At 42.7% G+C, this 144179-nt stretch overlaps 2 protein-coding genes across 12 annotated transcripts; both read right to left on the reverse strand.

The window, feature by feature from the left end:
- KCNJ2 (potassium voltage-gated channel subfamily J member 2) lies at positions 8136-86180 on the reverse strand. Of its 9 annotated transcripts, XR_002443754.1 has the most exons (6): positions 52738-53572; positions 38826-38898; positions 36999-37150; positions 35317-35599; positions 17512-17672; positions 8136-9659 (listed from the first exon to the last, which is right to left on the reverse strand). XR_002443754.1 is itself a non-coding variant. In XM_021414492.1 (2 exons), the coding sequence occupies exon 2, from the start codon at positions 47896-47898 to the stop codon at positions 46615-46617; it is 1284 nt and encodes a 427-aa protein (XP_021270167.1). In that variant the 5' UTR covers positions 47899-48114; positions 86089-86180; the 3' UTR covers positions 42747-46614. The 9 variants fall into 9 exon arrangements, 4 of the variants coding, with proteins under 4 accessions (XP_021270167.1, XP_021270169.1, XP_021270168.1 ...); XR_002443753.1 differs by having other exon boundaries at positions 8136-17672; XR_002443755.1 differs by lacking the exons at positions 8136-9659; positions 17512-17672 and adding an exon at positions 32525-33959.
- On the reverse strand, positions 64956-97703 carry KCNJ16 (potassium voltage-gated channel subfamily J member 16). Of its 3 annotated transcripts, XM_021414490.1 has the most exons (3): positions 86089-86173; positions 84438-84492; positions 64956-69497 (listed from the first exon to the last, which is right to left on the reverse strand). In XM_021414490.1, exon 3 carries the CDS (start codon positions 69419-69421, stop codon positions 68135-68137), a length of 1287 nt encoding a protein of 428 aa, XP_021270165.1. In that variant the 5' UTR covers positions 69422-69497; positions 84438-84492; positions 86089-86173; the 3' UTR covers positions 64956-68134. The 3 variants fall into 3 exon arrangements, with proteins under 3 accessions (XP_021270165.1, XP_021270166.1, XP_021270164.1); XM_021414491.1 differs by lacking the exons at positions 84438-84492; positions 86089-86173 and adding an exon at positions 97634-97703; XM_021414489.1 differs by lacking the exon at positions 84438-84492 and having other exon boundaries at positions 86089-86183.

Below are 144179 nucleotides of genomic sequence, written 5' to 3' on the forward strand. Positions count from 1 at the left end.
CTGTATAATGTTCAAATAGTTCTGTGCAAGAAGCAAAGGGGAAGTGTAGTAGGGCTGGGAACATAAGCCTACCTGCAAACAGATCTCATTGTGGGCTACGTGTAAATTGAATCGTTCAAAAACATATGTCTTTACAAGGAAGGAAGAAAGAACCAAATATTAAGTGGGTAATAAGAAAACATGCTTGTATTTGTTTGGATTTGGGTTAGTCTAGATTTTATAGCTGGAATTGAAAGATGTTGGCCATATGGCGAATTAGTGCTGTTTCTAGGGTGCTTAAATGGCATAATCAGGCCAAAGAAACTTTGCAGCATACCTCCCTGGGCAATTACTGCGAGTGCTAGTGCAGTTAGAGGAAAAGACAAGGCAAAGCAAGAAGAGGAAGAAGCTGGGAAGTGAATTCCTGGCTTCATCTATCACAAAGAAGTGTTCTGTCAAGTGTCACTTAAATTGTCTGCACCTTCATTTACTTCACTTTAAAAGTGGGCTTATAACACTGACCTCACACTGTATGAGCTAATTAATTCCTATTGATAAAGTACTTTGCAATGTCCTGTTGACAGGCACTAAAGGAGTGCCCGGTGACGGCACTGCTGTTATGGCTCCTGTGGTGTGTTGGGAACGGAGAAAGTACAGCTTCATTTCAGCTGTCTGCCTCTGGCAAGTGAATCTTGAGTGACCTCCTTGAGATCAATCAGAAATAATATTAATCCATCGGTCATAGGTACGAAGTGACCCATCTTAGCCTGTTTCCTAGCTGCAAACTGACTGAGATTTATCTTTAACCTTTACGAGAGCACAGAGAGGAGAACTCTTGATAAGAGGGAGATGTTCCTGGAATTTTTCAGATATGTGCCGTAGAATATTTGGAACATAGTTCTGAGTCCTACAAGATCATTTCTTTTCCCCATAGCTTAACTGAGCCCAAGAGACAGAGATGAAAAGGAATATTAACTGATTAACTCAGAAGCAGGGAGTCATTATGGGCAGCTGTGAGGCTGATGACTTTCAGAGTTATTTTACTGACATAAGTTAATATTCCGAATACATTTGTACTGATTGAAATCATAATAGATTAAACAATTCAAGCAGCACTTTGGACATAGCCAGGCAGGCATCCATGGTTGTTTTTCTGTTTTTGTTTTTTTTTTTTCTTTCATTTTTTTCCCCTTCAAATTTCTCTCTGGCAGTAACTGTCTTTGGGCCCATTCTGGATCACGGGCCATTGGGTAGCACGTATGGCATAACTGCACCAGTGAACAAAGGAAGAACCACTCATGTCATCTATCTGAACTTCAGTAAGGCCTTTGACACGGTCCCCCATAATATCCTTCTCTCCAAGTCAGAAAGATATGGATTTGATGGGTGGACTGTTCAACTGACGAAGAACTGGTCCTACCCAGAGAGTGGTGGTCAATGGCTCAATGTCCAGAAGGAGGTCTGTGACAAGTGGTGTCCCTCAGGATTCAGTGCTGGGACCAATGCTCTTGAACATCTTCATTAGTGACATCAATTGTAATCCCTTCCACAGCCACAAGGAATTGCTGCTTGGGGATGTCATGGGCTCCAGCAGTCAGCTCAGAGCTCACAGCCTCTGCCCTGGGTGGGCAGAAACGTCAGATCTGTTTTTATCTTCTGATTCTTACACAGCTGTTGGAGGGAAACTCACCCAACCGCTGTATGTGACTCAGGAAATATACTGCAAATATGTTCCATTCTGGCCACACTCCAGAGCAAAACCTGGGTGTACTGGCCAGCAGAAATGGACGGAAATTCACATGGGACATTTTTTACATTCTGGAGCATGTGGTACTTATTGGAAAAAAAAGGAAAAGAAAAAATTCCACTGGAAACAGGCTCAGAACTGAGAGATTTTCTCTTTCCAATTGTCTCAGTGCTACCAGAACTGTTACTGGGATACTGGGGTGCCATCTCTTGTGATTAGCATGAGGGCAAGCACATGCTCAGCAAGCAAAAGAGCATGAGAAGCGAGGAGAAGTTGGCTTTGACATGGTGTTGAAGTGGCTTTGAAAGTATTGACGCTAACAGGAAAGCAAACAGGTTGCATTCAAAGCCCTGAAATGCTCCATGTGATGAGGACCCGAACTCCCACCCAGCCCAATGCCTTGACCCAGGGGGTACCCATGACCCTTGCAAGGCCGGGTGGACAAAGCCCATTGCAACTCTTTGTCTGCACTCCCTCAGCTCCCAGCAATTAAGGGATCAAGTACTTTGCCAAAGCCGCTGGTAATTAATATTTTAAAATATTAATAAATGCAGAGCTGCTTATCTATAGCAAGAGAATGGGAGCATGTGAGCAGCACAGGTAATTGTAGCAGGTGACTTCATAGCGGGAAAAAATATCAGCCCTTAGCACAGCATCTGAAAGGCTACTCAGGAATAGCTTTATGCTTTCATTGCCGAAGACAGCTTTAATTGCCATTTTCAACTATTTAACAAGGAGGAGGACTTGCAGAGAAGGCAGAAGCAGCTTTTGCTTGGAGAATGTATCCTGAAGGCTAGAAGGGCTCCTTCTGAGCCCCCACCTCCTGCAGCATTGGTTTAAACCAAGGGCAGAATGAGTCAACGTTTCGCATGACCAGTTTGAAAATCAAGTGCTGGAGGGAGCCATAAACAAATACTCCACTCCCCACACCCAGGCATCATCCAGTGAACGCCAGTGGCATTCACACCAGGATGACTGTCCCACCGCCACCTCCTTTTGGTGGGTGGTTTGCAGCAGTAGGCCAACCAGTTTGGCAAGAAGCAATGATATTTCTCATATTTTCACCCATTGTTGGCCTAAAAACAAAAGTAAAACCATTTTAACTTCATCCCAATCCTACACCCCATGCGCAGCTGCGCAAGCACTTTCAGAATCCCTGTGTGTGAGAGGAGCACTACGGGTTCTGCTGTGCAGATGAAGAATAAAGACACGAAGGGAGAAATTTTCAGAAATTCTCAGCATGCACTAAAAGGACCAGAAGGGGACAACTCTTAGATAGGCAGCCAGCTTTCTTCTTCTTCTTTTTTCCTCTTTTTAATGCAGAGCACTCAGCAGTTCTCAGCAGCTGCATCTTTTAGATGCTTAAATGGGCCTTGGACTTTTATTTTAAGAAAAAAAAGCTGCTTGTTACATGGCTTGCCCAAGCTCACACAGAGTGTCTATGGCAGAGCCAGCAATCAAGCACAGATCTCCTAAGTCTCAGGCCAGCCTTAACCGCAGGACCATTCTTCCTCTCACAAAGATGATCCCCATCCCATAGGAAAAATATTCTAACAGGGTTTAAAAAAAAAAAAAATCCTATAAAAATACTTAAACCTGAACAAATATGTAATAATTGCTATTCAGAATCCATGCAGGGTCTAATTAAATCCATATTCCGTAACCTTAATTTAAAACAATCCCAATATTATTTTTAGGTTTTGGATGTGGATTTATTGCTTCTATCGGCAGCATGTTTGGCACCCGATGCCATACCAAGCTCCATTTCATCAAAAGTGCTGGCCAGAGCCTTTATTTTCTGCACAGCTGCTGCAGCCTTGCAGCAAAGGAGAACTAGCAGCTTCATTTCCCTTACATGGTGGCTCAGATTGAAAAACATCCCGATTGCTTATGCCTGTTACTGAACCATCCGAAAGCAGGGTGGTTGTGTTACTGATAATGCAAGCAACTCCTGTCTGATTTGTGCTCCAAGCCCCAGCTTGGGATTAAGCTTTAATTCCGGAGATAGGGGTTATATAATAAAGCAAAATATGACTCCCCGAGCTATCCACTCGCTGACCTTCCAGCCTGCGAGCAGAAATCCAGCTGAAGCAAATCATTTGATCTCTTTAGGTATAATTTCATTTTGCCTCTTGATTTATAACGCGAGTTATGCAGGGTGCTCAAGAGCTTGCAGGAGCCCAAGGAGCTGAGCCAAGCTGTAGGTGTTGTTTTTGCACATGTAGGAGATAGTAAACGGTCTTCTCTTCGTAGTAATTGAAAATAAAGGCACGTGGTGACACATATCTTCTGATTTTTTTCCCTTTTATTCATTGTTTCATGCTTCTGTAATTCCAGCATTGGTAAGAGGAACTAACCACAATAATACCATTTTTTACAAGATTTCTAAGTTAATCTTGGTCAGAGACAAGAGGCTCAAATACTTGTGCTAAACTAGAACAATGATGCCTCTCTGAACAGAACTTGAAGGCTGTGCCCTGCAGAACTGCAAAGCATCTATTTGTCCTCGGTTTGTAGAACCTTTCCTCTTGGAGTGCTTATACAAAAGGGTTAAAAGCAACAGCAGGAAAAAGCGAAGACATCAAAATAACCCAGACCAAATGCAAACCCTGAGCATTTCCCCCATTCTTACCCTGGGTCTGGGTACCTGAGAGGCTAATGTCTCCTTTTCCATTATCCCACAAATGATAAATACTTCATCCTTTAGTTGCTGCAGTGGCCCTGAGCCACCAGAGCAGATGTGGCTGGAGGACAGCGTTACAAAAACAATAAGTAAATGGCAGCAGTAGAGTCTAGGCTGGACAGCAGAGCAGGACCTTGAGTTTCTTGTGCAGCTTTCAGAAAACCCTGAACCAATCACTGCTCTCTGGGGTTCTCTCTGTGTCTTTCAATGAAACTGGGCACTGGGGGATGTTTATGCTTTGCCACTGTGATGTAGCTGTGTGAAGAAGTGCTCTATAAAAACAGAAGCCGTTGTCTGTCATTACCTCTTTATCTCATTAAGATCTGTATGTCCAGCCTTGCTCGACTTTGCAAACCACCGTGGCTGGAAGCATCCATCATCCTATCAGTTCAGTTGGATTAATTATACTCAATCAAAATATTTCAAAAGAGGACAGAAATGTCTGCAGCAGTTAATCCTGTCTATTGAGGTTGTCAGAACATTGGCATTTTACACTTCAGTTCAATTACAAGACAAATCTGCTAATGGGACATAATCTTTCAGAGTAAACAAGGAAGCAAAGCGCTAATATTCTGGCAATTGATTTATGCAGGGTAAATGGTGCAGAGTAAAAGCTTCAGGAAGCCACATGAGTGAGGACAGCCATGAGGTTTCAGTACTGCTTTATCTTCCCTTCTGAATAGAATAAAAAAAAAACACAAAACCACAGAACAACAACAAATCACCGATATATGTATTTTATATATATGCATCTTGACATATACTATATATAGATATAAAGGGGGGCTGTAAGAAAGTAAGGGGAAGATTCTTTAGCAGGGTCTGTTGTGACAGGACATGGGGAAATGGTTTCAAACTAAAGGAGGGGAGATTTAGACTAGACATAAGAAGAATGTGTTTTACAGTAAGGATGGCACTGGCACGGGTTGCCTGGGGAGGTGGTGGTGCCCCGTCCCTGGGGTCACTCAGGTCAGGCTGGACGGGGCTCTGAGCACTGATGGAGCTGCTTGTTGCTGGGGGTGGGACCAGATGGCCTTCAGGGGTGCCTTCCAAGTCAGATGATTCTGTGATTATGTGAAGTCTCTTTTTAATTGACTCTTAGCCAGAGGCACCCATCATAGCTGGTGGGGTCCTCTCCTCTCCCTTCTTTCACCACCCAGTCCTTTGGAGAAACAGGATAAGAAAGGGAACAAGTGGATGAGAGCAGCCTTTGCTGTGGGGCTGGCTGTGCCCTGCAGATGGGGAGGCTGCCACACAAGCACGCAGGGGGCTGGGCTGCCTAGGAACAAGTTGTGAGCTCTAAGCATTTCTTTGACGAAACGAACCTTTAAAGGTTTAATTAAAAGCCGTTTCAAGTGATTCAATTGGCTTCCCACACAAACTGAAATTTTTTAGGCATCGCTATGTAAATCTGCACACACGCACATCCGCATGTGCGTGCACACGCACTACGCACCCCATTATCCCTGGCACATATTTAGAACAGTTGTGAATCCTTTGTATCTTCTGCCCATTGCTAGGTTACTTACAGCACTGCAGCTCTGTAATTCTGCCTAGTCACTAATACCCTCCAACAGCCATTTGGACATCATGTTATCATTAAGCATTTATAACAAACCAACTGCAATTAAAGATTTATAAATCCTATTGCATTACAGCACAACCCAGAGCAAGAATTGCCCCGAGGTCAACTTTCCTTTCTAATTTTTTTTTTAAGCACAATAACATATTGGGATCAGTCATCATTGTGCAGTGCGCGTGCTGTTTCTTCATGGGTTTGTCCAAGTGATTTTGGTTTTGATGGAAGCATTTGGATATTGAGAGTCAGGAGACATGGAAACGTGAGATTGGACTGTGAAATAATGACATTGTGAGGATCAAAAAGGACGTTGTTAAAATTGGGTACATTCAGACTTTTACGTCACATTTGGAACTGGAGTCATGTATAAATACTCTTTCTCAGAGTACCCATGGGATTATTTTTTTCCCAAGAACTATGAGACTTTACAAGCTACTCTAAGGAAAATAGCATTTGCCCTTTCTGGTAAAAGTTGGAGCATTCTACCCAGACCCAGTCCAGCTCAATCTCTGCTCTTTAGGAAAGGGAGGGGAGGGCTTTGCTAATTTATTTACCAACAATTTACTAACAGTTACACTGTGAATGCTTAAAATGACACCTCAAATTTCCTATTTAGGCACCAAAGTAGCAGACAGTCTTTCAAAGCACTCCAGCACTTCGCTGGCACCATGAAGTTGATGTTTCAGTGTTGCCACTTTTTGGCTTGGATCAATCCCTGAACATGTTTTTTCTCCTCGTTTCTCATTTCTTCACCTATCTGGAAGACATTTGTGCACACAAGCTGCGCTGCACTCCCACTCTTGCTTCAGAGGGTGGTTAATTATTTCCAGGATGGTTACAGCAGCATGTGGGTCACAGCCTGGTGCAGTCCGTGTATCCATGGAGCATATGGACCACTGCCCAGCAGCACCATGAGCTGGAGGTGTCCCCAAGGTGGGCTCTATGCCATGGGGCAGCGATGTGGCCCTGGGGACACAGCTCTCACTCCATGCTCCAGCAATCCTGTGTAAGGCAGCTGCCCCCTCCCCATGAACGTTAAATTCTCAGCGCTCAGAAAAACCCTCCTCCTCCTGGATTTACGCAGACTTCTTATACTACCGCAAAGTTTGGGGTGAGCTGCTCGGATGCAGCTTGATAACGCTCTCCCAACTGCAAAATCCACACTTGGCCTGTTAAATCTCAGCACCGAGTATTGTACTTCTGTTTGTACCTAGGCTGCCCTTCCCCAGGGACCGGTGATAACATCTTGACTTGTGACAGACGCTTCCTTCGTAAGGACATTTTCCAGGCTGACTTTTCCCCAGCCGCCTCATAAAAATAGTCTCTTTTTATTTGAAAATAGTTATTTTATTTTTTGGGATGTGGGGGAGGGTGCCAGCATCCTTTCAAAGTGTGTCTTTTGATTAAAAACAAAGCACATAACTCTGAAGTAATTAACATGGGTGTTACTGGATGTACACTGATGATTACATTATAGGACTGGTTATCAAAGGATTACAGTTAAGAGGTTTAATATTCTCCAGCTGATCCTGTCGCAAATTAATCTGGTCTGACCTTTACTGTTCTTTGTTATGTCACCATAGTATCATTTTAGCTTTATCATCTCTTACCCCATTTCAGGAAAGTTAACAAAAAGTAGAGAACTTCAGAAACATCTCTTTCAGGAGAAATGAGACCCAGCTTGTTCAACTGATCAGCTGAGAAAAGCCGATCTGAATTGTGACCTGTTGCACCTCTGCAAAACTTACATTCTTGCTAGGATAGGAACAAACTGCAAAGAAATCCACCGTCTTTGTATGGATTATGTTCAGTACTACATAAAAAGTGGGTTGCTTGGCACCACGTGCGTATTGTATCGCATCCTCTCCCTAGAAACAAAGAAAAATATGAGGCCAATACTCTGCATTTAGCTCTCTCACGTTTGAATCCATCGTGTTTAATCCCCCAGTGTCCACACGAAGCCCACACAATTAAGTGTTTATATATGACAATGCAATCTCGCAGCCATGAGGTCATACTGAGCAGAGTGGATTAAAAACATGCTACCTCAGTATAATAGATTCAGACTTCATAGATAAGAAAAGCTGCATAATGACAGATCTCTGAGCTTTTTGTCTGACTCAGCAGAGAACAAAAGACTAAGCCAATTAAATAACTGACATCTGCTTTTATGTACTTCTGCTCATATCCGTGTAAAGCCATCTTAATAGGTATTTTTAACGCTTGTCAAAAGAGCAGGTTTGTCACCGATTGGGTCCGTACCGATGAATCTTCCTGCTGGAAGTGTGAAAACGCAGCGGTGTTAGCAGTCAAACAGAAGATCCAACGCAGTTGCAAGAACACAGACTCCAGGGCTCTGTGAAACCGGGAGGGCTTCCAGCAAGCTCTCATGGAAACAGCCCAGGCAGCTCTGCGAAGTGCAGCCGCTGATAAGCCACAGGTGCACAGAGCCCAGCCAGCTCCAGGGAGGTGCTGGGAGGGAATTTTCTGTCCTGGCTTCCCTCTCCCCACGGGGCACCTTACTTAGCTCTGCTCCTTCCCATGCAGCGCGTCTCTTGCTTTGGGCTTAGAATGGCTGATTTTCTCCTGAGGTTTGTTGGCTCTTAATCTCATAATGCCAGAGTGGTGCTATCTCACCACTGCCTGAAGAGGTGTCTTTATCCATCTCACGCTGCTGACCACACTCCCATGCAGTTCTTCTACCAGAGCAGCTCCTGCACCCCTCTCTGCATGATGCCAGTGTTTCAGTTTGCCTTCTTGGACCACTTGGATGGTCCATTCTACTGAAGATGCCAATTGCCTCCTCAGAACGCATTGCTAGCCTGAATTTCTTGCTCCTTTCTGAGGAAACTTTAAGCATTGTTCAGTATAAATAGAATCATGGCATCTGAAGTAATTAAAGCTCCTCTCCAATTACAGAACAAAACTAAGGGCATTGTTTATCACATGTTTTTTCCCAGTGGTCTCTTCCTGGAAAAGGAATTGGACCTTCATTGTGCCCTTCAATCTGCTGAGCCCTTGATTTCATCTTATTGCAGGGCTACCTCCAGCAAAAGAAACACAAAACACCTTTCTCATGACCCTGAGGAGCTGTGACACCTCCCACAAGAAAAGAAAGGAAAGAGGAGTGGAAAAGATGAGTTTTGATACTCTGCAGCATACTGGATCACTATGCTGGGGATGAGTGACCCTGTTTTGGCTACTGAGAGCACAGATCTCTGCTTCCCACATTGAATCTAAGTTGATTTAGATGAATTCAAGTCAAACTCTGTTAAAATATATGGTAGTTGTGTACATCTTGCTTGGTTCTTCCCCATGTTTAGTGATACCAGTGGCTGGCAGCAGTGCTGACGGCATTGTGTCACAAATGGAAACTTTGGGTAACAGAGAAACTTCCACTCTCCTCCCCATGCAGCTTTCTCTGTAGGTTGTAGAAGTGAAACCCAAGGTTCCAGAGTATTTGTACAGGACACTGTACATTTCCCTAGAGCCCGCACTTCACAATAGAAATTATAGGCATAGGACATGATACACACTTTACAGAAGAGAGAGAGAGAGAAAAAAAATGGCATTGATATTTCAGAAAAAAATGCATGATATTTCAGTAATGGTTAGAGGCTGTGTTCAGATCCACTCGATGGAGTGCGGTCAATCTGAGTGATGCTCAAGCCCTGGAAAAAAAAAGAAGAAAAAGGTGGGAAAGAAAAGCCTACTTGAAGGTCTTCTATCAAAAAGTAATGAAAACTTTGGGTGTTCTGGAGTTATTCTGTTAATTGCTGAAATCTAGACCCAGGCTATCAACCACCCTAAGGAGCCCTGATCCTCACCTGTGCTCATTTACACCCGTGGATGATTTGGTCTTTGGTCATTTGAGTGCTACCTACACTCAGAAGCGTTAATTAAGGATAAGGGAACCTCTCCTGCAAACAATGGGGGCTCTGTTTCTTTAGTTCTTCTGGTAAACACTTTATTTCTGAAACTAGAGCTCCTGAAGTGATTTATGTTACAAGAGTAACTTTCCTTTATAATTAATTAATTGATTACTTAGTTAATTACTTAGTGATGTGATCGTTCAGGTCTGCTACGGCATCTGGTTGGGGTGATACTGATCTCTGAATAAATGTATGGCTTCTCCCTGCTGGTATCTCTGCTCAAAACATGGGGTTGGCATCTCTTTGGGTGTGGAGGAGGGATTACCCACACCTCTCTCTGATCCCTCTTTTCATTACAAACGTCACACTTTGAAATGTTTTGGTAAATTTAACTCATGGTTTGGAAAAAAAAAAAGAACATAGTGTGAAGTAGGAAAGGCAAAACATACACCGCTTCACTTGTTGTTGCTTTTGAATGTGGATTTTGCAACTTTTCCCTTCTTTTGCCACAGCTCCATCAGGATGGCAGCTCAGTAGTGATTGACCTTCAGAGCCTGTTGTCTTCTCCTTCACCCCAGGCACCCAGACTTTAGTTTAAAAAAAAAAAACTCTCAGCTCTTTTGTGTTCCTGTCGATAAGTTTTCAATGGATAGGATGCTTAAACGTGGAGACGTGGCATGGACAGTGGACATGGTGGGGATGGGTTGGGATTGGACTTGGTGATCCAAGAGGTCTTTTCCTACCTTAGTGATTCTATGATTGTACGATTCCAGGACCCGACGTTGCTAGGTGCTGACATACTGGATGCTGCTTGGTTACCGTGATTCATTTCCTCTTGCTTTTGTGCAAGAGGAGCAGTCTCACCATTACACAGAATGCTCCCAGTAGCCTTTGGACGTTGTACAAGGCTGTTGTATCGTCTGCTTCGTGCTCAGAACAGTTTCTGATTTTGTCACATCATTCAATGTTTTCATTAAAAAAAAAAAGTTCAGTTGGCTGCGAATGGTGTTTTACCAATGCTCTGAAAACTCTGTGAATGGATATGTTGATGTTTGAAGCTTAGCTCTGTTCTGGCTAGGAGACATTTGTTTATACAGTTTATATAAAAAATTAATATATAGCTATGATTCGTTAACTATGGTTCTAGTGCAAGGTTTTAAAAAAAGAAAGTATTAAGGTTGTTTCTCCTGAAAGGATTTGGGTTTATTTTGCTTTTAGCTAAAATTTCCATAAGAAAACATAACGAGTAGTTAGTTAAAGTTTCAGTAGGATTGTCTGATAGGATTAATTCTCAGCTCAGTTCTTGATGATTCATTTCAGTTTACCATCAAAATCTGCCCAGCTTCAAGCAAGAATTTGCAAAAACAGTGTTTTGAGTTGAGCACTTAATCTCCTCTACCAAATAAAAGTTTTTTTCTAGTGAACATCAACAACAGCATTTCTAAAAATTAATATACCCAAATTGAAATGTCCATTCCTAAAAATGGTATTTTTAATTTCCATTAAAACCTGGAATGCTCTCAGCTTCATTTCATTTCATAAAAGCCATCCTAATGGGTTTTACTTCAGAAGCCTATCTTTTGCCTGTGCAGTGAGTTTCAATTAAGCTTCATCTTTGTCTTTTTTTTCCATGTCTGGACCAGGATTATTTAAAAAAAAAAAAAAAAATCCCACTGTAACATTCCCATTTTCCAAATACTTATTTTAGAGTTCATTTTTAATGAATTATAACAAATCCCTGAACCTTGAGGAGTTTGAATCAAGTTTTTCAGGGTAGGTTTTTCTTTAACACAGCGTTTTCCATTCACCTTTAAGTAATCTCAACCCAGAATTATAGAGCAGAAGCACATGGAAAAAAAGCATCTGGAGAAGAAGTAAGGAAGCTGTGCTTGAGTAGCAGGCAGGTTTGTTTCATGGTTGACCAGCTCTCATTTTCATTTATAAAATGGAATCCAAGCTACTTGTATCTCCTTTCTAGCTGTAACTGACCTGTGTTAACCTGGCTACTCAATACCATTGGTTTTGTCTTTCCGACACAATAGACACAGAAGTCCTCTTTTTCTCCCCCTTTTCTCTTCCTTCTCTTCTTATTCAACCTCAGCACCGTTTGGGAGAATGGAAAAATTAATTGATTTTCCCTAATGATGTCTCAGGGAGCAGATCAGGTTAACTGTGGGCAGCAGCTGCGGCTTAATTTGTGAGTGTGCAATTGAAAATTATACACTCCTTGGATTACTGCACCTGACCATGGGGCTGGCGCACTGCCTGCTGGGTCTTAAAAACCGACTCCCAGAAAGTCCACCAAAATCCTAATGTCTGTGCAGATGTACAGGGGGAACACGAAATAGAAAGGAGATCAGAGACCCTTCCATGTGGGTTTGGGAATAGAGGGAAGTTGGTAATTTTCCAAAGGAAGTCCAAGAAAGTTGGTCTTGAGAGTTACTTTGAATGTCATTGGGTGGTGTTAAACCCAACCTCACTGCTCCGGAATTGTCACAGCAACCAGAAATTGAAACAGAAAAACTAAGGAAAAAGCATATATGATTAGCTGCCAACCACTGGTTAATAACCTAAAGTATCAGAAAAGTATCAAAGTATTATGATTTTAAGCATTTGGCACCGTATTATTAACAAAGAGAGAATTTCAGCCCAAGAAGTATGTTGATCCATATTTTACCTTAAAACTGACTGTGTGTGTGTGCATAAAATTGAAACCTGGGTTTTGCTTCTTTTCCTAACGCTTAAATTTGAGCCATTTCACTTCCAGAATATGCTTCGTTTTCTCTTAGAAAACAACAAAAGCATATTTTAGGTGTCCCTAAAATAGGAGAAGAAAAACCAGCGTTTAGCCCATTAGATTTTTCCATTTGAAATCGTTAATATTTTGCAATCTGGATGAAGATGTGGATATTTGTACTCTGAAATGTCAGCCAGAATGTTACAATATCACATACTTGTCATCATTTTACAGGCTTCAGGTTCGTATTACAAATGGTGGTAATGCTTTTCAGGTCATCTGAGTGTTCCCTTCTCCTGTCTCCCTTTCCCAAAAGATCACAGAGTGGTGATATAAATTCTGGAATAAAGTGTTGCTAATAGACTGCTTCAGAAAAGGTGGGAGAAAATCATCCTTAGCTGTTATGAGAATGCCCACCCAGAGAAAAATTGCCTTGCCATCTCTGGAACATGGAATTTGCCCCAAACCGTGTGTTTTCCCCGCTTTTTGGTAATGCTTTGGTTTCAATGTCAATATGTTTTCTTATGTACCAGAAGGAATTTCCAGCAGTGCCACAGGCTTGAAGTGCATGGCAAACTCGCACTTGCCCTCCTGACAAATGCACCAAGCACAAATGTACGAAGCACAGCTGCACTCATCCTGTCCAAAAGCTCCAGGAGTGTTTGTCTTCCAGGAAGCGTGGCCATTTGTCAGCTTCCTATACCAGAAGTGCTCTAAAGCAAATAGAACAGCAAATGACAGCCCTCCAAACAACTACTTCCTTTTGTTTTTTCCCCTGCCATCCACCGGGGAGGAGTGGGGGAAGAAAACCCACCATATTTCACATCCAACTCAAACAGTTCTATCATCTTTGCAACAGGGGAGAGGGGAAGGCTAATGCAGTTCACCTGTTCTGCTCTTCTGGCAGGATAAGTCTGTTCTCCTTTGCTTACATATTACCCAAGCCCACATGAAAGGTTTCTCTGTCCAAATACTAGCTCTTTTGCTGCATTGAGCTCAGGATTTATCACTTGTAATTTTGTATTGCCCTGGGTTAGAGGGGATAGATGCAGCCTCGAGCCACTGTTGACATTCCTGGCATGTATGGATCGTGCAGGCTGCTCACATTTACAAGCTAAAAGCATGAAGAAGAACCTTTTGTAAGCGTTTGCTTTTATTGTGACATCTCAGCTGTGCAGCTGTGCAGTAATCTCCACGCCAAGGAGATGAAATCATCAGCTGGTTGGAATTCTTGCTTTTATCAGAGCGGAGCAGCTATCATAATGCCAGGAGTAACATCTTGCAAGGTTAAGTGGTTTTAATTTGTTCTTAGCAGGCGTCTTCTGACTCAACTGTCTGATGGCATTTGTATCGTGCCAATCCTCTTCAAAGAATTTCAGCAAGATCAATTATCTTGGAAAATGCTCCTGAAAATCCATGTTACTGAGTGAGGAGAGACCTCCTAGAAGGGGTTGGGAGAAGGCGGAGTCCTGAGGGCATTGTGTGCCCACATGCCTTAATGCTAAGTCCTCAGCATCACCCAGGCTGGCCCAGAATGGCGGGTCTTTAAATGGAGAATAGCACTTTGTATGAGAGGTGTCTTCAAGGGAGCCTCAGGCATTCGGGGTTAAACAGCTTTCTGACGGTGCAAATAAAACACCACACCAGGAATATAAGGAATATTTTTCACCAGGGAAAGATAAATGCATAGCAGTGTTGGGGGTGGTGTTTTCTAAAATGTGTAAATACTTATTAAAAAATAAATAAGTGCAGATTTGGAGACCAATGCAGGATTTACAAACTTATGTGCCAAAATCACTTCTGAACTTGGGATTTTGATAGATTTGGTGATTAGGTAGCATCTCCTATGTTTTCACCTTTCGGATGAGGTGAAAAGAGATAAGTATAAAACAGGATTTTGTTTGCCCTAAACCCTTCTGGGGGTTCCAGGAATTCAGTGTACAAGGGACTGTAATACTAAAGCAGACAGTGTGACCAAGGCAGTAAACGCAGTCCCTGAGTGGTTGATCTGTGTTTGTATCATTCCTCCAAGGCTCCAGATTTTCTGTGCAGTGAGTAAAAGACAAATATTCCCAGAGTGGGAGAGGTGTGTGGCTGAGCAAACACTTTGCTGAAAGCACCGAGGAAAGGAGAGAGCTCAGGGAGAAAAGCATTCACAAAGCTTATGGAAACCTCATGAAAACGTGAGCCTTTGTCTCCAAGAATGTATTCTTCCTTACACTCAAGTTGTCCTCTCCATAAACGTTAACAAATGAAAGTTAGAAATGAAATCTGTGCAAGTCCTGGACACAGCTTCGCTCTGTTCCCAATTTCACTTGGGGGACAATGGGGTATAAATGCTTTCCTCTGCTTAGAAAGACACCAACTGCCTGAGGTTTTGAGAACCTCTACCCTCCAGTTTCCAAACCATAACTTTCTGCATCGTATTTCTTGAAGCCATTGCTACCTCAGTTGTATTGACCCCGAGCAGACTGGTGCTATTTCAGAAGAGATTGCAGACAACAAATAGCAGCATTTGCTAAATACATGACTGCCCGATTCTACATGGAAGAGTAATAAAATACGAAGTACATAACTCAGCTCCACATAGCATGGTCTGGCGGCTTGCCCTTTTGCCTCTGAATTGCTTTTTGAATCCGTGCCCTGCCCAATACAAGTGAAATTATTCTAATTATACCATTTGAAAGAGTCCCTAGTGACATGCTGGATAGTGATCATTTCCTAGTTCACTGCAAAACAATTTCACTTATAATGCAGATTACACAAAAGGGTCATGAGCTCATAGAAACTCTGAAATTGTCTTGAAAGCTATGTGTTCTCTCTGGGTCTAGGTCACTTTTGGGTATGAATTAAAGAAAGATGCTGAACCATATGATTATCTCAAGTAAGCTTCTAGACATTTTATTCTTCTTAATTTCAGGCTTCCATCCTGTAAATAGATAGAAATAGATCTGCTCTTTTCTTTATTCCAATTTCAGATGCATGATGAATTAAGCAGGTTGTGCTTGTCAGCTCTGTTTATTAAGACGGACCAAAACCAAGCCCTAGAACCCAAACAACATGATAACCAAAGGAAGTTCAAAGTTGGATTCAGGTTCTTTTTTAATGTGTTTTCCCCTTTTGAATGACACAAATCCATATTTTAAGGACATTTTCCACAGGATTTGATCTATGTCTAATTACTAAGAAGATGACCTGCATAAGAGTCAAAGTTTCTAGATCAGAAGGAGATAAAGTACAGATATAAAGGTCTGGCTGTTTTTCAGGAGTCTTTTTTTCCAGGCTTGAGCTACACAGTCTTTTTTTTTTTTTTTTTAATCACTTCTGTGGTTTAAATTAGCTGTCTATACAGGCACAGGAGGATAGAGATAGTACCTTTGGTTATCACTTTCTGCCTCTGCCCATGACCCATCCCAGTGACTCAGACAACATCAGTGTTCTACAGTAACACTGTTCCAACTGCAAGGAACAGTAGGAATATATATTTTTTTCTGATTAACTGTCTTATAGTCTGAGATGCACTAGGATAAGAGCTAATGGCCTTAAGTTGTGCCAGAGGAGGTTCAGGTTGGATATTAGGAAAAATTTAGTCTCCAAGAGAGCGGTGATTCTGTGGCACAGGCTGCCCGGGGAGGTGGGGGAGTCATTGTCCCTGGAAGTGTTTCTGAACTGTGGGGATGTGGCACTGAGGGACGTGGCCAGTGGGCACGGTGAGAATGGGTTGAGGTTGGACTTGGGGATCTTAGAGGTTTTCTTCAACCAGAGTGACTCTATGACTTTACATGCTTATAACTACAATTCCATATCATTCAGGTCATGAAATTATACAGGCAAATATGTAAAATGAGCATTGTTATTCATACTGGTCTCTCATAGGGTAAAATTGGGATGAGCATGTGCACTTCACAAATCCCATGTCAAATATTTTTCCAGCAGTTCTGTTATTTTCTGTCTTGAATGTTGAATTGTCATCAAAATCTCAAAAACAGGAAACTGTTAGCAAGGCCTACCAGCAGCTTTGGGCTTCTTTTGGATCCCTAGCTTGGTACCTCAGTTCGTAATACTGAATACAGGATCTGACTTCAGGCTGATCATCAGTGGCATTAAAATTATGAAGTGAGAAAGAACTACATTCAAAAGAAATTAAGCTCTTGTTCTCTTCCCTTTCCCCGTTCCAAGCTTGATGCATTTCCAAGAGTCAAAAACAAAAGATGCGGTCTTCTGCTGTAATGACTTCACCTGCAAAACACTACGCAGAGTCATGCCAGCACAGATTTTTCATGCACATGTAATACGCAGCTATCCAGCACTGTTTTTCATATCATCCTCTTTTACTCAGTAATTTCATCAACAGAAAAAACAGCCATGCACCATACAACAGCATGATAATAGTGGGGAAACATTAAAAAAAAGACACTGCCTGTGGTGTGAAGGGTAGTGATCTTGAATAGTTAATAAGCCAACCCAATTTTTTACAGAAGAAACACCTGGACACAAGTTCAGCCCTTGTGTCTTGTTCTAACCTCTTCACTCCTTTCTCTTTGTTTAATCATTTTTTTTTTTTGCTGATATTTTATTTTTTAAAATTTCCAATAGAGCACTGGAAATAGAGAAATACAGAAACTTATCTTGAGATAACTTTTGAGATAAATCTTGAGATTTTCAGAATACACTGCCTCCTGTATTTCTTGCAGACCAGGAGGGTTCACAGAATCACAGAATCATTAAGGTTGGAAAAGACTTCCAAGATCCCCAAGTCCAACCCACCCCCACCGTGCCCACTGACCACATCCCTTGTCCCACATCCCCACGGTTCTTGACACCTCCAGGGATGGTGACTCCCCCACCTCCCTGGGCAGCCCATTCCAGTGTCTGACCACTTTGTTGGAGAAGAAATTTTTGCTAGTGTCCAACCTGATATACGAAGGTTAGATGGAAGGTTCAATCCTTCCAACACAGCTGCCCATTTGGGGATGCTTCTCTTGCTCTTTTCCAGTCTTAGGAAAACATCCCCACTGCTCATGATCTTTCTGATACTTTGGAGGGAATGGTGTCCTGCCATGTACTGCACAGCTCTGAAAAAAAAAAAGAGGACCCATGCTCAAAGTTAGCCTTTGGGTCTCCTGGAGTAGAACTAAAAGCAAAATCAGCTCTGGATCACAACACAAGTAGGCACAGTGCTTATACAGAAAGTTTAAAACTCCCCAAGCCCTTGAATCCACAACACTCCAGCTTACGACTGCTAGCAAAGTCGAGCAGGGGACTGAGGGTTTTTTTTCTAAATTAAACTTGGACTGGATGTTTTGGTGAACTTGTCTCTTTTATAATAAATATTTTCCCCCTAAAATTATGGAATTGTCTGCTTCGTTTCAAACTGTTTTTTCACCCCAGGATTCAGAAAGAGCAATCTTTTTTTAATGTGGAAATTTCTTCCACGGGTCCTATTGTCCTTTGAGCCAAATCCCATTTTATGTTTCTCAAAGATTTATTTATTGATACTTTTTTGGCCCACCTGATTAGTTACGCAACTGCATATCACAGACAGGATGTAACCACCAGTTTAAACACCTTTTCGAAATGTGACTTGAAGCAGCCAGAGAAGCTTTATCAATACCACACTGATTTATTTAGCACTCATAATGATTTACTACAGCATTTGTGTTTTGCTTAGTTTTTTTTTCTTTTTGGTCTCTTCTGAAAAGTTGACACATCTAACCACTATTGTTTTCTATTCTAATCTTTTCAAACTTTTAGCATTTAAATCATCTCTAATAAATAAAAAAACTTTCAGCTGAAACAGGAGAAGGAAACTTTTTTTTCTTTCCAACTGCTCCTGACCATAGGGCAAATTAAAAGTTTTTTTTTCTGTTTTGTGCTTCTGTTTGTTTTGTAATTAAGAGTCCCCTTGAATGAGAGAAAAATATACATATATATCTTGCCGATCTTGGATCCTTCCTTACTTGTAGAGTCAAGCTTCTTTGAAGTTTCTGACAAATCCCATTATTTTTTTATCCTATTACATACTACGTTTCCAACTCTTAGCTCAAGCTGGAAGTGCTGAAGTGGCAGAAGCAGTCAGCATCACAACTCCCATGAGATTTCCAGTAACGTTTTGGCAGCCAGGAAGGCGAGGCTCTGGATATTTTGGATAGGTATCTAAATTAATCTTTTCATACCTATGTCATTCATCAGTGTGGATGGACTAGCCATTAAGCTCTGTCATGCAGGAAGGCATTGCCCAGAGCATAAATGCGTGCACGTTTTAGCATTCCTGCACTGCTGCTGGGAGCCAGCCCCACCACACACTGCAGTGAAGAGGTGCTCCCTTGCTTGGAAGAGCTTACACTGTAACTGTGTTTGTTATTACAACTGCTCTCATTCTCCCAATCCCTTCTGTCCATGGGGGAAGTGGGGTCAGTCCTAATTTAAGATGGGAAATTGGAGCTCACAAGTGTAAATGATTTGTCAAAGAAAATGACAGAGTCAAAATGAAAATGCAAAGTTCTTGACTCCTCCATTAGTGCCAAAACCACCGGAGCATCATTCTCTCCCCTTTGCGAGGAAAAATCTTCTGCGTCACGTCTGAAGGGGCAGATTTTCAAAGGCAGAGACCGTTGGGATTTTCAGAACTACGCAGTTGTGTGGGAGTTTGGTACCTAGGCGTGAAGCAGCTACGTCTTTTCCAAACAAGTCCTCCTACGTCTTGAAAATCTGACCTTTTACCTAGGCATAGCACTTCTCATAGTCTGTACTCTGAAGGTTTCAGATACCTGTCAGAGATCCAGTTGTCTTCTTTGCCCTCTTACTAAAACATTTTCAGTGCCGGGCAAGAATTTGATGTTTTGCAAGGAAAGACTGTTCCAAGCTCTTCACATGGAGTTGTAATCATTTTTCCAATTGATAACTACACCATGGGTGACTCCCATACCTACCTTTCCTTTTCCAAACACATAAACAAGCTACAGACCATTCTGGGTTTGAATCACAATCAGAGTAGCAAAGTCCTGAAATCCAGCACATTATCTCATGTAAAATACACTCCTGTTCTATATGATTAATATGCTTTCCACTTAATTGAAGCGTGACACACAAAGCAAAAAATGTTAATTGAATTTTAGAGCTCAAAAAAGTTGCCAGGTTCTTTTGGCTCTTAACTACAGTTTGCGAAAAGTCTCATAAAAGAAGAAAACCTGTTCACTAAACTTCTGAATTTGAGTCTTATCTTAGATTTAATCTTAGTTTGAAGTACAGTCTGGCTCCTCGACTTTTTCAGTAAAGCACTCCATCACCTGCCAGACTTCTCTTCTGACATACAGCATTTATGTTCCATGGCAGCTTAGGCTGTGTATAATTTTATAGTAGTCCCTTCTGGGAAAAACTGCTCAAATATTGCAATTCACTGTGCACGACCAATTAAGACAAGAAAACAACTCGTTAGAGCGATTGTGGTAGCAGTGACTGCCATAAATGAATATGCATTGATTTGGTTTGGTGGTTTGGGTGGGTGTTTGTTTTTCTTACATACTGAGTATTGATCATCAAATACAAATGAAGACATTGCAAAGGTAGTTGGTCCTTCTGCAGTATCTTTACAATTCAGTAGCATTAACACTGTGATGCTTTGTAAACACATAGTGTTGATGAAGGGAAAGGAATTCAGCTCCAGAAGTACACGTACACTCCAGAACTCTAAGGTTGCTGATTTGGCCAAAAGTTTGTGCCACAAGCCTGAATCTTAGCAGTCAGAAAGAAAAGGGAATTCGATGTTTCGAAGACTGTGTCCTCTATGCAGTCTGTGCCCAGCTTGCTCTGTGCACTGGGGAGATAAATCTGAAATGCAAATGCGTATATCCTCTGCAACAATATCATTAATTACTCACAAGCTCCTGAGTAAAAGGGCTGCTGGATCCTTAGTAGACTGGTTACCTCTGGGTCTACCACAAAGAAAAAAAATCACTGAGTATGACTTCATACAGCGGTTTGATAAGAAATCCTGTGCTACTGAAATCAAGTCTCAGCGCACTGATGTGGGCACCTCATACGTGACTCCTACTTTTGAATTAATGAATACTGCTGACTGTGTTCTTGATAAGCTGCTCCACTGAACAATTTTCTGGTGTCCCATGTAAGCACAGAACGTACAATGCTAATCAGCTGCTTTGCCCGTTCACTTAAAATGTCTTGAATATGCCAGCAAATGTAAATACACAATTAGGAGGTATTTAGTTAAAAGAGAAAGCAGGATAGAGTACAACTATTATTAGCCAGGACAAAAACCTTCACAGTCTTCATCCATATTCAAGTCTAATTAAGTCTGCAAAACGTGCAGATCAGCTCAGCTGGTTAGGGAAGGTTTAGGAAACAATCCTAGGTTAGAAAGTGGAGTGCTAAGAATGTAGATGCTGTGAGTGACTGTGGTTTGATGACTATTGTTACAATTAGCTGTTTGTTGTCTACACACATCCTATAAAAAAAACTCACAAGCCAAGTGCAAGAGTAATTAGCGTGAGGAAGTTTTGTTAATAGGAATTAGAGAAGCAGTCACAGGAGATCTTCATTACAGATGAGCAGTGTTAAATGTCAGTTGTATCAGATGTTTTGTTGTTGTTGTACGTCTTTCTACTTAAGTGTAGGAAGGAAACAAATTTCAGCTCATTGTCAGCTCAGTTTAGTGACAAAAACAAAATTGAGGGAAAAAAATGAAAAAACATGTTCTCTCATTCTTGCTGAGCTCTTGTGGATTCCGTATCCAGAAATGTTGCACTCTTCAGTGCTTGAGATTGTCTGCGATTATAAAATGCTGAAAGAGTCGGTGCCAGAGAAGATAAAAACTTTCTTCCTGGGAATTTGGAGCATTCCTCACTGCGATGAATGTTTTCCTCAGGTTAGAGGTAATTCCCCTCAATCTGTGACACCAGGTCTTTGTGCCAAGCTTTGCCTCGACAAAAACTAGAGCTTTGCAACTGCCTGACAGCTTTTTTTCTTTCAAACTTACAGAGGGAACTAATTAAAAGAGAGTTGCCTAATTTCCATTGCAGAGGGTTTCAGCTTGTCTAAAGTCTGACTGAAACTCACTGCTTTGAAGATGAGTGCTCCCATGCCCAGTCCGTGCAAGGTCCACACACACAGAAATGGCAATGTCCTGCAGTGAGATTTTGGTGCAAAACTCACAGCTTTGTAAAGCAAATTCTTGGTCAAAGTTCCAGTGGGTGATGCATGTTACAATAATCTCTGCAGCTCCACTTAGTCCCGTTGCTCTCAGGACCGGAAAGTGAACCCCAAAATTTGTCCACCTGAGGTTACTCCCTACCTGTTTTGTACAGAGCAAAGGGGTTTTCTCCTCATGCCGCTCCAGAGCCAAATGGGTTTCAGTAAAGCAAGAGAAAAGCAATTCAGAGCTAATTACTACTGATAAGAGACCCCAAGTTTAACAAGCAAGGTTTTTGCTTGTTCAATGTGTTTGCAAGCTCTAGAAAGCCTATCAAAGCTAAGCACATTCTTCTCATCTTGCAGGTGCTCCATTTCTGTGGGCTTCAGGATACCAAAAGTCACTTCTGTTTCCCTGGTCCTGTAACAGCATTGAGCAATGAACCCTAAATGAACTTTCATCTGTCTCGAGGTGTTGCAATGTGCCTTGTGGCCACAGAGAGGGAGAAAGTGCAAGGGATTTCTATGGAGATTGGTTTCTTGCCCACTCTTTAGAAATCAGCCCTATAGGAGTCTGTCATTAGAGGCTGCTGTGACATTTGTTCATGCATTATGGTTCTTCCAGATGTGTGCACATATTAATATTGCTGCTTCAGGGGATATTTTAGCAAACTGATTTTCCTCTTTCTGCAGCCAGGGCTTTCTATAACACTTCCAAAGCAAAAGAGATGACAATACAGTGTTTGAATTTCCCAGGTCTTTGGTACTTCAGTTCAGCTAAGGAAAACTTCCATCCTAGATGGAGTCTGTCAGAGAACTGCTTTATGATATCTCTATAAAACAATATTAAAGCAAAGAAAATAATCCAATCTCAGGTGAAAATTGACAGAGGTGAATAAAGCCACAGGTCCTAATGTTCCAACTTCCATTAAATTCCCAGTTTCCTCCTGGGTGGAGAAGTGTGAAGTGTCCTCAGTTCCTGATAGCCTCAGATCTACGTGCTCAAACAATCAGGCACTTTCTAATAAAGGGCTTTGGGAAACTGGATGTGGATTTGGCCTACCCAGATACCCACTTTCTTATTCTTTCTTTCTTTCTTTTTTTTTTTTTTTTTTAACTGTTCCATTTACTGAGGAGGAAGGAAGTGGTGAGAAAGTCGAGTTCCATGCCCAGCCACAGAATCCCAGAAGTTTACAATATTCCCATATTCTCAAGGACGCTCATATTCTTGGCAGGCTAATGCTAGTGGCAAGCTTACCTCAGAATGCTTATGGCTGCTGTCAAACCCTTCATAACATGGCAGGGTACATCTTGTTTGTGGATACCCTAGCCTTTTCTTATTCAATTTCCGACTGCTAAATTATCCTGTGCACTCTTGTAACTATATAATCACTGTCAATTCCTGCATTGTTTAGGGTGACTGAATCCAAAGCTTTTGGGCTTCTTTGAGTCCTGTGTGCCAGACCTCAAAGTGACCTTAACTAACAATCCCTTGTTTCTCTTCCTTTTTCATGTACTTACTTTCCAGGTTCGATCTCTTTCCAAAAATAATATTAACTTTGGCCCCATACCCTACTCCATTTCTCTCTGGTATACGTCTGGAGCGCTGAGGATAAGAACAAAGCTTTCTGTCTTTAAAACACTTCTCCTTCAGCCACGGTTTGGTCCTTTACATCCACTGCAGTTCTAGGGAGAAATATGGAGTTTTTTTTGCAGTAAGGGAACTCCGTGCCCAGTGCTAGCGACTTGTGCAGCATCCGTCAGGGCTGTCTGCTGAGCTTGTTCCCATCGCATCTCAGTATCCTTCAGGCATGAAGGACAATTCACAACCCAGGGGCACTAGTGCACACTCTCTTTCTTCCAGCTTAGGACATTTTTCAAATGCATTCTGCATTAAAAATACAAAATTAAAAAAAAAATTACAGAGCAAGTAAAGTGCAGAATAACGAACAGATACTGCAGCATAAAGGGACAGAAAGGGCAGGAGAGGCTGAACCTGGAATACTGTGATGTTTTGGTGGCCGCAACAAGAGCCAGTAGCTGGAAGTCACTGGTTGTAAGGTTATAACAAGAAGACAGAGCAATGTGTTCAACAGAAGAGTGCTATAATCCTTGGAAAGAAATTCCTGCCAGAGTCAGGGGGTCTTTTATCCCTTTGTGCAAGGCTGGGTGCCCTGCTGGAAGATACAGCAAGCTGAAACTCACACTTGTGTGTGCTGTGAACCAGGGAAGGAGGTTGGGCAGAGGCAAAGTCAACTTCATGCCTCATCTTAAACACCCATGAATCTGTGAAAAACAGATTTCCTCCTTCTGAATGCACAAGATTTCAGCCATGACAGAATTTCATAGGCCGCATAACCATGAAAACTGCAGGGTAGGTGTGATGCTATCACAATGTTTGCTCCTAGTGAATGGGTTAAAGAGCTCACTCAGGAGAACAGCCCCGTTAACATCCCTGCAGTGCAGAAGGTGCTGCTTTGTATTTCATTCAGCAGCTGTTAGAAAGCCATTATTTTTTCCCTGTGCAAATTGATGGGGAAGGATGTGGGCTATAAGCCCGCTGGGTGCTAGGGTGAGTGCTGGCAATCAGCACCTTTGCCCCACCACCTTCAGTGCTCTGGGCACCTGGGGATGACATGTCCTTGTCACATCAGCAGCAGTCCAGGATGGAGGAAGCTGCTGCCTTTTGTCCACATCCCAATTTTAGTTGATTCAATAACAGGAACCAATCCGTGAGCTGCGCTGCGATTCCAGCAGTGAGCTACGGGATAGGATGGGCAGCTTAGGAAGAGCAAAAGGATGCAGAGGTGTCTGTTCCATGTTCCGTTTGCAAATCGCAGGGCAGGGCAGGAAGGGTGAGCTGGAGGAGTGTTAATGCTCCATTAGCTTATCTGATGGGTGGAATCAGGCCTGCTGGGGTCTATGGTTGTTTTTTGCATGTGTGTGGCTGTTTTTTCATGTTTCCTGTGGACAAACATTCCTCTTGCCCTTCCTCTCATGGGGAGCAGTTAATTGCCATCCCTCCTTCCTCTCCGCCCAAGCAGGGCTCTGCCGATGCGGTGTGTGGGCACCTGTCCCAGCGCTTCCCTCCAGTACACACCATCCCTGTTTTGCATCCCAACTTTTGGGGAGAAATCCCTCTGTTTTCCCATCTACGCCGATTACCTCAGCAGGCCTGACCTATTTTTACTGCCTGTGGTTCTCGTCCTTCTGGGAGCAATGACACTGGTATACAGTAAAGAAAGGGCCCTATCTGAGCCAAGTACTATTTATTTAGAAGAAAGATTTTTATTTAGAAGAAAGACTTTTAAGAGAAAACAGATTTTAAGGGCAATAAATCACTCTGTATCTCTCTACCTAGAGCTTATTTATCCCCCTGATGTTAGATCGACATTTTTGAGTTTTCTAGAGCTGGTCCTCTTTTGGGCAGCCCTTGATGCTGAGTGCCCCCGGGACCCAAGGAGGATGGGTCCTGTGGCTCCCTACACCCAGTTGTGGCTCAGCAGCTGTTACAGTGTGGCTGGGACCTTGAAATTGGGCCATACTCTTGTAATTGAGCCCTCAGCATTTGCTGGGAGATGGTTTATTGTGTTGTCCTGCCCGTTCCCTTCCCATTCAGACAGGAAAGTCTTATACAATAACTTCACCTCGTGGAAGAGGTCATGCGCAGAGTTCACAAAACACTGTCTCTGTAGTCCTTTGTTTACAGCTTAGTATCCCTATGCCCATCCCATAAGCCACAAAACAGGGAAAGAAGTTTAAAAATAATCTCCATTTTGGCGCATTCCCCATAATTTGGCAGTGTTTGGGTTGAGGCTTTTGGTTTACATTTATCCGAGTGTCAGAAAAATCAGGACAAAGCTCAGCTGGAGTTTCACAGTTTTGCTGAGCTCCACAGCGAACCCCCATGCAGAATTGCCGCAGGTTTTAAAGGTCTCCATCCAGCCCATAAATCAGTTGAGGTTGTCTTGAATCTCAGCCCAGGTATGCCATGACACCCCAGCAGCCCCGGGACTGATCCAGACAGCTGCACAAAGGCTTGCACAGAGCTCGCCTCTGCTCGGCTTCTGCTCTGCTGCTGCCTTTCTGCACGTCCCATCCCTTGGCCTCAAACAATCCGTTGTCGCTGTGCTTGCCTCCTTGCACAATATGCCATCATGCAGCCCTTGTGCGTTAGCAGCATCCTCAGGTCGGTGATGTCCCAGTTGCAGAGCTGTTATCACTCACTGCAAACTATTCTTCCTTTCCTCTCCGCATATTTATTTGAGCGTCAGATGTGGAAAACCGGACAGGATGATCACTCAGCATGCACCTTGTCTCTGCTGCCTGCTGGAAAGTCACGGCAAAGATGAAAAATGAGCAAAGGAAGAATCTAGAAAGCACTGAGCAGCTCAAAAGGCAATGGGGCAAATCGAGTCCAACTCCGCTGTGGTTTTGCTGGTCTTGACAGAGTTGCACTGAGAGACGCATACTCAGATGTTCCACTGATTTGTCAGCAGGCAATTGGTAAAAATCTTTTAGCACTTTTACTTAACCAAGTGATCATGTTTTCTTCCCGCAGAACTCCTGTGGGTAGGATGAGGCATTCCCCAAAGAGCACTGATGATCTCATCTATGCTGACCCTACGCAGAAACCTTTAGCCCAAGCATGAGCACTGATCACTTACACAGCACAATTACCAGCTGATGCTCAGTTTCATCTTGCATCAGTTTACCCACAAGGGTTTCCATGGAAATAAACGTACAGCATCATACCTGTTATATCATGCCCCGATCTGCTGATTTTCCATGGGTTGTACCACATGCCAGCCCCATAAATCCTTGAAAAACATCTGTTCCAAGGGGTAGTAATTATCCAGCGTGTGTGGAGCAAATCCAAAGCATAGTCAGGCCTCGTAGAGCTGTAATTATGCAGCAGACTGCATGACTAACAGACTATAGCCAGCCACAAGGTGTAACGTGACCCCCACGGCCACCACATCTGAACACCTTTGCAAGGATTTCGGGGGTTGAGTGTTAAGTCAGCTGCTGTAAACCTAGATTTGGGGTTTAGACCAGATTTACTGTGAGCATGCCTCTCAGTGTGCATTGTCAATGTGATACCATTGTGCCTGTGTTGATAGGACAAGGATCAACATTTGGGGGTCATGCAATGTCTGAATGCCTGTGCCTGAGTTGTGCAATGGAACACACTGTGCTCCATGGCCCGGGCCTCTTCCTCCAGCCTTAAAGAACTTTTCAGCCCAACAGTCTGAAATGCAACAGTAGCTGACAAACACCAGCATCACTCACGGGATCCACCTCGAGAAGTGATGCTAGGTCTGCAAGCATCCTGCATGAGCATTTGTGTACCATGACCTTGGCAAAGCTGCCAGATCCCTTTGATGGTTTTCTTTGTTGTAAATTCAGACACAACCACAATTTTTTCCAGGTTTGGAAAAAAATAAGTGTGAGAGAGAGAAAGAGTAACATAAATGAAAAATCCTGGGTTATTGATGGCCCAGCAGTGGTATAAAAGGCTGCAACCACACAGTCACACACAACGCATTACTTTAATTTTCACCTTGTCTCATTCAAAGGGCCTCTGGTTTCAGCCACCAACCATCAGAAATGCTATTGAATTACCTGTGGAGCAAAACTCAATTGTGTTGATAGCAGGTTATTTTCAGTAGCAGAAGCTCTTTTCTGTGAAATTAAGTCCTTTGAGAACTGCTTTGGAGAGCAAGCCTGCTCATGTTCAGAAGAAGCCTCGTGATGTATTCCTTTGTCCACTCCTATCAGTCTGATCTGCACGTCCTGCCATTATGCCAATTAATTATGTCTTCCAGCATTTACCCACATTGATGCTGTGGGGACTTGAAAGTTATTCAATGTGTGCTTGGGACAATCTCATTTCATATCCTTCTGAAATCTCAGTAGGGACAATGAGATCCCTGGAGCACAGAGAGCTCCGTGAAGTCCTTGAAAGAATACAGATAATCTATTTGCTTTGCCCAGGAGTTAGTTTTTATTCCAAGCACGATTTCACATGGGACTCTGGAATTTCTTGTAACTTTGATACAATCATTTCTGAGAGTTACTGAGACATTTTACTCGTGTTTACAGCTCAGACACGTGGCAAAAAAAGGGATGGAAAGTAGTTGTATCGAGATAATTTTTTCCTACCTACCGCTAATTCATCAAAGGATAATTTTGCCAGTTAAACCTCTACTTGTAAGATGTGTCTATAGCCCAAATTCAGGCAGTGAGTGCTGATATGACAGCACTGATGGGAGATGGGGAAGCAACACCAGCAAGATGGTTAAATTGCATATAATGACTGCCTTTCTACTGTGATCACCTCCGGCACAATATCTATGTTTCCACCCTCTTCTTTCCCCAAAGCCCATTTCTCCCCTCTAATTTTTAAGGGCAGCTATTGTAGCTTCCAAGAATTTAATGGCAAGTAAAGTTGTTTTCTCCTTCAGAGATTGATAAAGTGAAACTTATATCTTGCAGCTGCCTTAGTCGCTCTCTTGAAAGCATGCTCACCTCGCTCCTCCAGGCAGCAGCAGCAGCAGGGGCTGCCCTCCCCATGCCCGCTGCCTTGGGCTGAGCTCACTGGGAATGGGAACGTCTGGGCTGCTGCTGGAAAGGGGATTGATGCCCTAGCTGCAAAGAAAAGAAACTGACTCACAATAGAGGTTGCTGGAGAGAGGGCTTTTGAAAACATTTTCTGCTTCTAATTTTGGTAAGGAAATAGGAAATCACTGTCTTAAAAAATTAAATGTCATGAAATTTCAAACTCCGTTTGTTTCTGATAAATATCTTGCAACTTGTGACCGAGGTTGCTGGAAATCTTCCCTAATAGCGGTGCCATGTTGGCAGCAATCTTTGATCTCTGCTGTAGCCTTTTCTTCATGTGGGCTGTACTGGCCTATAGTCAGATAAAACGTCAATCGTCTGGTTTGTTAGGTTTTTAAAAATAAATTTAAGTCAGTCCATTTTCACTTGATAGCAGCTATACCCAACCTATCTGGAGAAGTAGTAAAAAACTTGAAATGGGCCATTGTTAAAACACCATTTGCCAACTCGTAGAAGGAGTCTGAAATCTTGATCCATGCATCATTCAACTTTGGTTGGACTCTGGTTCTACCCAAGAAGCTCAGCCAGGCAGCATGTCTTCTGCTGCTGTGAACTCACAAGGCAGGCCAGCAGGGTTTGTACACATTGATATCTTCACTAGGTCATAAATTCTGATGTAAAACATGTACAGTATGTTGAGTCTCAATGGCCACACAGGTATTTTGGCATCAGGTTGTCTTTAGACTTTGCCTTAGAAGCTTTATTTGACTCTTAGCCCATTTTATATGAACCTCCTGCCATGTAATGTAGCCTGCACATGTAATTAATCATTGGAGTTAGGAGCCCATTGAACAGACAAGCACCAAAGTTAGATTTTCAGATGAAGAGCCTATCAATGCAGTTAGTCATCTCATGGTATTTTCTAATGGACTTCTAGATCTAAATCCCGTTCATTTCAGTGAACTCCCTGGCTTCAAACAAGCAATTACTTTCAGAAATTCCACCTCCTTTACCCACTCTGTTGCCCCAAACCCTTGTAAGCAATTTCTTTCTTACAATTTGCAGTCTCATCAAATGAATTCACTGGTGATTGCCCCAAAAGTCTTGAGCTAGTCTTCATGCTATTGTGTTCAACTTCAGAGAACAACACAAGATGCTTTATTCCTAGAAGTGTGTAAGTCTTAAAGACAGGGCAAGGAAAGGTGAATGTGCCACATTCATTCGGACTGGAATTTATTTAGGTTTTAATCATCTTTGGAAAAAGTGTCACCATGTGTTGCCTTTACATAGCCCTAGTTGTATCAGAAGCAGCAGAAGCAGAGGCAAAGGCGCTGTACATAGTGGGATGGGATGCCAAGTCTAACAGCAGCCTGGGCTTTGACTTACATTTGTGATGGAGCACAGCTCATCTGTCACCACTACTACAGCCTGCCTCAGGCAAGGGGAATTAATTACAAAGCTTGAGAAGAAAATTCAATAACAGAATTGAAATATTCCCATCAGTTTACCTTGAATTATATCACCCAGATAATGTCTGTTCATTGTAAAATATGATGCATGGTGAGATAATATTGCTAATTAGGAGGACACTACACCCAGCTCCTGTGAAGCTCCATAAAGTCACGCACAAACAAGCTCCAAGCAAGAAGGCAAAGTATCAATAAGGATGACTTTAACAGATTCACATGTGATAAGCACATTCCAGTGAGTCAGTGCAGGATGAGTTGGTGCTAGAATTCACATTCATGGAGAGATATAATGTAGTATAGAGTGATCCAGTAAAGGCCTTTTTTTTTTTTCCATGGATCATATTTAAATTTCTATCCAGTATTTGCAGACCTTTACTGTTATCCCAGGATGCTGTGCTCATGACATAGTGCTTCAGAAGAAGTGGGAAAAGGGTGGGAAGTAAACATCCCAAAAATTACTTCCAGTTGGTTCTGAGATGGGCCCTGAGTGACCCAAACCCCTGTCCTCTGAAACAAGTCCAGATCACATTAGCTCTTCAGGCTGGCTTCTGATTCAGCATGGAATTTGTTTTTCCCATCATGGGAGAGAGAAAACTTGCAGTCCAAAGAGGGGGATGTCAGCTCATACGCAACTTCGGTCATCAGCAAGAAATGATGCCACAAACACGCACAGCAGAGAAGCGGGCTCAGCAACACGATCACTTGCTGCAGTGCCTTGTGGACAGAGCTGCCTATTAAGGATTAATAACAAATTGAAAGCTCACTGGAAATATCTCCCTTGTTTGTTTTGGCTTCCAGAGCGTTTCTGAGAGTAATTACGAGCAGTTGAGAAAAGGAGAGGATGAAAAATGAGGTTAGTGCACGGGGTGGTGGCCCAGGAGATGGAGGTTGATTCCTGACCCCTGCCATGGTCCGTGTCACACGAGGCAAGGAGCCCACTCCCACCCGCAGCTCAGCTCTGCTCCCAGCCCTGCAGCCGCACGCGGAGCTCAGCAGCAATGACGTCTCTTCTTGAAGGGTCACTGGTGCTTATATATAAGCCTTTCCCAACTGCAACACGCTGCTTCAGATGGGGGAAAATCCCAGGTTCCCATGTGCAGATGCACATGCTTTTAAGCCAGTGGATATGAATGGATTTGTGCTCCAGGGGAATTAATGTGTTTATTAAGATACGCGTTTGCTGGGCAGTGACAAATCTTTCCTTCCAAACACAGTGATTAAGGTTTAATTTTATTCCGGATTACAGCCAGCTCCGTTTGCAAACCAGCCCTCATCCAAGTTTGCGCACATATTGCCTGGAAATGAACGTTACTCCCCAACTGCTTAAGCAGCTTTGGATAAGAAATGATGGTTTCAGGCAGATTAGGAGCATAAGAAAGATCTCCGGGCTCAGAGGAAGTTAAGGGAGAGCGTCATCACGAGTTCAGGAAGAAATGCCACCACCTGCAAGAGTTCGAATCCTCCAACTCGCTTGGGAGGGCCCAAGAAAGTAGTTGGAAGACTGATGGATTAGTGAAGGGGGTGAAATCAGAGGTGGCGAGCATGAAGCCAGCCTATATGTCCACCTATATACATATATACCTATATAGATGTGTATATATATACGTACATGCACATATATATGTATGAGAAGGACAATGGATAATCTTTAGCCTACCTCTAGAAACAAAGCACAGAGGTTTTGGTGCTTGAGATCTTATTATATTGCAGCACCCAGGAACATCATGAGAGTTGAAGTTATTGGTGCTGCCCTAAACACAGAGAGCATGTTTAAGGCACATTAAATAACAAACTATTTGTTCTTGAGCACACGTGTTACGGTTGTACTGGAAGGCTCCATTGGGAGAGGACAGCAGCCTACTCAAATGACTGGGCACGTCCTGATCTGAGAGCCAAAATTCTGGATGGACCTAAAAGTTAGCATTTTAACTAGGAATAATAACATTGCAATCTTCCCTAATTAAGTAGATTCTGTTTGTTTATTGTTTTCAAGTATCTGCAGCTCTGCTCATCAATTTTTCACAATATTCCGTGGCTATTTTCTCATGTTCGGTCTCTGCCAGTCTGATGTTTTGTCCTCTGGAGATTTCTTTCATAAATTTTTACTATTTCCTTGGAGAGCTTTTTTATTATTATTATTTTTTCTTTCTCAACTGTCTGTTGTCACCGCGGTGTGGTGCAGTGAGAGGAGAAAGCCAGGCAGTGGAAACTCCTTTAACTGAATGACATGGAAAAACCCCTCTGGCTCCCCGTCGGCCAAAGAAGGTCAAACACAGTCTGAGCTATAACTCTGTCAATGGATCCCAAATCCACTATTTAACATTGATCTCCGTACCATATTGACACCAGTGACATCAGTCCTGATATCAGCATGACGAAATGCAACCAGGATGTATAAAAGGGACTTCGTGCTGCCAGATTTGGTCACAGCAAGCACTGGAGCAAAATAGTGCTTTGTTAGAGGAGCTGTGAGGGTTGGGTGGGTATTGCTTGCTTGCTCCACATCCACCTGGCTGCTCAGGAAGGTTTTGAGGAGCAAAATCCTGGTGTAACCCAACACTAAGCATGGGAAGATTCAAAGGCTCCCAGCAGCTGTGTTTGTACCCCCATGCTGAAAGCCAGATGTGAACACAGCTGTCCCCAGCAGCTCCATGAGATCATGCAAAGACAATGGAACATCTTGCAAAAGGGAGAGTGCAAAGTGACCGAGGTGATGCGTAGGGAAATGGTTATGAACTGACAAAAAGTCACATGGTAACTATTTTTTTTTAATAAAATGAAGGGGAAAGGAAGAGAGCAATTCAGATTTTCCCTTGAAAATTTTACAGAGTTACTTTTCATGTACCTTAATTATCTTCAGCTTCATTTTATATATATGAGAATCCATGCCTACAGAATGAGTCAATAACGGCCAACAAAATGAGAACAGTATGAGACAGGTCTTTGGATTGCATAAATAAAGCTGTGCTTAGGTGACATCACTGGGGCAACAGTGATTTATACCAGCTGAGGATCTGGCCCATAAACCAGGAACAACTCCTTCTGTGCTGTGATTTATGCTCTCCTGTTATTGACTGCTTAGGAATAAGCCCTCTGTTGTAAACAATCTGGGAAGCGAAGAGGCAATTGTATCTTAATGAGACAGTGGTTCAAAGCACTGTCCCGTTACACTGACCCTTCGATAGATCAGAAAGTCTCCTTGATTTAATTACAGATCCCCAGACTAGACAGCTCCAAAACTCATTTATGGCCTGATGTATATCTATATTTGCTTTTGTGGGTTTTTTTTGTTGTTGTTTTTTTGTTTTGGGTGCAATTCATAGTTATTTACAATTCAGCCAAAGGACTCTTCACACAGCGGATGAGAGTTAGTTAGAGGGGATCATTGTTTGTATGCAATTACATTTTCCTTAAGAAAAAATAAGTCCAGTTTGAGACTGTACAGGTCTTTACTCCTTTCCCAAGCACAAATAATAAGTGGTTCTGCCTTTTAAGTCAAAAGGAGAAAAAAGTTCAAGAATAGAATTATGGGACTTTAAAGGAGAGTCAACACACTGTGCATGCGTGGAAGGTTCCCATGTGGAAATTCCCCATCCAGTCCTGCATGCCATTTTTAGCGGATATTTCAGGATTGTTCCATTAGGATTATTTCATCTTCAAGGAGATCTATTTTTTGTTCTTTTTTTTTTTGCAAGTCTGTGGTATAAAGTAGTGGAAATAATAGAGCATGCCACGTTGCATGGCAGTCCATGTCCAGAGAGGGCTGATGCCCACTGAACCAGCATGGAAGTTGTCCGCATGCTATCAAAAGCCCTGATAAATATGCAATAACACCTACTTCCCCATCAAGCCTTTGAAAATTCTCCTCCTTTGGCTTTCCTCTCATCTCTGTGGATTCAAACACTTTCATGTTCTAGTTGCCAAAAGTCCCTGCATGATTTAAAAGCCGAAATCCCACTGCATCTTCATGATTTACAGTTGGCTTCCAGAGGCTCTGACTGAAAGGCGCAATTCCCACTCACCTGAGTGCACAGCTCCCTTCTGCACCCCATATTCCCTGACCCACCATCTGCTTGATCCCTTCTCACTAAATCTTTCTCTTCTGGTTCCGTCCTTCTGGCACTTCTCGCATCCTTCCTTTCGTTGACCAACCTTTAGCATCACAGCTTGCCCTTGGCACACCTGCACACCAGCACACAACCAGTGCATTTGTATACTGCCATTAATTAGCTCATGTCAATCATTATCTCAAACATTAAAAATGCAGAATTTTGGACAGAAAGTGTGTTGTATATCAGCATTTTTATACCCTCTGAGTATATTTTTTCTCTATTTTCAACTCCCTTAAGCAGAAATTTACACTCCCTCAGGACTGAAGTCTCTTGAGCAAAGTTATAGAATATATTAAGGGGGGAACTTTACCCCATGCTGTAAACCACATATTAATATTTAATAAACCCTGCCTTCTTTCAACATAAATAAAGTATTATGGCTCTCTGAGCTGAAATACTCTTAAATGAAGCAATGATTTATATTTTTCCAAAAGGAACAGTCTTCAAGTGAAGTACTTCTGAAATTATTTTAGAAATGTTTTTGTGAATGAAATGTGTGTCCAAGAATATCTGTATAGATTGTAAGATCTGAAAATACCAATAATTATACTGCTGTTGTTCAGTTTAAGGGACCCTATTTTCCTCTGGGTATCAGGAATTTTTTTGCCCTTAAACTGAGGGCATTTTAATGTATTCTAGTTGAACATTTAAATCTACAGTCATGAACTTGTCTGGAAAATACAGTGTTGTATTTTTAGGACTGGAAAAGGACATGGGGAACTTGTTTCCTCCTATTAAAATAATCATCAGTGTCTCTCCTAATAGAAGAGGGGAAAAAAAGAAACAGAATAATGTGACAATTGTAATGATCCCGCTCTGTCATAAAACAAGTATGTTAATAGTGAGACGCAGCCGTCGGGCCGCAGAGCTGCGCTGACATCTGGATGGCATTACAAGAGCTAGAGATGTGCTGGGGCCATGGGGCCGGGGCAGGTGGGTGCCCAGCCCCAACCATTGCCATACAGCACCATGGAGGCGGTCCCAGTGCTGTACACCAACCGTCTCCCTTGCACGATGCTGATCCTCAGCCCCCAGCGATGCTCCCTGCAGTAACTCCCACACTGAAGAACCCCTGTGACACCACCAGGCACCGGGGGGGTGCTTGCACACACCAAATTAACTTGTGCTGAAACAAATCAAGCTGGTGAATCCCAGCAAAACCTCCTTTTTTTAGTTATTCTGATGCAAATGCTTACGTTATATACAAACAGTATACAAAGAGTAGCAGGATGAGAAGGACCCTTTTAGGAAGAATTTCTTCTCAGAAAGAGAGGCTAGGCATTGGCACAGACTGCCCAGGGGAGTGGTAGAGTCACCATATCTGGAGGTGTTTAAGGAAAGGGTAGATGTAGTACTTAGGGACATGGTTTAGTGGGCAGTACTGGTGGTAGGTGGACAGCTGGACTAGATGATCTTGGAGGTCTTACCCAACCTTTGTGATTCTATGATTCTGTGATTCCATCTGTACTGAGACTCCATCAGAAGGAGGCTTTGCTCCATGATGCAAGTTCCTTTCGCTTGTTGCAGCAGGAGAATCACAGAGTAGCCTGAGTTGGAAGGGACCCGTGAGGATCATTGGGTCCAAAGAACCAAGTACTATTGTCGTGCTGGTCCCATTCATTCCATCTGTGCTGCATGGGAAAATGTAAAGGCAGCAGGCTAATGACAGGGCTCCATAAGGCACAATTTCCAGTGCAAAATGCTGTGCTTCTGGAAAAGAAAGAATTCACCCAAAATAAATAAACGAGGGGAAACTATACTTTTAATGGACAAAACAGATAACCCTCCGTAAGGATCATGTCAATTTTATAGAGTGTGGTTAGTAAGCTGAGCAAATAGAGTACACCTGAGTCGTTTCAAACTAGCAAGCAGAGGTAAAGATGAAGATTTGCGTAGGAAAATCATTTGTCTATAAAAGAATGGAGTCAGACTCATTGGTCGTTATGGGACCCTTCCAATTCAGGATGTTCTACGATTCTATGAATTGCCAGCAGAAAAAAAATGGAAGGGCTGTTGGTGGGGATCCCAAAAGGATTGACGTGAGGGTTGCCAGTCCTGCTCACATCACTGCAGCCTTCAGCACAAAGCAAAACTGCAGCATGGCTTGGAAGAATTGAATGAGTGGCTGTTGGCGTGCTTATGCAGAAATCTGTGACGTAGGGCTGCTAATTATCTTAATAAAGGGACCTAGATCCTTACAAGGTGGTGACATTCAATGCGACACGAGGCAGCTGCACTGCCTTACCCAGCAGAGGGTCTGGCACCTAGTAAGCCATTAGCAACACAGCTCCCGGAGGGTAAAATACAAAAGGAAAACAGCTCGATGTGAAAAGAAAAATGACACCAATAGCAACATAATGAAGCCCTCCCATGTATCAACTGGCTGAGATGGCTGCAAGCAAATCCTGGGTATTATCTGGCAAAATATGATTAAAATTATGCCTGTAAGCTCCTTAGGGGACAGATATGAAAGCTATATATACTTCAGGGTTTTCCTGTCTCTCTGCATTCAGATTTGCAGTTTTCTTTCACAAGTCATTGGAATGGGCAGCTCTGGTGCCACAGTGGCACAGCTGGACAAGCCAACCCAGGTTGCTTTCTTACCTTACAAACAGGGTGAGAGGAACAAGAATTGTGCTGAAGCACATTATTGACCAAGTGTCCAGGCTTTTGACTAATTGTAAATCAACACCATACCGTGGAGTTTCAGAAAGTAAGATTGGTTTCGGTGTTATTTCAGCAATCTAGAGTTTCTTTAAATATTAACCAAGCCGTGCTCTGTAAAACCAGAGGTGGTAAAGGGAGACAGCACTTCTCGCAAGACATCCCTTCCCCTGAATTTTGTGCTCAGTGTTCTTTAGTGCTTTCCTTACCCCAGTTTTTAGTGTTCCCAAGCGATGGGGACTCCTATCCAGGCAGCAGCTGAGCAGTCCTGTTTATTTATAAGAATCAACCCAGAACCACACAAAAGGTTATGGCTGCAGGCCAAGTGTCTTTGACATCATAGCCTGTCATTAACGGCATAAATCCTCCATGATTTCATTTCCCAGTCAGCTAACCAGCATCTATCACAGATTATTTTAAAGGAAAAAAATGTCTAAACATTTACCTTCAAACCCCAAACAGATCATATCATTCTCTTTTGCCTTTCCGATATTAAATATATTCTCTTGGATATGGCATTTTTATTACAGGTTGTGACCAGTCATGGAGCTTGTCTCAGAAAGAAACATGTACGGAGAGAAGTTTTCTTATTGCTCCCTAAGGGGAAAACACAAAAATGGCATTTCACTTAACAAAACCTTTGCTAAACACTGGACTTTGCTCTTTTTGTGTATTTTTGTTCCTCTGCTCGTGCACCAGATCTTGATCTGCTTATTCATTTTAAGGGAGAGAAAAATTAGAAAGGCTGCTCTCAGTGCTCCAGCTTCTTAAAGCTGGGAACAGCTCATGTGGACAGGCCAGAACAGTTTTACTTTAGATTGTGCCCATCCCTTCTTTTGCATAAAATCATTGTGGTTATGTGCAAAACGTTGGCAAATGGCTCAAGGCATGACAGGACCTAATGCACACGCAACGCCTTAGTATTTTAAGTTAAAACACCTTGGAATTTCTTGTCTCAGTGACTTTGGGATACTTCATAATGGAAAATATATTGCTTAATAGTATGCCTTGCTATTTTACCAATCTGTGCTAGTTCCATGAGACTGGGCCCCAAAAGCACTTCCAAAATTCTTCCAAAGCAGGGCTGGTCCTACAGCCCCAGGGCGGACAGGGAAATTCTAAGCTTATATGCAAAAGCAGAGTGAGCAGTCAGTTTAAATCTCACCTTTTTTTTTTTTGCATATAAACCTGGAATTAGCCGGGATTGCACCAGGCGAGAGCAAAAGAGCCTCCAGGGCTGCCTCCAGCAGAAAACTCCTGCACCCAGAGCACGGTGCGGTGCTCATTTATCAGCTCCCACCTGCAGGTGCCCTCAGCCTGGGAGGTACGCGAGGACTTCCCAGTACGTTCCAGTGCCAAAAACAACAGAGAAGGGCACACAAGGCTGGATGCAGCTTCCCTGCTCTTTCTGGCCATCCAGCGGTGTTCAGGAGAGAAAGGGCAGAGCTGGATCTGGACATGGCAGCACAAACACGAAGTTCCCATCCCTCTCGCCTTCATCCCACGTTAACTTCGTACCCAAAGCCCTCACCACCGGCAAAGAGGAACAGAAGGACCTCACGCATACCTTAGCACATATAAATTAGATGTTTCCTGATTTGAACGGACTGGAATCTCGGGAGACACCCGCAAGTAAACGCTACCCAGACGTGCAGACAGCATGGATGTGTCAGAGCGCTCATGTGAGAGCCAAAGCTAAAATACGCCTGCAAAGCACCAGTAGCTCCATGCTTATGACTAACGCATCCCCAAGGTGCCATAACATGCACTGATGCAATGAATTCTGGGGCGCTGGAAGGCGTACAGGGGGAGGAGGAGCTGGAGTTTCTTAGGAAAGCCAGCAAATTATTTTTCCACCATTTATCATGCTACTTTTACGCTGCGAGTTAGCCTTTTCCTCCGACTGCAGAGATGAAAAGTCACACAATTCCAGCCTGGATTAAGCCAGCCAAGAAAAAGAAAAGCAGCTTTCTCTCCTCCCCAGGGCGTACGTTGCGGCTATTTGTTAACATTTTTGATATGTGGAGGAGATGAACTTCAAGGATGGAATGTGGACATCTCCTATCTGATACAAAATCTGCCCTGCTGGAATGGGCCAGGCGTGTTGGGAAGGTGTGTTAGGGGCAGCAAGGTATCTGAGTGGTAACACTGATGTTTTTTAGCACAAGCAATAGAGGTGCTATTATTAAAACTCCCAGGCGTTTCTTGCTCTCATGGATGAAAAGCTGAGTTTCTGAGGGACTTTCTGAGCCTTTAGAGCTGATATAGTCACCTGTGAGTGCGCTGGGAGGCACTGAGCATCTTCTGCATCTTCCAGGGATGTGGAAATACCCGTGAAAGGAGCCCTGCAAGAATTGAAACGGGCCGCGTGAGGCTTTCAAGCAATACATAATGAACTGTATCTCAAATACATGCAAATAATTTACACGTGGAGCAAAATCTGAATTCCAGAATATGAAAGACCGCGGCTGTTTAATCATTTACTGTAAGAGCTGTATTGTCATTAAAAAGGCGCCAGGATGCGATTCTTGCAGCAGATGATGAGGAGGGACAATGCATGCAAATGCTCCTCGCGTTTTCTTCCCCTGCTCTCCCAGTGGTTTAATTCACATCTGATGAGACCACGGTTTTGAGAAGGAGAATGGCAGATTAGTCTCACTGGTGATACCGCTTCGGATGAAAGCACTCTCATTATTCGCACTGAGAGCTCCAGATTTGCTGAAGCAAGGACTGTCACAACATGCTGAGGTCCAGGGATTCCTCGGAGAGCGGGTCTGACATATCTGAAGCTGATCTGCCTTAATTTATGGATATTACATAGTCTGTTTGTCCAACAGTTCTGAAGATGTTTAGTCAATGCATACCTTGAGTTAATTCAATAGAAAAACTGTCAGATAATACACCGAGGGACGGGCACAGCAGTTCTGGCAGCCCCTCCTCATTAGGCACCAAGCAGAAAGAACAGCAGAAGGATCTCATTGCAGGAGTTAACGAGCTACAAATATTGGAAATACCGAGGCATTCCAGCTCTATTAAAAAGTTGCAGCTATAATGGTAAATGCAAAATCCGTGAGCGTCCTTGAGATCAAAGCCTGTCAGAGGGTGTCACTGGGAGACACTGCACTCCGGAAGGGAAAAGAGAGAGAAAAAGGATGGAGAAAGAGTGAGAAGGGCAGAAATAAACTCCCGGGCCCACTGGGAGAGAGCTTTGGACAACTTGAAATAACGACTCTAGTGCAACTCCAATACTGGCTCTAATTAGGATAAGTCAGGGCTTTTAATTGCTTTTAATGCCCCCAGCTTCTCTTCCTCCAGAGGGGACCTGTCCTTCAGGTGGAGCTACAGAGCTCGCTGGAACCAGCAGACAGCAACGTCGTCTAGCACTCTCCTACTTTTCCTCCATCACCTTTGAAATGCAGTGTGAGCATTTGAGCTGCTGCATCTCTTTGTTCACTTTATTTTCCTTTAAAGCTTTTCTTCCTTCAATTAGCCGCTGGGTTTCTTATTAGAGGACAGACATCTCTTGCCAAACTCTTGCAGAAGGGAAAAAGGAATTCCCACCTTTTCCATTTGTAGATCACAGACGTATCCTCAGTCAACTGTGGAGAGCCAAAGCTCTCTTGCCTAAGGTGTAAACAGAGAAAATACCAACTTTTGATCTACTGCTGCCTTTCCAATAACGTGGACTCACTGCAAGTACCAACATGGAAAGAAGGAAAAAAATGATTGGCTGGTCTGTCTTGAATCCTGTCTGTGCGTGGATGGGTGCGCATGCAAAGGGCTCTCACAAAAATAAATACAGAGGTGGAGATGGAAATCTTTTGGCAAAAGGTAGAAGCTCATCCTTCCTGGGAGCTCATAGCCACCGCACCATTTAAGAATCTCAAAAGACTTCAAACATAGAGCTGAAGTATTGTTTCCCTGCGTAATCTCTCTGCGCCAAGATGAGACTCATCTCTTTTCATAAGGACCCTGTGCTATGTAACTTCAGAAATCTATGTGCCATGGAATGCAAACATTGCCACAGCTCAGATTCGCTTCTGCACAGTTCCCCGACCAGAGGGACTCAGTAGCTATTTCACATTTTAATGGATGTCATTTGCACGAATCCCAGTGTGGATTTTTAAAAGAAAAGTTTCCAAAGTGTATGGGTTGGAATCCAGGCTAGAAAGGAAGGAAAAGGCAAGAGCAGTAATTTTTTAGGAGAATAATGTAAAATGCATATATTGCTGAAATAGGTGTATTTCGAGCCCCTTCCTGTCCTGCCCACCCAAACCTATAAAAAGCATTGGCTTGCGTGGAACAGCCTGCACTTGTATGCTCAGTAACACTGCCAAAGGTGGTGCTGGATTTAAGACTGTGCTTTAGAGAAAACTTTGAAAGAAGGAGAAGAAGGATGATATTCTGGAGACTCGTCGTTCATTTTTATATGCTTGAACTTTCCATAATGCCCATTGCTTTCACTTTACCGTCCTGTCCCCGAACACTGGCAAGCCAGCAGAAGCATCTCAGCAACCTCAGGAGAGGACAAAGCGAAAACAATGCTTTGGGTGAAGGGGGGAGAAGGGTTTTCCTGACTTCAGATGGCCACGAGGGTGATGAAATGCTGCTAACTCCTTACAAGATGAGGACTACCTAATGCACAGGATAAGCAGAAGGACTTAGCTGTGTTTCCATCCAACTGCCAACAGCACGGAGCAAAAAGCCGCAGCTGCGACTCCCCAACATTCCAGTGGTTTTCCTCATCCTCTAATTTCAGTGGAACACCTCTGCAGAGGATGGTGACCTCCACCTGCCAAGGGTCCAAACCCATGAAACAGGCTCCCCTGAAGCTGTGAGTTTAGCTTCAACATTTTTTTTGGAAGCACGGACAGTCCTTTAAACATTTTTGGTCGATAGGAAGCCTGCAGCCCTCAGCACGAGCTTGGCATATCTAAACCATCCACAAGCACTGCTCGTTCAATGAGAAGACTGGGAAAAGAGGGAGCAGCTGGTCCATGCCTCTAGTGCACCTTGTCGTGCCATTCCTGTGCCGAATCCACCTGCCTGGATGAGTGTTCAGTGAGAGAAGGGAAGGGCAGCAGCAAGGGACGGTATGGAGCCCCTACCCACTGCACACAGAGATTGGGAGCAGCCAGCCAAGGCTCAGGGCTGCCTGGAGGAGGATTTCAGCAGGACTGTAAGCAGATCTGGGCTGCGACAGCCAATCCGTGCCTCTAAATCCAGCCCTGCAATTATTATGATGAGCTTTTCGAGACACCATTAGATTTTGAAAAGGGAAGCTGAATTTATAAATGGAGTTCTTCTAGATAAGGTAGGGGCTCTATCAGAGGCCTCATTTACGAGCTGTATTTAACGAGCATTACAGACTGATGAACAGCTGGACAATTCAGCAGAGGTCAGAGCCGCGTCGCAACACTAAACAGCCGTCCGCAGCCTGTGCAGCGCGTTGCATTCCGGTTAGGTCAGCATTTTCGAGCTGAGTCACCCTTGCACAGCTCCAGTGTCTGCCCTGGAGGCCACACACACACACAGCGGTCACAGAGCTTCCCACCCCACCAGGATGGGCACACAGCCCCCACTCTGTTACCCCAGGCCCGTTCCACTGCACCTCCCCATCGTGCTGCACAAGAACACAGCTCCAAAGGCTCAGGGCTCCGGATAAATTAGGCTTGTATGGAGATGACAGCGAATGTGTTTGCAGTTCGGCTCAGATGAAGAGCATCATTTCAATACTGGGATGCTCCAGGGACATGTGAAACATGGGGATCTGAGGATGTTTCTTGCTTAATTTTTTAATCCTTTTCCAAACATTTCAGCACGCTCACTTATGCTCTGCACGTTCATTTCCCCTCTCCCTGTGCTTTGTAGTTTATGTAGACTTTGAGCTTTCTTTCTGTTTCAGACAACTTGTAGCTAATGATCTGGATCTCTGCAGTTCAAGGTATGACCTTAAGAAAGTCAGTCAGTCTCCCTGGGACAGATCTTCCTTTGGTGCAAGCTGCAGAGCGCGGTGTTTGTGTTCCCATCTGGCAGATAATGACCGTATCACCTTTCCTCCTGCCTTTTGTCAAGGGAGAGAACGACCTGTCTCTTCCCAAAGCGCTTCAGACAATGGCTGTGCTCAGAGACAGGCATAAACACAGCTGTATCGTAACGTCCTGTCCGCTCACATACATGCTGCATACACCGGTTCATTCTCAATTTTTTTTTTTTTTATTTAGAAATAATAAAATAAGACATAATATATAAAAATCTGTACAATCCACAATTTGTGCAGTACATTAGGAAGACTTTGATACAAAAAGGCTGCAAACAGGAAAATAGTAATGGACAACTGTCAGGCGTCTAGATTGTTCACCTTACAATAGTTGGAGGCCAAAAGTCGTTACAAAACCAGTTTCTCGTTGGCTGTGGGATGGCAACTACGCAGCACCCTTCTACTTTACAATGGTCGTGAGCAGCCATAATTTAAAGACGTTACAGTACTTCTCGTTTTACCTTGTAATCCATTATGAAAAAGAAGACCTAAGAGAACAAATCGAATGCCTGGACCCTTTGTCTTTTCCGGGAAGAGCAAGTGCTAAACGAACAACACAAGTGTAACACATCTGGGCGAGTATCGTTGGGTACAGCCAATAAGTAAGGACTTGACCCCTGCTACCTACCAGCAGGCGGCTCGCACAGAAGAGACAGAGGAAAGAAGAGATCTCAACCTGCCTCAGAAAAGCTCTTTGTCACTGTACGCAGTATTGTGTTTCAGACAGTAAGTGTCTCATTCAAGTATTTTCAGGGAAGGGCAGAAATAACATATTCCCCCCAGACCCTAAGCAAAATACAGTATAAACCTTCTGTGCGAGCCAGCTGAGCCAACTTTGTCCTTGGTAAAGAGACCAGCCCTGCAGGAGCCTATGGGTAGAGCTCCGTCAGTCCAAAGGGCCCCTCCTTAAACATCAGCTTGGCCCAGGATCATCCGGAACGGACCAAACGCTGTCAGCCACTCTGTACTCCTTAAAAATAACAACTTTTTGTGATTGACCAACCCAGCTGCTGCTGTAGAAGTGTGCTACGATAGTCTGTCCTACACCGGGCTTACCAAGGCATGTTGGTAAAAACAGGAACGATGGACAAGGGGAAGGGTACCACAGCATGCACATTGCAGGTCAGTTTCTAGCAGCTTCCCAGAGCCAGAGGCTGAGTGCAGTTCTGCAATGTGAGAGTCCATCGGCAAAGACAAAGGGTGCTGAAAAAAGGGAAAAAGAACGCGGCAGAGCGTGCAATGGATTACCTCGATGCACACCCTCGATAAGACTAGCACTGGGAAAGCTGGTAGATTTAAAAATGCCAGTAGCTAGAACGTGTTTTCAACTTAAAAGTCCATGCGTAAAAATAAATAAGGAGTTCATAGCATTAGGAATTCTATAAGGCTTGCAATTATTTGCTAAAACTCATGCTAACCGGTAGCATCTAGGTACTAGCTAGCCGAGACTGCTGAGCAGAATTTATACTTCTTGTGGCCTTTTCTTTTTCTTCTTCTCCTTGTCCTCCTTTACAGACTTCTATTTACATTTGGCTTTAAATATGAAAATACTTGATAAACTTTATAAAATGTACATTTTAAAAATAGTTCTGAAAAACTGACTTGAAAAAAAAAAAGAAAAACAAACAAAAAAACACAAAACAAACTAAAAAAAAAACAAAAAAAAAAACCAACACCCAAACCCCAAACCTCTGCACCAGAAATGTTAAGGGGAAGGGATCTTTGTGGTTGTTTTTGTTATATTTTTTCCTCTGAATTTCTCTTAATTTAAAGAAACAAGTGGAACCCTGCATTCCCTTTCCCCCCCATCTCTTCCCCCTCCCTCGGGCATCTCCAGTATCATCCTGCAGAGCGCTGTGCTCCTGGGGACACTGACCTGGAGGAGAGGATCCCTTCCTTCCCCTTGGCGTCTCTCTTCCATCCCTTCCCCTTTGCATTTTCATGCCCCCTCTGTTTCACCGAATACTCTTTGGTTTAGGTATTTCCTTTTACAAGTATATCACAATAGCAGCACTAGCAGCACTCAGTTCTTTTCACCAACGTTGACCCAGAAACTGCGACTGAGTCGCTTTGCTTTCAGCTCTCCTTTACTTCCCCCCACCCCAGCGACCGCCTTGTACGTGCACTCAATCATCTGCCCTCTCCAGTCGCCAAGTCTACGTTTACGACGTCAAATTCCCACCGTTTCACACCCACATCCCATCAGACACCATTTCATTGCAGGCATTTCTTTCAGGCAGGGCTGGAAGGGGCCAGCAGCCTTCACAGATATCTGTTTGCAGAAGACGTTAGACCTAGAACAAGCTGTTTTTTAATGGCATACAGTGATCCAATACCGTAAGAGTGGACTAGGGCTGCTGTCCCCACCTCCTCCCCTCCGCAGCGAGCAGCCGTGCCACCTGGGTGTTGCACCCTTCAACTTGGAGGCACAGAGGCTCTACAGCCTGGGCAAAGGAGCCGAACATCACAGAGCCAAAGTCTGCCCAGAGCCCGGTGACGCTTCTCATCCACCAGTCATTGATAATTGTGGAGAACAGGAGGCAAGAGCGTGCTTTACAGCCTCACTTTTTTCCGACACCTTTGCCCAGCTGGAGAGAAGCATCTTCACAAAACGTTACCAGCCCTGTGCCATTCCCAAGCATTAAGAAAGCTTTTTTTCCTCTCCGTTACCCTCTCCCTTCCTTTTCTGGGGGTTTATACATTGGCTCATCTGCACCCCAACGCCCTCTCCAGCCATGCTGCATTGCAGCTCTGGCTGGGTGACACCCCAGCAGCACACCCGGTGGCTCAGGATGCTGGGGATGGGATGGGGCACGGACACTGCTGCACCCAGCAAGCAAGCAGGGGATGGGGCTCTGTTGTCCCCGTCGTGCTTCCCCTTAAGAAAGCAGGGGATTTCTTCCACTTACAGAGGAGGGGCGTGGGGAGGAGCCCTAGCTCACTTTAGATCCGAGTCTTGAGCTTTTAGAATAAGGTGCAAAAATAAAGGTTGTAAAAAGAAAAAGAAAAAAAAAAAATCAAAACGAACAAACAAACGAAAAAGTGTCTGAGGTTTGAAATTCTTTGTTTGTTTAAAGCAGCCTGTTCCTTTATTTTTAATCCTCTTTTTTCTTTATTTTTCCTCTTTTTTTCTTTTTTTTTTTTCTTTAAATAAACTCCGCTGTGCAAAACTGCATTTTCTTTGGTATCCACTTAGGTAGTTTTAACTTAGTACTTTTTCTATGCATATATATAATCTTCTATTTCATCGTTTCCTTTAGACAGAGAATTAAATTCTCCTCCCAGAAATCATACTTTTGCTGGAGGCTACTGATTGGCCTGATATTACATAATGCCCCTTATGTAATTGGAAAGAGAGAAATTGATTCTAGCTATCAAACTACTGGCCTCAAAAAAGAGTTGAGACTTTCCAGCAACATCGGCCTCTCTGAAGTGATCATGAGCTTTTCAACCCCAAAAAGTTCAACACTGACTTTTTTCCTTTTTTTTTTTTTTTTTTAAATTACACAAGAGAAAATAAAAACTACACTGCAACAAAAATAACCATTTGTGTTCATGTAGTTAGCAGCAGCTTTTTAAAAAATAATTATAATAATAATAATAATAAGGCAGATTCTTGCCTTTGTTATGCCATTAAAAACATTCTTGTTCCCTAGAGAGAAGCATTCTGGAAAAAGTTGAAAAAAAAAATAATAATAACCCAACCAAAGCTTGCCTGCAAGTTCAAGTTTTGTAAAAAAATATATACATAATTTATTCTACAACATATGTGCCTTCTGTTCATACTTAGACATGTTTAGTGCTTTGTGTTTAGAGTTCATTCTCCGTTGCCCCTCCTCTGAGGACAGCCCTAAAACCAGCCGGGGTTTCTCAGGTCTGCTTGCCTTCACACCGCTCTTCAACAGTACCGTTGTCTGAAAACTGTTCTGGGCCAACTTCTCAGGTCAACGTGCCTTTGACCGATAGGTACTTATTTATTTATTTTTCCTTTCAACCAAAAGAGAGAGGAATTGTTCGCCAGTCATATTTCCGACTCGCGCCGCAGCGGCCGTGGCTCTAGGGGCACTCCTGCCTGGTTGTGGTGGTCCATGTCGGGGTGGGTGTCTGTGCTCGTGCTCTCGGGCACCCCCGTGTCGATCTCGTCCTCCTCCTTGCTGGTGAGGGCCACTTCGTTCTCGTAGCAAAAGGAGTTTGCGTTCGAGAGAATGTATTTCTTTTCTGCTAAGTCTCTGGCACTGCAGATGGGTGTGTTGGGCACTTCGTATGTTTTGTGGAACCTCGAATAGTCCACTTTGTAGTAGTTTTTTTCTTCAAAGAGTACGGGCTCATAGCGGTGGCCCCAGAGGATTTCATTTGCCAGATATGAGCTGCGGCACTGGGTAGTCATGGCAGTGGCTTCCACCATGCCCTCTAAAATGACTACAATTTCAAAGTCAGCATTGTCCATGTCTTGTTTGCTCAAGTCATACAAAGGACTGTCTTCATCTATTTCATGTACTATCGTAATCGGGGAGACCAGGAATATGCGATCTATCCCGCTGTCAAACCCTACGTTGATGTCTATTTGATCCAAAGGGATGTACTCCCCTTCTGACGTGATCCTGGACTTGAGGAGCTGTGCTCGCACGTGTGCCTCCACCAAGTGGCTTTTCCTCAGGTTTCCGACACGCCACATCAGGCACAGCTTCCCATCTCTCATGGCCACCACGGCATTGTGGCTGAAGACCAGAGTTTCGTTTCTCTTTTTTGGCTTAGCCATCTTTGCCATGACAGCACCAATGATGAAGGCATCAATGATGCAGCCCACTATAGACTGGAAGACCACCATGAAAACGGCAATGGGGCACTCGTCTGTGACGCACCTGAAGCCATAGCCGATCGTGGTCTGGGTCTCAATGGAGAACAGAAAGGCTGCAGTGAAGCTGCTCACTTGCGAGACACACGGTTTGTTATTTTCTTGGTTCTCCAGATCCCCGTGCAACAGCGCAATCAACCAAAACACACAGCCAAAAAAAAGCCAGGAGAGGATGAATGTCAGGCAGAAGATAACCAGCATCCACCTCCAGCGGATGTCCACGCAAGTGGTGAAGATGTCTGCCAGGTATCGCTGTCCCTTCTCACCCACGTTAATAAACTGGACGTTGCAGTGGCCGTCTTTTTTGACAAAGCGGCTCCTGCACTGCTGCCTGGTGTGTACCTTACTTTTTCCATTCCCAAAGCCGTTGGCGACGGCCATGGTTGCCAGCTTCATGCCGTCCTCTTCCGAAGACACGATGCTGTAGCGGTTGGTTCGCACGCTGCCCATCACTACTGCTGTGGACTGAGGTGCTTCTGCTTTAGAAAACAGTCTAAGTTTCTGCAAAACCCTTTGGAGAAACAGTTTTGAAAGTTCTAGAGGAACACACACACACAGAAAAACTGGGGAGAGGCTGGAGTCCCCAAACGCCCTTGGATCAACCAAGGACAGTCTTCTGGCATGCAGAGTTAGCTTAACAAGTAACCGTCATAGAGAGGGCATGGTCTGCAAGAGAAAGAGAAATGTCATATTAGATGCTGGAGGAAAAGGATAATGAATCAAGCCTGCGAGAATCAAGTAAAATCACTCCTCTGGAGTCGCAGGAAGTTTCTTTATTCTTAATGACAGCATTTTCTGGAATGCATGGGCTCTCAGCACAGTTCTGTATTGACCAAAGTGACATCACTGCTGCAGAGAAGCCACCACTCTTCCCGAGTTAAAGCCCTGAAGTGATCATGTCACACGAGTCTCTAAACAATATTCACGTTAAAGTCGGGCATGCAAAGCATCTATCCACTGTTTGCAACGGTGCTTTCTGTTTATTTTGCAGCAAAGAATTAGCACTAGCCTCCCTCTGTTCAAATAATAGTGAAGCAGTTTTTAACGAGGTACGGTGCCTGTCTCCTGGACTGCTTTACCTATGTCAAACAAGGGAGCGTGCAAAGGGAAGACAACGTGTACTGAGGAAAACAATAAAGTTGGAAAATGCAAATATCAGTTATTTCCATCGGATTACACTGCATAGAACTTAGGTTTTTCTATTAAGTGGGAGTTAAAAAAAGGAGTTGTGTGTTTTCTGTGAATGGAAGGAATAAAGGCTGCGCCGGTACCTCCAACTCCATCGACTCACTGCGTTCGAGCTGGTTTTTACACTCACATTAGGGTGAGCTGTAGGAAGCAAACTAAACATGATAATGACCCTCTGTGAATGGGACTGGCAGAAGGCTCTAGGGGAGGACTGGATGGGGTAGGACTGGATGGGCATCTTCAGAACACCTCAGGGTCTCAGATGCCAGCAACTTAGGCTCAGCAGAGAGGCTGCAGAACCTTCTTCCCGAGGGTAGAAGCTACCAGACTTGTTTCAGGGAGGTCTGGCTTAGACCCAGCTTTAGCTTTTAAGAAGTGCGTCATCCATTAAGTCATGTACTGTATATCAGGAAATGTAATTGAAATACTGCAGAGGATAAGAGATACATTAATGCAACTGCTCCATCCATACATTCACCTCATGGAGGAAATAAAACCAAAACCAAGCAGCGAGGAATGTCTGCTATCCATTTACCCTAGGAGAGGAGACTTAAGTACTGTTTACATTGGTGGGGGATTAAATCACTATCCTCTTCATAAATCAATATAATCAAAACTCATCTGAGTTTGTCCCAAACCCAACACATCTATCGCTGCCAAAGAGCACAACTTCTGCCCATGGCACAGCCTCACTACCATGGCTGCTCCTCTGACTCAGCCCGACAACTGCAGCAGATAAGAGTCCACCTCCTTCCCCCAGAGCCTCACAGAGGTGTTCCAGCAGCTGAAGGGATTTCAAACAGTTCCTTGGCCCTCCCACATCCTTCCACCACGTTACGAGGGCTTTAGGTCAGCAAACACTTGTTGGGAAAAAGAGCAGGTGACAAACAGAAAACAACGGCGCGTCGGCGGTTGCGTGCAGGATGTTTTTCCCTGGACAGTCTCTTTCTTCGGGTTTTACTTTTACCTTCTCTTTTTTTCCCCTCACTTCTGTTTGTTGTGCAATGGGTCCCGCCGCCCACTTGCTGAGATTACTCATCTGTGGCTTCAGCAGTGAACAAGTCATTTTGGCAGCTTTGGATGGGTTCAGTAATGTCCCATTTGAGTAAAACTCTCAGCAATGTAGATTTATGGGATGGTATAGCCCTTACACAGTGCACACAAGATAGTCAGATAAGTGTAAGGCTCACTTTTTCCCCTCACACCTTTTTAATCACAGGGTTTCTCAAAAATACACAGGAATTCTTTGAATGCTCACTTTAAAAAAAAAAAAAAAAGGGTTTAAAAATACCTTGAGAAACCTGAGCAGAGGGTGAGAGTGAGATTGTTCCTGCATTCCACGCAAAAACGACCCCGAAAAACTATTGCATTGGTTCACAAATTGATCACTTCTCTAAACCACATCCTATAATCACCGTCATGTTCAAATTCCACATTCGGAGCCTGTTTTGTTCCAAGCTGATGGAAACACACAGCCTAGGAAGCAGCTTATTCTGAAGACTTTTCTTTCCCCTCTGCATTGTCTTTTGGATTTTAGAGGAAAACTTGCGGCGCGGGGAAAGATAAGCTGTAAAGTCTCAAGCGTCAGAACAGGCAGCTCCCCCCAGCAAAAGTCTTGACCTGAGGACATTTGTTTGAATTCCATAAATCACTGCAATCCTAACGCCAGCTTCCCAGAGCAAGCTGGCTGCCTTTAGAAGTTTGGGACCTGAGTGATGCACCGCGCGTTGCCGCGCTCCCACCCGCTCCTACCTGCTGCACATCTGCCCAGCTGTGCCGCCTACAGCTGCGTGCTGCCAGGAGCAGAGCTGCACCTCGGGATCCCGCGGTCCTCACAGCAGAGGTGTGCCTGGGGACACGCTTAGCCAAGTGTGCAGGCTGCTCCTTGAAGTTTACACAACGCTCCGGTGCGCTCCTGCTGCTTGCGGGATAGCTCTCTTCTTTCTTGCACGGCACACGTTGGCTCTTCCCTGCGAGCGCTCGGCACGGGGAGGATGTGAGATGGGACTGCGGGCAGCGGGTCTGCTCCTGCTCCGTCCCCTCTCAGTGCTCACCCTGACTCACGCAGCTATTTCATTAGAGGTTCCCCCAAATCCCACAGGCAATCAAGCTAGCATGAAAATCTAACGGTACTTCTTATTTTGCTAATCCACCTGCTGCTCAAAGGCTAAACGAGCTCGCTCGCCCAGCACGCCCCAGCAGCAATGTGTCGGAGGCACCGGGGATGCTCTGCTAGTGTGGGACCAGCTCTGCAATCCTCACCAGGCAAAAGAAGCCAACCCAGAACCCACAAACCAGCCCAGCCCTTTGTGTAATCGGGCCCAGCATGCTGCAGCCAGATACACACGCACGCGGAGCCGTGAACTCAGTCATCACGAGATGTGTTATTATCATTAATTCACACTACCTTTCATGCTGGAAGAGAATGTGAGACTACAGTGTTGCAGCTTGTAATTACCAGCACTGGCATTGAGGCAGTGTTACCGGGATGGGATGGGATAGGAGATCTCTGCTGCAAAGGGATGCTTGGAGGAGCAGAGGAAAGGGGGTTGTGCTGTGTCTGCAGCATTTCTGAACTAAATTCAGTGCAAATCCCAAGCCCCCACTTAGCAAGCATCCCCCCCAAAAAGAAATTTCCCCAGAGGAAGGACATTTACAGTGCACGTCTAAACACCGTGACCAGCAGCTCGGAGGGAATTTCTGCAGAAGGTCTGATACCCAGCAAAACCCGTAAAGTGCCAGAAGATCAGAGGAGCACTAATGAGCCCTCGGAGCAGCTATTCCCAGGCTGACGCCACGCAGCCCCGCGCCGCGAGCCGGGCGTATGTTGCTAAGAGAGCAGAAGCGCTGCCTTAGCGAAGCCTTCCCCTGCTGCCCTCGGTAAACAGAACAAAGAGTGATCGCAGGAGCGGAGCCCGATCCCACAGCCCGTGCTCGCTGCCGGGCACGGCCGCCCCGATCGCGCTCCCCAGCCCCGGGGTCACCTCCAAGGCGCTGCCCAGCACCGCTCCGCCGGGGCAGGACTCGGATTACACCGAAGCTGCCTTCAAGGAGAAGGATCCGTCCTGCTCGAACAGGCAGCGGGGGGGTAAAAATAAAATAAAATGGAAAAAAAAAAAAGAAAAAAAAGCAGATGATGTAGGGAAATGGGTATGAAGAAACAGGAGAAAGGACACAAGTGGCGTTCGCATCTGCCATCCACAAAGGAGCCGGGTTCGGGATATTTCTAGCTGATGACAAAATAGCTACAAGTGAAATAGCCATCACCAGGGGGTGTACTTGGTGCACCGGCTGCGAGGATGGAAAAGCAAACAAGTGTAAAGGTAAGGCTGGAGCGAGGAACAAGTGCCGCGGGCGGGCACGGTGCGCGGCCCCAACACCTGCGGCCCCGCCGGGAGGGGACAGAGCAGAGCTCAGCCCCCGTCGCTAAATCTGCCACTTCTTATCGGTATTTTTTCCTTTAACCGTCACGAACTAAGTTGAAACAATGCATCCTCTTCACGCGCTCCCCAGCTGCAGTATGGTTTCTTTCTTCCTATTCTTGGCAGAATGATTGCAAATAAAACCCCACGTTCCCATCAAGCCAATGAATGAAGCTACGGGTTCCTTTCACGTCCCTCTGAAACATTTCGGACACTCCTCTACAAACCACGCATCTGATAACCCAGATTTGATAGTTTTGACCTCTGTCTTACACGGGAAACAACAGGCGAGAAGAGCAAAAGGGATGGAGCAGCGCGGCGTCTGCACGACGGAGTTGCCATGCAAACTTCCAGCCCTTCCCCCGAACAAAATATCTCGGGGGGAGCAGCTGGTGCATGGAAAGTTATGAACATAAACAGATGCTGCAAGCAGATGCTCGAGTGTTCTCAGCATACCTATCTAATTATTTGAGGCACCGAGAATAGCGCGTGTATGGTACATGAGAAACGCAGGAGTTCCCCCTCCGAGTGGTTATGCCGAAGCGTGCAACAGATCCACCGGCACGGAAAGCGCTGGCTCGGCAATGTCGCACTAAGCCCCGACGCGTCGCATCGCCCCGACCCCTGACGGCACCTCGGGGCCGTCCCGCAAAGATGGGGGAAAGAAGGCGCTCCTTACCTGCCGGTGGCCTTAAGAGAGGTGCTGAGAGAGTTTAAAGGGCGTAAGATCCGCGGGGACGCTGCAAGCCAATCCCAAGGTGCCCGCCGGCCGCCGCCGCACCGCTTGCAACTGAGCCACTCAATGAGCCGCTGCCCCCTTTTTGCGGGCTGCCATGTGATGTTTAATAGCGGCCCGGCCGGCCCCGCCCTCGCCGCTACCCCGCACCAATGGCAAACGGGAGGCCGGGCCGCGCCGCGGGGCTGCGGGGCTGCGGGAGAGCGGCCCCGGCACGGGGGCGGTGCGGGGCTGCGTGCGGGGCTGCGTGCGGGGCTGCCCCCGCCGGGCGGTGCCGCAATACCCGGCCCGGGGGAAGCGCTGCGCGCAGTGCCGCGGTGGGGAGAGCGCAGCCCGCGGGGAGCGGCTCTGCCCCGGGACACCCCCAGCACCTCCGGGGAGCACCTGCCCGCGGGCGTTACCCCTCCGGGAAGGCGATCGGTGGGAGCTGCTTATGAAGGTGCCGGCTGGGATCTGTGAGCCTGCTCGCTCCGGTCTTCGCGTCCGAAGCCCCGTGTAGTAAGAAACAATAGGCGGGGAAAGGCAGTTTTGTTTCCTCTGGTAGTCGCGTTCCGTCTTTACGAAATGCTGAAATCTGATGTCTGATCACAAAGACCCAGCCCTGACGCGCACCAGGAGCAAGTCAAGCACACCCCGCTCCAGCACTTCACGTCCTGCTCCTTAAACTGGAACCTGACGTCCCTCCCAAAAGCAGAGCTCTGATCCCTGATCTCAGAGCTTTCGGGGCAAGCAACGTATTGGCGTGCTGCGGTGTGCGCGCTGCATCTCTTTGTTCCATACATCACCTGTAGAAGGCTGTCCTGTCTGGCCACAGGCGTCATGTGCAGAAATCAAAATGGTATTTAATAGCTTGTCCTCCCTAAGGTGGACGTGGCCTAAGACATCTGACAAAGAAAACAGGGATGAAATGTCTGGCCGGGAGCCTCAGCAGGAACAAAAACAGCTTTGTAAGCATGCTCTGGAGTTTGCCAAACTCCGGCTCTGATGGACAGTGCAGGGGTGTGAGTTTCCGAGGCAGGTGTCCCCTGCGCGGTGCTAACAGCTGAACTGCATCACGGAGCCCTGCGTGGTGGGCTGGAAAAAACCGGAGTGAAGGTGACTGCTGAATACAGAGCACACGAGGCGGTAGGAGTTGGCGTGGGCACCGTGAGCTGCGCCCAGGACTGCAACAGCAGTGTCTGCAGGGAGAGATGAGTCCTCCCCTCCTTCCCATGCCCCCAGCAGGCTCCAAAGATCATCCCGTGCCTCCCACAGCAATGCCTGCAGTCACTAGTAGGTTGCTTTGAGCTCGTTGGTTTTGTAAGTGTGGAATCCTGACATGAGCCCTCTTGAAACGCTCAATGAAAGCGCCGTCCCCAAACGCTTTCTCATGGTGTAAAGACATTAAGAAAACACTTCCCTGTTGTCATTTACAGTATTTGTTGAGTTCCTCATCTTCTGAATGAGGAAGCGTTGGTGCCGCAACGAACACAATGGCCAAATGCAGCTGCCTTTAGCAGCCTGCAGCGTGGTGTGTGCAGGCTGCACGGCTTTATGTGGCGCGGGAGTGAAGAAAAGATGAGTGATTGTGTACATTGAGCAACCTGACCCATTGGGCAATCATTGTTCCTGCGTTGTTCTTGGGTGATTCTGTCCACGTTTAATTGGAAGAAAAGCCCTCGAACTGGGACAAGTTTCTCTTGACTTGAGAAAGCTGGAAATAAGGATGGTTAAGAGGGAAAGACAACAATTATTTTATTCATCCAGGAAGGTGGAAGTCACCCATGCACAGGATTTGAAATCCATAGGGACAGATACTACAAAGATTTATGGAAAAAAAAATCCCTTGTTTTTCTGAATGTGTAAGTGCAGCTAAAATAGCAACGATCTGACCCACCTTGATGAAGTATGTGCTCATCTAAATGGAGTGGAAATAAAGGTGTTGTGATACACTGCGGCTCAGAATCACTCTGCTGAAAATACACGCAGCGTGCTGGAGGATGGGTAGGGCAGATCTCTGCACAATGCCCACAAGATATTACCAATTCAAGCCTGACCTTGTAGACTCTTACTCAACCCTTACTCACCAAACTGACTGATAAAGACCACTAGCTTACGGGACCCAAGAGCCCAGATCCGCTGAGATGAGTAAGACTTATTCACAGCAGCACAGCCCCGCAGACCAACCCATCCAGCATTTCGCCGCGAAGAAGGCAGGAATGTATACATCAGGGCTGTTTTATAGCTTCCTTGAACCCCAAGCTGCTCTGTCCAGAAAGCTCTTCTTCCAACGAAAGATCGATTTGAAATCTATTGCACAGATTACAGGAACTGTAACAAAGCCGCCTCACGCCTGCGTGAACTTCAGCAGAAGCACTTCCAAAGCCCTCAAATGGGGAAGTCAATGTTACAAGAAAAGTTTCTAAAAAACCCTTTCCTGTTGCAACGAGCCAGGACAAAAGAGGGTGAGAAACAGCTGAAAACTTAACCCTCAAGAGTGAGTGAGGCTTTGTTTGCCTTCCCTCAACGTTTTCTCATTTGATGTAGGCAGGCTGCAGGATATCTCGCAGCCTCCTTGCTGATGTACTGAAGAGCTACGTGAGATGGCCTGAGGAGTTTTCAGGGCAAGATCCACTATCTGCGGAAAGAAAAACAGTATCAAGGGATAAGAAGGGCGCTGGGAAAGCAGAATATTTATGTTTCATATGGGTGTAGGAGGCGTAAGAATAGGAGCCAGCAGCTTAGGGCAGGATGCTTTTCCAATCCATTTTGCAGCCTGGCCACAGCAGGGGAAGGAGGGGCTTTTCTCCTCCCATTTTCTGAGCATCCTCCTCATCTCTGTCCATCGCAGACGCCCTCTCCCTCAGTCTTGCAGAGATCTGCAGATGCCCTGTGGAAGCAAATTAAGAGTTGTATTGCAGGCACAGTTCTTGCCAATTGAGACCCAGAGGCTCTAACCCCTGTCTTGCTGCATGTTATTAAATTGGTTTTTCTTCTTGGCGGTGAAATGGCCTAATTATCAGATTGCATTAGTCTTCATCTCTTAAAGTGGCCAAATCTGCTTTGGTTCTCAAGGATTTTATTGCCAGCTGAAAATAGCTTGATTGTATTGTACTTGCAAAGAAAACACAGTCTGGTCGAATCAAAGCCGTCAGTTTCCACTAGATGAGAAGAAATGCTGTAAATAAACCGTTGGGTTTTTTGTTGGTCTCATCATTTCCATGCATGTAAACTGGCACACGTTAGCCTTTCTTCTCTAGCCATTAAGTCAACTGGAAAAAATTCATCAGGAAAAGGTGGTTTTCCCATTCACAGTAAACCTCTGGGGTTTAGACATTAGCTGGATCCTTATAGGTCTCTTTCTGCGATCTCCAAGGAAAAATGAAGGCACATTTGCAGTAGAAGGAGTCGATAAATCCAACGTAAATTCCAAAGAGAGATAGTTGCATGTTTGATAAGACTTGAGAGAGCAAATAAATATATTTTGTACTTTGCAAGCAAATAGAATACGCAGATGTGCAGCCAGTGACACAGTTACAATGGATAATACCGTGTTTGTTCACAGAAGGAGTGAAATATGACATAGGAAATTGAATTGTTTTACATCTCTGAAAAGAGTGGAATTCACACAGCATTCACATTTTTTCTCTCTTTCTTTCCCAGATACCGAGTGTCCAAAATCTTTGCTTAAGGTTTCAGTCTGTCTTCTTCAGCCTGATTCTAAAGTCAAATCACCAGCTAGTGACTATGGTTTGAAATATTAGAGTATAGGCTTTCAGTCATTGCTACTGCAGATGGTGGATGTGGGAAGCAAGGTGAAGAAATGTTGAAATAATGAATTACAAAGAGTAATCCATAGCTAACGGTAACTGTATATGGCCAGAAATCCAAGTGAAACCCAAGAGGTTCTGCCAAGGAAAACTTATTTCCAACACCGTATTCCATGTGGTTCAATTCTCACTGAATTAAGATGCATAATTTAAAGAATCTTTAACTTCCAGCTGAAGTTTTAGACCCAGAAAGATATAGTTAAACACAAAAATAGAGAATGGAGGGGGCAGCTCTTCCAAACGCTTACCTCTACAGGGTCAAAAGTTCTACAGCTGAATAGGAAATGTCAGTCTGCTATTTAGTGTATGCCTTGCACAATCTTCATTTTCTGGAAGCTTTGCTTTAGCAAGACAGTTGTATAACCTTTTAGTTTTCTATTTTCATAATTTAGGATTATGGATCATCTTTGGGAAATGCAGTAAACTCGAGGGGCATCTAGAATTATTTGTGACGTGGCAATGTTCTTTAGTGTAACTCACTCAGCCCTCAATCACCTGTGGCAATTTGTCCTCCCAGGCAGCATATGTCCTCAAAGGGCAACATATGTTCAAGTTAATGAGAAGGGCCTTAGTGTAAGTGATAAAACTGCCCAATGATTTACATATTAATAAGGCTAAAATTTTCCTATGAATCTCAAAGTCACCAAATGATTTTCCCTCGTTCCCATTCTCTAGATGTCTCAAGGGAAAGGGAGCTAATGGTTAACAAACCTGCCAAAGTGGTGAGAACATGCCCAGAGAGCTGACATAGGGAACGTGACAATTCCTGGAAGGAAAAGGGTTAAGAGCCAGCAACTTACACATACAAAACGATGTGACCACACTTTCATTCTCTGACTTACTGCTTCAGTTGTTTAGTGTTACTAGCTTGCCAGCAGCAGGACAGGCTCACACTCAGCTGAACAGAACATGGCAGGAATATCTTCGTATTTCTCTGGGTCGCATATTTGTAGTTATGCAAATGCTGTGGGTAAGCAGGAGGGCTGTCACGGGAGCAGGTCCTCACTGGGTTTACAGTGCTCACCCACCCGTAGGCTCTCAGCAGCCAAGTCACCTGCCTGCTCGAAAGCCCACGTAGTCAGTTTTCCAACCTACCTTATGGTGCTGTGCACCAGAAAGGAAGGAGCAACGTTACTGCTCTGTGTTCTCCCTAATTCCACCGCTGCTGTGAGGGATGAAGCTGAGATCTGCATTGGCCTTTGTTCCTCTGTGTGTGCCACCATAGGCAGAAATAAAGAACAAATGCAAAATGTGGTAGAAAGAGCTAGAAATCTTTTACATAAAGTATTCCTCTGCCTGTCCTACCACCCCGTTTATATTCACCTGTGTGATTCAGCCTTCACTTCCCAGGTGATGCTTGGCAGTTCCCGAGGGAAAGATGATGTGAAATACATGGGTACCCAATGTGTCCTGCTCCCAGGAGCAGGATATACCCAGAAGGGACTGAAGTTCTCTGCCTTGCAATGTGCACGTTGTATTTTATGCTGCTGGTCGTTCATTATCTACCACTGTGCTTTACCGCCTATCAGTGCGTTCACTCAAGTGAAAACTGCATTGATAAACTCAGAAGCATATGGTTCATGTTAACAGTGCTCTGTGCATAAGCGACTGCTCTCCTTACTTTCTCAGATTTTCTGCTTCAGTGTAGTAGCTGAGATGCAAACGTCCTCAATGTTTTCTATCAGTTCGTACCAGAAGCTCCGAGCTTGCCTGCAGTGTGTGGCCACAATGTAAATGACAATATCAGAGTTTATTTTCCCTCCCGGAAAGCAAATAAACTTTGCTGAAAACAGAGGGTTAGATCATTGGCCATTGTGGACGGAAAATGGCAGCATGCAGTAGCAAACAAGCTCGAATTTCCTGAGGAGCCGACGCTGTGCCAATTTACATCCCATGTGAAACTCCATCTTGATGACCCGTGTTGGTGCTGGCTGGCCCAGGGCACTGCCACCCCCAGGCAATTCCTCTCCAACACAGAACCCCAGAGGGGCTCGGAAGCAATGCCACCCTGAGCTGGCACATCTCCCCCGCCCCGTGCTAAGCCAGGAGTAATGTGGGGAGCAGGCACAACATGGCAGCCCAACCCTGCTCCTAACGCCCGCGTGGCTGGGAAGGAGGTTGAGAAATGTAATTAGCTGGCACCTTCCTAAATTTCTCTCAAAACTAAAATTGAACAGATGAGTAAAACCGTACCAAGCTCAACCCGTTGGCTAAGCTTCCTGATATTGTTTTTGACTGATTATTTGGACAGGTCCTTCAAGGCCCACCCACTAAAACACCTCTGTCATTTGAGAAATCTGTCGTCAGAGAGGAAATAATCTTCAGCAAGAAAATACCGCCGTTTCCTTTCTTTTTCTATCGTAATCTTGTGCTGCTTATTTGCTTTTCTGATGTCATTGTGTGCCTCCAGGCTAATTTCTGCCTCTCGTTTGTGCAGATGCAGAGGGGAAGAAGGATTCCCCACCCACCCCTGGGCATCCTGCATTAAAACTACATGACCTGCGCCTTTGGGGCCTGATTGAATCACGTAGAGAGAGGGAAAGGGCGGCCACAGATGGAGGCTTTCCCTTGTTTTGTGCTAGTAGATGTTGTGCCCGTGAAGCTATGAGCCATGCATTTCTTTGTAATCTCTCTAATACTTCAAAAGTTGGCTTTGATCCTCTAATATTATTTGAGCTAATGCCCAAACCCTATTAAGCAACCTTGTGACAGAGACTGGAGGGAAAAGGATTGTGCCTTTTCTCATCAAGTATTAATAAATCAGTATGGAAGTTCACGAAATGTCCAAGTTGCTGCAGCCCACGGTTACAGGGAGGCCCGGTGACATAATGGCCCGCGGTGGCATTGCATATCCTGGGATCCTGGTGGTTTCCAGGGGCTGTGCTCGCTCTGCCCATGCAGTGGGTGCATGCAGGGCAGGGCTGCTTGCGGGGCCCTCCCTGCCTGCAGGCTGGCACAGCTCAGCATCGTCTGCACTTTGTGGTTGGCGTGAAGCGATCTGCAGAAATATGCTGTCAGGCCGTGGCTCACGAGGAAGATGATCTGATTACGGGAAGGTCACATTGCTGAGTCCCGAGATCAGAAACCCACCTTCTCTCAGAGCAGCGCATAGATCCGTGTTTTGCTTTGATCTCAGCACTCACTCAGCTTTGCAGCTCAATGCCTACCGAGGCCTTTGGTGATGGCTCAGGCAGAGGGGACGTTCAGCACTCAGGTTCTGACTGTCCTGGATTGACAAAGGCCAGAGGTGACAGTGGCAATCAGAAAGAGTGAGAGAGACAGCAAGAGAGAGATAAAGAGAATGAGCAGGGCCTTGTTGTGCTGCTTGGTGTGCTACTGCAAGGTGCTCATGCTCCCTGACAGCAAAGGTGACACAAAAACCTTTGCGCAATGGAGCAACAGAACAGGGCTCAATGGGCCAGTTTTGTTCAGTCCTTCCTATTGGGGTGACTCCAGTGCTTAGGGCGGAGTGCCAACAGTGCCAATCATTTCTGGGTGCTTTGTTAAAAAATCGCCTGCACATTTTCCGAAGTTAGAAACCACCAACCAGCTCAGCTTTCCTCAATCACCGCTCCCGATTCTGGTCACCAGGTAAAGCCAGGGAGGGAGCACAATAAATGTAAACCCTCTGACTTGAAAGCAAAAGTGAACGCTGCGGAGAGCTGTTTGCTTTTCATTATTCACACTCTTCAAGCTCTGGCAAATTGCTTTTCCTCCAACCATACTTCACTCTAATTTTTTCAAGCTGAACTGGTTTGGATAGAATAAATATCTGCTCTGAATCCTCATTAGAAATTTCAATTGACTTTGAATCTTTTTGGAAGGACCAGAGAGAAACAGAAGACTTTCAAGCATCTTTGTGCCTTTGGTGTTTGGAAGTGGCTTCTCTCACAGGAGAGAAAAGAGAAGAAGCAGATCTGTTTGAGTAATTTAATCCGTATAAGGTAATTTACTACAAGGCAACACTTCAGTGCTCAGTGCTTTTTATTTTCCAGCACACAACTATCCCTGACCTTGCTCTTTTCTAGCCCCAGTTGTGTGTCAGCTAGCTCTGTAAGAAGAAGCCTCCCCAAGGAGAAAATCTACCAGTCAAAGTCATGACTTCCCTCGCTCAAAAAGGATCCAGAAGAATCAAGCAGCTATCCGTATCTCCTCCCTTCATGTGGTTAGGCTGTTCCAGCGTTTTCATCATCTCTGGTAAAATTAGCACCACAGTAATTACCCTGCGCCAAACATAAGCTGGTGAAAGTGCACATATTTCAGAGGGACGAAACTCGAGAGGGAATTGGCAGGCACTGCCCCACTTATTAAGGCTGATATAAGGAAAGTGATGGGAGTTATTTCAGTCCCACATCCACACGTGTAGACATATGCACTCGTATGTGACAGATTTTCCCTGCTAGAGCCTTGCACTCCGCTTCCTGTGGGTTGCCAATGCCAGCGTAAGGTTTTCACAGTCATCCCTGCACACCTTTGGCATGGACTGTATTGAGGAAGTCTGAGGTTTTTGGTCTCCTGTACTGTCAGCCATAGGTTTGCTGGAGGGTTTTGGGAACCAGCTTGTGGCTTGTGGTGTGGAAAGGTGAGCAGGGCTGATGCCTCGTGGGGGATTCGGAAGGGCTGAAGTAGGATTCGGAAGGGCTACGTTTCATGTTTTCTCCTGGTACTTCTCTAAAAAGAAGGATAAAGTGGGAGGAAAGAGAAACAGGGTCCAGTGAGTGACGGGTTACGGGCCCTCCAACCAACCAAGCTGAGAAGTGACACTGCTGGGCCCTCTGACATGCCACAAATGACATGGGAAAGGTGGATTTTCTGCCCACGGAACAATGAGATCACTGAATAGAAAAGGTTTTCATCAGTACACGCAGCCAGTAATGCAACAACTGCCATGGAGTACTTACCAGAGGACTTCTGCCAGGCTCACATCCCACCACAGGTCCCTCTGGAAACCATCCCATTGAATTTGGCGGGGTCACCTTTACTCAACGTGAGTAAAGCCATCGGCCCGGGCGGGCAAGGAAGCCTCCCCTGGAGTACACTCCCCAGGGGCAGTTTTGATTTCCACTTGAAGACCTGAAATGAAACCCGCCCCTTTACGCGCCGGTTCTTTTTCACGCCCTTCTCGGGGCACGCTTATCGCAATGAAACATTTATCAGTCGAAATCTGAAAATGTACAACACACCCAAAAGGCAACCCCACCCCGACGGCGTGCAGGAGGCACGCGGGGCGGACAATTCAAGCCGCGGCACGCAGCGGCGGCACTGGGGAGGCTCCGGGACCGTCTCCTCTCTGCGCTGCTTTGCACAATGGGTCGCACAGAGGCTGCCAGCTCGTTTTGGCACCTGGGCTGAGCACGAATCCTAGCGAACGAACATCGGACCAAAAATAGTCCCTGCCCTGTCAGGCGAGACTGAGAGACACCCTGTGATCACAGATGGGGAAGCACGAGGAGCAGACGCAATGCCCAGTAGTCGCAGCGGAGCAGCTGCCTGACACTTGTGGAGCTTCCTCCACGCACTGCTGCGAAGGGGAGCTTGAAGAAAGGATGTGAAGGAGGAGGATGATATAGATGGTTCAGCAGATGTTTCATTGGAGCTACTCCCATGCGTGAGAGAACGCACGAAGCTGTTCAATGGAAAATGTGCGTTCAGAAGTGGACATGGCACTGAATATGAGATAATTATTAAGGCATTTCTATTTTGGAGCCCTTCTGTGTGTAGTTTTACATAATAAATGTTAGCGTTGCCTTTCTACACGCACACACGATCCCCAGCCCAGACAAACAAGCAGCTTTTTGCTTCTTGTCACTGATACCTCTTGAAATAAGTATCTTTGGCCACAAATAGATCATTGCCCTATTTGAAAAGTTCCTAGTGGAGCGTAGCCAGTTTTGACTGGCTATATATACCTAAGCTGGCAAATCGAGCAACCTCTCAGCTTTTGCTTCTATATATAAAGAGGAATGATATAGAATAAATCAGCTGGACGGAGCATATGTCATATCAATTTTTATACCAAAATTGCTCGCTTTCCGAGTCTGCTTTAGAGCCTGAGTGGGCAGCTACAGGAAGCCCTAAACTCAGGTTAGGATGGGATGGCCAGGCAGTCCTAGGAACTTTAAGGTTACCACCAGCTTTCCATGTGCCATTTAAGAATGGCCAGGGAATCCATTGGTGGGGACAGCACGCCATGCCTCCCGAATCACGATGGTAAGTCTCAGGTGCTGCGTAGCACCGTAAAGCTGACTCCTGAACAAGCACTAGAAAAGGATACCGAGAGACATTCAGGGTTCAGTCGAATTTTCGGCCCTCTGCTCGTAGCAGAAGCCGGGGGGAAGCCCCATCGGTGAGCACAGGACCGTGCCCCCCCCACCCACCCCCCCCCACCGCCAGCAGGACAGGGCCCGAAGGGGGGGGAGGGCGGGGGGGGGGCTGAGCGGCAGTTCCGCGGGCGGCCACCAGGTGGCGCCCAAGTGCCCCGGCGCGGCCGCGCTCTGCGGGAGCAGCAGCGGAGCGGGGTGGGCGCTGCCGCGGGGGGTCGGGGAGCGGGGGTTTCCGGCAGCCCCGGGTAACTCTGCATCGTGGAGCGTGCAGCACTGAGTGACGGCAGGCTGTGTGTCAGCTTCCAAAACCTCCTTCTCGGGAGGTTTGGAATTAGCGGACCCTCGGCAGGTTTTTCCTGGTGTTTGTCTGATTCCCCTTCAACCATTCAGAGTGGAAAGATGTAAATTCCAGAAGTGCTGTGACTTTAGGGCCCCGTGAAAGCATCGGTCCACATTCTGCAGCCCAGACTAAAGCTATAAATGCGCATTGTTTCATTCGTGTTTCATTTCTGTCCTGCTTCCTGCTGTCTGAGTGGAAGTGAATTTACTGCCAGCTGCCCCCTGGGCCCACCAAGGAGACACCAACTCCCTGCTTGCAGGCTCCCAGCTGGAAGCCAGCGAAGATTTAAGAGCTCAAAAGGGCTCACAACCAAATTTTGCTTCCCACATGAGCACTTCTGATAGGCTGAGCTGTCCCTCTTATCTCCTGAACTGAGTGTAACCGTATCAGTGTAATGCTTATGCTAGACAGGCAGCTGAAGTCAGACCTCCCGTGCAGTGTTTTAGAAACAAGGAATAAATGAAGGGATGTGTATTATGTCCCACATCTGAAAATCAGCTTCACATGAAATATGCGCTAAATGATGCATAATGATACATGATAACGGGGAAGGAAATGCCAGCTGCCTTAATGAATGGTGGTAGGCAAATCTGGAAAAATAAATTATATAATAATCTCGTATTATATTCCCTTTGTCGTAAACGAATTCTGACCCAGAACAATACTGCTGCTCTCCAAGAGAAAATCACTGAGACGCAGCTGTAATTATGATACAGGAGCCCAGTGTAAAATGGTTTGTATTTTCTCTTTCTTGTTCAAATTTTGCTTCGTCTGGTAAATGTTGTGGGCAAGGCAAGAACAGAGTGAGCTAATTCCAGCTAAGGCAGAAGGAAAAGCCAGCTGCTGCCTCTGGGTGGCTGGGGAGAAGCAGCAGAGCTTCAGCCCAATGCTTTGGCTTTCCCTTGAAGACCCATGGAGCACAAGAAAAGATCTGGGAGAGCAGGAGGGTGCTCGTGCTTCACTTCAGCTCCCAGCCTGTAATGCAGCCAGGCACTTACTCTGGGACTTTGCTGGGTTGTTTGGTCTCTTTCAGTGGGGCCTGTTTTTTAGGGCTGTTTTTTTCTGCTGTGGCAATGCATGTGTCGCTTTGGATTTCGGAGAGGCTCGCTTGCTCTGCAGAGGGGATGAACAAAAGAAAGCCAAATAAACCTTGGAGAATGTCCTCATGTGGAATAAGCAGATGAATGAGGAAGATTCTCCCTGCTACTCACCCAAAATCACAGTGCAGCACTGTACTGCAGGTGTCTTTCCTAGGTGCTCCCCTAGGCAAGGAGGACTGGCCCTGTCTAAACATTACTTAAAAGAGTCTCTGCACTTTGTGCTCCCACATCTCATTCCCATTTTATCCACCTGGCACTCTCAGAGATCCTTCATCATGTGAGGATACTGCTTTGGAAGCTCTAGGAGCAAGTACCATGCACAAGTGTGGATGTCCATGAGATGGGCCTTGGGATCTCACACGGAGCAGAATTTATGGATGGCCCCTTACACCAAAGAAACAGAATTCATTTTAAGAAGCTGCAACAAAACACGTTTATAACTTTGTGGTTTTGCTCGTGATTTGGCATCCTTTAAACTCAAAAGCCTACTCCGCACCTTGTAACTTTTTCTATGACCTCTCAGTCTATAAGATATGGAAGCTTAAAACAGTGACCAAATGGAAGGAAAGTAACGTGCACTCACAAGGTGTGTGTGGTAGAGGCATGTTCTTTATTTCTGTGTCTTTATTCATAAAAAGGCAACGCGTGCTTTACTATACATTATAAATACATCGTTTTTATACTCCGATAAATGAAATTAAAATATCAAACAGAGAAACCCCCCCCCCCAAAAAAAAAGCCAGACGGGTTGAGAGCAGTGGTTCAAAGAGTATCCTGTCTCCAGCACTGGCTGGTATCAGATGCTACAGATAAAAGTAGAAGAAACTGTATAGTAGCCTGTTACGAATTAACATGCCCAGGAGAAAAGTTTCTTCCTGACCCTCATCAGTTCGTGGTTGACTTCTATGCCAAAGCATACATTACTCTACATACTCACGTATTTATATCTATCTATACCAAGAAGCATGTGACCGAATGCTAAATCAGACTCCTAGTACTTTCACTTACAGGAAAGTCATTCCGAGGAAAGAATTTTCTTCACCGCAAGAGGCTCACACAGTACATTGCTGGGAGGGGAAAGCTGCAATTCACAGCTTGGTAAGGGAAACTGCCTTTGCTCTGGCACCTGAACTGTGTCCCGTCTGAAGATATTTGGGGAATTCTGATTACGTATCTCAAATCCCTGAGTAGCTTTAGCTGTATATTTAAGCAAATACTCGCACTTGTGTGAGTACTTGTAAAGCCACCGAGTTAAGCAGGCTTCGTATTAAAGGTTCCCATTTATCTCAGCATCGTAGGATCATACAAAAACAGAGCCTGAAGTTTCAAGGCCAGGTTGGCCATTCTGTACCACTCCCATCAGCCACTTGTCTGAAACGCCTGGCATCCCTGCACCAAGATCAGACACCCCCAGCCTGCTCTGCCTTCCTTGAGGCACTGCTCCCTAATGCCTGCCTTCAGGGTAACCCCACATCTTCCTGCCCTGTCCACCAGACACAGAGTGCCTCTCTCTTTGGAATTACCATGTTTGTGTTTGAAAATTCTGTATCCCAATCTCCTTTTTGTCACCTCGGGACTGAAAGACCTTCAGTTATTTCCCTTCTTCCTCGCTGATGTTTTCCGCATCTCTGGATTCTCTTCAGTTCTCCCACGCTTTCCCCAAAGCACAGTGCTTGACACTGAATAAAGTAACCCAGCCGGGATCTCTCCAACACAGAGGAACGTGCAAGGGTGACTTCACGTATCTCAAAGGCTATATTCTATTTCATGCAACCTGGAGTTTGTTGTAACACCATTTAAGTACTGGGAGCCTTGCACACTTCCTACCAAACTCCTTCCCATTTTTGAGATTGTTTCACTGATGTTTGCCAGTGCTTAAATCTAGGATACATAGAGATATTTTCTGCTGCAGTTATAGGCTGACGTTGATGATGCTTCTGCATATAAAATGGGCCAGTTCATGAGCTTAGGAATAACCACCTCCACTCAGGCTTGTTAATACGCTTGGTTTTACCTAAAAGGGATCACATAGGATCCAGAACTTGTGTAGGTGTGAGCAGAAAGAAATGCAAGATGCATTAAAATAATGCAGTAAGTTCCAGGAAAAAAAAAAAGAAAAAAGAAAGAAAGCAAAAAGAAAGAAAAACAATCAGTCTGCTGGTTTTCTTTTCATTGAATGTGATTAGCTCATAAAAACTTTGAATTAGTCAGCATGATGGGAATGACTCATCAGACCTAATTTTAGCAGCATAAAGTTAGCCAGCATTTCCAAAACAGTCATCTCATCTCCTTCGACAACAAACAGGGATGGATGAGCACTTCCAAGACAGGAGCATCCTACTGCCTTCAGCTCCCCAACCACTCGAATGGGGATGGGATGGACTCCTCTGTGAAGACAGAACAGAGTTACAGCAACTACAGAGAGCCTTGGCCAGTAGGTGGTACTTCACCTCCTGGTGGCTGAGGTCAGGTGAGACAAATTCCATTTTAGGCAACCATAACTTCAGAGACAATCACTTTTACATCAGCAGGATAATTAAAGATAACGTAAATCAGATGTGATCATCAGGGGGAAAAAAAGCATGATGAGATATTGCATACTGGATAACAGAGGTGTGCGGGGCATGGAACTTCCATGTCACTGGCTGCCTCAAAACACTGGCATTTTCTTTCTTTTTATTTTTGCAAATGGAGCTGACAGCTGAGTGTGTTGAATTTCTCTGTGAAGGATCCTTTTTACAGTTATTTTGGATGAATAAACGTATTTCGACAAAATCATGCTGTTTGGTCTCTAGATTGACCATTTGCTTTATAAAGAAGTGTCACGCACTGAAAGGAAAAGCAAGACTGGCATTCTGAAATGAAAAGACGTTTTGATTTTAAAAATTGCAGAGCTCACTCGAAAACCAGGCTGATCTGTCCTCTGAGGCTTATCACAATTGTGCTGATTTTGATCTCAGACTCGAGATTCCATTCTGATTTCTGAGGAGTGCAAAGGAGCCCGTGTGAGCAGCCCTCCTTGCCGTCAGAGCCAAGCCTGCATGCAGCACCGAGGCAGCTGGCACAGCACATATGTAGAACTGCAAGGCAGTGGCATTTCTGGGAGCGGCTCGTGACAAGGAAATGAGAAAAGCTCTGCAGGAACTCACCGGGTATCCCGCAGAACTGAGGGTATTAGCAGGTTCTCAAAGCTACCCAGTAACACTGGGTTCGGTTATTGCCAGTTCATTCCCTCTTGCATAGAACAGCCCTACGCATTCCCCAGTGCAACCCCAGGAAGAGGTTGCCCTCTACCAGGAGAGGGGCAATTGGCACAGAAGAGCAATCGTTTTCTGTGATGGTGGGGGACTTTCAGAGCCTCCCAGCGGGACTGGGAACTGAGCTCCCACGAAAATTAGGCAGTTTTGAAAAAATCTGACCTAGAGGGCACGCTTCATTGTTCTTGTTCTCTGCCTAGATCATTATCTCTCTCTGGGTGTCTTCAACATTAGTCCCTGCAGGGTAATAAAGTTTAGAATAAGTTTGCTCAAGTACAGTAGCTGTGTAGTCAACCCAAATATAAGCTGCTTTCTTGTGCCAACACTAATCTGTTACTGATACCCACACTAACCATTATGAAGCTCCTTTTAGCAGCTCAGTATTGTAATGTAGGCATGCTGACAGTATGAGGCTTATAATGTAAATACTTGTGCACATGAGTTCATTGTTTATATTCTAAAAGCTATGCTAGGAGAAGTTGTTGGAACTGATTTTAATTGCAGTGAAAAGCTAGATTTGTGACTCCAGTGATAGTCTGCTTAAGGTCACAGCCGCTTTCTGATAAGAAGCTTCTCCAGAAGGCTGACTGACAGTTGCCACTGGGTCTTCTGGATCTTCACAGCTAGTGATGAGGGCAACTGCACTAAATGATTTCTTTTCACTAAATGATTTGACTTCTATCACTGATGTCTCTGCTTCTTTTTCCAGTGTCTTCTCAGTTCGATTCCATTCTTGCTCCTTCCGATCCAGCTGCATGGCACTGCAGTGAGGAGCATAAACCTCTGTAGTTTCTTCAAACTGCAAGCAATCCACTTTGTAGTACTTTTTCTTTACATGTAAGACATCATTAAACCTATAGCCCCAAAGAATCTCTCTGGGCACATAAGAGCTTCTTGACTGATGTGAAGTTCCTGTTGAATCCCCCGTGTAGACAAATGTGACCAAGATTTCAAAATTGTCCTTGGCCAAAGCTTTCCGGTCCAGACCATACAAAGGGCTCTCACTATTGATTTCATGCACTACCGTCACTGGTGTAACAAGTATGATCTGGTCATTCAACAACTTCAAGTCCTTGTATTCCATCGTCATCCTCCCTTCCTTGTCTTCCTTGTAGCGCAGAAGCTGAGCTCGTACAGAGCCCTCGACCATGTGGTTTGGTCGGAAATCGCCAATGCGCCACATCAGGCAAAATTTATCGTCCCTTAGGCCTACTACAGCATAGTAGCTGAAACGAATGGTTTGAGCTCTTTTTCGAGCTGTGGCCATTTTAGCCAAGGCTGCTCCGATGATGAAAGTGTCAATAATGCAGCTTAGCACCGACTGCAGGATAACCATCAGGATTGCCACAGAGCACTCCTCTGTAACGCAGCGGTAACCATAACCAATGGTCGTCTGGGTTTCAAGGGAGAACAGGAACGCCCCCGTGAAGCTATGGACATTTGCAACACAGGGGGTTGTTTCTTCGTCATTCAATAAATCTCCGTGTTGCATTGCTATCAGCCAGAAGACCAGTCCAAAGAACAGCCATGATAGAACGTAGGACAGGGAGAAGATGACAAACATGTGGCGCCACTTGATGTCCACCAGAGTGGTAAATATGTCCACCACGTAGCTCTCCCATTCCCCAAAGATGTGTTTGAAGTACACATTGCAGCTGCCATCCTTGTGGAGAAACCGCTTCTGCTGTCTTTTCATCCCCATCTCTGGGCTTTTTTTGAAAGAGCTTTTGTAACTGATCTTATTTCCCTGTATGTTTACGGGCCTATAGCAACCACTCTGTTCAGTCATCTTTCTCATATCTGCCTCGTGGCATCAGTTTACAGAACACACTTGTGGTCCCAGGGGCTATTTGTTTTCTTTGTTCATTGGAAATCTATGAAATAAAAGAAAAAGTTTATTTTTCTTTTTAATTTTGTTTGTTAGAACTCTGTAAAACCAAAACTAAATACACTCTCTGGCCACCATGAGCAATTTTCTGAAGAGTACAGACTCTGACACTGATTACTCCATATAGCTCAAAAACTTAGAAATTCAGCTAGAAAATCAACCAGTTGGAAATGTCCACATCAATCCTAGAATTTGTTATCCAGATGAAAGCAGAATCCAAAAACTTTAGTGGTGACCCCACCGTATCTCTTGTAAAGTTGTGGTGAAGTAGCGTTCAAATCAGGATGGGCTTTCATGAGTACTCACAAGCATAGCACAACCTCTCTTAGTTAGCCAACACTTAGGGTGGTCAATTGTTCCTTTCTGTTGTGTGCTTGTTTTCCCACACTAGAAGAAATGCCTAGGAAAACATTCTCATTTAGCCATAAGAATACAGTATCATGGACTGATAAGTTCAGTTTTAACCAGAAAAGTTTCAACCACACAGTCACTCATCATTATCGATATTTCAATATTGCACAGAAAAATTGGTCAAGTGATTTAATTATACTGAGCTAGAGCTACAGAGGCTTATTTCCAGTTCAAATGAAAAAGAAACCTCTCTGAGGTCCTGGAAACCCTCACAAATAATTCCTTAAAACAAAACAAAAAATCCAGCTGCCAAGAATTATTTAAATTTTTGTTAAGGAAATTGGAACAAACATGCAGTATGCCAATAAAATATGTGGACGACACAAATTTAGGAAGTGATGTGAATTAGGAGGTTCCTCTGTCTTTGGGTGTCTTTGCAGATTGCAACTGTATGAATTTCAGCAGTATGAAGTGCTAGGCTGTACATTCCAGTCACTAATAACAAGAATTTGTGTTAGAAACCGAGACCTCATCAATTGAAATCCATTGAAAAGCAAGGACTTAGCTGAAGTAGTCATAAGATATAGGATGCTTATGAATTACATGAGGGATACAGCACTGAATAAGGCAAATGCCTTTTCCTGCAGATCTCCAACTCATTCTACTATATCCCAACCCCTAACACATAAAACACTGAAAAATCTGAAGCAGATATAGCTCGAACAATTCACATTTTTTGTCAAATGTTATGCTTTCAACCAGTATTTTTGAAGAAAAAAAAGCGCCATTTTTTGAGAATAAACTCTCATTTTCCAAAATTGTAAGCATTCAGTGGAAAAATGGCAAAGACTTTTCCCATTTTTAAGCTGCTTTCATGTGAGAAAAGTTCAGATGTAGGCTTACAACGAAGCCAGCATATTCATGGAAAATGAATTTACAAAACTGTTTCCCAGTGGTAGTCTTTTTTCTCAGCTCTTCATTCACTTTGCACGAGTATAAATGACTGCACACAGCTTAAGGCAGAAGAGAGTCAGGCCCATAGAGTGTAATATATATTGGATGGACTAGATTAACAGACCAAGAACTCTTCTCCCATCCAAGGAACAATGACAAGCATGCATAGACACTATTCCAAAAACACTTAAAAGCCAAACATAGTTTCCATTTCTTTTTTCTTTTCTTTTCTTTTTTTTTTTTTCAGTTCAGAAATGAATGTGACATATGGTGTCGTAGCCTCAGAATGTGGCCTTCATTAAAAAACACAACATTAATGTTTCCAAAAATACTTCTTGGAATACAGTCTTTGGAAACATTCATATGACTTGCTTTACTCAGAGCTTTAAACAAACACTTCAGCTTAGTCCATTGATGACTCCTGACCTAACATTTTGTAAGTCATAATTAACAACAAAGAAAAGCTAGAAACTGTTGAGTTGTTTTTTTAAGAACCTCATGATGTGAGGTGTGAAAATGAAGCGCATTGTAATCAGGAGTCAATATAACATTATACGCAACACATTCTTAGGGTTATGCTGTTTTTCTTATTGACTGCTTCAGACTAGCGTGCCTTTAAACTACTCACAGACATCTTGCAACTCTAAACAGAGTTCCCAGTTCATGAAAAGAGACTGCTGAGTTGATTCCACTTGCTGCTGTTGCCTTCAGTGAATAATCATATTTCAAAAATGGCGTTCTGCTGGCACCATCTTTACATGTTGCTTGTGCAGGCAACAGTGATGGACTGTCAGACATGCAACTAAGTGGAAAAGTCCACCCTAATTTTACGGTAGTCTGTGATACACTGGAGAGAACTTTGGTTGCGATTCCTCTTGCATTAAGAGCTTTCACCCCACTTAGGGTCTCACTTTAGTGCAGGTTGTGGTTATATATATATATTGTGAGTGCCTCTGGTGGGGTTCTGATTGGTGTAAATGAAGCCAGGCAGTTAGATGCTGGACTGGATTTTGCAGAACAATTGTATGAGTATCTCTATAATACGATATATAATAAATATATAACATAAGATATAAGATATAAGATATATGATATATATGATGTATACTACACAATATACAATATGTAATATAGAGAGAGTATGTCTGCAATAAGAAGGAATGTGATGCAGAGCCTTTTAAACCAGAACCAAATAATCTAGCCCTGGAGCTAGATGGATTAGAATAGAATCAGTGCAGAGGAAAAGTAACACATATATTGCTCTCAGTTAATCTTTCTCCATCGTGTTGAAAATTGGCTTGCTCAGAGCCATTTGGCATTGCACAGTGGAGACGTGCCCCAAATGACCTAAAATCCCAAATGTGCTTGAAAGTCTTAGGAAATAGCCTCCTCAGTCACTCAAAAACATCTACAAATGTTGCCCAGTATTTTGGGTGTGCTTAAAGGTGAGCCAAATCTGAACTATTCCAGGCTACCTCTTAAAGTCTCCTGAGTGCAATAATAATCATGCATCATAATTAATAACTCTTTTATATTGTCTGATGTTGCTCGGAACGTTTAAGTCTAAAAAAAACCATCCTTCAGTGTTTCTGAATTATGTAAGCTTGTATTACGATCTGTACTTCATTCATGGGGACACTTTTTTAAAGGCACGTGATTTTCCTATTTCAAACGAGAGGCACCGAGGCCAGATGTTCATCGCTTGCTCTGCGGAGACACGCGGCCTTTTGCAGAGCAGTCTGAAGACTGTTATTACTACCAAATTTTAAAGAGGAGAAGACCACAGGCTTATAACCAGACCAGTGCACCTCACTCTTGGAGCCATGTCAAATATCTTATTTTTCAAAATGGATAGAATATTTTACACATCCCGAGATACCCATAGGAATTGCATTAAAGGTCCTACTACCTGGTAAAGATTAACAAAGGGGCTGGGGGAGGATTTAAAAACATTCCCTGCTCACTAAGGCTCATGGATCAGTTGCTGCAAATGATTCTCAGATGTTGCCAGGAAGTGTATTCACCTTCCTCTAACAATCACAAACCCTCACCCTTTTTTTTGTCTTGCTTTTACTTTCTGTGTCTGTTTTTATTTCCCCCTTTGTTTCTGGGCATGTCTGTACACATCATAAGCCTCCTCTTGCATACTCTCCTGTCCTTCAGAGCAGAAAGTGCATGGAAATTTACAGTACTTTTGGTAACCACTCGTATAAGCATGTTTAACCCCTAGAAACAGGCTTGTTAGAGGTAAAAACTGAGGAGCAAAGTTAGGCAGGATAGAAGGAAGAGAAAATTTGAGAAATCTCAAAGATTTCATTAGGATAAATGCCAGAGAGAGTTCAGAAGTTCTTCTTTATGAATCAGACTCTGAGTTCAGAAAATAAGCAAATACTCTTAATTATCTGAGCCAAGGCTAGGATCTCACTGTGCTGTATACTGCAGCATGCTCAGAGAAATGCACAGCTGCTGCAGAGAGCTGTGTTCATAGGGTCTGCAAATGGATCCCTGAAACTGGTATCTCTGAAATTTTCACCCCAGTTAGATATGGGAGAAAGGTAGGTACATACCCTGGTTTAAAAGGCCATAAAGTAGTGTAGTGGCAGAACTTGGAACAAACTCAGCACCTAATTATATCCAGTTAAGAGTTACAACAAAGCAAACACTAGCAGAATCAAGCCTTTGTATTATATTTATCATCTTAATCTAGTTCCTCTTGAACAGAGCAGTTGTACAAGAAGAACGTGAACTCTCCATTTTCATCAGCTCACTCAGAAGCTTTAAGGATCATGTTTAGGCTTAAAGACTTCCAAAGGCTTACAGTAAATGTAATTTGCAATTTTGTTGTGATATTTTGTGTATAGGGTTTAGCATTTTATGGGGATAATTCCCGTATTGCACCTTAACCTTATACCTAACAGGTTGTTGTTACGCCCATTTTATGACTGTGTTTTCCCATTATGTAAACAAGTAGAAGCAAATTTTTGTTCAGTGACAAATTCAGCCAACAGTCTGATTGTAAAGCATTAAGCAAAACAATGTGAAGATCTTGGTTCCAGAATAATTAGGTTCTGAATATGAGATTAAATCAAAAATAAAACAACTTGAAGCCTCTGAATGAAACTGGGTGCCCTCTAACTCCACACACATGGAAGTGGATGTCTGTCTAGCACTGGCTTAGCAATCACCTCAGTTTCCCACTTCATTTTGGAAATGGTCTGAAAGGTTTCCAGTTTTAGTCATTGTTGTGTAACCCTGGAAGTCTTTGAGCTCATAGACCAGAAATGTGACAAGTAGAAGTCTTCTGAGCTGCCTTGGAACCAAATCTAATACTTATTTCTTAAAAAAAAAAACCAACCACAACAAAAAACCATCACAGAATCTAAATAAATCTATTTTAGAACAGTATTGAGACTCTTCTTTCTCTTTTTCTTTCTTTCTTTCTTCGTTCCTTTTCCTTCCTTCCTTCCTTCTTTTCACTCATCTTTGGAGAGGGAACCAACTTCCCCTAATACCTGCATCAGAAAGTCATATTCTTGCTCTGCAACATGGAGAGCAAGAATATTTATATTCTTTTATATTTAGTGTTCCCCATCTCAATTTAGATCCCCACAGATGACTGAAGGGTATCTCTACAAGGGGAGGGGAAATGCAAACTCCCCTAAACTGAACCTGACATATTCCCAGAGCCGGAGCTCCGGGGAGCAGAGCTGGAGGAGAGGAGTCTTCACCCCCAAATCCAAACCAGAGCACTGTCAGATCATACATGCTCTTGTGCTGACTTAAATGAGAGGAGCACATCCAAGCCATGAGCTTCGATCGCAAAACTCTTAAATTCACAATGATTTATATGCAGCCATTGGAGCAAAGCTTTAAAACAGCTCAAATTTCCCTAAAATTAAAGTTTCCTTGTACTAATCACTTCAGATTAGATGACTGAATGCAGCAGAGGTTGCCAGGGCTGCAGTTCAACCAGCAATGTGACTGTCAGATTGGAAATACACAGTTCTGAAAGCATCGTCTTACAAGGAACATCATTCTTCTCCATCATTTTGTGAATACAGGTCTTTCAACTGCAAAGATTCCAAATGCAGAAATAAAAGCAAACTTTAAATGAGCTAAGCTCGAAGCTGGAGAAAAAGGATATTTCTTGGACTTCGTATTCAAAACCTCAGTGCAGAAAGAAGACCTGAAGTATCAGTATAAAAGTGTTTATTAAACATTTTATAAGGGAGACATAAATAGCACAAAGCAGCAGACATTTGCACACATTTTAAAGTAATGCAACTGTGTTGTAATCTACACTGAAACAACTCCCAGGAACAGATATACTGACATTTAATTCATCTAAGTGAAACCAGATCTCCTTAAAAATCAAGAAAAAAAGAATTGCCCCTTAAGTTTGAGATGACAGATTCTGACAGTTACTTCTCGATGAAGATTGGATACCATTTTCAGAGCCATGGGACAGGTTTATAATGAACAAGGCCCCTGATTACAACTCAGAGCAACTCCCAAAATCTGTAGAAAGCTGAAAATGTCTATTTTAATCTATTCACACTGTATGCACTGCTTGGTCTTAGCCAAGAGCAAGCAGTGGAAACACTGAAATACCAAGAGAAATGGAAAGTGCTGGCAACTTGAAACTCTTTATTTCAGGCCTCACTGCCATTCTTTGTCTCAGACAGTTTGGCAGGGGTGAAACCTGAAACTGCTCACTCTCAGGACTCTCTTCCCCTTTTTAGCCCTGAGCTCCCAGACACTCCTATCCCAGGGCAGCAGGGCACAGCATGCTCTCAACAGCTCAAGACCCACGCCAGGATCTCCTGGTGCAGCTGTGGGTGGTAGGAACACGTGTGACATGCAGTGCCCAGGTGGAGTTCAGCCAGGGAGCAGCCAGCTCCCTGCATCAGTGCTGGGGCTGCCTCCATATGCTACGTCCCCAAGCACAGCAGGGAAGCACAGCAAATAGGAGGCCAATCCTTAAAGGCGACCCTGCTGTGTGACCAGTGCTGCTCACCCCTGTAAGGAAGCAGCAGAGTCCACACAAAGCTATCATCATCTCCTCCTGCCTGAAAATCCCTCCTTCTGGTTCTCGGCCCGTCAGGTATGAACCATGTGAATTTCAGGGCTGAACTGACAAGACCAGAGCTTCTCTCTCTGGTTGGTTCCCTGCAGTCTCAGTTCTAAAAAGTGGTAAAGCTGATGCACGTCCTAGACCTGAAAATCTAACAGCTATGCAGATATGAAACAACTGAAAATATTCATTTTATGTCCAGTTTTCTTCCAATGGAATTCAGTAGCCAACCTCTCAGTAACTTCAGCAAGCACAATCCCCTGGGCTTTAATTTTAATGTAAGTTAGCTGTGAGGCAATTGAATATAAGTATTAGGACTAATTACAGTTTCCTCCTCCCTGACACACTCCTGCTGGAATCGACACACAGTGAAGGTTAATTTCAATAGCTTGGCAATAGTGGGATTTCTTCACACATTGAGCTTTATGAGTTGTATTCAGCCTACACAGGCACAGAAAATATCTTCGAGGAACTTTTCCACCATATCTTGCTGGCAGGGAACAATAGAACAGTTTGTTGCTGCTCTTAATAGACATGATGTAATAATGTTTTCAACAATAGGTAAGTGGCAGGGCATGAACAATGATAGAATGAGATCAGATCATGCCAACCACTTTCGGTTAACAGGGCCAACACCCTCAGCTCTGTTACTTGCCGCAGTTCAGTGCTGCTATAACTCTTCTCTTAACACGGTGGGTTATTAATAAGATATGAGTCTGGGGGCAGGCAAGAGACAATATTCTCCAGAGGTTCTTCCACTTGCAGGGGCCGTTTCCTTTACTGCTCCCTGAGACAGAAAGCATACTCCTTTTATTTTCTGGAGTACACTGTAAATTAAATATCCAGGGAAGGGCTGGGACATGAGAACACAGTCACTGTCTTTCCAGTTGCACTCTTTATTCAAATATGTCTGTAGAATAAGAAAAGGAATCAGATCCCAAGTGCAGTTAGGTACAGTTAGATCTCATGTATTTCAGTGTTCCCTGCTCCTACAGCTCTCTGTACACATATCAAAAACAACTGAGAGAAGAAAAGGTTATATGTCTTTAACCAAAAGCTTACTTGAAGATCAGAGAGCTCCTTATATGGCTTGTGCAAATTTTAATCCTGCCAATTCTAAAAGCAGCAGTTTTGACTATGTAAACACTTGTGTTGTTGTCAGTTGAGCTTGGATCAGATGCCTTGCTACTGCATTTCTTATATGGAATACAATAGGATAAAAGAGAATCCCGAGTTAACATGATGAGTGAGCTGTGCTCAACAGGTGAGAGAAATACGACTTGAGTAGGAAGCGTGAGGATCTCAGATTTTCTGTTAAAGTTTGTTCAACCATGGTAAACAGTTCCTGAAGACAGCTTGACACCAGTTGTTGACTTGTAATGGCTATCAGGTGCAAAGGGGAAGGAACCCCTGCAGGTTTCTACTCAAACCAACTCTGAGCTACTGTCTTCAGCTTGAATTCCATTCTAATTCCCAGAAGCTGTCTCATCCCACCTAACAAAATATCCCAAATGCCAATGAAATCGCAAAAGCTTTTAACATTTTGAAACTAAAATATGGTCTCATAGTGATCATTTTACATTACTTCCCTGAGCAAATGGTGAGGAGAAGGAAAAAAATAAGAACAGGTTAATAAATGAATCCCATTCACGCTAATTAGGGAATGTCACAAACAAACAAAAAACAAACAAAAATGTTGATTCCAGCTGTCCAAGCTTTCCCCAAATCAAAGGTAAATAAAGGGTCAAGTCAAACAGTGTACCTGTGCTTTTTTTTTTAGGAAAGCACCAGAAAATTCTGTATCAGACATTAACACATGTAGTCAGGTGAGCCACGCAATCAAAAACTATGCTTCAAGAAATCCATTCATCAATCATCACTAGGGTCAAGAATGACTATTTTTCTTTCTGACCAGCTTTGTATGACTCATGTGTGGACATAGATACAACAGAAGTCCACCTCTGATATGCCTCAATGTGATTTTATCTCAGGTCTGGTACAGGGTATCATGTAGCTTAGTTTAGCCTATGATCAGAGCTGCTCAGCCAAAGCCCATAGTCCTACGTGGCATCCCACGTACTTCATCCAAACCAAGACATGCTTCCATATTTTTCAGCCTGTCTTTGTCACCACTTTTCAAAAGCTTGTGAAATATATTAAATGGTTTCAGAGATCAGAGGTCTGATCTAAACTCTACTGAAGTCCACAAAGTGATTCTCTTCAGTGTCTCATTTTGGATCAGAGCTAGCTGCTGGGTTTCTTACTATCACCACAGGCAGTATCCATCGTTCTTCAGAATTGGTTTGGTTTGCTGGAATTAGAGTAATACTTCCTAGGGAACAAGGGCTTTCCTCTAATGTTCATTTTCTTTGGTTCACAGAATTTGGCAGAATATAGACTTTCCATATTCCTACTTAACTCCACTGAGATCTACATGAAATTTGGGAACAGGAAGATTCTTTCAGAGATAACTTTCAACACCTTGTAGAGCAGATGGCTGAACTTTTGTGTATGCATCCTCACGAGCCTCGGTCTCAGTGTGGGTGCATGTGATCTGGAAAGGCAGATTACTATGAATTTCAATAGTGGTTTATTTTTTTCAGCACTTCCACTCAGCATGGTGTTGGCCACTCTTGGTTTCAACTGTTTTCCTCTGCCAGAGTTCAGTAGCCCAATTTATAGTATGTTGAAGTTTTGCAAGGATAATTAATGTGGAAGTGGAAAATTGTGTCTGAGCACGTGTATTTGGACTCTATGTTTAAGAACCTGATTTTTACCTCAGTGTGTGACTTGCAAAATCTAAGTCCTTTTAGATCTCTTAAGGATCTAGAAGGACTTAGATTTTTAGATCTCTTAAGCTATCCCAAAACTTATTCCTGACCACCTGAATAAGGCTCTGAACACAGCAGGTAGTTTTTTAAGAAATACAGAGAAAGGCAGAATCTCTGTTTAATTCTTGTCTCTTCTCCCCGTCTTTTAAAACATAATTGGCTAAGTTACTCATTCCTTTAAAGATGGGGACATTCATCCTGAATCACAGCTGTATTTTATTTATGCCAGTGCCTACTCTTTAATAGTGGTCCACATGAAATATTTAGTGAGGTAAGCTTTATTGATCATTTATGACTCAGTATACAAAGCTTCTCCTCTCCACCCCATTCAAAACCTTGTACAATAGATTGAATGCCTAATTCTGAAGTTTAATGCCTAATTCTTAAGATCCTTTTCAATATTTCCACTGATTAACTGTATCAAAATTTCAAGCTGTTTCCAAAGGAAGAAGTACTTATGTTAAAAAAAAAAACCAAAACAACAACCATATATATGTATAAAAGTTGCTTTTAACTATATTTCATTGGTTTATTTCATTGGATATTTGATATTTATTGGTTTATTTCATTGGATATTTGTCTTTCAATGGTTAGCATAGAGGCTGACTATGTCTCCCTCAGTGCCCAAGGTCTATGTCTCTGTGGCTGATCTTCGTATGGAACATTTTCACTCAGCAGTACTACTGACTGAATGAGCTACTTGTGGAAGGTTCATTTCATTTCAAAATGTTTGTAATGAACCTGTTCAGTCAGCCGTGTTTTTCCTGTTTTACTTCTCAAAGGCAAACAGTGTGAACGAGTGAGCAGATCTTATCGAGACGATGTTAACAAAAACACATCAAATAAAAATATGTTACATTACAAATGTCAACACCAAAAGAGAGTGTGTGTGAGAGAGAGAGATCTAAACTGCAGTTTAATTGGTTTTATTGCCAAAGCAATCCCCAAGGATTGTTTTGGGAAACGACTTTTCTGTTTTACCTCATAGGTGCTATGCCCCTATGAAAAGAATCTCTCTCACTTATTACACATTAACTTTGTAGGGCTGTAGTCAGCATGCTGATGAACCATCCCTGTACCCTAAACAGAATTTCACTCTTTGGTTTGAAATTTTCTTTGAGTGTTCACCCACAGTGTTCTTCAAATTATTTGGGGGTTAGAAGAGTAATTAATCAACAAAATTAAATTCCAAAGTGATACACCCGGCCTAAGTGACAGATGTTTTGGCTTTTATTTTCCCTGCATCTTTTTTTTTCCTCCTGTTTTCACTTATTAAGAGCATCACTTACAGAGCCAGAGTCACTCAAAAGATCCACAAATCCGTAGGTTATTAACTAAATTTCAGAACACTACCAAGGCCTGACAAGCTCCAAATCATGTGAACTTGGACCGGTGGCATTCTTCCTTAGGAACATTTTGTGTAGTGCTAAGCTGTATTCACTTCATACTCAAAAGATCTTCAGGGAATTAAGTCTGTGAAAAACATGAAGTGGTGTTTCCCACAGAAAAAGCAAGTCACACCACTTGGGTGTCTAAGTCTGGGAGCAACCGCAATTCTTATTATGCTCAGGAGGGAAAGTACAGATTAAGGAGACTAAAAAGTAACCTGAAAGGTCCTGGAAAGACGCCAGAAGAACTGTAACAAAGGCAAAGCAATCTGAAAACAATAATGTCACAAAACATCCCGCAGAAAGAAACAAGGATGAATCTCCAGTCCATATGAGTGCTAGATAGATGAAGTTACCTCCCAGCTAACTGCCAGCACAAACATCATCTACAAAGCTTGACAGCTGCACAGCAATTAGGAGAGGAGCCTGTGTTTAACGGCAGAAGCAGCAAGTGGGTTCCAGCAGCATTATGACGCGTATTGGTAATTATGACATTATGACATTGATTTGGTCTCCGAGTGTTTTTCAAATCAGGACTTGAGATCTCTTTGTTCTCCTATGTAAAACGCAGCTTTGAGGTCATTCTTCTCCTTACACACCCTTGGCTGTTTATGAACAACCTTACAAAACTCAAAGCCCATTTCCCATTGAGGAAGACAAGAAACAGGTTGTGCCATTGTCTGGCTCAATTGTTCTCTGTAACTACATAACAATGCCAAAGAGAGCAATACTTACTAGCTCTAAGTTTTATTGTTGTAAAAGCCTCATATCAACAATGAAAGGATATGCATGGTACAGAGGTTTGATTGAGAAGAATCTGTTTTTCATATTAAAGAAAAGTGAATGAGACTGACATCTATCGATCTAAAGGGAAATTGGTTGAAGGTTCAGTGAGGTATTCATCTATAATGAATGTTAAGGGCCATTTCTACTATTTATCATTAAAACAGATAGCTTCAGCTCTCTGTGTGTGACAGGAGTCCCATACTGACATCCCAAAGAATGCCAAGACAAGCTGTTTATCCTTTTGGCTTCAGGGTAGAGGTGCCAATTTCGGAACCCTGGTCTGATGTTTCCTTAAAACTGCAGCAATGTATTCTCCTCTTGGTTTTATGCATTGTTGCTCCTAGCAGTGGCTGCACTTTATCAGTGTAGAAAGCACTTTAGAGTCTTTCAGAATAAAAAGACTGTTTGGGGGGAAGTTGGAAAAATGTCAGTAGAAAGGATGAAATATTGTCCCACGCCCTTGCTTTACTGAACAGAGAGTCTTTTCTTCTACTGTTGGTTTAGGACTTAATCCTGCAAGGTCCTGTCTGTCAGCAAATAAAATCAGGTTTAAGAGCATGAATAACTAGAAATCACCAGAAACTATTTTGTTAGCAAGAGATTGAGGAAGTACTTAAGTTCTCCAATAGACTGGGACCAGAGTACTCAGTGCCCTGCAGAAATGAGCCTTCAGTTCTTAGAACCATTGTGTCCAGAACAGCCATTCATTAAGGCTTTGTGCAGAGAGGTTGAATTTCACTCACTTGGAAGATATTCTTTATAACCCCCTGAGACACAGACTCTTTGGTTGATTTGGAAAACAAAATGATTAATAGCATTTTACAAGTTTTTCCACTAAACAGTTTTCAGTTAAAGGCTGTCACAAGCTAAAGAATTTGTAGGAATAGTGTCAATCTGATGACATAGTGGCAATAAATCCTATTGTACTGGATTACGTTTTTACCCATTAAAATGCTTTGACCTATTGTCATCCAAGTAGAACCACATTCCACTGGCTGTTCAAAGGGTTCTGATTTCACTCTTGATTGTTACCGGGGCAACTGCACCTCAATCCAAAACTGCTGCACCAATCATTTAACTTGATTTGAATAGACTCTTGTAGATAAAACAAAGCACTAATTATTTATTCCCATTGAAAAAGTCAAAACCGAATCTTTCTGAGATGTGAATAACAGAAACTCAAAGAATTTATTTCAGCGATATTTGTTTGTTTTGTGTTGTTTTCTATGAAACACTAATTGCCTCATTTATTTGAGGAATAGCTAGCTGTGTGATAAAATGCCATGAAAAGACTAATATTCTTAGTGTATCCAAAGCAAGAGTGCACTAGAAATCTCACCACAGACTAGTCCTGGAAAGAGTTCTCACTCAGTTTTGGAAAACTACAAGAATTTTCATTAATAGTCAAACAGCTGGTTAACGCTTGTGAGTGGAAATAGGAATGTTTTAATTTTCCCACTGAGATTTCTGGTGGAAAGCAGACTGTGTTTTATGGCATCTTCTTTTATAAGTATTAAGTTAATATATCAGTTCATTTGAGCTATCTTTGAGTGGGAAACTGCCAGTTAGAAAACGTGCACGCTCTTCCATAGCTGCTAAGGATCAGTGCTTCTTGGAGAAAAAAAGCCACACCATCTGGCCATGTCAGAAGTTGGGCCTCTGAAGTTAGTTCAGGTCTGATCAGAGCCAGGATACAGGCTTGCAAAGAAACATGATGGTGCTGGTGCTGCAACACAAAATCTATGCTCTTAAACTGAGATACATAGCTCATTCTGATGCCACTCTGAAAATAATTTGAGAGAGAATATTTTAAAATGAACTGGAGATGCTTTGTGTTCAAAGCTGCCTCACAAGTGGAGATGCCTTGAGTTCTTACATATGGAAAATTTCCAGTTAGTCTTACTCTTTTACCCTTAATGAGTCTTCATTTCACATTCTGCAGTCAAACCCTGCCCTGCTTTTCCTTTGGAGTGCAGGAAAACTTGTCTGAAAAATCATTCACTGAAACTATTTCTACTCAATTTGTTTCCCAGACTGTTGATTTTTATCAAATGTCAATTCTTAGATCTTCTCAGCCTAGCATTTACCTACCATCTTCTACCATGTTGACAGCAAAGAGAAACCAAAAATGCAATGCTTCCTCAGCTGAATCCTTCCACAGGAAATTAAGGACTGAAACTCTCTTTGCTGTTCCAATTCTCCAATCCAGCATGCCACCACAAATCACATTTAAGTAGCTGAAGCATATTCTCCCGTCTGCACTCTGAAAACAAGACTTTTAACTGCTTTAGAAGCAGGAACCATTGTTACTATCATGACTGCAAACTACAAAAAATGAACAGTTCCCTGTAAAAGCAGCTCAATGGCTTTTTGGGTTACAGCATTCCTCCCTGCCGGACAGGATGGACAAATAGTTGAAGAATTGGATTGAGTTCCTGTACCAATTTAAAAAGTAAATAGAAATCTGGGGTTGTTTTCTGTTTGTTTGGCTTATTTTTATTTATCATCTGGCATTTTAATTGCACAGCAAGTTACTGGAAATGGATGTTCTGTTCCCAAGAATGGTTTCATGCTCATAGCAAGAATGTTGGGCAGGAAAGGTAACTAATAAAACAAAGAAGGACAAGGCATCAGCCAACCTAGAGGATGATTTTCATACCAGAGAATACAAAATGAGGTGAATCAGCAGTGTCCTGTTGAAAGGCAGAAACTGTCTTGGTGTGAAGTGGTTTCCAACTGATCTTTCCAAGGACTGTTCAGAATCCCTCCTGCCAAAGGGCGTCTCAGAGATTTCAGCCTTCTTGTCTAGTAACACTTCCTTTGCAAAAGTTTGCATCTTTGGAAGCAGAGCTTCCTGAACAAATGACTGATACATCAGTTCCAGATCTTTCTTCCCCCAGAAAGAAAAGATATAGGAATCTTGCTAAGAACTTGACTTGTATTTCTGATATTTCTTTCCTTCTCTTGTAGTGCTGAGTCATTATAGCTGCACTGATGAAAAATATCTAACCTATGGATTACTTGGATACCGTCTGAATTTAGCAAGCATCCTACTGGTTTTACTCTGACTGATCAACTGACATTTGCTAAGCAGTGCTAAACAATTTAACAAAATGTACTGTAATCCTTGCTTTTGGCAGTACATATCTCTAGGGAGCATGCATGACTTAGTGGAAACAACCTTCTTGTATCAGTCTTTTCACCATTTCAAAAGTAATAGGGAAACAAGTGTAGGTGCAGGATGTTTGCCTGCTCCCATTTCAAAAATGCCCATCAATATTGCAGAATGTGTCATGTAAATGCCTCAAGCCTTCTTTGCATTGTTTTAAATCACCTGAGCAAAAGGAAACAAAAGAGAAAGCAAAAGGAAGATGCAAAAATGCTGTGAGGCCTATTAGTATAGTCTCTGCAGATAATGAAAAATAAATATTTTTCCCCTTTTCCTTCTTTCAGTGACTAATTTATGGTACTGTAATAGAATGCTAGGAATGTGCATCCTCACTTCTTCTCCATCTCCTAAAGTCACTTGAAAAAGCACTCACCTCTCCATTCTGGTTCTGGCAGGAAAGATTATAGTAGTAGTACAGAAAACACAATCTGTAAAAGAATTTGGTTTGTGCTCAATTAAAAGCTTGTAGTCGTTCTGTATCACCACAAGTGTGTCAGGGGTAATATGAAACACCAGCCTGAATGCTCCCAGGAGCCCAGGCAACCAGAAGAAAGGAAAAGAGATGCAATTCATGGACTTCAGAAGCATTTTTACAGTAGTGGTCATGAGGACAAACCGCCCCCAGACCACCTCTAAGCTGGATCACCTCTGTCTTCTTTCCAGGCTCAGAGCACTATGGAAAGCTCTCCTCCTGCTTGTCATAGGAGGAGAGATCCTTCCAAAACTATGGCACAAGCACAAGTATTCAAGGAAGCTACCACTATGTAATCAAATCCCTGGCAAGAGCGTTGCAAGCCATACAGTGAGTAACATAATAATCGTATTGGCTTTCTCTGCCATCTTTCAACCATGTTCTATCCATTGGGTTAGTGTTACTGGACAGATTTTCTTCCACAGGCACACCATGAGAGTGGGAATGGAAACAGTGAGGAAAGGAAACCCTACTGAGTAGCTTGCTTTCTGCATGACCTTCCTAGAGTCTCAACCTACTTACAAAAACATTACAGTTTTCGCTGCAGTTTGAAATGTTTATCCAGGATTTAGAAATACAGAAATAGGGCTATCTCTTATGGGGATAAAATAATTCTTTTCTTACTTTTGCTTGTAGATTCTTATAACAAACCAGTTTCTCTCATCAGACTCATTACAGATATAGTTTTGTGAACAAATTAATATGGGACATTGCACACAGGCCACTCAGCCCTAAGAAAATTGTGTGCATTCCTGTATTTCATGCCTTCATACTAGGCCCCTCTTCCCACAGTAGCTCCAACAAACTGGTTGCCCAGACCAGACTCATAAGGCAAGCTTTGGACCAGAACGATTCTTCTGACTCACACTCATTTTAGCCAACATTTCACATAGTCTGTAACCTTCAATTTCCTCTGGTATTAGCTGAAAGTGCCTCTGCTGGTCTGCCCTCCTAACTGAAGAATTCACGCGGTCGGTTCTTCTGCACCTTTGCTTTGTTCCTCCTCCGGTAATGACAAGTTGGAAAAACCCACCAGAAATGGACAGCCAGGAACAGAGGAATGTAGGAATTACTGAAGTGGATCAGACCCACAGTCTGTCTGGTTCTGTATCCTGTCTCCACCACGGGCTAATACCAAATGCTCCAGGAGAAGGTGTAAGAGCCCTGCAATAGTCAGCTTTGGAAGAACTTCCCTCCTCAAACAAGTTCTCATCCTGATCTTCAGTAATTAGAGGCTGGACTCTGCCCTGAAATTACATGGCTTAATATCCTTCCCGAGCACATATCTGTACAAGCACTGTAGGTCTGCCTATTTTTAATATTCAGATGAACACAAAGTCTCCTGAATTTCTGTGCTGTAGAGAACAATGTTTCCAAACAACTAACAAGCTGCCAGGATACAATGCAAAAAGCACTTCCCATTGAACAACATAAACAGTTTATTCACGTACAGGTTGCTTAGTAAGTTTAAAACTCTGTAAGGTAACAATTTCTATTTACATGTACAAACACAGAGACAAGTATAATTCAGGAAATCAGAAATGGGTTTTACCTTAATATCTGCTGAGATCTGAAAGAATCTCTGCTTCACTCCCTCCTTTTTTCTCTCTCCTTCTCTTGCATGGCTGGACTGACAGGTTGGCAGAGCTGAGAACGACAGGTTGGGTTTGTTTTTTTAGGCACAACTCCTCCCCCTCTCAAAGAGAGAAAAAAATGCAAGACAGCTTGGGAAAAGTTCACAGAAAATCCCATCCTTTCAGCACATTAGATCTGTTGAGAAATATACTACATTTGGGAGTCCAGCAGTTTTCCTATTTTTTTTTTTCTCTAAAAGGCTCGAAGTCTACTCTGCACTAACTCTGAAGCAAGCAGAGGATTTACACCAGGAATGAATTTGACCCCAGACCTTTCTCATGTCTCTGATAACTGATCCAACAGATAATTACAGCCCCTTTCAGACAGCCTTGATAACAATTTCTGTAAAAGTGGAAAGGACTTTTACAAACGGCACAAATGCCTTTAGGCCTCAGACTTTTTCTTTGCATCTTGTTGTCACCGTGTATAATAAAAGCCACCAGCAGATGTCTGATGTCCTCATTTTTCTCCCAGAGTCCTCTGCTGCTGCTAACCTGCCTGCACTTGCAGCAGAAAACAGGTTATTTTGAACTCCTGTCTTACTCCATCCTTTCACTTTGTTGCCGGCCTGTCACTGCCTCCTGAAACATGACAGTGATCTGAATATTGATAGCAAATTGATAGCAATGCTGTCAGCAGCTGTGTGCTTCCACTGGCCTTTACCAGTGTTTTGGCCAGCCTTGATATTGTATGGTCCTGCAAACAACAGTTTTTTTTAAGTTAGCTAAGTAGAGTGTTACACCCAAGATGCGGATAGTGTTCTTTCCTTAACCCTATTAATAGGGCCTTCAGATTAGGGCACTATCAAAGAAGCTCAGCCTGCTACTATTGCTGTATGCCTGTGCCCACGTGGATGTGGATGTGGATGTGGATGTGGATGTGGATGTGGATGTGGATGTGGATGTGGATGTGGATGTGGATGTGAAGACCCATGGGCAGAGACATTTGTTATTAAGTGACAAGGAAAAGGAATCAAGAAGTTTATGGCTGGTGATGAAACATCCTGCATGCTTCTACTTTTCTGTAATCGATCAAAAGGATTGAGAGGCAAGTCTCATCTGTGCTATAATGTTTTTCTTAAGATGGCAGTTTTGGCACAAATCTGTAATTTCCACAGCCTGCTCTCTGCAGAGTAGCTGTCACTTTCTTACCCTGCTGTTTCAAGCAGACATACAGTAGACTAATGACAGTCATCTGCATAAATTTGCATCATAGACTCCTTGAATAGAATCCATATCTCCTCTGGGTCAGATTTGCAGCTGGTTTATAACAATGAAGTCTCGTAGACTTCATTTACCTGCGTCACTATGGTGAGCATTACAGCATTCAGCGTGCTGATAAGCACAGCTCCACAAAGCCATAAGCCTTCCAAAACTTTTGGGAAACAAAAACAGCCAGTTTAATTTAACATTACAGTGAACTAGATTACAGGTGAATTCAGTGAGTGCACACGAAGTCAGTATGACATCATATACAAAAATGTCTGGTTTCATGTTTCACTAGCTAAACTTCTTCACTATTTCCTGTGCCAGGAGAGGTCTATGCTCATCATTCCAGAACCATTTTCTGTTCCTCTTCTCAGTTGCCTGAAGAATGCGTTTTAGTTCTGCATCTTCTCTCAGGCAACTGCTCTCAATCATGTTCAGGTCCCTACTTAAGATTTTCAGGGAGATATCACAAATGCTAAGTCTTTCTTGACAGTAGAACAGGCTAACTGAATCCAGATAGAACTGGTCATAGCCAGCTCTAAAGTTCAGCAATAATGAGTCATAGCTGAATGCACCAGTGCCTGCTGAGTGCCTCTGTGAAGTGGGAAACAGTTCTTAAGGTTAAGCATTGTAATGATCTTCATGTTTTTGCCTTAATTTCTAATAGATAGGATGGAGATAAGAATATTATCAGCATTACTTGCATACCAGGCTCAGCATTACAGTATCAAAGGCAGATTTACTGGCAGAGCTATCAAGTTGTAGCTTGCTTTGGCACTCATACATGACAGCCTTCTCAGTCCTCCCTTCTCAGCATTATGAGGCTAGAGATCCTGATCCTTGGCAACTTGCAGAACGCTTAAGGAAGCTGCAGATCCAAAACAGTTTGTTTTGACTGACCCAACAACTTGGTGCCAGGAGCTCAAACATGCCCATTAAAGCACTACTGCTTTACCTCTGGCATATTGATCCTACATGATCTGGCCAGCCTGTGGGCTTCAGGAAGAAGAGAGAATGTGCCAATCTTCAGCTACAGCTTCCTGCTCAGTCCCTCTCCAACCCTGTGATGCAAGCCTGGAGGGTGATGCATTTGTATGAAACATTTTATAGTCTCACTACCCCTTCTTTACTAGGCTGTGTCTATCCAGGGAGCTAAGGGTCCATACAAGCCAAGAGCCGGCCCATCACTCTTAGCAAACAATATTGCTACAAGACAGTCAATAAATGCACTTCAGTTAAGTACTAAGTGAGATCAGATTTCTTGTTTTTCCTGTTCAACTACCAAGTTGCAAGGCAGTCTAATAAAGAGCTCTCAGAGCTCAGCTTATTACAGCATCATAAAGGCTACAAAATTGCATAAACTTTGGATCATCATACTCAGTTAGTCACACTCCCTTTAAAAAAAAAAAAAAAAAAAAGGAACGTGTCTCATAATGTAAGAATCTAAGGATCTAATCCAAAAATTCTTGATGCCCATTACAAAATTCCCATGGCTTTATATTGACATTGAATCAATACAACTCTACAACTAATATAATATGTATAAGATTACTACTACTATTGATGTTAGAATATTGTTTCCCACTGATTTTCAGTTTGGTTCCTTATGCCAAAGGATCCACAGAGCCTGCTGCTCTGTGATGCTTAGAAAACATCTCCCTCAATGGATACAAATAATCCTTTGTTTTTGCATGTTTCTTCAGCAAGTATGGCTGAGCAGATACGAACTTCACTAGAGCAAAGGAGTAAAGGGGAAAAAAAACATTCCAGCTCCCTGCTTTTGGCCTTGGGGAGAGTGGATCACACAAGCAGCAGTGCAGGGGTCACAGATTCATGTCCATTCCCTCAAACTGCAAGCTGCTTTTTTCAGACTGGGTAACTGAGTTGTTCTAAATTTCCACTCATTTGAAGATGAAATTCTCTTTTTATAACCTGTAAACTGCAGGTGCTTAAAGTTTGATAGGAGGGTGTGAAATTCCCTGCAGAAAAGAATAGCAAATAGAACAAGGTATGCTATCTTCTGTGCCTACAGACTAGTGGTCCTATGAAAATCAGTACAAAAGTTCTAAGTTCAACTTAGAGGGCACAGATGAAGCCCTATAGATGTCACAGAGCCTCTGGTAGCATTACTCTGACAGGACATTCAGGCTATTGAGAACCAGAGAAGTGGTTTAGTCCTTTCTTGTGCTATTGCACAGGGAGAATATTTCAGTCTGGGGACTGAATAATTCACCAAGAAATCAGCTGGCCAGTGTGGAAACAATTTTAAATGAACTGAGCCCTTAGGTATTAAATTAACTGGATCTCTGGGGAAGGATGTGGATTATTGCAGCTGAATGAAGGCCTTATTTATCAGATGGAAAAGGTTAATGTCATTTCCTTTCCTTTCCTCCATGGTTTTCTTACCACATCACCATTTATGGATAGCATGAGGTGCAGACAGTGTAAGAACATGTGCTTGATTGTTTAAATGGCCAGAGCTGTTACTTTAATGGGGGGAGGGGGATAAGAAATCAAGAGTTCTTCTGGTTTCCTGGGAGGAATTACAGGGCTGGGAAACATAAAACACTGAAGAAAGGAAATGGGCTTGTGCAGCACCTGGTCTTTGATTTGACATTCAAGAGTACCTAACTGAATGAGGGAATTTTTGCATTCTCATCTATTGTGTATACATAATAACAACCAGGATCAGACTAATCTAATATCCTTATTTCATACTTTATAAAGAAAGAGTGCATTAAGAAAGGTCATTTTTTTTCCTCCTTAATTAAGTTTAAATACAGTTAAATTAAGTTCTACTAATAAAGAGTCTATGGTTTTTCTAATTTGCCTCTGGAGTCTCAATAGCTGTTGACCTAAAGATAAATATCAGAACAGTTCAGCTATCTATTACATGCTTTACTAATGATATCAACAAGATAATTCTAATACCAGCTATGGAGACAATTTCCATAGCAATAAGACTGAGAGCACTGAAAGCTTAAATTAAGAGAAGAAAACTCTTTCTGTTATAGAAAACTCAAGACACACAAGTTTATTTCCCTGTCTCGAGCACAATATACCCTTGTGCAAACCACTTATGGACAACTCAGATCTCTTAGTGTAGTAACAAAAATGGATCTATAACACAATGTCTGGCGTCAAAGTTCAAGAGCAGGATGAGCACATCTAACCTCTTAGGAATTCAGGGATGCCAGGTTGTTACTACCTGTAGAAGTTCGACTATCCACCGAATGAAATCCAGATTGAGAGCAGAACATCTGTTTATTTGCTGGATGAATCACAGATAAACGTTCTGCCCCAGTTTCCCATATGTGAAATGGAGTCAGTAGCATTACCCTACCTTGCAGAGGTGCCTTAAGGACAAAAAATTAATATTTGTTGGCACTGCAATGGGAATAGCTAATTCCATCTCTGAATGAAATGAGAGGAAAGATCTCCATTGACTTATATGAGATTTAGAGTGAACTCTTATTCATTTTACATTAGCCACTGAACAGCCATTTGAGGATAACAGTGAATAACTATTAATACTTGTGTAGTTAAGATCAGCATCTAAGTTATAATGGAGTAAATTAATGTACATCTCTAAGGCAACAACAGTGTGACTATTGAGTTGGTTTCATGAGGTGAGCAATTGCAGCATATGAAAAGAAGCATATATAGAAGCAGAGTGCATGTCTTATTTTTTTTCCTGCCCACAAAGGGACAGCTTTACTGGACAACCAAGCAGCAAGATACTACAGCAAATAGTCTTTTGCGTAAAGCCAACCTTGGCTTTTTTTTAATAGCTATATAAGTATAATCCCACTCATCAATTAAATGCTACTCTCCTGAGCTGGAACATTATACATGTTCATTGAGATGGAATCCCTGTCAATTCAGTTTGTTAACTCAGTATTCATGTGCATTAGTCTTGGAAAAGAGAATGTGATTGCTTGAATAAATTCAGCCACTACCTTCTGCATCTCCGTATCAGTTGACATGCATCAGTCTGACTGTAATGTGGGTCTAGAAATATGTTGCCATGGAAATCCTAAATATTCAGTTATTGGCAAGGGAATTCAAATGGGATACCTGATAAATAGAAATACCCTAGTTCTTGCCAACTGCATAGCTAACACCTAAGATCTTAAGATGTTACTGAGGATCCAAAGTACTTGAGGAAGCAAAAATCTTGATTCTCACTAATGTATGTACTTCCAGATCCCAGATTCCATAGTGAGTCAGAAGATCTCTCCCAGAGGTTCCTATTGCATAAACACAGTCTGCAGTGGGGCTTATTTTTGAGCTGTCTGGATCCAGCTAGTTCCACAGGCCAGAGGGTAATTGTTAATGATCTCTGACTTCTTAGGCATTGCTACTCAGCAGTAGCCCTTGCACTCCGGATGACCTATGCTTTCCGTTTCTCTACACCACACACACAGGGCCAGCCAGTGTCTGACCCCTTGTTTTATGGTTATTGTTCTGTGTGACTGAACAGTCTTAATAATTCAGCACGGTTCTATAGCACTGCTGTTTCCTAAGCATAGTTGCAAACTTTACAACCCAAAATACGACCTATAAATAGATTTCCCTCTCAGGCAGAATCCAGCAGCTGTTCAACAACATACAACATCCCCCTGCAGCAGTTTAGCACAAGAAGTAATATGTGTCATACCTAATTAAGCTGGAGGCAATTCAGGCTGGAGACCAATTCGTCGCTCTCTGTTGGTAAAGCAGCACAATAGACCATTACTGAGGGCATTAAATAGTACTGTAATATTTAAAATGTCAGTAATTCTTACTCGGTAGGAGAAAATAAGTTCCACAGAGCATAATAAATCAAGCTTTGTGGCAGGAGCTCTGCTTTTAGCATTTTTCTTCTAGAAGCTCTGTGTCACCGCCTCTCTTTTCAGCCCACTTGCAGAACGAGGAGGGTCCCGGAGCCCGGAGCGCACCGCGGACGGGCCGGGGGCGGGTGGGCGCTATCCCTTCAGCACCACGCGCCCGGCGGTCCGCAGCTCTCCTGCGTCTCGGCGGGCAGGGCTGAGCGCAGTTTTGGGTAGGGTGACCGAGGAACTTCCGACAAGGACATCCAGCCAGCTGCCCGTGCTCCTCGACGGCGTGAGCTGCCAGTGGTAAAGCTCACCCTGCCCTAGCCGTTATCTCAAAGCTTCAACCTGCTGTGACTTCCAGAGGTTGGGGTCTGCCATGCGTTGCCCACTCATGCTGAGTAGGATTATCTTGTTCTTCTGTGGCAGAGAGCAAAGTAAAGAAGAAAATGCCTTTCTCTCGTTTTAGATTTCGCATGATTTTGTGCTGGAAAACAAATTAACCTAAGAGGATTTTCTGAATTTGAGCTAGGAACAAAAGACAAGGTGAAAGTGTCTGAATTTTGGAAGTAGGCCAGACTAGCAAATTATTTTCCTGAATGTTGTTTTACAAAGACCTTTCAGCACTAAAAGAATACAGAGAAAAGCTGTGTTTTTTTTCTTTTGAAAGAAAAATTATCTGAAAACTATTTTGATTAACATATTCATTATGCTTTTTTCTAAAAAATATATATTTCCATCTATAGAATTATGCCAAAAGAAAACTAAGCAGCCATACAATCTCTGGACTTGATCTATTAATTTAGATAAAATGATTATTTGGATTAATGAAAGTTAAAACTCGATTTGTCAGTGATAAATGTCTGCCTTTCTCAAGATCATCCATAATTTCATTTTTGGGTGACTCTGTTGCAGACTTCACTACTGCAAAATAATCTGTGTACCAAATAAATAAACTTATTGCATTTCAATTTATTGCTTAAAGTTGGATTTGGAGGGGGGAAACACAGCTGTCTTCAAACTGAACAAATATCAGGGAATCAAGTTGCCTCTTATGACTTCAAAAATATTGGGTATACTTATTTTCAGGTGAGATATTTTCCATCAAAGATGGAGAATTTTACATTACTGCTCAAAAGCGGGGTCTCCATAGTATCCCAGTCTTATGTACTATGTATTTAAAACATATTTATAGCTGACCAGAAGGTACATTGAACAGAAATGCTTCTGTTTCTATTGAGAGAGGAAATTTCTAAACACTGTTGGAAAAATTTACTTAAAGGACTGGATTTCTCTTCCTCCAATAGAGTTTGTCATTTATAATTGGCAACATCCATGCCTTTGTGCTGAAGAAAGTAGAGAATTGTGTAGAACATAATAATAATAAAAAATCTGCATCAAGAGAGGCTGTGAAATGTAAGTAGGAGAATAATTTTGTCAGTGTCATCATGTTGATCCCTATTGCTATGACAGCCTATATCAACAGTCAAACCACTCATGTCATGTACACATGGAAGTTAAACATTTTGTATAAAACTATCCAGTGAGCCACTCTTTCACATTCTGTAAAATGGAGAGGATGATGAATGTGTATAAAATAATCTTATCTGCACTTTGCTTTTTTGTATGTTACTTGTGCTTTAAAATATGAGAATAACATCATGCTTTGTTCGCTTAGTGGTGGAAATTGATTTGGGCTGTCAAATGAAGTATCATAAAACTCCAAGTTGTGTTTAATGAGTGCTCCTTATGTCTGAACCAGAAATACTATCTTCTTGACCTCATGCTATTAAGCACAGTCTGCGTGCTTGGTTGTGAAAGTAAATAGATACTCTTCAGACTGCAGAATCTGCTTGTTCTTTCCCATTATCTGTGTAGTTTTCCTGCTTTCCACTGGCCTGCAGTCTTCTTCTGTACATCATGTTTTGATTCAAATGAGGAGTACTACTGTATGACTTCTGAAAAGCTCTAAGATACTGTGCAGCTCTGGCAGCACAGCACGAGCTGAATTGCCAGCAGAGGGGGAGAGTTAGAGAGACATTGTGATTTGATCCAACATCCACTGAAGTCAGTGGAAGTATTCTCACCTACTAGGTCAATAAAAAGAAGGAAAAACCTTGCACTAGAGATGTTTTTTTTTGTAATATTTTCTCTAATTCACATTTTCTAGATCCTATCATACTGTCTATCTATAACATCTGTTTACCTTGCTACTAGTAGTAAAGTGTTAATCACTTTTTCTGTGCAATAAAAAAAAGCTCTGGAAAATGCAAGGCCACACATGGTCTCAGAAATAACAATTAAGATGAAAAAAATCCTCATTGACCAGAATGAAAAGGCACTGAGCAGCTTTGGGCAGAGAATGCCATATGCCAGCCCCTCATGCCCCTAATAAATCTGCATTTGATCGTGCACTGTAAGTCTTTAAGCATATTGTAGAAATGGGGCAAATCCTCTTTTGGAATTTACTGACTTAAAAAAATGAAAAGTAATATAATTCCATTTATTTTAACATCATTAGTTTCTCAAAAAGAAACCCTGATCGTATCATGGAATAACATTATTATTGCTGTGATTCCAGTTCATTTTAAGACTTGATACTGTACTTTGTTGCTAGCCAATTGATTCTTTTGCTGTGGTGTTATACAGGAAGTGAGAAGCATGTTAAGAGCTGGAATGAAGCAAAAAAAAAAAAAAGAGTTATGTCTTTGGCCTTTTTTTCCAAAGAAACTGTAAGCCATTTATTGTCAGAATAATGCTACTGAGCCTAGATGGGGCAGTTGTACTGGAGAAGGCTGCTTTTCTGCTTTCTGTTGATATGTCTCTGAAACAAGATAAGGTTTCCTATCCTATCATTTAATATCACCAGAATGTTTTTAGAACTGGCTGTTAGCATTACACTAGAAAGAAAAACAAACAAACAGCAAAGCAGTGAATAACAACAGCAGAAACCCTGTTGGGCTGGGATTCCTGGTGCTGGTTCTGTCACAACAGCAGGCACAATGAGCTTGTCCACTTTTAATACAGGCAATATAGAATTTAGCCCGTTCTCATTTCACACCTTTTCCTCTTGAACAGCCTTCAACTAAGTTTTCAACCCCCCTCCCCCCCTTTTTTTTTAATAACCTCTTCATTTCTGGATCAGCTCTATTGGCCTAAACAGTTTATCAGGATAAAGCAATGAAGAACTTCCCCAGTTCCTTTTTGGTGTGTATTCACTCTCACCAACAGGCATAGTGTCCGTACAGACCTATGAGAATTACAGATCTCAGTGGTCCATTGGCTTCTTGGCTGCCTGTCAAGCCCTTCATCTTCAAAGCACTCCATCCCCTTTTGATGCCAGCATCTTTATTTGCATTTTGTAGCACTCAGAATAAGCTAGGCAAATAGCTTTAAAGTCCAACACACGCTTTGTAGAATTGCCAGATTAAAAAAAAAATATATTGAGGAAATAGAGAAATCCATGGGCCCTTAACAAAGACTCAACTGCTGATGAAGAAGAAGGCGGCATATTTTGTCCTCTGCTGACCTAGGTCACCTTTGAACAAACACAGTGTTCTTTATCAACTTGCCAATTCTGCCATTCTTTTAAAGAACAGGTTTGTGTTTTGTTGTGTATTCTTTGCTTGTTTATCTCTTGATCTTTGAGTAAATTGTGATATCTGAATTCAGGCACTGTAGAAATAGGTTGAGAGCTTCACACCTGACTTCCCACTCATTTTGTAACTAAGGTGTCAGTCTCTAGAAATGAATGCAAATAATTTACTTTATTTTATGATTCAGTTTTTCATAGTCACTTGTGCCTGTATTCTAACATCCTTCCAATACATACTAATTTATTTCACTAATACTTGCATTCATTTCATTATACTTCAGTGGGAGTAAATCAATCATAGCTAGATTCTGTCATTCTGTCTGTGATTATCACCCCTGCATATCCCTTGTGTTTACTGCCAGTGATCTTTAGGGTTATACAAACAGCTGGATCTGCTTGAAACAGGGAATAACAGTCTTATTCCTAGTCTAACAGGCTTACAAGAATCAGAGATGTGTGAACTATTCCCAAACAGCGACTTATACTTTCTTTTGAGGAAGTACAGTGTGTCTTCGTATTGCCTACTGATCACACACTTTCATATTTCACAATGTGCCCACAAACCTTTTCTCACGCATTCCTAACTATTTACAGTCAAATTCTTTCATTACTATACCATGTTGTAACTGTTAGTTTAATATAAAGTAAAATGTGAACAGTGTATTTGCAGTGTCTGTAGAAATCTCCTCTACAGTGGCAGTCAGTAGTTTGGGAAATGCTCATCTTCACAAGACAGCACACACACACAAGAACAAAGAGGAAATTCCACCTGGATCTTAAAGAACGTGTTGGGGCTGAGATATTGCCTGCTTAGATGGAGCTCACACCTGACCTGCAGGATTTATTCATGGACTAAAATGATATTCTGAGCAGTTGGAGACAAGAAAAAATTGGTTCTTCTTTTGATTAAATTTGTAAAATATACTTGTATTAAAATATTGTTTCTAAAAATATATTTATCTAATAAGTATATATATACACATATATCTAATACAACACAAGTAACAGTACTTTTTTAATGTCTTTAACTTCTTGTTTAAATTGCAACTCTTCTGATCTTCACCCTAATTTCCCTTGATGCACTACTTTAGCTGAAGCTCAGTTATACCATTTTCCATGTAAGTTTATGTCATGGCAAACAAAAAAGAGTCAATCAAGTTAAATGTTCTCTCTCCAAACCAATTTTGAGCCACCACATAGCATACACAGGAATTTAACATTATTTTAAAGCAAGTATTCACACTATTGACTTAGTAAACAGAACAACTGTGAGACAAGCGTCCTAGTTATTTCTGTACAGTGTTGCCGGGCTCCTTCCTCACCAAGAAACTTTATTCTACAATTCACAGATTACTCTAGAGAACAGAAAAAAAATCAAGGAGGATGCAGAATGCAAGCAAAACAAATGGTGCATCTGTTTTTTGTGAGCTTAGTGAAAGGACTCATGTAAATTCAGATCTTGATAGTGCAGCCATGCCTCCCCACTGGGAGAAGCGGCAAACCTTTTCAGATGTGAGCAGCATAGAAAACAAGAGGAAAACAGTAGTGACAAAGGCAATGCTACTAACATGAAGGGAAGAAAATGGAAACGTGCATGTATCTGTGAAAAAGTGACTCTCCAAATGAATTCACTGCATCTAGAGTATATATAGAGATACCTTTTCATTTTATGTCAAAATAGGATGAAATCAGCTGGATCTATCCAGTTATTTACTTTTAAAATAGGCACAAGAAAACAGTGCTTGTTATTGGCAGGTTGTTCTGCCCTAAAAGAAAAGGCAAGCAGAAATATGCAACCATTCTCTCCAATGCATAGGTACGGAAACAATATAAAAGGTACTTTACCTTTGCTCATGCCTCCATGAGGAAGCTATGTCAAGGGTCCTTTGTTTCTTGTGTGCCAGCAGCTATGCAACTGTAAAGAAAAACAGGGGTTGGGTTAATAATAAAGGAAAGTACAAGCCATAGACTCCAAAGACTCAAGTTAAACATTTACCTCAGCTTGTTCCTGTGAGCAAACTCAGAGGGTCTACTTTGATAACTGCTGGCATCTTGAGAAATGGGTGACAGCCAGTCTGCTGCTTGCCCCACTACTTCCCTGTCTGCAGTTCAGACATGCACAGCAGTCAACTATAGTCACCTGTGCACATCTAGGTTAGGATTTCAAGAACAAGAAGCAGGAAATTCTGCCATGTAAGGAAAGCTCTTCACCACTCAAATGGTACATCATAAAATATTTACACACAGGATTGGATTTGGAATTACCCACTGAGATACCACTTGGGAATAAACAGGTTCAAATTAATACATCCTATTTTACTGACAGTTTATTTCTACAGTAAGTCTTTTGTTTCTATATTAACATGAGGCTAAGGTAAAGCATGTAAGCATTAAAGTCTGTACAAGTGCAATCTCCTTTTCTGTCCAAGTCACACAATACTCAGCATTCCACCTCAGATCCTGCTAAGCAGACACAGGGATACTGGGATACAGACATGTTGGTCTGCAGCCTTTGTCCCTCCTCAGAAGCCCCAGTATATATTAAAGAATGGATGGTAACTTTTTGTAACCAAGTTAAATTGTCACGTGCCAAGGTGACATATTGACAGGAGCTTCAAAAGATTCAGCATAGTTTCAGATATCTCTCTCTACCTTTCAAGCTCCTTACTATTTATTTTTTTTCTGGAGCCCTGAGGATCTACAGAAGCACAAATGCAGTCCAGGCTCTAAAAGTCCTTTAAGCATTCCTTGTAATTTTAGAGGAGCTGGCTCAGACAATAGTTTATCAAAGGCTGAGGCCAGTTTGAAGTTCCTTAACAGATTTTGGAGAGCTCCATGAGCACTGAAAAAAAAACAACAACCATGTATTACTTTTTTACGTCTAACATTTTCCTCCGGAATCTCAGAGACATGACACAGGGAACTACACCTCTCCAGTTTAAAGTAAACACATAAACATTTGCTTGCATGGTGACAAAGAAACTTCAAGGGACTCGTGATCACTCTTACACTATCTCATGTTTGGTTACAAGAAGGCAATCTCATTTCTTTTAACGACAGTTCTGTTCTCCAGAATAGTTCTCCAGTAGCTGAGGTACTAAGCTATGACTCAGGAGAGATAATTCCTAGCTCAACTGCTAAGCAGCTATACAACTTAGGGCAAAGTGCCCTTTGTCTGTCTGCTCTATTTAGACTATGTGCTCTTTGAGGTAAAACCAGCCTTTGACTGGATATTTGTACAGCACCTAATACAATGGAAATCCAGTCTCAGTTTGGTAGTTCTGTAATACAAATTAATAACAATAACTAGACTTGACTGCTTGACAAAAGGCAAATAGTTCGGAAAAAGCTGTCTTAAATCTTTCTATCCCACTTCCCCAGACCAAAAAAAATCTACAAATGTTATTTCTTTTGGCAGCTGAAACCTAATCCTACCTTGGTTAGCATAACAGAGAGAACAGGAAGTGCTGTGAAGGAATTTTTCATTCCCTGGGACGTCTTTGATCCCCCTCCCCTCCCTTTTCCTATCAGGTAATTTTCAAATCTTGATGTTTCCAGTTAGTCTACGTATCTTCTTGTTTTGTCTACTTCAGGCAAGTGTTATTTAACTTCCATTTCATGGATGAAAAACTGGTCTGCGTTTAGACTCTGCTGTTGTGTAAGCCGGAACCTGAGAACTTCAGAATCCCAAAAGGGAATACAGCTAAAATTCACAGCCCTTGCTGGTGGAAAACCTATAACTCCTTTGCTTTAACACAGACAAGGTGCACTCATACATTACATAAATGCTAAACAAATCATTTAACCATTTTCTGTCACAGCCACCACTTCTTGTCACTTAGCACTGGTATGTCAGTTCAACTTTCCAACACATGGAGGAAATTTTTTCCCCACTATACGTATTGATTTACGCTCATCTAAAATGTGCAAAGCTCAAAATAAATTAATGTCTGTTTAATATTTGGGGTTCTGGAGGAATGTATTGACCCCTATTCCAGTCCCACATGGAATACAAGACTGCATCTCATGTGGGAAAGCTTTCGACAATGAAACAAGTAATAATTAAAATATGCATGACCCTCAAGGTCTTAATTACCACACACTGCTGAGTGTAGCCTCATGCTTGTAGCAAATACAAGTCTGTAGCACTACAAAGCGGGAGATGACAACACACGCGAGATAAAAATGAAAACAAGATCGTCTTGGAGTAGCTAATATGACATACTCTTTGCCTGCAGATTACTGTTTCTGTCACACAAGCTGGAGCTTCAGTAGCATGTGCAAAGCACACCACTTGGAACTGTGGCAGCTGCATATGTAGTCTTTCTGTCTAGTCTCTTCCTGCTTTGAACCGACCACTGTTTGCCTGGCTTAGTGTTTGTGCAATGCTGTATTTCTTTTTAGCCTTGATTTATTCAGACTGCCCTTCTTTTTCTACTTACTGTCTTCTTTACTTCAGTTTCCACTGATGTGCTCTGCAGGTTACCAGTCAGAAGTCCCTTATAATTCAGTAGGAGTGAAGGCAATAGCCTGCTGTAGTGATTACTCTGGCTGTTCAAACAGTGCCATGACAATCTTAGAGCTTCTCCCGGTCAAAGTGGCAGAGCTGGGGTAAGCTGCAGCAGTAACAGAGCATCTGTCATCCATCCATCAGAATAAAGATGTCATTTGTAATCAAATTCAAGGCAGGCTCAAAAAACATCTATGCCTGAGGAGAGATTTAGCTCTTGACTAACAAAATATCTCAAAGTTCCACAATTCCATGTATTTTACCTTGCAGTAAGAACAGTTAGTCCCATTTTATGCTGAGCAAACAGGGTTGCAAAGCTGACAAATGACTTCCATTAATATAATTCTACATGACTCAAAAAAAATCAAGCAAAGTACAATCCAACAGAGAAGTTCAATTAACTGATTTTTTTTGTACACGCAGACGCAAATAGGGTTTCAGGACACTGCTATTTTTATAGTCCTCAGTGTATCCACAAATCTTTGTACTCAGCTCTACAACAAATATGGTTCCATTATATCTTTTTTTCCCCCCCTAGGCCACATTACATAGAACAGTTACTACTAACTGTTGCGCATGGTTCAGATTTTCTGATAGAATGACTCACTGTAATTCTGCTTAGCAGTAATGAAGAAACATGAATTGTTCTGGCAAATAACGCATGATAATGAACAGTGGTTTTGTCACTGATTCCTTTATTTGTAAAGCTGTCTATAATTGGAAGCCACTGGAAGATACTGACTTGCTTAAATGATTATTACCGTTGACTGCAGTACTGTTAAACCTGAAAGATGCCAACAGAACTGAAGTTAGACTCAAGTCTTTATTGTTTTTTTCTCTCCTTTTTCTTCTTCTTCCAGAGATGACCAGTGTTCTTCTTACTTCTCTCCTCTGAGAAAAGTATCAATATAGCTACAAAAAATGACTGGAAGGCAGAGTAAATATATAGTTTCCCTCCTCTTTGTGACTTGAACTTGTGAAAATCCAGAACCCCTTTTATTATTATTCTACTTTATAATAACCTGCACATGGAGGTAGATTCTAGGCCATTATTGACTTCAGTGGTCCTGAAACCAGGACATTACTCAGAGCTCCATTTACAAAATGTATATTCCACTGTTCTGCAGTCCTGCTTCCAGCTATTTACAGCTCCCCAGTGCCTAAGAGCAAACAGCTGGGGAATGAGTTAGGGACTCAATGGCACTCTTAGGACTCAATGGCACTATGCTTTTCTTTTCCATTATTTTTCGCATTTAAAATTGGAATCTTTTCAGCATTAGCAGAATAGAACAGGCAAACAAAGTGTGCACAGAATGAGACAGTACAAAAGCAGTCGATACCACCAGCCTGATGGAGTTTGTTTGTCACTGCTTGCAAGAGTGGATGCTGTGGAGATGTGTGGCCTAAATAGGAGCTTGTGCCTCGAGGATCAATGTGCATTGACTATGCACCAGCCCTTAAGTGTGTGTAATGGGCTGTGACTGGCTTTGACCCACCTTTTTCTCAGGCCTTTCTGGGGTGGTATTCGCTAATGGGACTTATACAGGTTGGAATTGCTCTTGACTTTGCGAGGGTAACTCTGTCTCATCAACCCATGAACCTGTTAGGTTCATTTGTACTTATCTAGAAGGATGGAAAAAGAAATTAGAGACTACAACTTCCATTGATGTAATAGGAAAAGGATGGACTTATCTTGCTGCAAACAGAGGAAATTAAATGGAGATTCTCCCTCTCTCTCTTTTCATATTGAAGAGATCATTTGCAGCCATCTCAGAAACATTTCCCCCCGCTGTCAAATATAGACCTCTCCTTTCATTTTCCATGCTGTGAGAGAAAGAGGGGAGGTCAGAAAAATGAGGCAGCAGTTTCTTAATATATTTAAGTGAAGTAATAAACCTGGAAAATACAATCAGTTCCTTTACTTTCCAACATGTCCAGGACAAAATGGAGGAGCCTTTTGATGTACAGTACCACTGTTCCAGTGTTTCATGGGACCTTGCATAATCCTGTCTGTTTCATGGGACCTTGCATAATACTGTCTGTTTTCCTGGACCGGTATTCATCTGCCCTTAACAAAGAGATACTTGAACTGGAACTGAAATGGAAACCATGGTGACCTGGAAGGGACAGCATTTTAACCTGCTGTGATGGGAAAATGACAAAAATAGTAAAATTAATAATCAAACACCATAAGAAGAAAGCTAATTGTTCTCTGTGAACACATTCTGAAAGTGACCCACAGTCCATAAGGTTCAGTATGCTCTGGGACAGACTGCCTCAGGGCACAGGCTGTATAACGGGTCCTTTTCCACACGGTATACCTCGGGCTCCTTCAGGAATTCCTCAGACCAGTCTGATCCTGATCAGGAGGGATTCAGTTATTTTGTGCTTCACACACAGTGGTATGGCAACACATGGCCTACACATGTCTCTGAGAGCTCCTCCACACCCCTTGGGTCTTCATGCAGCCCCTTGGCCCACCCTCCTGCCCAGCCCGGCCCCCTGAGGGTAACTGCAAGCTTTGGGCTTGTGGAAGCTCTGAGGGAGTTTGGAGGGAAAAGGGAGGGGAACAGCCCGCAGAAACAACGAAGGCAAAGCGTGTGTGAGAGGCGAAGCAGCCCTCAGTGGCCTGACTGGGCTTCAAACAAGGCCTGAGTAGCAGCTGGGAGCCATCTCTAGTGACAGGGCCTCCAGCCCATGTTCGGAGTTCTGCAGAGTTCAGGAAAGGGACCAAAAGCGAGAGACTGAGTTATGCAGAGTTCAGCTTTCCTGTGACAGGGCCTACTTGGAAGAAAAACATAAAAATGAAGGATGATGAAAGGTTTGTGTTGTCAGGTGGCCGAGAAAGAGCCAGAAGTCTGCAGCAAGGCTTAGGGCACCACTGTTGGTCTACTGAGTCACTTCAGAAACCGCTTTGCTTCCATAACCTGAGACGGGACCCATTAAGGGGAACTGTGGCATCCAAGGCAAAGCAAATTCCAGCTCAGATTCGGATCGATTTTCTTTAAAGTTTTTAGAAGTTGAAGAGTGAAGGGGCTTCGTACAAACAGCATGCTGCTGGTGATAGAGTATTTCCAGGGGCTGAACCCACGTTGGAATTACTGACAATGCTGAAAATGGTCAGCTTCCCACTATTGCAACACCAGAGAACATGGTGGTTTGACCACTTCCTTTCACCCCTTTTGCCTCCTTACCCGCAATGTTTAAGAGAGCACAATTGACATAGAAAAAGGAATTTGAGAAGGTCATTGGAAAAAAAAAGAATTTGGCGTGGCTCTACAGATAATAAGACTTAATGATTTTATTTCCAATTTCATTTCTGTGCATTCTTATGGAAACAGTCTATTTTAGGGTGATAGTTCTTCATTTAAAAAAGAAAAGGAACAATTAGTGGAATGAAACTAAAGCGACAAACTGTGCTGCACTGTCAAATTCTTTTGTGCAACTATTCTCGTAGACTTAATGAGTTGTAGACATGTTTTTTCTTGCTGCTGTGCCTTCCTGGCTTTCAAAGTGCTAGTATAGAAATTATTTTGAAAAGCAATGCAATAAAATTTTATTAGACAGAACAGGCTGGTTCTGTCCTGGTATGGACCAATTGCTGTGTAGGACAGAGGAAGCAACATGCCAAGCACAATAAGGAGTGAAGCACTGGAATGTGACATTGGTATTTTTCTCCAATTGATTCTTCACCTTGCAGGAAAGATTTTACTCCACAGGAAACACTTTCCTCTTATTCATTGACAGCTGGGAAATAATGGAGTCGTTCATCAAACAGTTGTCGTAAAAGACAAAAATAACTCTGAACCCCTACAACAGCCCCTCTGCAGCCCTAGGAAAGACCTCTGCTAATCCTGTCCTCTCCCCTGCCAAGCCAGGATTGCTTTCTGTGCTGCAGTTTCTGGTGCTTTGGCTAATCTAATTTGAAATATTTCAGGAGATGTGGCCTCAATCGCTTCTCTTTGCAGACTGTTGCAGCTAAAGTGATAGCAGTGTCAGAAAGTTTTCCCTGCTATCTAGGGCGTTTGTTTCCTTGATCTCATCCCTTTAATTATAGCTGTTTCATATACCCCACTAAACCATCCCTTTCCAATGCTGATGTTATGTTTGGTAAAATAAGATGTACAAATGAACAGTATTATTTTACTTTATGAATCAGTCTCTCCAGCTCAAAATCATTGTTGGTCACTTCTGAATGCTGTCCAATCTGTTGATATCATTTTGGTACGAAATTACTCAGAACTAAATACTCTCATTTCTTTATATAAAGTTGTTGAGATACTCTTTTACTTTCACATGTGTCCTTTTAACTTCATTTTCTAATTGTTTGGCACATGTATTGGATAGAAAATACTATATTTAGTAAATTCCTTTTCTACCTTGTGTAATGCTAGACAGAGAATGTCTGGGGTCGGTTCCAGGTTTCACATGACCGTGGCCAACTCTTTTGTTCACTCACATATAAAATGAAAGTTTTATTTACCTGCTAGGAAGAAGTAACTTTGAGTAGCTACATTCATTTTTATAAGTACTCATAAATGCTGTTTACATCATACATCATGATTATCAGATTTTTAGCTGTGATTGTAATACAATCCTGTAAATTGATTGTTATCTAAGATGTTTTGTAGCTGTTTTTTGTATTTAAACAAGGATACAACCCAGCCTTTGCTCTGACTGGCAGGTGGCTGTAGAGCAGCACAGCAGTGAGGCAGTTCTGCTGATCTTCAAAGGTTGGCTTTCTGCTGCAGTCCCTCTTTTGGTACCCTTCTCTGTAGCACATTCTGAGGTCTTTGTGCACCACTCTCAGACCAGAGAATTTCAGTAGGTGGGAGCACACAGAGTCAGATCTTTCAGGGATGCCATGTGAAAGTATTTCCACAGGCCTCTCTTGATGTCTTAGTGTTTCCCATAAGATGTATGTTAGGACTCTTCAGACCTTTAAGTGGTATGAACAAAATACAAAACCTGCACTGAGGAATGAGTGTGCAAGCATTTATTGCAGAGACTTGAAGAAGCTGTTTTCTAAATATAACATGACTTCAGTCACTGTGTTTCTAATAAAAGTAATTAAAAAGAACTCAAAGCAAAATATTCACGTCCAAAAGCATATCTCTTATAGTAACCACCATTTTCTTAGAAGCCACGGTTGACAACCTAGAGAAAGTCCTCACTTATATTTTTTCTTTGAATGGGATGTATTTGATTTGACAACTGCTTCAAAGGAAACAGTGTTGGTTTTTTTTTTTCTTATTAAAACAAAACACTCCCCAAAAAGTTGTAAAAATTGTAGGCGAAAAGTGAAATGTGGGTGTGGAAAAGAGTTTTCGTGTGAACAGGAGGAGATTTTTCAACTGTTGTGGGAATAAACATGACCTGAGTTACCTCATCAAGACTGAAATAGCTTCTGTATGTCTGAATGTGCATTTCTGAGAGTTACAAAAAAGCTGAAGACTCTCTTGCCCAGGGATGTCATTTTTGATTAAAGAGAGGGTTAGGCCAAACCACAGATCCCAAAACATCTTAAACTTTTCCAAAATGTAACTCCTAATCTGAATTTACCATCTGTGTCTGTAATGAGCTGAACTAAAACTTGACCTCCAACACTAATGAACTTTGGAAAGGTTCCATTTCCCATTTGAAGCTGATTTTTCTCCCTCTAGATGAGCTATTCCAGGAAATCATGAATTCGGTACATTGACAAATCCACAAGTAATACTTCTATGTATTCCATGTAGAAGATATTTGATACCAAAATGTTATGTGCAGGTACCTCCAGATGATATCTATTTAGTGGATAGACATGTGCGAGACCTCATACACCTCAAAGAATTAATAGCAGTGGAAACTATTCGAAGAATTGCAGGTGAGACATTTCATTGTGCCCAGGGGTATTTATGACCTGGTTCTAATAATGACGACAGTGTTTTCCCAAGGTCACTAACAGCATTCAAATCTATCCCAAGAAAGGCAGCTAGCAAAAAGTTGGAATAAAGGAAAAATCAGTAGGGACAGCATTATTGTATTACTCCCATTATGGATAAAGTATTTTGGCTGTCTAAATGCAAAAATTCAAGAGGTAATTAAGGATTATGGGGATGCTGCTGCCCCTGTAGACACAAAATCTTTCTCTTGGCATGAGATGTTAAGGAGTCATGGTAAGAAGGTTCTCCAGATTCAGGTCTGTCATATGGAAACGTCTCTGTGACATTAGAGATGTTTGAGATGTCTCTCAGGGCACCGACACCTGGAGCTGGCATGCAGGATGGATGCACAGCTAAGTGTACCTATAGAAACACACAGAAAACGCTGCTATGCAGACAAGGAAAATATTTGTTTTAGCAACCAAATTTAAGTGAATAAATAAAATACGTATTATGAAACAAGCCAATATGTTCCTGTGTTGGCAAGCCATTTGATAAGTGCAGAGATTTAAGTCAACCGTATGTCACAGATACCACAGAATAGGAAAATAATGCACGGCGCAGCCTCTTTGATCCCTGAAGTAACAATTCTTTGTTCCCACTAAGAAACTGTACAAATACTTTGAGGTGGGCAAAATGGCTAACTCATTATCCACAAATCAGGTAATCAATTAATCAGCTACATCATTTGCTACTCCGTTGTTAAATTGTTGTCAAACTTAAGAAGAGACTCTGCATCCCAGTGAAGGAGGGAAAAGGGGAGTGGAGATTTTTCTGCAGGTAACTGCAGATGCAGCTGGTACTGCTGAGTGCCCGGCACTGTTGTCATACCTGAGCTAATGATACTCAGTGAGTAATCCACAGCTCAGAAATGCACTACAATTTCCATGCCATAATTGCACAATCAGACACACCAGGCTGTGCATTTCTGAGGGATTATTACACTCCACTGAAATCTGAAGTCACTCGGCCTTTGGCCTCTCAGAATCACCCAGAGCTTTCAGTAATCTCCAGGGCTCTGCTCCCTGGTGTGCCTTTCTCAGACAAATGGAAAACACATTTTCACTTCAAACTAATCCCCATTAAACATCACTGAAATCATGCAAACTCTGAGCCGATTCTAATAAAAAAAAATGAACATATTCAGAAGCAAATTAGTCTTGTAACTCAAGCACTTCAATATCATTCAGTGAAAACCACTGCTGGATAGCTGTGATTAGCTGCTTTCTCAGGGCTTTCCTGGGCCCAAATGGCAACTAGCACATTGCACTCAAACACAGAGGTGATCCAACCTCTCTGCTAGCAGTTTAAGTCTTAACCTATGTTGGAGTGTGTTTTCCATTCCCAGGAAATTACACAGCATTATGCTTTTTAGTGAAAGAGAGAGCCAATTTTGCATAAGTAAATTAATTTGAAGAAGGTGAACTCTGTTGCTCCCCCACATACTGCATGCTTTATATGAAGCACCTTCAAAGCGAAGTGTGTTGTGACTTACTTAAGGCAGTGAGCTAAGTATTGATAATCTCAGCATGAGTAACTTGCTAGTGAAGCCTCAGCAAGCTATGCCTACAGGATCACATATAAAGTCCTTTCAGCTAAAGAGCATTTTTTCCAGGGCCACCTTCAATATTACATTAATATTGCCTCAGCAGATGATATGTAATGGTCTGTCAAGTCTGCTATCCGGCCACCAGCAACACTCACTGGTTCAAAAAGGTGAAGCATTTCTGTGGTACACCTTGCCAATATGTTATTGTTCTTCAGGGAAATAAATTTCTTCCTGACCCCTGCAGTGATCAGTTCATGCAGTGAACATTTTCAGATTAGTGTCTCCAGCTGTGGAGCTTGCTCGCATTTGGAATATGGTGTAAAACTCATCTCTCCAGCCAAGCATTGTTTTGAACATCACTTGTGAGGGCTGAGTTTTGTTTTTGATTGTTTTTTTTTCTTCTGGGCTTTTTTTTTTGTGTGTGTGTGTGAGTTAAGGGCTTTGCATGGAAAACTGCTTTGTGAGCTCTGTGTTATGCTCACATTTGAGCTAATGTGTTGTTTATTTTTAATTCTGCATTCTGTACTCTGGTCCCAGTGCACTGGTTGCATCCAGTGATCGTTTAAGATGTGCAAATGTCTTAACAGCCTATCCCAAAGCCCACTAAGGCTTTCTGTTTTCTTCAGTTGACTTTGACTGGGCCATAAGTAGGAAACTTTAATTATTTTAACCTTTGTTCTACCTTCCTCCTTTCATGCACTGAGTATTTTACATGCATTTTTTACCTCCATTCTATGTTCAGAGATACACATTCTTCTCACCACGCCTTTAATTTTTCTCTCTTTTCCTTTTACAGATTTTGATTTATTATTTCTGACCGCTTTAAATGGCTTAGAATCAGATCTGTTGTGTAAGTGGAAATGCTGCCAGTGTTCATCTCGGTCTCCACATCCTCGCAGAAAACCCATGAAGAGTGGAGAAGATAGACCTCTCGAGGGGCTGTGTTTTTCTTTTGGTTTGTGATGTAATGCTTCCACTCAACCACTGCTCAGGAGATGGACAGCACATCCTCTTCTTATCCCAGCCTCCTTTCTTAGGTTACAGCAGGACAAAGCTGTGATTGAGCAGGGTCTGTGTTCTCCTTACTGGGGTGATAAGAGGCTGTAACCATCTCCTTTGACCCATGGATGTTCTGGAAATTTTTCTGGTGCGTTTTTTGATGTTACACAATCAAGGCTTCATGTGCCCATGGGTAACCACAACCATTTATCAATCCCTCTGTGCTAGCTGCAGTTCCTTTGCTCATGCCCTGCTGTATCTCTGGGTAGTGATTATCAGAGTTTTGCTTTCTGTGCAGTGAGGGCTTTCTGGTGCTCCGAGAGTAGCAATAGAGGCAAGGGACAAAAGAATGCAGAGTTCAGCTTGACTCACCTGCCCTTTTCATCCAGGAGTGCTGGCAACTGCCTTGCTCTTTGCTGAGGCAACGCAGTGCATTTTCAGTCTTCCACACAGTGTACGTTGCCATTGATTCAAACACTGGGTTGCCTTGTCTCATGTTTTGTGGTAAATCACTGCCAAATATTTTACACTGTCTTCATTCATCCTGTAAATGGGAAAATGGCTCACAATCTGTCATGTTACCTTCAGACTATGCATAGTCTTCCCTGTGGCAAAGAATACTTTTATTCTTGCAATAGGCAATCTTCTTTGAAAAAAAAAGTTTCCATCTCCGGAAGGTCTGTGAGGGTCAAAGTCTTTGCTTTGCAATGGATAAATTCAGATCATACTCAGCATTATACCCTGCAGCTACACTGAGGCCAGTTACTTGGTATTTAATGGCTTTTATTATGGACGTAGTTGGCTTGAGCAGGAACAGCTAGCAAATAATAGTTAAAATTCAAACAGCCATTAAAGTCTGGTCCTGACAAGATGCAAGTACACTGTTACTAATGGACTTTCCCCCACAAGGGCACATTTGTTAAAGGAAAATGTTTGAAATATTTGGCCAGTTGACAGTGGAACAAAAGAGGGAGCAAATTCTAAAGTTCTTACGAAGCTGTAGTGACAGTGTCCAGTCAATACACATCAGCGAAACTGATCAAGAGAGACAGGTTTGTCTTTATGAAAATTTTCCTTTAGTTCTCTTTATTTAAACACATTTGTGTTCCCATTGACTTCTTGGAGAACACTCGGAAGAAAAGTTATCTGAAGATTCAGAAATAATACTTGATCAGCCAGTTAAGAAAATAAAGCTTCTAGTTTCTGTTGCCTGGAGGAGTTCTGCAGTGCTCTATTACAACTGTGATATTTCAGCTTGCATATGTCAGGAAAAGAAATCTCACTCAGACTTGGGCCTAAAAGTCCTAGTCCTCTGAGATAATACGTAGAGCCACATGTAATGTGGCAAACACTATACTGAGCATTTGGGACAAGAACTTTGAGGTTTTGCATCCATTTTAAGGAGGCTTAAGCACCAGCGGAGGCTGCAGTCTATGAGTAAAGACAATCTGGATTCAGTGCTTCATTCAGGAGCACTGATGCTTTGAGCAAGGAGATATTTTGCATTAAAATAGTGTTAATTCTTGTTTTGGCCATGATTTGCTCCATATTGTTCCGAGTGTATGAAATTTTGTTATACACACTAACCAGAGCGGACTAACACATGAACTCTTCCCAGTGATGAGCAGAAGGGCTTCATTCATAAGAATTCCTCACCTGAAATGCTAATACAAAGACATATCCCAGAGGTGATGATATTAAGAAATTTCCATTCAACTCCCCCAGCCTTTCAGAAGATCTTTCCAGCTGTCAGAAAGCTTCATTGTGTTAAGTGCATAAAGTGCTGGAGGCAGTTAGGATGAAGCACGTGTTGTGTACTACAGCATCGCACTTTGTTCAGATCAGATGCAAGTGGAAATAACATAAGCAACTTCTTCTTAAATTGCAGTTACAAAAGAGAAAGAAAAAAAAACTAACTAAAAATAATTATGCTTTATTTTGCTTCTAATTAGATGCAGGTGCTAGAAACCGCTCCAGAGCTACTCTTTACATGGTATTTGCAAGCTCTCTCTACCAAATGTGCTCTTGGAGAGGCAAGGAGAAGCTGCTAAACCTCCTGAATCTCTCATGCCTCTGTAGTAAAAGTACTCTCAATGCCTGTGATTTGCTGACAGCATTTCTGTGAAGATTTTTCTTTGCTCCATGCTAGTTAATTCAAAGACACCATACACTTAACTATTTAACAAGATGTTTGTAAAGAAAGACCTACTCCCATGGTCCAAGGTCACTTTATCCTTTTTTTATTTAGTACTGTGCTTGCCCATATTGCATTCACATAAGTAATGGATGATAATAAAACCATCTGGTGAGGCTTTATGCATTTTGTTTAATGTCAGCTGAAGGAATACAGATAGAATTCAATCAGGAAAGACCACACTCAGGCTTTGTGTTTCTCCTCCCAGGATCACTTTTAACTTCCCCATGATGAAATGTATGTTAGGAGGGGGGAGAAACCTTCATTCTCACCTATAAAACTTGCAGCTGTTTTCCTGTTTTTATAGAAAGCAGCAGGCAGATTTACTATAAAAGAGTAAATACTCTACAGCAAAGTACCGTTCACCTTGAGGGATGATGTCAGAACCATAAATAACACTGCGGGAATACAGATATGTCCTTAAAGGCCCATTAAGAATGATGTGAAAAGGAAGTGAAAAATAGGCAAGCAAGTGTGCTGTGCACAGCATGTACATGGTGAACATCGCTTTATATTTGATTTACTCTCAAATGCAGGAAAGGATGGAAACATCAGCGGCATAAAGAAACATAAGAATCCTGATAAAGTTGCATGTGCAAGCTCTCAGAGACGGTTAAGAAATGGAATAACTGGCATTGAATGCTTGTATTGGTGGGGAGGGATGGAGGACAGAAGGATGGTGGTCTTACATGTTTTCTGTGTGGCCATGCTCTCCTCTCTGTGTTTTCCTTCAAATTGTCTTAGAAGCTCAAGCGCAATATTCAAAGTCAGTTGTTGAAATTAGTAACACATCTAATGTATTGAGGCTTTTTTTCTTCTTCTTTTTTCTTTATAAGGGGGTGAGAAATCTATAGAATGGAGAACTAAGGAGCGACCCTAGTAAAAGCTATCAAGGAGCATGTGAGGTGCAGTTTTTGAAACAGCAAACAGATGAATCAGACCATTCTCGTGAACTGGTCTCCCCTTTTTGTCTTCAAATCCGTTAAACTTTGAACAAGCTTAACAGACTTCTAAAAGAAGTTTAATTCTTGAGGGTGATTATAGAAAAGCAGCACAAGTATTTAGAGGCAAAAATCAAGAAATTTAAGATGCAAAATGAATTTCCGCAATCTGATGGCATAAAAGCCAATTGTAAAATTTTCTAGAAATACCAAGGGGAAAAAAAACAAAAACAAAAAAAAAAAAGAAACAACAAAATAACATTGATTCTTCTTTGGCAGTCAGTTTCAGATTCCTGTGCTTCACACGAAGCATTTTGAAGGTTTCAGTAACTGGTTCAAGAACTGTGTACCCCCTTTTTAGTGCCAATTTCATGTTTGATTTTCCATGTAATCAAATAGAGAGAAACACTTAGTGTGTCAAGGAAATTATTACAGTTTAGAAGGAGAAAAAAGAAAAGAATAAAAGAAAAATAATACATAGTCTTTCAATTAAAAATGTAATTACAGTAGTACAACAACACCAATACTTTCCTATCTGCAGATACCTCCTCTGATACGCTTTAGGACTGGATTCATCTTTTTCCACTGTTCATAACCACATCTTCCTCTTCTCTCTTTTTTTTTTGTATCTGATATATTCTGAATATATAGCAAAAGTTCTTGCTATGACCACTTGTGGTTTGACACTATGTGTTACTAATTTTCCAGCCCACTTCCATTAGTCAGTCCTTTGAGACTGCTCGGTTTTCCCCTTTTCGTATTTCCTTCCTCCGGAATCCACATTTCATTCCCAATTTTTTAACATGTCCAAGATTGCTGATGAAAGTTCTCAACTCAGGTTAGTTCAAAGACTGATCCCGAGGAAACTCATCATGCATTCCAGCCTCACACGTGTTACCCTTTGACCAAAACACCCTCTCCTTATGTCTATGACACTGGCCTTGATCTTCTTCAGTTTAATGAAGTTTAACGAATATCTCTGTCTGTGACAGCTTGGATAGATGTCATCCACTATCAGAAGATCAGTAAACAGGTTAACAGTTAACAAAACCAATCAACCATGGGAAAACGGTCACTGATTCTTATCTCCTCCTGTTGGATAATTCCAAGCTGGTTCCTGCCAGTAAAACATGCCAGCAAAGCATATTGCATACTGCATGTGCATGTGTTAGGGAAGAAATAAAGAGTCCGTTTAAATTGCAACAGGTACAGATTCTCTAACGAAGAATAAGGAGGTGTTTGTGAAATGAGACCTCTTTTCCTCCATCTACACCACTGCTGGAACAACCCAGCATGGTGAAGCTCTACTCCCAGCTTCCTCCAGACCATGTTGCCTACAATATCTGCAGCTCTGGCAAGGTCATGTGCTTAGAGAAGTACAAAAGGAAAACCAGCAGGGAAGGGAGGGGGGTTCTGCTCCTAAAATCTAACAACGTAGTCTGAGGAGGTAAGTTTTCTGAACAAGGCTTCCAAATGGCCTCATTGGTTCGTTTTTGTGGTTTTAGCTTGAAAAAGCTTGCCATTGCACTCAGAGCTGAACAGCTGTATACCAAATGCTCCAAATGCCTCAAATTAGCAGCCCAAGAGCACCCATCAGAAAAGAACCATTCTGCTGGCACTCAAGAATGTCAGGCTTTTATGACATCTCATTCTTTCCTCTGTCCTCATTCAACCTTGCATTGTTTCCCAGGCAGGGCATATCTTCTGAATTAGAGTTAGATTCATTATTGGGAAAATATGGAGACTGTAGTAATTGTACTAGCTTGTGTAACCTTTGCTGAAGTTGGATGGATCCCACTCCTTTAACACTAAGACACAATTTTCTCTAAGGCAATGGAAAGAGAAGAACAGAAAAAAGAGGAATCTTCAATGCTGATTTGACACTTTCTGTTATGTAGTTGATACAAAATTTAAATGAGGAGAATAATAGGAAATCTATGTCCAAAAGTTTTCTGCAATATTAGCTCCAGTGATTTTAGTGCAGAAGTTTCTCATGACAGCAAAGTTTCTGGATAATGACAAATGTGTTAGGAATAGGATCTTTCCTTCCTTCTTGTGTCCCCATGGCAGCATTTCTGCGCCAAAAATATGTGATACTCAGGTAATGAATTTCATGAGTTGCTTTGTTTTCTAAAAGCTTTATTTTCTTATATCTGGATTTTGCTGCCATAAAGTACTTGGAACACTTATTTTAATATTATCGCTTTGGGTGAGTAGGAGCAAACTTTTGCACTTCATTCAACACTTCCATTCTCTCTGTCTTTACTGGCAAAGGTTTTGCACCGATTCACAATAGACAAATGCTCTGTATTAGAAAGCTCTATAATTCAAATCGATTTTTCTTTGTGAGTTAATTGCAAAATCTTTGTTTGAATAAAGCAGCTCCTCTAGAACACGAAGCCATTGTGACCAGCTGATCTGATGATCTGCAAAACATTGACAAGTGATTTTTGGCCACAATTTGTGTACTGAGCCAGTAACTTATGCCTTAGCAGCACATGTTCAGAAGTGCAGGCAACCTGGATTTAAATACAATTATTTTCTCATTGTTTTTCACACTATTTATAAATATTTGTACATACACGTGTTTTTTTGTACAAATGTTAAAAAAGTAATTCCTACAATTCTTACTTGCAACAAATATTTTCGGTTCTTCACTCATCAATGCTTTAATAATCCAGTTGTTAAGCTGGTCATGTAACAATGTAATGCACTTTAAACTTCAGCTAGTTGCAGTTGAATCTAAAAACTTGTTAGAAAAGTGAAGCATTCATAGAACAGAGGGTTTTTTGGTGAAGAGTACAGACAGCATTTCATCCTTCCACCAGAGAGCTTTGTAAGTAAGGTGCCTCGTCTTTACATGGCTCTATCCTCAGAAATGATATATATAAAAAAAAAAAAAAAGAGGAAAACAATGACCTCAGCTACATTTGTGAGCCAAGCTCATTCCAGCTTTCTTGGAGTGCTAGTAAAGGACAAATCAGCAAAGTAAAGGAGGACAAATACTGCTATCCTTGAGGGAAAAAAGATATAAAATCTCTGCTGTAGGTTGCTAAAGGCTGTTATCAGTGCAGCAGGGTGGTGCTTTGGTTTAGCTGAGTTCCCATGAGGAATTTCTGGTAGAAATAAATTTACTCATGTGTCAGTGCTGGTAGGTAAACTGAGATTCCTGGAAATCAGCTGATTAGTGTGCATATTTACTTCTATTCTTAGCTCTTCCCTCAAGGTGAGGAGGGTAGATAAGTATAATTTATTTTTGCCCTAGGAAGTAAGTGCTTTGGCTGCCCTGCAAGCTCCTTGAGCTTGATAGCCCTCATGCATGTTCAAGACCATGTCATGTCTCAGGTGGCTCTTGTCCCAGGGTCTGCTGCTGGCTGCAGGACTGAGCTGTCTCAGCACGGCCAGAGCTGGCCCTGCCCACTGCGCTCCCCCCAGGACACACAGTAAGGTGACTCCCTGTGAAACATCATTGCAAAGGGCAATTGGGGATTATCCTTTGTCCCTAGCATGGTTTAGCACCTCATGCCACCTTCCTGTCCCTGCTGAAAATATGTTCTGCTGTTTTCCTCTCTTTGTCTAAATCACTCTTTCCGAGCTTCGTTCTCAAACGACGGGTCTCCGCTTATCCAGATCAGTGTTGACTAAGCAGGATTATAAAACCAGATTTATCCAGGCCATAATACTGTAGTTCCAAGGAGCACTCTCCAGTGGCTGTGAGGTGCTTAATCTTCTAGATTAACTAGAAAGATCTCTGGCTTTGAACTGCTGTTTTGCGTCATGTCCTGAAAGCCGCTTTATGAACTGGTTGGGAAACATTAAAACAGTCAGTGATTAAAAAGTTGTTCCTGATCATGGGTTCTGCACAAAGGATAGAGGATAAAAGCATCAGTTCTTTGTAGTTTACTCGGAGTTTATTTCACTGTGTATGGTGCTGGCAGCAGTGCTTTCAATGACCAAGTATTTCCTGAGGACTTGTAAAGAGAAGAGGAAAACACCGGGGCATGCCCTCGTCATTCAGGGGAATGCTCTCCTCTTGACACTGCTCAGCCTTTGGAGTGGCCTAGCACTCATGCTGTGCTGTGCTAAAACATGCTCTTTAAAGCCAAGAAATCAGGCATGCACCATCAGTAAGAACTTCCCTACAGGCCAGCTCTGGAGTGCAGAACATCTTTTCTTCCTCTGCTAACCTGGAGGATCAACATCCTCCCACCTACCAGCTTTTCCCATCTCACCTCTTTTGCTGTGATCACTCAATCTGTGCCACAAAGGAGCAGGATGCAGTCCATGCTACAAGAGTAGCTGATTCGCAGAGCCCAACACAGAGATTTAGATTTGTGCAGAGAACACCATTTTGGAAATTTGAGTGGCAGCAGCTTGCCCTGTTCCCATAGGAATCCCTCGTCTTGCCATCCCTAAACACATCCCAATCTCCTCCAGGTTAAGGCTATGTACAGAAGGTGGGAAAGCAGTGACAAGGCATCTCCTGCCGGATGCCTGCATGAGAGTCCAATTTTCATGAATTAACAAGGTGGCTCACAAGTGCACAGAACTATTTATTGCCTGTGTAGCAATCGAGATCACCAGGACAGCAATGAAATCTCTGCGCAGGTAGGAATAGTCTGCAAGTGCTTTTCCTGGTGATAATTTTCTAAAAAAGGAAACAACTGAGAGAAAAACAGCTCAATAAATGTGTTTATAGAACATTCAGTGACCATGAATCATGCTATAAATATACCAGGCTATAGGTTTCAGGGTTTCTTTACTGGATCGGTGCATAGCTGCTAGCAGACCTTGGTAACAGTAGCTTCATGATGGTTGTGATAAACTGCTTTTATTCCTTATCTCTGCCTTTGCTCCTTCCTTCCAGTTACACTAGGCTTTACCCGTAATGTTTATTCCTCACCTCATGGAAAATTTTTGACCGAGAAAAAGATCACTTCTGTTGAAAAGCCAAAAATGTTCAGCCAAAACCAACGTTTTCATTGTTTGGCTGAAAATGAGAGGTTTGCCATTTTAAGCTTAACGTTTTTGGTTTGGGACCAAACTATTTTTGCTTTTTGCCCAAAAGTTCTCCAATAAAAGACACTTGTTTTTACATCAACGTGAAAAAAGTAAAAAAAACCTGATTGCTCACCAAAAGGAGCTTAGACAAGACCAGTTCTACAGAAATGAAAACCTTTTTCTTTAAGTAGATATTAAATATTAAACAACGTGTTTCAGTTTGCCTTCGTGTTACATGAACATGGCAGAATTTAAGGCTCATGCTTGCCAAAATATTCACTATTGGAACAGAAATAGTGCCACATGATTTCAATGTTTGATTACAACCAAGAAAATCCTTGCTCAGACTTTGCCCTTTGCATAGCAAATTGCATCCTGTGTACAGTTCAGAATTCCTTACAACAGCATTGGAGATGAAGCCTGGAGCTTCTGTGGTTGTTGAAGCACCTGAGCTTTAATATCACCCATTGTGAGCAGACTCTGAAAGCACCAGACTGCACTTACAAACAGGGATTTAGAATGCGTTCTGGAGTTGGATGTTGCTCATTGCCATTCCTGAAGTGACTCTGTCGCCACAACAAAGAATTAAATCAGTTAAATCTGTTTTATTTCTGACATCATATCAAGAATTTATGTAAAATTTGAGGAGAGGAAGTCATTTGCAACTCTCAACCCCATATGGTATTGGGCCCACATGAAATTCTACTAGCTTCTGGGCAGGCTTTCCCAAAACTTGACTACTCTTTCAGAAAAGAAATTTAACTGATATCCAACCTAGAAGTGTATAACCTCAGGTGTAGCTAGAATCCCCATTACCTTAGCAGGAATTGGGTAGAGCAGAGCAAGAGCCTAAATGTGGCCTTTTGGATGCAAAGGGGTAGCCCAGTAATTGCCTCATTTTGGAGTGGATACTGTTTTTTTGCTTCTCATGATTATCATCTTGAAGTTTACACACATTTCATGGAAACTTCTGTCAGGAAATTATCACATGGAAAATTGGCATCTTCTAATGATTCTCACAGAGCAGTTTCCAACTAGATAGACATCCTGTGCAACAGAAGACCAAAAAAAATGACAAAGCATTGATTTTCTTAAGAAGAGAGACCTATATTTGTTAACCTCCATAGAAAAATGTCCAGGATTGTGGTTGTTGGGTTGTAATTTGTGCATGTTTCCACAATATCAAACACCATGCTGTTATGCTTGGCTAATACTGGAGGTGAACAGTTCATCAGAGAAGGGAATTGATGCACAACAGCAATAGAACCAATTTGGTGATACGTGAGTAACTCCCAGGTAAAACTGCAAAAAGTATTGACACCACCGAGTGACTGGAAAGCATTTAGGCTGACCTTTGTTTCTAGATCGTGAGCAGAACTTGATATAAAAATACTGATTTTCATTTGAATTTCAGGTTAAGTGTTTTGGTTTGGGCTTTTGCAAGTCACTTGTGCATTGATATTTTAATGATTATTACATATTTTCACTCTGAAGGAAGATCATTACCTGTACCATACTGAAGAGTGAAGAGAAGGAATGATAAATGATTGCTCGCTGATTTGAACAGTCATTTCAGTACATCAGTTCCCAGGGAATTTTAGGCACTGTGGCATAGGAGAGCTTTGAGATGGGACTTTTTTCCTGAGGGAAAAAAGATAGTTTAGATATTGGTAGATCTGGGATATCTTTTTCTTCTACCCTTCTATTCTTTCTCATGCCATGTATTTCTCAATGAAGTAATTTTATCCCCACATTCACATATTAGGAAAAAAAAAAAGGGGGGGGGGGAATCTGTGGGTTCTCATTTGTAACAAGTTATGGTTCCCTACATGAGTTTTCCATGGAATTTGTTTAGGAAAAAATGTGGAGTGCACCAAAATGAGATAATGATGGGGTTTTGTGTTTATCTAAGCCCTTTTCCCCTCATCATCAAACTGCTAAATCTCACTGTCTGGTGGACGATAGGGCGTTGTACAAGCCAAAATGTGAAACACAGCTGATCCCTTGTGAAGGTTCTCCTGCTAAAGCCAGTGCAGAAACCTGGGATGCTGAGAGGATCTCTGTTTGGTTCTAGCACAAACTTCAAATGAGGAAGCTGTGTTCATGATCATACAATAATGAAAGCTGAAGAACGGATCAAACGTAATATAGAAACCACATGGGATGCGGCAAAGAGCCCCATTTCTACTCCATAAATACCCTGTGATGTGGATACCTCCAAGTCTTAGTGGCACTAGATTGCACAAGTGAGAGACCCATAAATATTGACTGCGTTGAAGTATGGTGCTTCTTTCATTTTAACTAGGAACTTTCCCATGGCTCTCTGAAAAACACTCTTTCAATAAGTTTTGATCACCTTAAATCATCTCCAGTGTTGCACCTTAAATATTGCCAGTTTTAAGAGGTTTTTTTTTTGTCCTGAAGTATTCCTTGAAAACTCCGTATACGTCAGCACAATTTAATCGGGAGTGTAATCAAAAAGGGAACCAAATCTCTCTCACCTGTGTTGGATTATTTCTATTCTCCTCTGTTTTGCTTTTCTGTCTTTTTTTCCAATCCTAGATTCTCATGGAGGCATGTTCTTCACACACTTTCTCCTTAAAACCCAGTGGATTTCAGAGTCTGGAAGGACTTTTTTTTTCCTTTTCCTTTTTCAGGGAAAAAAACTGAGTGTTTTATGCTTTTCCCTTCTTACTGTGGGTGAAATCCTTAAGTGTTATAAATCAACACAGTTCTCCTGAGGTAGAGGGGCTCCACTTACACTTGGAAGCGTGGAGAAAATCACCTACTGAATTTAATCTTTTTCACCAATTATAATAACTTATAAGCATTTCCAATTCTCTTTTCTTTCATGGATAAAAACTGGTTTTATGTGTGTAACTCCTAGGGTGATAATAGCAGGGAGTAGTTTTACTGCACACATATAACTTTTCCTTAGGCCAAGAAAAGCAGCCACAGTGTTTCATCTACTCCCAGCAAAAATTAAACAGGATTTTAAAAAAATATCTCATTGATGGGAACAGAAATGGCTGGGAGATGAGAAGCTGGAGTATGCAAATTAACAACATGAAGTATAGAGGAAGAACGCTAACTAGTTTGGCCTCTATTTTAAATCTTTTTGAGCTTTCCCAAATTAAAGTTTCAATTAAATCATCAGATTTTGAGCCATTTCCCCCCCTGCAGCTACACGGGACTAAAATCAAAGGGTGAAGAATAGAAGCTTGAATTTTTAATCTGTGTGTTACTGTTGCTGACTTCTCAAAGCTCAACTTCTCAGCTGCCTGGCTGTGGGGTCAACAACCCCAAAGTCATTCACTGGAGCATCCTTTTCTGGAACTCTCCTAAACTTTACACTAATAACGTGCATGTGGGGATCTTTGGCATTTGTAGAGGAACTGTCTTGAAAATGGGTCTTAATCTGGAAGAGAGGGGAGAACAGAGGGAAGGTTTGGATGAAAGAAAGACCAGAAAAATTCCCCTTTGGAATAGCATGCACAGATATCTGAAGTGTTTTGTGGGATTCTAGTTGCGAAAGAGGTACAAATCTAAGTTCATATCTTTTCCATAAAGTCTTTGCTAAGAAGGAAAATGGCTTTTCAACTGCACTGCACATTTCCATACAATAACAAGATGGAGTATCATATTATATACCTTACAACCTCTCTCTGCCCTTCTCCACGGATCTGGTCATATCATAGCAGAAAGCAATCAGGTTTTTCAGGTACCATTTGCTGCTGGGAAATCTGAGCTAACTTTTGCTGGTTGTCCTATCCTCGTGTGCCTGCTAGAGGCCTCCAGGAGTTGCCCCACAACTTTTACCAGACAGCAGTGAGGCTGTGTCCTGTCACCCCCTGCATCCCCTCCTGACTGACCCCTACTACTGCCCTGCATCTCTGCAGCATCATTATGGATGCCATTAGGCACAGACAAATATAATGAAGTCAGGGCTCTTCACAGCAAGAGTGTTCTGAGGCCGAGACGATTTTTCTGCTCTTTTCCAATGAATGCCAGTAACAGCGTTAAGAACTAAAACGGAAAAGGGGGAAGATCCAGAGGTGTCTGTTTTGAAAAGTAAGCTGTATGTTTTAGAGACACAAGAGCCACCCGCAGCTTCCTGTTCTGTAAGTTTTATGGACAGCAACTTGATCATCTAAATGCAATAACCCTCTTACCGGTTCCCTTACACTTCTCCCATTGCAGCCAAGGCAGCTATTAAAGTGCGTTATGGAAAATTACGAGTTCCACGTAAAGCATCACCCAGCTCCAATCTGACATGGAAGGGAGGGGATGGGAGGGGCAGTGCGCTGACTTTGGATCCCAAGCCTGGGAAGGGGAAATATGCAACAGGAGGGAATTAAACAGCACCATCAATGTCAGCAGGGGATCGGGCACAGGAGCTGCTTTTCAGCAGGATCCGCGTTTTTGTTCTTGGGTGTGTACAGAGAAATGTCAACTGTGTGAGGGTACTGCAAGAATATAGGGGAAAACACAGGAAAGGAAAAAATGACACAAAAGGCAGATGGAAATAATGTAAAATAAATGGATTATTGAGGTGAATGTATGCAAGCCTCTCTGTAATCCCTTTAAAGATCCTAAGGAAGCGGAAAATCTCAGCATAAGCACCTACAGTATTAAATTCTTCGGTGTCATATCTGCTGAAATTTAATGTGAAACTTGAGGCAGTTAGATGTCAATCAAAAAGACTGTTCAAGAGTTGAAAATATGCCGGTATTCCGATCCTTTCTGATGGGTGTGCTGTCCATGGCAGGCATTTCCAATCCTGACAGAGGATGGGTGGGAAGAATTCAGCTCTAATTGTGCCATTTGTAATAGTGAATGAGAAAATGGCACTGACCAGCAAGGTGCATAAGTTTGCTGGCTCCTACAAAAGCCCTGGGATTTGTTGCTTTTAATCAAGGGCATCAGCATGTTGTCATGGCTGACAGCACTGCCGTTCCTGTGATCACCTCTTCTCTTACATTTGCTGTAGCAGTCTGTTGAAGAAGGCAACTAACCTATGTGGACGTGTGCAAGTCTATGTACATATATATGAGGAATGTATCATATATGCATATAGACAAGATTTTTTTTTAGGTTCTCTGTTCCAAAGAATGTAAACTAGATGGTTTACATAAGCCTGCTTCTTCCTAAAAGGCTGAGCTATTTTAACAGTGCATTCCACCAAAATGAATAATATTTGGCTTTTGGAGGCAGATTTTTCTGTGGTTACAACCTCTTTTGCACATCATAAAAGCACAACCCCATCCTCTTGCTTTTCTTTCATTTAAAAAACAAAAAACAATACAAAACAACTAACCTTTGAAAATACTGTATTTGTTGCATGCTGGTTTGGGTTTCAGCTGATGTGATTTATGTGCCTATCTTCAGAGTAAATATACTCTTTGAGGAACATAACCATGCCTGTTTCACCAACAAAGTGGAACCTTGGGGTGAGCGTGAGTCATGGCAGCACAGGACCTGGTTGCCCTACAGCTGCCTTTGCAGAGGTGCTCTGCTGAGTCTGGGCTGGAAATTGAGTCCCAACTTTAAACTGGGAAACCCCAACCCATGCAGGTGGTCCGTGCATGTTGCAGTGAGCTGAAATGGGAGCGGAGCACTCCTGCCTTCACCTGGAAGTGCCATCGTTCTATTCTGGTTCTAGAGTCGGTAAAACCAGGCTCCTGTATCCCAGACTCTCTCACATTCTGCAGTGTGGATCACATGTGTAGTCTGTGACTCTGTCTCACTTCCATTCATAGACTGGCCGGTCATTAGCTCCTTCAGTTAGTTGACCAGACTTTGTTCTCAGCTGTATCAGCATGAATCACAAGTTGGTCCTGCAAAATTAAAAAGCAGGCAACCAAGCAGTGCTGACAGAATCTGGCCCAGCACAAACAGATTTGTCCCTTGAGTTCATGATGAATATTTTCAGCTAGTGCAGGTCCCTCCAGGTCTGTTTACAGACCAAGAGGTTTTGTTTTCCTTCTTTACACAAGCAAATGATTGGACCCAAATCATGCAGGACTTCTTGATAAAAGGGGAAAACCATTCAAAAAGGAAGTTGGTTGCACTGTGTCATTCCAGCTGTTCAAAATTTGTTTTGCCAAAGTAAAAGGAGAAAGCTGTTAAAAAAAAAAAGAATTAATTACAAGTCATTTCAGCTTTCCCTGGAAGAAAACAAGGAAGAAGCAAACACAATGGCTAAAGGACATGAAAAGATCCCAAAGGCTACGAATGCTCCAAGGAAAATAGTCCTTCAGTGTAAAAATACTCTCTCAATGTAAAATAGTGAGCAATGGAAACATTTGCACTACTTCCAGTGCTGCTGTTGGTTGCAGAAATCAGGAAAGACTCTGCAATTTTCAAGGTCATTTCTTTCCTCGGGAAGGGGACAGGAGAAGAGAAACATCAGAAGCTGAGCCCTTCTGCCCGGCTTCCCCAAGAGTTCAGGCAGTGCATACAGCTCTGCTGTTCTCCCACCACAAAGGTTATGCTTGTATAGTTCATTTGCAGGTAGAATGAGAAGGCTGAAGTGGCAAATTAGATATTGATAACTTCCAGAAGACTTTCTGGGACTGCTGTGTTATTCCACTTGTCTGAAAAATCGACAAACATTTGCAGCAAAAAAAAAGTTCCCTTTTTGGCAAAAAACTATGGCTCCAAATGAATTAACTTCCAAAACTGATATTTAAAGATGTTTTATTAGCCTGTTGGATGACTTTCCAAGTCTTGCCAGATCCGTCATGTTGAAAGGCTGTAGACCTAGTTATAATAAGAGACATTATTTCTAATTATTTCCTCTTGGCATTACCATGGACAGGTAAAGGCAAGTGGAACAGCACTTTCCAGTGCTCCCCTCCATCTCTTTTATTCTGCTCTGTTCATGCTCTGAGCTCCTAAGGATGAGCTGAGCAGATGGTGGTGGGGCAGCTTTGTGCTGTAGTGTCTGAGCAGAATGAGGAGACGTGTCTTCTCTTGGCTTCTTAGTTTCTGTTTTGCTTCTGGTTTGTCCTTTATGTTTATTAATTAAGGATGGGATACTTTTTTTTTTTTTTCAAAGAAGGCAAGGATCCAAGCCCTGACTGTTCATATAAACATTGGCAGAGCAGCTAATATGGAAGAAGGAAAACAAAGGTGGTTAGCACCAGATTTTAGGCAATGTGTCAGTTCGATTAGTCTTGAAGTTATAACATACATGTCAGCTGCTGGTGTTTCTGTATGAAAACTAAAATTCAGTTTTCCATTTTTGCAAAAGCAAAATTTCCAGCCACCTATTGATTGCTGCCACCCCAACCAAGAGGGAAGAAAAAGGAAAAAAAAGTGAATGGAGTACAACCTAGTCCCTCAAAGTAACTCTTCACAAAGGGCTTTCTATCTGGTGAAAACTTTGGTGTAGAAACTTCAGCCATTTGCAGTGCCCATACCTGGTGGCATCTGCCAGATCTCCACGGGCACATCATTGCTCAGTATCTCATTTAGCACATGGCGAACGTGGCCTTAATCCTCCAAACTCACTCTGTGATTTTCCTGTGTGCTTACGGTGTAAACCCAGGTGAGAACTGAGCACAGAACATGCGCAGCTGCTCCTTGTGCCCTCTTAGTCATTGCATGGGAACCGATGTTTTGCTGAGCAATTTCAGCACACTGCCCAAGTGCCATTTCTGACAGCGTGTGGCAAGCGCTTTCAATGCTTGGTTTACTTCCATCCAGGCTGCAAACCAGAGAACAAAACCAGAAACTGAGGAGAAAAAGAAGCAAAAAATCCCTCTGATTTTCAACATAAAGCTAGAATTACCACCAAAGAACAATAAAAATTCTTTTGTTACCAACAACAGGAAGAGCAAAGGGAAAAAAAACCCACAGAAAATCTTTGTTATAATTTTTCCATAACAAATAAGGTCTTCTCTGGTCATGTTTGGCCTTTTTTTTCCCCCTTAAAATTATATCTGTTTAGGAAAAAAAACTTGTTTAGAATAAAAACAAAACTGCAGAGGAAAAAGCATAGTACTTATTAAAGAGTTTGACATCATAAACCATCTATTAAATAGCAATATTCTTAAAGGAAAGTAATTTACAAATAAAAGGACGGAAATGAAAGGTTGTATGAGTTCCCGAGCCCATTGTGGAGGCAGTAAAGCACAGAAGTCTTCCACTATCTAAGTTGCTGAAGTCATGTATTAGCAGGAACCAGCGCTGGAGGTTCCCACAGGGAGAAGATCCTTGTGCAGAAGAATGGCTGTGACTTGCTGGTTTCTTTCTTTATTCCCCACAGGCTTTAGTGTGGGCCACACTTCCATGTGGCTGAGCACAAGTGAAAGGCGGCTCCTGGGATGTTGAGGGGGATGTGAAGTCATGTCCAAGGGCTTTCTTATGCTCTCCCTGGATTTGAAGCTGTTGGGTTTTGTTTTTTTCTGGGCTTCTGATCTCCTTCCTCTGGCTCATTTCCCTCCCTCGCTCGCCGTTTGCTGTGTGTGGCTCTGTTCAAGATAGGTTGGGGTTGATAACATGTGGCAGTGAGTTATTACCATGTGAGACAGCAAAGCCAAAATGGACATCTTCAACATAAAACAGAGTTAGAGAAATGGCGTTTTTTTCCTTATCTGACTCTGGTCTCGATAGCATAAGGCAGCCTGGTAACAAGAGATTTTGTACCCATTAGTCTTCAGTGAGATGTATCAGGCAGCTCTCCCTCCCATTGCAGAGGTCCTTCTGCTCTGATCCTCTGACACTGAGCGATCTTGATGGCTGGGTTCCTCATGGGACATCCCCGATGGCAGCAGAAGGACCATTCCTGAATTTCCCCTTAGAGAAACAAGGGACACTATTCTCAAAGGGCAGACCAGCATAGGACAAGGATGAAGCGACCAAGTAGCAAAGTTTTCATCAAATTTTAATTGGATTGGACCATGATGAGATTCCAGGTTCTTTAATAAAATTTTAAAAATTACAAATAAAGATTGAAACACTGAAAAGAGCCTTCTTATCATTATATAGCTCTCTTCTGTTCCCTTATTGCTACCCTTCAGCCGCTTTCCATGTGCCTCTTGCTCTCTCTGGTTGTGGCTTCTTTTACTTTAGGAAGGTCAAAATTGAGCCAAGACCAATTCCTCCTCAAAAGACAGTTTGGCATTGTGTGTGCATGAAGACCAAAGAACCCTGAGCTACTCTGCACTGGGATCTGAAGCTCCATGCTCTTTCAACAGTTGTGAAGTGGTTGGGGTCCAATCCTCTGACCACCTACATTCTTTTGTTCCACATCATTAACTCCCTGCTCCAGTTAATTTGTCAGCCAAAGGGGGTCAACAATTTTAGTTTTGACTCAAGTACTGATTTCTTAACCCAGAAAACATAATCAAATCAATCTAGAAAAAATAAAAAGACACTGTTTCCGTGTATGTATTTCCAAACATAAGTACTCCTTTAATTTAGTACAAAATGATTGTACTGTAAATTCTTTCAGTGCATTGCTGGGTTTCTTCTTGTTTGTTTGTTTACATTTTCTTATATATGTTGCGGATTTGGAGTCAGAGGGTGCTACCCATGACTTGAGCTAGTTTTTAAAAGACGCCTGTTTCTCCTTGCAAGCACTGTGCCTTTCCTCACTCACTTCCCCGTCGTGGGCTTTCTAAGAAGAGAAACACATTTTCCCATAGTGTGTGAAGAAAGGATTAAGATTCCCATGGCAAAACATTTTCTTGGGATACATTTATGTAAAGATTAGAGGATTTCCTAGGATGAATTCTGCAGTACACACTGGGAAGATCTTCCAAAATATGGAAGAGCTTGACCTCAGGTCTATCCAACCATGACCTTCCTACTGCCCATCCCCAGGTGTGTGAAATGCAACACAAAGCCTTGCAGAGAAGGACAGAGATCCATTCTGATTCATTCTTTCCCGAAGACACTTTCTTTTGAGAACAGTGGAAAGTGCCTTTTCTTTTTTCCATGACCATAATTTAATTCCTTATTTTAACCAAGTTGCTACGTTCTTTCTCCTTGATAACTCACAAGTTTGAATGTAAAAAATGTATTATTACAAGAGACAATTACGGGGTTCAAAGCATTCTGAAGCATTCCACGCTTCCAGCTTCTGGTACTGATATAAGTAGAGGAATATTTGTGGTTTTTTTACTTGCATGAAGTGGAAGAGTTCCAAGAACTGGTGGTAAAAGGCCTAATGAAAGTCTGCCTTCATCAGACACAACAAAGATCCTGCATCCTGGGAGGTTAACTCTTTATGTGGACATGATGCCCCAGCACCATAACACAGCTCCCTTTCACAAACAAGCCCTTGACCATGTAAACTCAATCATTCCACGCTCAGTCAAAAATAACAATAGCAAAATAACAAGAAAAGAATCCTCGGTTTATTTGGCTTCATTTTTTTCATTTAAAAAAAAAAAAGAATAAAACACTACTTTGGAAGATGAAGGTATGCAGCTCTCTAGTTCACAAATCTCATTCAGACTGTAGATGGGTCCAGCACCTTTGGTGGTATATTTGGATGCTGAAAGGCTGTTGAAATATTATATGTTTTGAAATATGCACAGTTGCTGCACAAACATCTGACTGCTGTGGTGCAGGAGGTTCTCTTCTACTGAACCTTCTGTTTGTCATTTATTTTTCCATTTTATAAATACTGATTGGAAACTTCTTCTTGGAAGGAAGAAGGAAATCTTGTGGATTGTAAACACTGAGAAGAAGATGAATTGTTTAGGATGGTGGAAGGGGTATAAGGACTAAAAGCATAACGTTAAGTATAGGAAAGTTTAGGCTACATAACAGGATTAACTTCCAAGTGCTGAAATCTTATTAGACTGTGGAAAATTCTTCCAAAGGATGTGGGAGAAGCTCCATTATTTGAGCAGTTTGCCATTAGATAGGACAAAGGACTAAAACTACATATCTTAAACTATTTTGCACTAGCAAAGGGGGTGAGCTGACAGGCCAAGTCCATGTTCCACCACCTCCTTCGATTTCATTGATCACAAATCTGTCCATGCGCAGAGTGAGAGTATCAGTGAGATGTGTATGTCTAAAGATGAATTCACTTACTGTGTGGATGGATTTTGACCTGTTACCTGCTAAAGAGAAAGTCTATGCAGCGCAAGAAAGTAGAGTCTGCCAGCAGTCTCCAATCTCAGACAGAAATACAATAAATTAAAAACAAGAAAATGGAATGTCATCAAACGGAGCCTTAGGATGAGTTTGAAAGCCAGAGCATGCACTTCTGGCATCGGGGTGCTCGGTGTCTGAGATGAGGATGTCAAGAAAGCAAAAATAGCGATGAGTTAAAAAACAGGGAACGCATGCATTGATGCCACTTGTCAATTAACAGAAGTATTTTTTAAGTTGTCAACAGAGGTATTGTATAATGTAAATGAAGCACTGCATTCAGAACACAATTGCAAATTTGCTGTGTCACACTGGCAAAATGTCAGTGCAACATTCACAAAAGAATTTAAGCTTTAAATATACGTGCGTTTAAGAGGCTAATACAATTAGTGGCAATGTAGATAACTTGTTATCTGAGATCTAAGTTGCTAACATGTTTTATGTGGTAATGGCAGAGGACATGGGACAAGGCAGATACTGCAGGATTTACTGCTGTAATGATTCAGCAGCAAGAGTAGCAGTCTTGTATGCTGTTCCACTTGCTGCTTTTTTCTCTTCTCTTTACAGGTTATCTAAAAGCAAGTTTATTTTCCTAAGATTTGCTCATGATTGATCCGAAGAGATGAGAAATCTGCCCACCGACTTTGCTGGGCCTTTAGATTTTATCAGGCAGTCTCAATTTATTGTGTAAACATCATGTTTTCAAACGGTTTGCTTGGGAGATCCATGATGAGTCTCCAGAATTTGATCGGAGTTGCTTGCCTGTGACTGGTCAGATGGATCACATGGCGGTGTTTCCAGTCCTGAGTGGATGCATGTGTAAGCACATCTGCTGCAAATATTTCCTGGTAGAAACCGAAATGTCAGTTTCTGTAAATACTTCTGTGTGTGATTCTGAAATTTGCTCTTCACTGTGTTTTTTGGCCAGTAAAACCTGATAACTCAAAAGTTCTTAGAAAGCAAAGACAAAGAGATGTGAACATGGCCAAAGTGACTTTACTGCAAATTCAAATGAATCTAGTATCAGTGAAAGGACACATTAAAACTGCAGTAGAACAGAATATTCTACTCAAATCTAGAATCGATTTGAAGATAGAGAGCTTGTGAACTGGTGTTAAAGCAGATGGAAGCCTCAGGCTTTTTGAAGATAAGAGATCAACCTGGATCACAGCACTGTTAAACTCAGAAATATAGGATATATGCTTTTAATTCATAGGGACAAAACTTGCTGTTCTATTAGTTGAGAAGAAATCCCACTTCAGCATAGGTGAACGAAGCTGGTCTCCTACACATGCCTGTAATTATCATTAAAAATAATGACAATCGGGAGTATCAGACTGGAAAGAACTCCTTGGTTGTTTCCTCTCTAAGCTAAATACTGTGGTTTTTTTTCCCCTGAGGAATTGACTAATATCAAAATTTACTTAAATTAGCTCCCTATTATTAGTAGTAGTAGTAGTATATTAAAACCTTTAAATTCTCCGAATGTGTTGCAACCCGTTCCAGTTTGACTTTGGCACCCAAAGATAAAGGGAATCCTTGCATCCTTTCAAAGGAGATGTGTTCTGAATCACCACACTTAAAAGAGATTTCTCTCTCCTTTACACACCTTCCTTCTAACACACCTCTGCATCACCTCATTTCTTTCTGGTTTTCATTTTCTCTTCATCTTCTTATTTGCTTCCTTCCTAACTTTGCCCTACACCTTTCCTTAACTCTATCCCAGATCTTTTTCCTTCTCCCACTGTTATGAATCCTCAAGGGCCACAAGAATTTTCCGTTTTCCTGCCCTAAACTCTTCGTATATCTCTCCCCACCTCATTACAATAAAATAATTCTTCCATTTCGCTGTCACCTCGATTTAGCTCTCTCACCCTCCACTCTCTCTTTTTCCCCAGTTTAAAGACCGACCAGCATTTCCTGAATTGGAAAAGCCACAATAATATTTTTTCCATCGAAAATACCACAAGTACAGTATTTCCATTGAACATACCACAAGAACAGTGTTTCCATTGAACATACCACAAGGACGGTGCTTTTGAGGTATCTAAATACTAAGATGAACTCATAATGTTCATCTTGGACTCATTAAACCAGAACCCCTTCTCTTCTCAATAAAAAAATTCATCAGACAGAGAAAGAATTTTTATTCACTGTTTCAAAAAAGAAAAAAAAAAGAAAAAAAAATACAATAAAAACAAGACCTAGACAGAGCCAGGACAATTTTGCACTTGCTTTGTGAGTAAAATATAAATAGGTTTTTGCAAGTTAAAAAAAAAAATCCATTAAAAACGCTCAGAGTGGTTGAACAGCTGGAAAAGCAACTTTTTTTTGATAACATTTAAAGCTGCTTAGCAGCTGGGGAAAAAATCGCCTGTAAAAACACTTAACATTTACAGCCACTCAGTGGCTGGAAAAGCAACTTGTTATAAAATTGATTTAACATTTCAGTGGCTGGGAAAGACATACCCACACAGACATATAACTGCAGTGTTTTACTTAGCTATTTATGGGCATTTAGACACAGATAACATTATAAATAGGTAAACTTGGCATTTCTGTGGATGCCATTGTGGCAGAGGATAACTTCCACTCAAAGCATTCACAACTCTATTTTATTTTCAGGGAGTTTAGAATGAGGCCATTTAAATTCCCACTGGCCTGCAGTCTGGCATGCTTGGATGCTCAGCCATCCCACCCAGCCCCCTGTAACATCTTAAATCATTTTGGTTACGAAGCACTTTATAAAAAAACAGCTGAGCAAGGAGTCCTGTATCTGATCAGCCCAAATGAAGGCTGAGGCAGCAGAGCCCACACTGCTCTACAAGGACTTTGGTAACCAGCAGGGCTGGACAGGGCTGCGTCCATGGGCTCACTGGGGCTGCAGGGGCTCTGTGCTGTACCCCAGCCCCACAGGCAGCCAGAATAATTTCTTCTTATTAAAAATGCGATGTCAAAAACACTGTTTAAATAGCAATTAAGCATATTTGTCTGTGAGATTAGAGTCCTTGAAAATGCCATTTTGATGGCAGGGCCTTCTGGCACCTCCCTCAGCCTTCATCGTTCTCTTCCATTTCTGTTCCATTTTGCTGAGTGCATCTCAGTGACAAAGCCAGCCAGGCCCAGCTGTCATGCTTGGGAGGCACTGTCAGACCACAGAGGTTATTGCATCCTTACAGCAAGTGTCTCCCATAAAACTATTCACGTGCTGCATGTTTTGCTGGCGGGGCACAGCCCAGGCAAACCAAGGCCCCATAAATCCCAGCAAATCTTCCCCATCCCCAGGGCAGCTTCAGGCTGGTGGTGGGTCCCTCAGCAGCCAGTTGTGTCTCCCAGAGCTAATTATGTCTTAGAATCATAGAATCATTAAGATTGGAAAAGACCACCAAGATCGTCAAGTCCAGCCATCAACCCACCACCACCATGCCCATTTTCCACCTGGCCTTCTGGGCTGGGGCCATGTAACTCATTGCTTCTACCCACTACAGGAAGAGCAAGTGTTGCCAGGATTGGGTGTCAGTTCCCAAAAAAGATCGGTCCAAAACTTCCCATGCCATCAAGGGTTGAGCCCCAAAGTGCCACTGTGCTGGGTTGGATGGAAGCTTTCAGAGCTAAGATCAGAAGCTGGATGTGTTACCTCTGCCACTTACTCTGCAGAAGATGAGGCAATGTTCTCGAAGCATCTGAGAGAGAGATCTTCTAAATGTAGCTACTTTGTGGCCAGCTACTTGGGAAAGTGGAAAAATAATAATTACCTATGAAAATGTGAAGACATATATTCCTTAAGGACAGACGGGAATTGTTTGGTGTAGTCTGGGTGAAGGGAGGAGGTGCAAAAAGATGATTTTAAGGAGAGGTTTCCTGCCAGAGAGAGCTATTAGGCACCAGAGTTATTTCCTCAATGAAAGCAGAGGAAAGCAATTCCTTCAGACATTTAATAATAGATTGGGCAAAGAATTAGGAAATATAATGAAGAAGCCTGTACTGGCAGGTAATTGAGTTAATCAGAACTAGCAGAACTTAGACCTTTTTTTTAGGCTAATTTACAGTCAGCTGCAATAGATATTTCATTAATTCAGAGCCTTTTGCATCGCAATCCAATGCCAAGGAATAAGACAGAACACCTCTGTATTAAAAAAACTCAGAACCAGTAAGAGGACACTGGGATGGTGTGGTGCCAGATTCCATGGGCACACATACAGCACACAGGCAAGTTCGCAGGCAGGCCACAAAAGCCAGTGTGGAGGGGAAGGGGCAGAAGGAGCCAAGGTTAGATCTGGGAAATAAAAAGCGAAAAGCAAGGATGGAGAACCAGGGGATTGGACAAGCTGGGATGGGATGGGAGGGGGTCCTGGAGAGGACTCTGTCTTGGCAACAGCTGTGGAAAATCAAAGTGCAGAATGAAAAACTGCTTTCAGAACAGCCCGTGATCAAATACCAGACTAGCTAATTTGTACTTCGGGGCTAGAGCAGAGGACGCTAGCTGCAGCCCATGCCTCTGTACCTTGCAACACATTCTGTGTTCCTGGACACACAACAAGCACCAAATCACGGGCATCCGGCTCAGACTTGAACTGGGGTGTAAAGGCTGAACAACACCAGACTGAGAAACTAAATTTGGGGCAGGGCAGATGCTTCAGAGCACTGTGGTGTCTGGATTACCCAGAGGGTGACTAAGCCAGGTACTTTTTTCTCTCACTGTTCAACTTGAACAGTACGGTCAGTGCAGGCTTTATTCTTTCATCCTTTCTCCCTGCTCTTCATTTGTAAAATATAATTTAGAACATGCTTTAAGTATTCCATGTGGGTTTATTAACCAGTTAAGCACATTGCTGGGCTCCTTCAGTGACTGGGGGTGATGCTGAGGGCACTGGTAATGTAGAGCCCCATCTCCCCCAGACTCAACCAGGGGCATGTGTTTCTCCTATGCATCTGGGAGAAAAATGTTTGCTCCTAAAACAGCCAAAAAGAAAGAAAGAAGCAGAAATTCCTCAAAGGAGGTCCTTGCCATAAATTCTGTCAGAGCTGAGTAAATGCAAATGAAGTTTATTGCCTTTTAAACAATGCACTGGCATTTCGGATTATCTCTAGGTCTGACTCAGCAATCCATACCCATTATGAGTAATAATTACTCCCAGCTGCAATCTCATGAAGGCCATAAATGGTTATCAGTATATGGAAAGGTTGCAGTGTTTGTCCCAGAGGTGTCAGAGTCAGACTTTAATGATCTTGCTGACTGCAATGGGTGGAGATGCTTGGGCTAGCATACTTGTTCTTGTTCTTGTTTAATAGCCATTTACTCCACAAGCATCCTCCCTGATTGATGCTATTATCATCATTAGGCCTGAGCAATGATATCAGAGTCTGGCCCTGTGTTCTGTAGTCTTCATAGGGAAAAATACTCCATCCTCAGTACAAATCCAACCCAGCTTGTTTTAAAGCTGCTCAGAAACCTGGGACTTTTGCTATGTGCTCACCACCAGGACAGACACTTAAGGAGATGTGGATGGAGCAGCTTTTGTCCTCTTGTCTCTTTGAGGGAGGAAGTATCAAATATGGAAGAAAGAGGGAGGAATATTACGTGGGTTAATGCTTCTTCTAGAGGCATCTGCACAGACTGTGGTATAGTTAGACCAAAGGAGAAACAGAGCATGAAGAAAACTAAAGCTAAATCTCTGAATTTGGACCTCTGCACGAGGAATAGCAAAGACTTTCTGGAAAAGTCACTAAGTTGTTGTTTCATACTGTACTGTACAACTCAGATTCCCTAAAATCTAGTTCATACTCTAATAGAAGCCACTACCGCCATTAGGTTTAAAGTATAGCTAGACTAACATCCATCAACAAGTTGACCTAGAAACTTATTTATTTAAGAACATAAGTGGTCTGAATGAAAGACTGATTTCAGATGCCAAAAACAAAAACAAAAAGTACAATCGGTTTTGGACCTTGACAATTGTTGGGAACCGTATTGGCAGCCATCAAGTTTGAATATTTGATCTTCACAGCTTGACGTCAAGAATGGCTTTTAAATCTCCTGGCTGGTAAATATATTTGGCTGCTGCGTTGTTTAACATTTGAGGCTCTTATAGATATTGTGGTTACAAAGTTGATCAAACATGCAAGGCATTATTTGTAGGAAAAACATTTACCTTACTGGAGAGGCTTGACATATACAGAAGGCTCAAATGATTTCCCATCTGCTTTAATCCGTGAAGTTAAATGGAATTTGCTTTGAGGCTTAAAAAAGGCAGTTCTTCAGATTGCTAAGTCTGGTATGGATGGGGAATGCCTATGTGTAAGCTCAACACCATTTTCTTTTGTGAGATTAAACTTGCTAAAGAAGTTGGAAAATTTTTACACTGTAAAGCAAAGCAAAGAGAAAATTATCTGAGATTTGAGCAGCGGACGTCAAAATTGTGGTTGCTGTTTCTGGTCTCTCTTTTCTCTTTTAATGGAAAAATACAAAGAGAGGAAGAAGGACTGGAAAAGTAGGAAAAGAAGGAATTAGAAGAGTTGAAAGAAGAATGAAACACAGATTTTGGACATCTTATCTGAAGAACATACTCATGATCTTCCATGAAAATGTTTGGAGAATAAAAAAGAGTTGTGCAGAGAGAAGCGATTTAGAGTTGAAAAAATGAAGGAGGAGGAGGGTTACATGTATCTAGAACAGATATTGCCTTACGGTGGGATGTGATGCAGAACTCTATGTCATTAAATGCACTCCTGCCTTCAGCTAGATTATACTTCACCTACACTAATATTTCAAAATGCACAGCAGTGTGGGCCAGAGACTGAAACCTGCACTAATCACCAGGAGGATTAAAACGAATGAGGGAAGGGAAAAGAAAGAATTCTCATCCAGAAATTTACTGATGCAAAAAGGAGCAGCATTCGGGGTCTGCATCTTCCCTTGCAGGGAGCACAGTCTCCTTCGAGCTCCTGCCATTTCTGTCTGCTTCTGTGCTGTATGGCATGGGATTATGGGATGCCTTCAGGTTTGTTGGCAGTGCCCTAAGACGTGCAGAGATGGTGGGACCAAAGTCCCAGTTATTCTCGATGGAGCTGAGTCCTTACATTTGCTGTCTCTCCAGTTATAAGTATCCTCATGAGACAGCCTGGTAAGAACCATTCATTTTACAAGAGGAAAATTTGACTTCCACCCCCTAAACCACTCAATTTTTCAATTCCTCCTGTTCTTCAAGAGGACAGGGATGTGTGATGTACGCAGAGAGGAGGCTGGTGTGCGTGCGTTCAGCTCAGGCTGACGCTGCTGTGCTGAACCATAGCTGAGATAAGGATTATCTTCCCACTCAGCTTGAAATACCAAGTCCTTTCCTGGAAATAGTTTATTTTGAAGTGAACCAGTGCGATTTGCGCATGGCTGCCATTACTCTGACTGTAACACCAGCTGTTAGTCAGCCACTCAGTGTTGTCACAAAAGCCAGCGAGATGCTATCATTACCTCTGCTGAAGGATCTGATGTGGGTGAGCTCCACATCTGAAAAGTCCAAAGAACCAACATGGAAGGGAAGCATGAGAAAAAGACCCAGCCACGGGAGGAGCATCAGCGGGCACTCACGCTCATATTAGACATCAAAGAATCCAGCTTGTATTAGACATCAAAGAGTCCATCGAAAACTGAGCTTCAGGAGTTCTGCTCTTCTCAGGAAAGCTTTCACTGCTGACTTTCAAAGCACTGAATTTATGTGGGAACTGTAGCTCAATTTATTTTGAAGGTTGGTTTCCAAACTGGACTGAAAATGTGAACCCTACAGACTCAACAGCAAGAAATCAAACAAAAAGCACCAAATTTGGTGTGTTTTTTTTCCTGAAAATAATAATATTTTGAAGCCAATCTGGGGAGTTTTGGGTATTGACTCATAATTTTTGAATACTTTGGAAAGAACGTAACACTGACTCTCCAGTAAAGGAACCAGAATATTACTGCGTGAACTGAATAAGCAATGAGTGGCACTTGAGCTGCAAAGGTCTTGCATACCAAGAGCTGCTGCTGAGAAAATTTATGAACAATTTTGAATAACAAATTCATTTGAGAATCTGACAATTTGTGGACAAGTGTTCAACAATAAAGTTCCAAAAACGGAGTCCAAAGTCTCAGGATCAGCAAAGAAAACGTATGAAATTCTCTTTCGTGTTATTATTGGACTGGGCCAGATGTCCAGACACACCAAGTTAGTCAAGCTCACTGTCAGCTACACCATAAATTCATATGGAATTTCAGTGCTATCTCAGAGGGGCAATATTGGCTTAAGATATTTCCATTTCAGAACCTTATCCCTTGGCAGATTGGTAGTTTTTGCCCAGTGTTGCCTAGTGTTGGGCTTCCTGAATGGCTTTGGCCTCACAAATCTTTATTGGCTGCGTATTCCCCTCTCAGCTGCTCCAGCCTGGCTCCTGCCGGTCAGACCTAACACCACTCCGCTGTCAGTGGATGCTACCGTGCTATTTATAAACCCTCTGCTACACACAGGTATTTATGGCACTGACTAGGGTCAGGAAGAACAAAAAAAAAAAAGAAGGAAAAAAGAAAAAAAGTTTTCTCCATTTTTATTAGTCAAGTTCACAGCCAACCACATGGCCACAAACTGGAAGCTGCCAGCTCAGACAACTGGAACAACATTGCCCTTTGAATCCTGCAAAAGCCATTATACTGTACTATACTATACTATACTATACTATACTACACTACACTATACTATACTATACTGTACTATACTATACTACACTACACTACACTACACTACACTACACTACACTACACTACACTACGCTAATTATATCCTATCCTATCATACCATATGTGTGTATATATAGGCATATATGTATACTTCTTAACACAGTGGTGTCAGGAATTCGATAAATGGTCAAAGTTTTCTCCTAAAGACTTCTGGCTCCTGTACCTGCAGGAATAGCAGTCCCATCGCTGTATTGATACGGGTACCTCCCATGTCAGCAGCACGGCCGACACATCTCTCCCATCATGAAATGTCCTTAGCCCTGCACAGATCCTAGCTCACGTCCCAAAGGGATGATAGCCAAGTTTGTGTCAAGTAAGCCAGTAACCATTGCCCCTTAGCGTATCTCTTTAGCTCGAGCATACTGGGATGCTGATAAACATAGAGAAGCACCAGGGCTGCACTTGTCAGCCTTGTGCCTAGGTCTCTGCCATGGGCTGTCCTGCTCCAAGGGCTGCCGTTGGCTTTGCCCCGTGGTGGCTTTCACAAGGTCACTCTCATTCTTTCCCCATCAGTTTTCCTATCTGTAAGATAAGGGCTCCCAATACCCACCTCCCTCAGTGGCTGGTGTGAAGGTTTAATGTACAAACCGCAGCCTCTGTGGGAGTAACAAAGAGGAGGAAGGACTGGGGGAGGGAGAAGCAGGGTAACAGTGGTAGGAAACACATGGTCACCACTGAAATTCCCATCAGGGAACAATGCTGCTCCAGCTGGGAGGCTGTGTAGGTGACCTCAGGGCTTCGTCTCTCAGAGCTCTGTGAGCCCATTGTTCTATTGTATCCTTCGCAGGGAGTTCAAGGGGATAAACAGTGATTTCCAACCAATCTCAGCCTCCCCGATTACTTTCTTCCTTTCTGGCTTTATGTGAGCAAAGAAATCAAGGATTGATGCTCTCTGCACCTGTCAGGGCATGCATTCAGCATGTGGTTTTGTAGAAGTGCTTGTAGAGCCTGTGCTGGAGGCTGGAAGGATGCAGCAGCAAGCAAACTCAGAGCCCATTGCAGTGAAGAGCAATGTTGCCATGGCTCCTCAGGGATCTGCAGGCCAACAAACAATATAACTGAGACTGCAGCACCCTCCCTCCTCTGCACCACATCCCATGCTGGAGTCAGCACTGGTGTAATGCAACTGCCATAAGAAACCTTGAGAGGTGAAGAACAGCTCAGCTGGCACTTCCCAGCACTTTCCCCCACTACATCCATGCTCCCTCAACATGTACAATAACAACTCACTCTCTACAATTCCCTGAAAGGAGGTTGTGAGGTGGGAATAGGCCTCTTCTCCCAGATAACAGCAGTAAGACAAGAGGTAATGGCTCAAGTTGCATCAGAGGAGGTTCAGGTTGAATATTAGGAAACATTTCTTCTCAGAAACAGTGGTCAGGCAGTGGCACAGGCTGCCCAGAGAGGTGGGGGAATCCCCATCCCTGGGGCTGTTCAAGAACCATGGAGATGTGGCACTGAGGGACGTGGTCAGTGGGCACATGGTGGGGGTGGGTTGGGGTTGGTCTTGGTCTTCTCCAACATAAATGTTTCTATGATTCTATGATGTGTGAGCAGTGGTGTTGGGACAACGTCACAGGAACAGATGGGGAGAGCTTGGACCCAGAGCCTGCAGGGCTCAGTGGGCTTCTTTTAAATACAGTCCCTATTCCTAGTCCACATTAATTTTATAGAGGCCACCCCCTGTTGGAGCAGGTGGGACAAGAGGTAATTTGGCAACTGAGTAAGACAATGTGGGGTGAAGGGAGAGATAAAAGGGTGAGAAAAGGACCAGGGGACAGCAGAGGGAAGTGGGGAGCATGAAGGGAGCAGGAGAGCAGAAGAGAAGCTGCAGCCAAGGGGAGCATGGAACAGAAACAGGGAGCCCCGGCCTCAGCAGAGCCTTGTGAAGCAAAGTTCTGCCAGCCCAAACAGCAGCAAGTCTGAAATAGGTTAGGGACTGTTTATTTGTTCATACCACAGGATGTAAACTAATATAGTTAAACTCCCCTGGGAAAATAAAGCCGAATCTTTTTTAAGGTTTTTGGTGTTGTTTTTTTTTTTTTTTTCTTTTAAGAATACATTCATCCTTCTTTCTCCCATTTCCTAAAGTTTAAAAGGTTTCATGCACCCGAAAAGACATGCTACCAAATCTCTGCCTCTCCACGGGGAGCAGCTGTTGGCCCGTGGAGGAGCAAGAGGTTGGTACAGCTGTATCAGGCAGTACGTAGGACATCTTCTTGTGCTGCACCACAGCTTGCATTCGGCAGCTATTCTCTGAGCCTTAACCATAGCATGTGAAGATTTGCTGGGCTGTAGATGTGACTGAGATTCATATGAAATTAATCCCCCTGTGCAGGAGGTTCAGCGCTCTTGGGTCAGTTGAAACGTGTTTTTAAGTAGGAGTTAATTAGGGAAAGAGTGCTTATTATTAGCTCAGGTTTTGCTTCTTTGGGTTTGGTTTGGAAGTGTCGAAGTTTTTACCTTCCCAAGGCAAAAATAAAATGAAAACAACAAGATCTTGAATTGCTTGCTTTGAATAATCTGAGCAGAGCTCTATGTAATATACAAATATTTCAGGAGGAAAAACAGAACTTGCAGCTGAAAAACAAGGGCTGCAGGGCTGGGGAGGATAAGCACCCCGTGGGGCCGGGCATTCCTTTGGCACTGCATTCCCAAGCAAAAGAAAGAGAAAAAAAAGGAGGCTTAATTGACCGAAGGCCTGATTGTCTTTTCAGACACCCTTCTTGATGTGGTTGGAGATTGGAACCCTTCTGGAAAGCGCCTTGACATTTCATAGCTTAGATATTTCCTCCATTGCTTTTGACTTTCAGGCCTCAATTATTTCCACCAGGAGAGCGTTTGCCAAGCTGATGAAATTGGAAACAGAGTGGATGTTATAAAATACAGGTAGCTCGGGCGGCTGTGCGTGATGCTGCCTCGTGTGGTTTTTTCATTTGACTTCTCCCGACGCCCTGCAAGGGCTGCAGCGGGGCAGCTCTCGGAGGCAGCAGCGTGCAAGCCGGCCGTGCACGTGTGTGTGCACACGTGAGGCCAGGTATTGATTTTAGCTGGGTTTCTAATCTGGAAAATTTCTTACAGTCTTTGCAGAGATTAATTATTCTTCCCGGTTGTGGAAGGAAAGGAGGGAAACTGTTCTTGTCCCTCAACAGGTTTTGATGGAAATTATATTCCGCAGCCAAATGGTCATTGAAAACATTTTTAAAGAACATTTATGGGGAAAATATCACAATTCTCTGGCTTTTTGCGCCCTGTTTAACTGTTTTGTGGGGATGGAAACCTGTAAACTTTCAATTTACTGCAGCCATCCTGTTTTACAGCTTAGAAAAAACACCTCCAGAACTGCTCTCTTTCAGGGGCTTTGCTGTCATACCTGGGCAAGGCAACTGCACTAACGCAGCCAGAGCTGCTGGTGCTCAGCGCATCGGAAAATTTGGCCTGAATCAGGATGCTTAAATATGATGGCCTCTAAATATAGACTGCTAACAGTGCTGAGTGAGGTGTTGGGTGAGGGACCATCTGGACATAAGTAAAACCAACTGAACCCGCTGTTGTTTGCCTTCCAAACAGGAGCTGATGCAGGATCCACCTTGCACAGCTCTGCTCTCCATCCCATGGGTCCAGGTGAGTTTCAGCCAAACTCATCCTACAAATGGGTCTCAGCCAAATTAAAGGTTTGGCTCTGGAGAAGAGGAGGCTCAGGGAAAACCTTATCAATCCTTACAACTCCCTGAAAAGAGGTTGGAGCAAGGCTGGGGTTGACCTCTGCTCCCAGGTAACAGTGATAGGATGAGAGGTGATGGCCTCACGCTGCACCAGGAGAAGTGTAGGTTGGATATTAGGAAAAAATTCTTCTCAGAAGGAGTGGTGAGGCACTGGCAGTGGCTGCCCAGGGAGATGGTGGAGTCACCATCCCTGGAGGTGTTCCAGAACCATGGAGATGTGGCACTGAGGAACCTGGTCAGTGGGCACAGTGGGGATGGGTTGAGGTTGGGCTTGGGGATCTTAGAGGTCTCTTCTAACCTTAATGATTCTATGATTTTATAAATACTTTGATCTTCAAAAAGTCAGTTGTGTTGAACAAGTGCATGGTTCTCTGTAGGAGCCCATGGGCTGGAGGTACCCAGGAGCTGCAGCTCCTGCACAACACTGTGCCCCCCAACCCAAATTGCTATTTGGGATAACAAGGTGCAGATGCCCTGAAACAACAATGGTTTGTTCAGAGCTGAAGGAGGTGGTTACAGGTCTGAAGGTGCTCTAGGGAGCAATATCCATCCTCTCTCTCCTAGGAGGAGATGTGAGGAGCAGTTTGTCTCTGCCAGCATTTGAAGTTTGAGGACGTTTCTGTAGGAAGTAACAGCAGTAAAACATCCTCTGTGGCATGTAAACAGGTTTTCCCTATTCAGTATGGTTAAAAATAAAGAAGGGGGCTGTGTGAACATCTTGGAGGTGCTCTTGCTTGTCTTTCACTTGCAAGCAGAAAGCTGCAACATCCTGATCTGTGATCCAGTACAAATACAAAACTAAATCATATTTCCATGTAATCAATCCATGTTCTTAGAGAGGAAAAGAGTCCTTAACAGCTGATGAGGAGATATTGGAGTATAACTGAGCTCTCAAAATGCACAGGTGTGCCAAAGTACTTCACCAACAGTGTGTGAGAAAGTATTCACATTGTTCCCAAACCATGGGAAAAGCATATCCTGTTCCCATTTCTGAAATGTGCCATTTATAAGGCTCTATATTCTGCTCAGTGCTGGAACGTGTGTTGTCTCCTTGTGACCATCCCTGCTGGAGGGGCGAGCGATAAACTTTCGCCAGCTTCCGTGCATTGTGCTTTGCTACAAGGAGCAGGAGAGGCTGCATGGTGGCCTTGCTCCTGCTCAGACAGGGAATTAACCCAACAAGAATGCGTGTCGTGCATCACACTGCCTTTGGGATGCCTTGCAACAGGGAAAGTATTGGAGGAAGAGGCTTTTTGATGCTGTTGTTTCTTCCCAGCGCTTCTCACTTGCACGCATAGTGTTTCCTCCGGCAGTTGTGAGCAATCAGAGTTATGAAATAAATGAAGATCGCTCGATGATGAAAGAGGGAAATGAGACGGACCAGAACAAACTCTGATGATAGGAAACTTGGAAGTCATTGCGTTTAAATGAGCAATGTAGTAAGGGAAACAGAGAAATGACTGCAGAGAGGAATGACAGATATTTATTGCTTTACAGTAGTGAAATGCTTTTTACATTTTTGGCTAACGTGAGAGTGTATCTACAATTTCCACTTGAAACATCTTGGAGATACAAGTAGCTTTTCTTTTAATCAAGAAAACTTCCATGCAGTTTTTTCATTAAAAGTCATAGCAACAACTGAGAAGCAAAACAAGCTTTTGCCTTCAGATTTTCTGTTAAAAAATGCTTAATTTTGATATTTCGACCACGCTGTGTGTTTGACAGCTCGTGACTTTCTTCCTCCTCTGGATGTCAGAGGCAGAAGCAATGTGATTCCTCTTTTGAGCCACCCTCAAGTACTCAGAATGTTTCTGATGTTCTGATATGTGCCATTTTTAATAAGAATAACGTGCTTAGAGCAGAGAAATTTAAAGTGGCTTTTGAATTGGAACGTGCCGGCTACTTCCAGCATGCCCTCTGCCTCCTTTAAAGGAGTTTTGAGACTTCAGATCAATTCACAGACAGCTTCCAGCCCCAAACTTTCCATAAAGGAAGCAAGGATACACCAGAAAGGAAAAAAAAATCTAAAGTTTTCCGGATAATTGCTGATGTGGCATCTGTGCATCAGCAGACCACCCAGAGCTGGTGCAGACAGACCCAGCCCAGGATGGGAGCGGGATGGAGCGCTGGGTGTGCGGTGTCATGGGTTTTTGATCTACTGCTGTGAGTTCTTGCAGCAGATTTATTGTAACTCGAGCCCCAGGTGAAGCCCTCAGAAAGTGGCTCTTACTTCCTGGATGAGGAAAGGCATCTCCCGACACTTAGCAGCCCGTCTGGCCCAGCTCGAGTTTAATCATTCAGATATTGCAGCCACAATGAGTTCCAGCGATGCAGAGTTCAACGGAGGTTCAGGGCGCTCAGGCCATGAGTTAATTCCCACCATCACCAGAACTTCCTTAATTTTACAGAGATTGGAAAAATGTTGTAGTATATAGAACCTGGGTATGAATAAGAATCTATTCTGTAATACCAGTGGGTGCGTTTGGCTGCTGGAGCATCCGTGGCATTGCTTGCAGCTGATGGAAGCTGTGTTTTTCTACTACAGTCGTGTTTTCCAGACACTGGGTTTTCCATTCCAAAACAGCAATTATTTTACTATTGATCATTCGTTTCCAGTGATCTAACTGGAAATGTATAATGGTACAGCAGCCTGTGTTTCTCCAATCACCAATTTTGGTTGTGTTTTCAGCGCATCCAGTCCTTTCCAGCCCCATCACCCACGCCTGGGGATGAGGTGACAGTGGCAATCCTCACCTTGGTGATATTTATAGCCCAGTGTGGTGGTACTGAGACCCTTAGGGACGCTCTAGGGCACGTGGCAGGGGTGCTAACTGGGTTGAGGATGGGGGACACCATCCTCTGCTCAGTTTCCCAGCATTTCAGCCCCCATTTATCTGGAAGCTCAGTTTAGCAAAAGCTTTTTTTCCCGTACAGACAACTGATACAAACACTCAGGAGAATCGTGAGCAGAGTGACGGGAGCACCCCAAAGCAGAGCTCACATCCCACAGATTTGCAGACCCCAAAGCACCCAACGCCAACTTCAACACCCTACATCGAACTCTCCCAGCCGCTTCTCCCCACCTCATCCACCCCTGCTGCATACTCCAAAGCCCACTGCACAAGGAGTCTTTTAGAAATAACCTAATAGATATAGAAGTTGTTTTTTCACATGAGAAGAAGTGAAAGCAGTGAGCTTTTTGCTTTGTTTTGTTTTAAACCAACGAAAGTTAATGTTTATAGCAGTCCAGGAGCTGGAAACCCAACTTAAGAAACACTTAGTGTTTAGATCTACTTAGTGGTTGGAAAAAACAACTTTTTTAATGCGCCAGCAAGTGGAAACAGCCACCCCTTGTAAACAAACCTTTAGCATTAAGATATTTCTTAGCAGCGGAAAACCTTAACTGCATGGAGACATATTTCTGAGACATTTCGGAGTGATCATAGGCTGCCGGCATAACCACACTTTGTCAGCAGATACGTCAATGATCAATGCAGATGAAAGAAAAAAGAGTTTCCATACAGGATGCTTGCTGGATGTTTGTTTCATGATCATTTACTGTATTACACACATAATTCATATCCATATAGGGAACCGGTTCAACACTGTGCTACTCTAGGTTTGTGTTTTAGGGTCAGTGAAGTTAAACCAACACAGACAGCAAAGAAT

The sequence above is a fragment of the Numida meleagris genome, chromosome 17 (genome assembly GCF_002078875.1).
Source record: "Numida meleagris isolate 19003 breed g44 Domestic line chromosome 17, NumMel1.0, whole genome shotgun sequence".
NCBI classification, from domain to species: domain Eukaryota; kingdom Metazoa; phylum Chordata; class Aves; order Galliformes; family Numididae; genus Numida; species Numida meleagris.

What these genes read in the sequence shown, in the direction of transcription:
- KCNJ2 (XM_021414492.1), bottom strand. Translation starts at nt 47,898, where the DNA reads ATGGGCAGCGTGCGAACCAACCGCTACAGCATCGTGTCTTCGGAAGAG.
- KCNJ16 (XM_021414491.1), bottom strand. Translation starts at nt 69,421, where the DNA reads ATGAGAAAGATGACTGAACAGAGTGGTTGCTATAGGCCCGTAAACATA.